The sequence below is a fragment of the Leopardus geoffroyi genome, chromosome C1 (genome assembly GCF_018350155.1).
Source record: "Leopardus geoffroyi isolate Oge1 chromosome C1, O.geoffroyi_Oge1_pat1.0, whole genome shotgun sequence".
NCBI classification, from domain to species: Eukaryota; Metazoa; Chordata; class Mammalia; order Carnivora; family Felidae; genus Leopardus; species Leopardus geoffroyi.
Window position 1 is genome coordinate 66,381,063 of NC_059328.1, and position 144,179 is coordinate 66,525,241.

The 144,179-nt window shown below is 36.5% G+C and overlaps 1 long non-coding RNA gene across 1 annotated transcript; it reads left to right on the plus strand.

The window, feature by feature from the left end:
- Positions 1–27,600: 27,600 nt before the first annotated feature.
- On the plus strand, positions 27,601–52,789 carry LOC123600009. Its single transcript, XR_006713418.1, has 2 exons — positions 27,601–27,738; positions 52,571–52,789. It is a non-coding gene; the product is annotated as an uncharacterized LOC123600009 (long non-coding RNA).
- Positions 52,790–144,179: the final 91,390 nt, after the last annotated feature.

Below are 144,179 nucleotides of genomic sequence, written 5' to 3' on the forward strand. Positions count from 1 at the left end.
GGTCAGTGCACAAATTTCTTTCCTATCTAACAAACAAATGATGACTCTAGATCAGAAGGATCAAGATCAAACTCAAACACCCTAAATGGATGGGTTTCCTTTTTCATCTAACAAAAGAGGAAATGCCACTTCCCCACCCCTTCCTCTGAAAATGCATGGCCCACTCCTTTCCTCCCGGGAGCTGGAGAGAACAGGGGGACAGAACAGATAGCTCATCTATTTGGTCGTGGTGTTTTATGCACCTAAATTAACATGCTTCTTGGGCTCACTGATAACCCTTCAAGGAAGATGTAAATCTATTTCCTCAAGGTCCTAATCGGGAGTTTTTTGTCTAGAATAAATCTGGAAGTCCTAATGACAAGAAGAAATTCCTCATGTACAAACAAATAAAACACTACCACAACAACAAAATCTTAGAAATAGAATGAACTTGTGTCCAATTATCAAGACAAAAAAAATATGTGTGTTTGTGTGTGTGTATGTGTGTGTGTGTGTGTGTGTGTGAGAGAGAGAGAGAGAGAGAGAGAGAGAAACAGAGAGAGAGAGAGAGAGAGAAAGTCTTGATTCTTTGTATCTCTTGATAGATGGATGACGTTTGCCTAGGACAACCATCATGGTATTACAAAACTGTCTCAACAATGGCATATATTGCTAACTTCTTGTTTCTTTTTGTTTAGACACAGTAATAATTAGCTTAAATACAAACTCTAGTCCTCATGTTGAATTTTCTCTGCTTTGTTTCAGGATAGTATGAGCATGACTGTAAGAATGACAGCTCATTATTTCATGTGAAAGCCTTCTTATTTCTTTAAACACCAACCATCATCCCCACAAAAATAAAAACTAAACTACACTGAAAGCAATTCAATGAACAAAGGGTAGACATCTCTGATGCACGGTTTAGAAATAGAAACCAATTTGAAGTTAGGCAAATCTGAAGTTGGCTCATAGTTTCTCCATTTATTGAATGTGTGACGTTCTTCATTTCTAAGAAGGAAGAAAAGACACCATGGGTATCCAATGAGGTGCAGTTATTAAACCCTGTGGCTCATATTGCACAAATGCAAAATATGTTAGTTCTTTCCAATTTAATTTGAAAAGATTTTTGAAAGTCTCCTGCATGCCAGACACAAAGCCTAGCCATGTGGATAAGATGGGTGGGAATGTGGTCCACTCTGAGTGACAGGTCTCTGCAGAGCCTGGCCAGGAGGGCACCACCAGCTACCTGGACACAACAGCCCGCTCTTTCTCAGAGCCCTCTTTCTCTTCTAAGTGAAGACTTTCCTCAAGCCTCTGTCCTCTACCCTATTCTCTCTCACATTTTTTCCTTCTGTGGTAAACTTATTCATTCTAATCTCAGCTCCGTGAAGCTAATTTCCAAACCCAAACTGGAGTTTTCTCCAACTCTCAAAACCAACTCCATGAGATTACAGATCTGTAATTGGAAATATAGAAATAGGAATTCATCTTCTTTTCTGCCCAGAGCAGTTCCTTCTGATATCGAGGTTTTTGTTAATGACTATCGCTTGCAGGCCACTCTCCCAATTAGGAGGTTATAAGAAGTGAGAGAAGTATGGTGCAGTGATTATGAGCAAGGTTTATGGGGGAAGGCTGCCCAGGTCCAACCCAGCTCTGTCATTGGAATAATAAAGTGCCTTAACACCTTAACCTCATGTTGCTGCTGTACAGATGAAATTTTATAGTTAATAATACTGTGTCGTATATTTGAAAGTGGCTAAGAGAGTGGATCTTAAAAGTCTCATTGCATACAAAAAATTAAGACCGTTTATGGTGATGGGTGTTATTACAATGCGCATTTTGCAGCACATACAAATATTTAATCATTATGCTCTACACCTGAAACTATACGATGGTAACTGTCAAGTATATCTCAATAAAAATAAGAACATTTTATAACATGCGTACGGTTCTTAGGATAGTGCGTGGCATATAGCTAGCACTGTAAAGGTAGTTTATATTGCAGCAAACGCTTTTATTTGCTGCTGTGTAAGTATACACTCAGGATTTGTGGCCAGGATGGAATTAGGCTCCTTTCCCCTGTGTTTCTGCCTGTCCGATCACCTGATAATCATGAAACTCTAATGATTCATCATTCTCCAAAATCTACCAATCTGCTGACAACTATTTCTAATAGATAGATAAGGCTTTTTTCTTCTTTACCCTTAACATATTTAATAATTTCTGTGCTTTCTGCTTCATAGTAACACTGTTTGCATGCTAGTCTTATCCATTTTAATTAGTAAGATATTAAGATCAAGAAACTCTTCTTTACCCACTTTTGAATTATCAAAATATATATTTTTTGAATCTTCAGAACAAAAGATCCTTCACTGCAGGGATTGGATTGTAAAAGTACTTTGAACTGAATGAAAAATATTATTCTACAAAATGTTAGAATGGAATCACACGTCACTAAGTTGTTTACTGGATGTCCTGCAATTTCTTTCAGTTGTAGCTGCATAATTTATATGAAAAAAAAAGCTATTTGGGATTTTACTATGTTATTGTGAGCAAATTCCACTTACCTGAGAACGTATTGTGAATGGACACAATGAATAATTGAGGTAAAGTCCCAGGGCACTCATGTGGAGGAGTTGATGAATTACTTAACCCATCAATTTTACAGCCCTTCCCCCCCCTCCCCCCCAGAATAAGACTACTAATAACAACTGGTGACTGGACTTTATTGATTAAGGAATTTAAGTGCATATTTAGGAGAGAGATCTTAAGATGACTGATGTTCTTTGCTTGGTGTGACCTTTATAATGTGAAGTTTTTTCTTCTTAAAAGTTAATACAGGATTGTTAGGGCAGGGGACATTGCAGGATATGTTCTGCACTCAGTGTAACATTAGGAAGGATGATAGAGTCGCCGATAGGAGGAGACAGAGGCATGAACCCAAATCTGGCAGAGAAACAACTTTTCTGGGGTTGGGACATAGGGTATGAGCACTAAGCTTTCACTAACACTTCCACTTGGGCTTGTATGTCATAAGAGATCTTAGTAGGCAAATTGGGAGGAAAAAGCTACTGATTTTGTAGCCTACTGAGCTTCCTTGTCAGTTTCCAACCGTTCCTTATCCTATGTTGGAAGCACGTGGTGTTTTCTGCCTGGGGCCACAGCTAAGTTCTCCATTTATTATTTCACTAATTCCTTTTCCCAATATATTTTAAGCACCCACATCGTTCATACATAACAGTAGGTACTAGGGGTAGAATGATTAATGAGATAGGGTCCCTGCCCTCACAGACTCAGAGGCAGGATTAATTTTAATTAATTAATTAAAGACAAGATTAATTTCAATACTCTGAGATAGTCTCCCTCCTATTTCCAAAGTAATTATACTTTTCATTCATCCAGAAATGTGAAAACTGACAAGTCTTGCTTTATGAGTGAGATTCATGGTTCTGCAGATGTTGTGCTGGCCTTTAGCTCTAGACTTCACGAATATTGTTTAGTTTTGTTGGATTTTGGAAAATGTCTTACATCGTCTCATTTTCCATTAACGGTTTTTAAACCCGATAGCTTCTGCAAACCAATAATATCATGTCAGCATTCAAATATTTACTCAAAAACTCTATTTAATCACAAGAGCACTGAATCGTTTATTTTTCTTCTACTTTGGGTGTATCTCGGGATCTACCTGTGAAAATGAGATCTTGGTGCAAGCACTGGCAAATTTTGAAAGCATATTTAGTCTCAACTTTTGTGGAGATGCCCCTCCTTTGATAAGAGGCAGCTGTTTGGGTACAGGAACTGATTATTCTTGAAGTGGTTCTTAATAGCTTCCTAGTTATTTTGCTGACATTTGTCAAAGGCTATACAAATTTAGCTTTCTTGGGACAGGGATGGAAGAAATGTTATAATAGTAGATTTCCTGAAAGCACCATGGAATTTATCTTGATGCTACAATGGACACTTGGTAGCCACAGATGTGGTCACACAAATCTTTTGTACCAATGATTCAATCTGTATCTTTGTTTGAGCAATAATATCCAGAAATCCAGAAGATGAAGCAGAGAAGTTATACTTCAACAAAATGGAAGAAGCAGAAAAAAATCAAAAGTATAGTTGCTGAGCTGTTTAGAGGGAAGTTGAAAAAAACGCCTAGCCTTATTTACCACACCGTCAAAACAGTTGAAAAAGACCATAATTTAGCCAAAATAGTCATGTCTGATACAATATCTGCACAGTGTAATGTAAATAGCATAAAAATTAAAGTGGAACAGAATCAGATTTAAATTCCTGTTTTGCCATAGCGCTACTTTTGTGGGACCTTACTTACCAACCTTCACTTTCCTCAGCTGTAAAGTTAGAATATATAAGACTTACTTGTTACAAGACTTAAGTAAAACTAAGTATGTAATATATGGATCATAGCATCCGATGCACTCAATAAACAAATGTAGTCCTCCCTCTCCCAACAAAGGAAAGAGAAAAAAAATATATAAACCAATTATAAAGAAAATTTTCCAAAATATTTTTTTTTCTATTGAGATAAGTACAATTGTTGTTTGTGAAGAAATAGTTTTTAAAAACTCTGCCAAATAATTGAGGAGAATGGTCTTTCTAATTCATTTCTAACTCTGTTCACAATTGGATTTCTGAGCAGCAACATGACATTTATTCTATTTTCCTCCGCATTGGAATAAGCACACTTTAAAATGTATCCTATTGATCAGGAATTGTCTTGACTCCCATGAGCAATCTGTTCACAGCTGTGTCTATGTAAGTAAACAACACAAAGAATTATGAAATTCCTTCAGTTATTAGAGTACATGCAAGAGTTCCCTGGCTTCCATTTTGAACTAATATGCATCAATGGTGGATACAGGAAGAGCATCCAGGTTAAATATAGCTGTCTGTTAAACAGCTCTCCTGAAGAATTGAACACTTGTGGTTAATGGTGACCCTCCCTGCACTTTGCTATTGGGTGTGAATTTCAGTGAAACTTCATATCCAATAAGATCTCCCTGGGGAAATCAGTTCTGAACATTGGAACTCTGCCCTCAGCTAGATGGGGCCATGTTTACAGATACACTCTATCAAGGCTCTCCCAATGGTAACCCCTATTTGATAAAGTTGAAGAGATATGTCCTTAGATTGCTCAGTCTAGAGAGCAAAAGAAGAAAATTATAGTCTGTATTTGTTATATTCGGGAAAAGTACACATATGTGCCTCATGTCATGCAATCTTGGCAAAAATCTTTTACAAAGGCTTCACTAAGATATATAAACATATGTCTATTCACATTTGTCATGTTAGAATAGTTTTGAAATTGCATCATGTACCTCTGGGTTGAAGAATCATTATTGGAATCTTCATGACGGTAAGTGTTTATATAGCCCCTACTATATGGACAGACACTGAATATACAAAGCTCTTTACAAATGTTAATTCATTTAATTCTCTCTCCAGCTTTATGATCAGTTTCATCAATTATGAAGGAAATGTCAGCTGGGACCCAGAGGAGGAGCCATCTCAAGGTCATTGAACAAGTGTGGTTCCGCCTTGTCCTTAATTGTTTTTCTACATCAAACCATCTTTTCAAAAAGTGACTTGATTCTAAAGTTGAAAATAAAAATGTTAAATAAAACCTTCTCCTAATTTAGCAGAAAAATGTTGTACCCAGAAAGTTCCTTTTGTATTTATTCCACTATTTTATCGGACATGTTGAAAGACCAGATAGCTGGGTTTTTTAGCGGGGGAGAATTAGAGAAAGGGCATATTTGTCACCTTCCTAGTTACATACAGTTTGCAGATTGGTTGCCAACATTTTAAATCTTCCCCAAATTACTTAAAAGTAAAGAAGGAATTTTATCGAATATTAGGACATGGCAGCATCTGTAGACACAGTGTTGTTGTTGTTGTTATTTTCTGTTCAGGACATAGTGATTCAGTTTGTTTTCCATATATACATGAAATAACGGATCACATAGGTGGGAACTTAACCCAGAAGTGCTATAAGAAAATACACTGTCAACTAATAGAAAATATGTCTGCAATCCTTGAAGGATGTGATGACAGACTGGAAGCATTTCTGTGGACATAGCAGTATCTATTTATTCTATTTTAATAATAGAACAGGGTCTTTTGGCTTAGAGTACACTTTAAGAGGTAAGGAGAGAATATATTTTGGAAGGAGAATGGATGTAAATGTTTTCAGAGAACATGAAGAAAGAGAAAATGACTCGCAATGTGACAAAGCAGGTATGGGAGAATTTTAGACAGTATCAACCAAAGGTTAGCGTCTCTCAAAGTCTTTCTACCGGGACACAGATCCAAATACATGTTTTATGTTGTAATTTTGAGTTTGATGAAGGTCAGAGCTATGTTGTAGCCATGGTCTACAATGCTAAAATGACGTCTCTATTATTTTCAGCCTCATGTTACCTTTGAAAAATATTCTTGCAAATACCTAAAAGTCATACATGTCATCTACATTTTTTTCATTTTTAAATACTTATTTCTCCCTAACATTTTAGGCATTCTGGTCTCCTGCTCCATATGCCATTCTGAGACTCCCCACACCAGAACCAATTTTTGGTTTTACTTTATTTCCTCTGATGGGAATATTTTTATGCATTTTTTATGTTGGAAATTGTAATTCATTTTCACTTCCATTAACGATTTTCAGAGAATTAATTTAGGGTCTGTTCCTAGGTGGGACTTTCAACTGGTCTTTGCAGTTAATTTGAGTTATTTTTTTTTTTCTTGCAAAATTGGGATTTCCCTTTTAAAAGATAAAATGTAGTAACAGAACTGGGGGAAAAGCGAGTTTCACCGAAGACGTGTTCCTGTTTGTGCATACACTTCAGGACAGTATTTCAAATATTGCATTTCTAAGCATATTTCATATTTTTAAGGAATTGCTCTTTCTAATAAATAAAAGATTAATTCATTTAATTTTACTGTTGTATGTACATGTTTCAGAACCAGTTTTTTTGTCATTCTAAATCTTTCTGCTTTCCAACAAATTACATGCCATGGAGTATAATTTCTGTTGTTGCCGTATACCACATCATCCCACACTGACATATCACTGCAATGAAAGGTAAACCTTACAAACGCATGCTAATTTAAAGATGCAATGAATGTTTTATAGACTCTTAAGTGTTTTCTGTTCTGGTTTTCATATAAAAATTATATAAATGAAGGAAATAATTTTTGAATACTTGGCTTACAATTTTCATCTTTATGTGTATAAATGTTCCTTTTTTATTTTTTTCTTTCAGTGGTTGGAGAATAACTTCTCCAAATGCACAACCTTATTATTATTATTTACTATTATTTACTTATTATTTACTATTTACTATTATTATTATTTACTATTATTGTAGTAAAAAAGATACGCTTAAAATACAACATGATTATTATGTAGTCTGATCTCCATGATAAATATGCAGCAGGTAATTAAGTATAATAAAAATAGTTTTGGAGAATTTTAAAAGGCAATTTCCATACAAATTTGATGGTCCATTTAATTTAAGGAGCTGTGGGTTATGAGAAGTTCCATCATGTATGACACAGTGCCATAGAATATTGACCAGTTTGAACAATAATAATGGTAAAAGGTGAAAGAATTTGATTCCGAAGAGAGAGTGGCCATAATAATAGTATCAGGATGAGTAAATTCAAACCAAGTTATTTTCTTAAATCTTACCTACAATTCATTTTTTTAAAAGTTTATTTATTTAAGTAATCTCTGTGCTCACCATGGTACTTGAACTCATGACCCTGAGGTCAAAAGCTGCACGTTCTACCAACTGAGGCAGTCACGGGCCCCTACAATTCATTTTTAAATTCATTTATTTAACAATCATTATTGCACCCCTGCTAGGTTTTAAACATTGTGCTAAGAGACAAAGTGCTAACTAGAACAAACACATTATCTGCCCTCATAGAACTTATAACCTGGACTACTATAATTTCTGAGCCATGATATTTCTGGACTTCCTAAATACCTATAAATTCACTGTGCTAGAGTGCATCAGGGAAATAAAAATGTTCCTGGGACAATTTAATTAAAGCTGGGAAAGTAGAGAGCCAAGATTTATGAGCAGAAACACAATGTGTCAATGCATATTCTGGAAGACTCCGTAAGTCTAAAATCAGCCATCTCTGGGACAAACAAACTCAGAGTAATTTCCACAGGACCTATGTGTTAGGAGCTTCTGATATTATCTTAAAACAACAGTCATAATTTGAAGAGGCAGCTGAAAGAAAAGAGAGTAGTTGAATAATCTGACATAAAAAAAAGGAAAGAACAACAAGAATAAAGCTCTAAAACTTGTAGATAACCAGTTCATAACTATCCATTTCACTCCTTTATGCATGTGCATCAGAAAGAGTATAACACTACTAGGTATTTACCCAAGGGATACAGGTGTGCTGTTTCGAAGGGGTACATGCACCCCAACGTTTATAGCAATGCTACTGACAGTAGCCAAAGTATGGAAAGAGCCCAAATGTCCATTGACGGATGAATGGATAAAGAAGATGTGGTATGCATACATAATGGAGTAATACTCAGCAATCAAAAAGAATGAAATCTTGCCATTTGCAACTATGTGGATGTAATTAGAAGGTATGACGCTAAGCAAAATTAGTCAGAGAAAATTAGATATCATATGATTTCACTCATGTGAGGAATTTAAGATATAAAACAGATGAACATAAGGGAAGGGAAGCAAAAATAATATAAAAACTGGGATAGGGACAAAACATAACCGACACTTAAATATAGAGAACAGAGGGTTGCTGGAGGGGTTGTGGGAGGGGGGATGGGCTAAATGGGCAAGGGGAATAAAAGAATCTACTCCTGAAACCATCGTTGCACTATATGTGAATTAACTTGGATGTAAATTAAAAAAAAATTTAAATAAAAAAAAAAGAAGATGAACTTGGGAAAAAAAAGAGAGTGTAACAGTTCAGAGATGCTCTTTTACAATGATTTAACTTTGTTGTTGTAATCGTTTAGAATGATGCTTTGGCCATAGTAGCCAAAATCACACACAAGAAATGTGACTGACTCAGAGTAGTGGTTCTTAACTGGATGTACAATTCCTTAGAGGTCCTTTGAGAAGTGTGTTAGGACATTTTGATGTTACGGTAAGTGGAAAGACACTGCTATCATTTGGTAGGTAATTGTCAGGGATGCCAGATGCTCTGGATATGTATGGAAAAGTCCTGTAAAATGACAGGTTGAATGTCCCTGTCTGACTTTCTTTAATGCCCTCTGAGTATCCATGTAAGTGAAAGACCTGTTTATAAATAACCAAGCCTGGTAAAATCAAGTGTTTTTATGAATAGTTTTGTCACAGATTTTTCCAGTATTACAAGGGTTGTTTAAACTGAGGAAAGATTGTACTTTGTTTTGTTAAGAATTATGCCAAGAGTGGTTCTCTGTTTCTCAAAATCACATCACTGATGACATTGTGTTTCTCTGGTTTTTGAGGCAACAATGCAACAAAATGAATCAATTTGCATTTTCATCTGTAGCATTTGAAGTGATGATACCTATAGGAAGGAGCATTTACCTATTCTATTGTAGTTGCTTGCATAGTCATGTCTAAAATTTACATATTGAATGTATATTTTGTTATAAATTAATTTACTTTTCTTCACTGATATACTTAATGATTGATGTTTTTGAATTGTGTGCTGATAGATGATATTAACTGTGAATTTTTTATTGGGAGAATTAAAGTGACATTATAAAAATATTTGTCATATAAGAGAAGTATTGAATTGATCAGATAGAGAACCAATGGCCTGTAGTCTTGCTAGTTCTGGATAATAGAAGTTTCTAAGAACAATTCTGTCTGTAACATATTTTTTTTCTGCAACATCATATGTTCCAGACTTTTCTTGTCTCTAATTTTCAGTTGTGTGTTTGTGTGTGTGTGTGTGTGTGTGTGTGTGTATTTCCAATGATAAAAGTCAGTGAGGCAATTACTTGAAGATTTCAATAATTTAATTTATTGTATTCACTAGTTGTTTTGACTTTGTTGTATTTAAAAATAAATGGATAAAAATACCAAAATACATTAGATAAAATATAAAACATTTTATTGATTGATATATTCTTAATCTTTTAGATAATTTAAGAACACCATTAGATACTTAGGTTTGTTGACTAGTTCCATCAGGAAATGATGATGCCGGGAAAATCAGAAACCTGATTATTAACCAGAAATATGATCACTCAGGTCATTCAGTAAGTAGCCATTTAAAGTTTGCTTTATAAAAACAATACTCCATCAGAAAATCACCGTCCTTTAACTCTCTGATTATATTGTCATGTTGTTATAAACAGCTCTGCAAAAATTCTAAATTTAAATGTTTGCAGTGATATGAAAAACTCTACACATGCATTTATGTTTTCAATTCCTATAATAGTTTTACAAATGAAAACAGAGGCAATAAAACCAGCCATAGGTTGTTGTGAAGCAATCATTACAGAACTATGGAAAATTGATTATATAGAACATCAAAACATTTTAGAATTGACTTTATAAGAAAAATCTTATTAAAAACCACTATTGACAAAAAGGGAAATGTGAAAACAATGGGAATATATGTGACTACTAGTGAAATAGAAAATGGAATATAAATATCATATTAAAATGTGAACAAATAAAATGCAATATTACTTGTTTATATTACTATGAGTGTCTTAATGGAGAGAAAAATCTTGAAATGGCAAGGAGATGAACTGGATGCCTCAGATTCATTTTCGGTGACTATTAATGAATAATTACGTTCCATTTCAGAACCACATCTTTCCCAATACTTGCACGTGATGTGCCCTTTCTCCAGTAAGTTATTTCCCAGTGACACTGTGTGTTCATCAAGCCTCAAGAAAAAATCTCAAGAATAACAGACTTCAAATTCATAGACATTAGTCTGACAAACCATAGAATCTAGCAAAAACCCAAATTGCTTGAAAAACCAGTCCTAAAGTCAAGAAAGAGCTCCTTTATTTTCAGACATCTTCAGTCTTTGCCCTTAGAGTGTTTTATTTGTCCTTATATGAATCTTCGTGTAATGTTCTTGACCATTTTTAATCAATAGTTGTTACCTTCAGTGTTTAACCAATATTATTCAAACCCCTGTCTAGAATTTAGCCTTTAAGAAAAAAAGGAAATTCTGCAATATGCAACCACATGGATGAATCTTGAGGACATGATGCTGAGTGAAACAAGCCAGTCACAAAAGGACAAATACAGAATGATTCCACTTATATGCTTTATCTGCAATAGTCAAACTCCTAGAAGCAAGAATTGAAAATGATTGCCAGGTGCTGGGGTAAGGGCAAACTGTGGAATCACTTTTATAATCTACGGTTATAAAATTTCAGTTATGCAAGATGAATAAGTTCTAAAGTTTTGCTATTCAACATTGTGTCTATAGATAACAATACTGTATCATACACTGAAAAATCTGTTAAAAGGGTAAATCTCATGTTAAGTGTCATTACTACAATAAAAAATAAAATTCCATTACCACTTACATTTCAATAGAAGCTCCTTAAAAATAAACATTCAAGCTTGTTCTTTGGTCAACCCAAGAGGAACGTATCAGCAGAAAATCCTGTTAATAAGTAACAATTGCTGTAATGCATCCTGAATAAGGTATCATCATCAACAACAATAATAAAATAATATATAGTAAAGAGAAAGCAAGCTTTCGGTCTTGGAATACTTTATAATCTAGTAGCTCCTGATTGTGCTTTTACATGACTAAAGTAAAATGATTCAAGCAATAATTCAAATAATATTCAAATATTATTCAAATAATTCAAATAATTCAAATATTATTTGAACATTTTGTGTTCTGGTAAATATTTTTGTGTTTTGTACTAGCGTATGATAGAGAAATTTCCAAGTCAGTTAGGCTTAGTTTGTTGACTTGGAAAATATTAAAAATGCTTTGGAGATTAAAAACATAATTTACTAGGTTCTGTTGTTGTAGTTTCTCTATTGTATTGATTGTAGTAATTATGGATTCTAAGAAAAAATATTCATGGGAAAGTTTTTTCTATCTCCCCATGTAAATGCTCACCATCCCTCTCCCTTACCTGTTTTCCATCAACTCTAGTCATCCCTACCGCCACGTTCGTATACCCAGCCACGTATCTCAATTTAATCCTCAGAGAAATTAAAAAAAAAAAAAGTGGTGGCAGAAATATTAAAGTAAAAAGGACGGGATATTTCCAGAGCAGACTTCTCTTCCCGATATTCTGCAACCTGAATTTAAGGTCACCATCCCAGCGGGAGTTCGGGGGACTCAAATGCGCCTAACTGTGTTTGAGCAATCGATGATGACCAAACAGCTGCTTTGTTTGCCCACATTTTCTCCTGCACTGGGACCCAATTGCTCTCTCCTTAGGTCGGAAGGGAAACTCTGATTAATTTCATTGGGAGGTTTGCCAGGGAAAGGACAATAGTATCAGGCTCCTGACATCAAACTAATTTTTTACAGAATAGCTGCGAATCAGATTACATCCTTAGCAGCATAGTGGAGACTAGAGAGAGAATAAAAACAAGGTGGGTACATATTTGAGAAGAATGATATTCTATGCAATTAATTCATTGCTGTCAAAAGGAGATCCTACTTTGCATTGCCCAAAAATAAGTGTGTTAAGAAAGTGGAAAGTTCCGACAATTAAATAATACTTGAACTATTTCATATTTAAAAACTCATTAAGGTTTTTGAGACAATGTTATTTAGAGGAGTAAAGATGTGTATGTGTGTGTCCCAGACGTGGTTAGAAAGTTGCACTTTTCACATTGGAACTGTGGATCTATGAACATCCCCTTCCTTCGTCTCTACCAGGAAAGTGTTCCCCTCTCCCACTGCTGTTGGCCATTATTTGGTGGAGTTGATTCCACCCTGAAAAACCCTTGTTTTTAGCCCATGACGCCTCATACTGTGCTGTTGCTCTTATGATGTGGTTGAGAGGAATAAAGAGGAAGGAGGCTGCCAGGCCCCACAACTGCAATAATGCTTGACATTTATTTGGCCCCAATAAATGTATCAGGACTATTAATGGCTGTTCCGATATTTTCTTGTTTGGAAATTAACATGAAAGAGTGCAGAAATAACTTTTTATTCTCCTAAGAATCAGTGTTTCAGACTACATGAGGTTCTTTAAATTTTGTCCTTGCAGATACATGCTCACATAATCTTATGCAAATACAACAATTATAGTGAATTATATACATGCTTGGAACTTTGGAAAAGGAGTGTTTTGTTTTGTTTTGTTTTCTATTTCATCTCTTTTCTCTTCTCCCCTTTTCTTTTTTTTTTTAATTTTTTTTTTCAACGTTTATTTATTTTTGGGACAGAGAGAGACAGAGCATGAACGGGGGAGGGGCAGAGAGAGAGGGAGACACAGAATCGGAAACAGGCTCCAGGCTCTGAGCCATCAGCCCAGAGCCCGACGCGGGGCTCGAACTCACAGACCGCGAGATCGTGACCTGGCTGAAGTTGGACGCTTAACCGACTGCGCCACCCAGGCGCCCTCTTCTCCCCTTTTCTATATGACCTCTGACCCACTACCACAACTCATGTTCATAAATTTATGTTCCTGCAGGCTTATAAAATAACAAAAGAGGTCTACCGAACATCTATCTATCTATCTATCTATCATCTATCATAATCATAGTAATCATCTACGTGCAATCATGTAAAGGAGTTATTTTTGTCATTATTTTACAGAAATGAGATCTCATACAAACTTTTCAGTATCCTATCCTCTTCTCTCAGTGCTAGTGTGAAATCTGCCATTTCAGACAACACCACGGGGGAGGAAGACTAAGTATAAAGGCAGAGTAGCCCCGCAGAGGAAAGCACTCATCTACTCTTTTCCACTGGTGTCCTTGGCAGGAGACTCAGGGTCATTTGAGACTATTCTAATTAGGAAATCTGGCTCTAAGGTATCTACTACTCACAGTGCTATTTGGGGACTGAGCTCACTGTCTCATTTAAAAGTACAGAAACCAGTTAATCTTGTTTTGAGTATACTTTCCTCAAAATGCCCAGGTCCTGGTGGTTGGACTGCCCCTCATAGCAGAGCCCTTGTCCTCTCTTCCTGGGCTTGCATGCTATGCAGGACATTGGCAGACCTCTTTTGTAATAACCACTTTGGAGGAAGAGGTTTAATTAACATAATGCAGCCTGGCAGTAGTAGGTAGCATATGGAAAGCTGAAAATTCCCACGAAGCCCAGACTGTTACATGTCCTCAGCCTCACTCATGATCAGCGCAGGGGCCGGGAAAGATCCTTCTGTCTGAAACTGCAGGGTGCCCTGTCTCACGCCTGCTTTCAGTGCTGTGAGAACCATACTTCTGGCAATCTGGCCTCTCCCTGGGTTCTTTGCCCCCATCCTGTAATGGTTTTTCTTCTCTTTGATGCACTCTCAGCAGAATAATCCAATCCCTCAATTACCCTGAAGTTGGAAACACACATCACTGCTCTCCTTTCCTCTTTCATGTGTCTTTCTCAAGTGGAAAAACTGCAGTAACAACAAAAACCTTATTGGAAGACACCAGGAAGCCTTCTGCAGTTTTCATTTACTACACTTTTTTACTCCCTCTTAACAATAGGACCAACCAGGTCTCTACAATGATCACTTTACAATGAAATATATTATATCCGTCTCTTTTCTATTAAACAAATGGTTTGATCTTGTACAAATACGATGAAGATGGTATTAGAAGGGCTAAAAATAACCATTCTCCCAATGTTTTCAGACATCAGTAAAAGAAGGCAATGCAAATTTAGAATGAGAACACAGAGATGCTATAATAGAGTGTCACTGAAAGATCAGAATTGATGGGGAGAATTAGGACCCATTTCCTTCAAAGGGAAGGTTGCATTTCAAGAGAGGTTAATAAAATCAGAAGACACTATTAAAATAATACCAAAAACATCCAAGCGTTGGTGGGAAAATGACTCGACTCTCTCAAGATTATTAAGCAGCGTTTTATTGCTAATTGTAACACAGGGAGCTTAGTGCCTGCTCTAAGGACATGGGTAGCCCGCAGTGAAAATGACAGCAACCCAGATTTTTCCCCTTCTTTCTTAGATTTAAAGATTTTGGTTTATGAAGTCTTTCTTTTTCATCTTTATTTTATTATTTTTTTTATTTTTTAGGTTTATTTATTTATTTTTGAGAGAAAGAGACAGAGAGAGCAGGGGAGGGACAGAAAGAGAGGGAGAGAGAATATCCCAAGCAGACTCCACACAGTCAGCACAGACCTCGATGTGAGGCTCAAACTCATAAATGGTGAGATCATGAACTGAGCCCAAACCAATAGTCAGACGCTTAACTGACTGAGCCACCCAGGCGCCCCTCTCTTTGTCATCTTTAAAGCAAACTAGTCCCTTTTCACTACAGGTCACACTACTGTGTGTTCACAGCCTGATCTATTTTGCACAATTGGAAGATAATTCTCATTTAAGCTATATGGTACTCCAGTGCTTTACAGGGGGTTACACTAGACCTGGGGATTACATGGGTCTGTTTTGTTGAAATGTGATGGCTCCATACACACCCACTCAGATGCATTTGTACATAGTTTATCTGGCAGACGTCTCTACACAGTCTAATAGTAATCCTTTACGATTCCTTAAAATCCCTTCTTTTCCTTCCAAATATATTTTTTTCTTTTCTATCTGTAGATACTTTAAATAATTTCATTTCCTTATTTATTTTCAACCTTCCCTCCTAGTTAATCAAATTCTGAAAATTAAGTGAACAAGGGTGGAAATAGCAGACTGCATCTGATTTTATTAAGTAATTTAATTAGAGTTTTTAAAGATTGATTATCTTTGTTGAAATGCTGAGAACAACTCGGTGATATAAGAAGGTGCAAAATTAAAATATCTCTTGTGGTAGATTGTAAAATATAATCGCGAATTCTCCCCATTCCAGTCCACCCCTCTGAGTATGCACTCATCTTAGGACTCGCCTTGACCTGTAGAGTCTGGTGGATGTGAACCATGTGACTTAAGATCCAGCACTCCAAGTCATTTTGTAGCTCCCGCTGTTGCCCTTTTCCATGGCTGGCTTCTTGGGGATGCAGCCTGTGCAGTCTCATGGGGGCCCTGATTAAAAGGGCCCACACTTAGTTTAATACTCTGCTGCTCTCATCTTTAAACTCTTAATAATTTTTTAAAAAGGGGCCCCATATTTTCACTTTCTCTGGACCCAAGAAATTCTGTAGCCAGCCTAGCTTATGTGAGGCTCCAAGATGACCATAGTCTGAAGAAATCAATGGAGTCTCCTTGAAGGACCACCTGGAGAGAAAGACTCAACCAGCCACTGATTGACTCACAGTTGAACGTAAATGCAGGAGTGAGTCCAGGTGAGACCAACAGAAAAATTGTCCAGGCAACCCGTTTGGTTATGAGAAATAATAAATTAAGGTTGTATTAAGCCAGTAAGTTTGGAGTGGTTTGTCACATAACCGAGTCTCAAATACTCAGAATAGGAACATCCATAATTTTAGAAAAATAAATTTGTATTTCATACAGAGACAATTTTTTCACCGCATTAAATCCTTAGATTCTGTTTTGCTAATAAATATTAATGCATTAATTATGAAAGCATATTACACAATAAGTAGTTGCTTTAAGTTTAGTTTTTAAATGGAGAATACATAGAGACTAAGAATATGTAAACTTCTACTTGGGACCTATGGCCAATTATTTGCAATATGATTCAGACATATTATTATATTGAAATTTGCAGGTAATGCCTATTTATAGTGTTGTTTATATAGATTTTTTAGATATAAAGTTTATGGAACTAGAGGTTCAAATAGTACCAGGAAAAAATCTTTATAAAATATTATTTAATAGCTGTTATTATGAGAAAAATAGGATTGCTCTAAAATTGAGATAATTTTGATATGTGGGTGATCTGGCTGCGACATCTGTCACCCCACTGGTCACCAGGATTGATTGGGTTGATCTGGCTGGCTAGGTGGTGTCACCTGTCTCCCTCAATGCTCCATGTACCTCCCTCCTAGAGCTGTGGGCCCAGCGGAAAAGGGCGACCTTTCCCCACAAAGGAGGGCCATTCTTCAGTCAAGGGTATACAAGTAGCTGTGCTCCCTGCCAGAACCTCCAAACAAGTTCTGAAGGTCCGTTTGTAGGAGACCGTTGGGTAGTCAAGCTTCCAAGGCTCCAGCCACATCCAAATGGGGCAGTGAACATGGCAGTCTGCTTTTCCTTAAAAAACAAAAAACAAAAAACAAAAAACAAAAAACAAAAAAACCCAAAAAACTATATAAAATTGTGATAATACAAAAAGAACAAAAATCAAAAATGAAACAGATGGACATAGCTCTGAAACTGAGTCAAAGCAGAGTGTAGCAAGTTGACACAATTAAGCGTTATTCAAGTAGTGTAAAATCTAAATATGTATAAACAGTTTTTATCAAAAAGGGAATACATCGTTGTTGTTTTTTAAACGTTTTCTAAGGAAATTCTTGATAATTAATGCAAACTTTTTCCTCGGTTCTTATGAATCCTCAAGTCTTAATATTTTTTTTAATGTCTATTTTTGAGAGACAGAATGCAAGTGGGGGAGGGGCAGAAAAAGAGGGAGACACAGAATCCGAAGCAGGCTCTAGGCTCTGAGCTGGCAGCACAGAGCCTGACGTGGGGCTCGAACTCTTGAACTGTGAGAGCGTGACCTCAGCCAAAGTTGGACACTTACTGTCTGGTCATCCAGGCAGTCCTGAATCCTCAAGTCTTAAGAATGATATTGCAGTGATGGAAATAACTGTTGCTACAATTAAAAATAAGGATGGTTAAATTAGATCAGTCTTCGGTCTGTTAAAAAAATAATTATGAGTCTGAATCCTTTCCAATAGTGTTATCTTGAGACAAAAGAGGTAATCTATACGATTCATTAATATAGGGCTGTCTAGACATTTTAGATTTTCACACGTTTGAAAAATCAAACTCCTCTTAATCGTGAATGAAATGGAGTGCAAATATTTTCAACGTAAGTATTTTGGTATTAAGATAAGTCAACAATTTGCAGCACAGGCATTATCAGGAGCACAGGTCAAAAAAATTTCATTTGAATATATTGCCTTTAATGTTCCTGAGTTTATTGAAATAACAGCTTTCCTCAGTACACATGAATTGCTTTGTAAAAATAACGTATTTGTTTCTACTTAGGAGAAGAATCTCTTAGAATCACTAAGAGATATTTTGAATAATAAAATAAATGTTTAATGTAGTTTTATTTATAGTCCTTTACTACTATCCATTTAAGAGGCCTTTGTTACATACACTTAAAAATCTCAATAATGCCTTCTTAGTACCGGATGTTAACTAATCTCACATAAATACTTCCCCATATTCTAATACATACCTAAAGCCATAATCCCAGACCAAGATGAAAAAGTGAAATGCTAAGGACTTTGTTTTGATTCTTCTAAATTGTGAGCAAATAATGCAAATTGCTTTTCAGGATTGATAGCTCATTGAATAAGTCTATACAAAATAGTTATATATTATTTAAAAACATTTCTTAATGCTCCTGGTGTTTGAAACCAATCTATGTTTATATGAACTTTGCTAGTTTTGCAGAGTTGTGAAGTATGGAATATGTCAACATAAATAGTATTACATTTGGTGTTTGTTAGCTGAATACATGAGACAAATTCTGAAGCGTGAATAAAATATATGCTGGTGTAAGGACTTTTCATTGCTTTAGTAACTCAGAACTGTAGGATATAAAATTTAAAACGAAATTCCTATATCTGGCCAGTATACAAAATGGTGTCCAATGGCCTAAAATGATAACATAATATCCATAGAGAGGAAAATGCTTTAATAAATCGTAGCATAGCCGCATAAAGTAATGCGAGGCAATAGTGAAAATGATTGAAATGGAGCAATGTGTTTTAAAATGGTAAAAACTAAAAATAAATAATGCTGAGTATAAAAACACATTGTAGATGATAAAGAATGTTATAATCACATAAAAATTTTTAAAATGGAAAACACTGCTACATTTTGTTTACAGAAAAATACTTTTATAGTAGAATTATGAAAATGCATAAGGATAATAAAAAATGAGGTTGTGGTTGTCTCTGGAGTATAGCAAAGAAGGAATTTGATGGTAAGTTACACACAGAGGCTTCAGAGGTATTTGGAATGTTTATTTCTTATTTGGAGAGATATACAGCTCTTAATTTTAAGATACCCAATACTTTTATGTTTGCCTGAAATATTTTATAAAATGTTTTAAAGATAATGTATCAAATATCTACTGCCTAAAACACTAAATAACAACTCTAAATCCCCATGTCTTAAAACAATAAGCATTGACTAAATGTACAGATGCAGGACATCATTACTATTTGGCTCATCTACGCAATTTTCAGATCCTAGCTGGTCACGTTAAGTGTTTGGAGATGAGCTTGATATTAACCGGTATAGGCTGGTCTCAGTTTGTAAGACTAGGGGGACTTAACTATCCTCCATGTATCTTTGATCTTACTGAGCAGGTCATCAGGGTGATGACAGAAGTTCAAGAGAGAGAGAAAACAGAAGCCCACTAGGTCTCTTGGGTTTTGGGCTCACGATTCTGTTGGTCAAAATAGGTCACATGGATGAGCCAAGAGTCAGAGAGAAAGATGACCACAAACATATGTGCCAAAGAGTGTGAATCCAGAGAGATGAAGAATTTGAGCCATTGTTTAAGGTCCCAGTCTGCTCTTAATGCCACAATTATTCATATTTGACCCTGATACAAAATATACTTGCCCCTCACCAATCCCACATAAGCTTCAACTCCAGGATCCTGTGGTCTATATCAATTTGAATGCAGTTATTTTTTTTAAACATTTATTTATTTTTGAGAATAGAGCACATTCAGGGGAGGGGCAGAGAGAGAAGGAGACACAGAATCTGAAGCAGGCTCCAGGCTCCCAGCTGTCAGCACAGAGACTGATGTGGGGCTCGAACTCAGGAACCATGAGACCAAGACCTGAACTGAAGTTGGACACTTAACCTACTGAGCCACCCAGGTACCCCTGAATGTAATTACTTTAAATTTGGAGTCCTATGAAACAAAGAAGACAAGTTTTCTTTTTCACTAACATCCAACATACAGTGATCAAACAGAAGCAGGGTGATAACAATAAATACTACTATTTGAAAAGACCAAGAATCTGAGGCTCTTTAGAAGTCACTCATCTGGACTTTTAATGACAGAGAACAAACTGAGGGTTGATAGAAGGGAGGTGGGACATTGCTGTGTTGAGCACTTGGTGTTATATGTAACTGATGAATCGCTAAGTTCTACTCCTGAAACCAACATTACACTATGTGTTAACTAACCAGAATGTAAATTAAAAATTTGAGGAAAAAAAAAGTCACTAATCTCAAAATCCAGAAATTGCAGTCTGTGATGATAGCCAGGTCCTCTATCCTGGGGCTGGAGAATTTTCTTTGGTCCAATTCTGATATCTAAGAAAAGTTTTTCAATCTGTTATTCTCTACAGCTTTCAGTTCTGCTCCTTGGAGTATCTTTCATTTCCCGCGAGGTCCTTTGGTACTTCTAAAGACATCATTGGAAAGTTTGCTCTATGAAGATTATTCAAAACTTGTTTTCTAATTATATAAATTTAGGGCTTTAAAGATCTATCTACATTTTGCAAAATCTCAGTCCAGTTTTGATCAGCTGGGTTATTCTTTTGCCAATACATTTCTCTCAAAAATGTTGAATGCGTTTTAAATATTTGATCCAGTACACCTTACGATTCAAAGCCACATTCCCTATTCTGTTGTAGACTTGTATCTCTTTCTAGACTCAATTATCTGGCCCTTCTAGCTTCCCTCTACTTGTACACCTCCAGCACCACTCTGAGCTCGTCTCTTGATGATTGGACATTTTCATATATGCAGCAGCTATTGTTTTCAACTTTTTGACTGGAAATCTCTGTGTTTGAGGTTAAATATTTATTAGCTACACTTCTAATCTTGTAAGTTAATGCAGGTAAGAGGTTACCAAGTTTTGCAACTACATAATACGTCACCGTATTTTAGCTTTCCTTGGCAGCTCCCTTTCCATTTTTCCAACCTCCTTTTAAAGTCTCTTTGTTGTACTTACAGCCCCCACCTGCCACTCTGTCCCTAAACCCGTGTCACATATTTTAGATTTTTGCTGTAGTGTCACCCTGCTCTTTGTATCAATTTCCATGTCAGTTACTTCTTACTACAATAACACTCCATGGGCAAACATTCCAAAAGTAAGTGACAGATAAGAATATTACTATTTAGCTGAATAGGCTGTGTGCCAGCAATTTAGATTTGACTCAGCTTGGGGTTCTTTGGATTTCAGACTCATTACCATGTACAAGGGTGTGCTGACGACTGTGGGCTAATCTAGGCTGGCTCTAGCTGGAATGATTTGGGCAATTCAGCTATGTTCCATATGTCATTCTCCAGCAAGCTAATCTGAGCATGTTTTTTACGGCAGTGACAGAAGTACAAGTGTTCAAAGACTCATGCGACCCAGAGAGAACTGACACACTGTCATTTCCAATTTTATTGGCCAAGACCAAGTAATTATAAAGTAGCTATGAAGTTACTTGGCAAAAGCAAGGACTTGGGAAAGGTAAATTTTGACGATGTTTGTGCATTCCATCACACATAACAGAATCTTATCATCAAAACCAGTTTATAGATTTACCGTGACAGTGCTTATGTGAATTAATTTTGTAGTGGGGAAAACTTTCCCAGATTTAATTTTAAACAGAGCCATTACACTCACTCCTACCTAACATTTTATCTTCCAAAAGAATTATCTGTACTTCAGAACAGAACCATAACTGTACACACTTGAAACATTTAGATAGTTATTATTTTAAACATGCATTTGTAGACTAGTTACTTTACAACTCAAAAAACTTCCTCATGAAAAGCAATGATATATATCTTAAACACAACAAAATTATTTCTTGGAGAATTAACTGCTGGTTTCAAAGCAGCCTTCACATAAAAGACACCCAAAAGCCCATATCAAAATATGGTTTTTATGAAAGTGGTTCTGTGTTGTAGAAATGTGTGGTACATTATAAATGGCTGCCAAGCCATTTACTACTCCTCTCATTAAAAGATGGAGTGTGGTTTTCATCACCTTAAATCTAGTTTTTAGTGACTTCTTGGACCGATCGAAAGAAATAAAAGCGACATTCGGGGATTTTTAAGACTATGCTATTGGAAGCCTTCAATTTCCATACAAATCTTCTATAACCTGAAGCCCTAAGACACTATGCAAAATGTCCTTCTGTACTAAACTAGATAGACCACTTGTAGGCACTTCAGTGGATAGTCCCAGCAGAGGTCAACCTTCTAAACATCCCTGTGAAGGTTTCGGACATGTGTTTATCCATATTTGACAATCTATACCACCCTCTGCCAGCTGAATACCACCACATAAACTCAGGCAATGTAAGAAGAATTTTCTGGGTCCTGATCTAATTCCTGACCCACAAAACCATGAGACATAATAAAGTGATTATTGTTTTAATCTGCTAATTTGGTGTTATTTGTTTTGCAGGAATAGCTAACTAGAACACAATTTGACAGTAGGAAGTAGGAAACTGAGCACAGGTAAGAGGTGGAAGCTGGAAAAAATCTGAGGGCATTTTCTGAAAGTTGGAAGAGCCTTGAAAAGACTATTAGTGAGGGATTGAAGAACCATAAGTAAAACATTTAGAGGTTAAAGCAAAAATCACACCTTTTATATAGTGGCAAAAGTTTAGCAGCTCTGTTATCCACAGTATGATGGAAAATAGGAAGGTCACCAAATGAAGTCATCGATCTCACTGGAGAGATTTCCAGGCAGAATATAGAAAGTGCCAATTGACTCTTTACAGATCCTTAAGATAAAATATGAAAAGAGAAATAAACTATAGATAAAATATTTCAGTCTTCCAGCAGAATTTAGAGGAAACATAAACGAGACAGGACATGCTAGACGTGAAATTAAAACTATTTCTGGGCACCTGGATGGCTCAGTTGGTTAAGCCTCTGACTTTGGCCCAGGTCATGATCTCACGGCTGCTGGTGGGTTCGAGCCCTGTGTAGGGCTCTGTGCTGACAGCTCAGAGCCTGGAGCCTGCCTCCTCTGCATGCACTCTGTCTCTCTCTCTCTCTGTCTCTCTAAGATAAATAAACATTTAAAAAATTAAAAATAAAATTGTTTCTCATCCTCTCTTTCTTTTAGTAAAATATTCTCAAAGTATAATGTGGTCTTGGACAAAGAAAAACATGAGAGTTTGGACAAGAACCTCTTTATAAGTCCTCACAATATTTAAGTTTATGATTTTTAGACCCTCTCTTTTAGACAAAAGAATTTCTAGTAAATTTAAAGATGTTATTTCACGATGGTCTCCCAGGTAGCCAGTGATGGAGAAGGACTGGTCTCAAGGCAATATGTGGGTGTACTTTTTTTTGATTGAGTTCCAATAAAGCATGTAGAAAACACACAAAATTTTTAAGAACATTATACGACCAGCTTAGACTAAAAGAGAAACTGATAGTACAATAAGAAAAGTGGCTTTAGGACTCCAAACTTCTACAAAAACAAAGCAGGATGAAAAGGCTACATAAGTGTCAAATACTGGCCATTTCTTATAGAAAAGGAAGGGTGAATCGAGGGCTTGACGAATAACCCAGAGAGCAGAACCAAAGAATCACTTCTAAGTTCTAGTAGGAGGTCCCTAACAGATGAATTGTCAACATGTGCCCAAATGTATTTCAGAATTTCTATGAACCATATGACTGGTGGGGGTTCCTGTTCTCCCTCTGCCCCCAAGAAAGGGGGTGTCTATTTTAAGCAACCTACAATAGCATAATTTGTGCTATCTCATCAATGTTTGGTGGATGTGTGTGTGAGAGTGTTAGATAACTTATCTCATTATTTCATAAGGCTTCAGAATGAATGGAAGTCTATGAGGCCATGTGCTAGGGAAAGCACACCCAGGGAGCCTCATCCACAACTGAGGCTCATTTAGATGACAGGATCCTTGAACCTGAGCATGATACCCTAATTTGATAACACTTTAGGAAGTCTTTGGAGGGCATGAGTGCGTTTTGGTATTTAAAGAAATGTAAATGATTTGTAATTAGAGCTGGGACTATGACAAATTATTGGACACTTCCCTTGCGGGTGTGCAGTGTATTTCCTTTCCACTGAATCTGGGCAGCTTCTGAGCGATAGATGATGGTGGAAGTGACATTGTGCCAGTTTCAGTTCTGAGTCTTAGAGGACTGGCATCTTCTACTCTCTGTCTCTTGTAATGCTCTCTCTGTGGAATGTCAATCATTACATAAGATGTCCAATTACTCTACCATGAGAACACCCAGGTAAGCCATTTTAAGAGGCTGTATTGGAAAATATGGATTATCATAACCCAGTTTTTCAAAGACTCCCAGCCCAGGCACCAAAAAGTGAATAAAGAAGTCTTTAGGTAAGTCTGTTCCTAGGTCCTGCCTGAGCGTCATAGCATGACAGATATTGAATAAGAAACACATAACTGGGGCCAGTAAATCTATAGAGTCATGAGAACTAATAATTTTATCTCTATCTATCTATCTATCTATCTATGTATCTATCATCTATCTATCTCTATATTTCTATCTCTATGTTTATAAACTTTAATTTTTTTTAATGTTTATTTATTTTTGAGAGAGAGAGAGAGACATAGTGTGAGCAGAGGAGAGGCAATGAGAAAAGAAGAGACAGAATTCAAAGCAAGTTCTAAGTTCTGAGCTGTCAGCACAGAGTCCGAAAAAGGGACCCTGAGATCATGACCTGAGCCTAAGTTGGAAGCTTAACTGATGGAGCCACCCAGGCATCACACGCTTCCCTGCCTTTTTCTTTCTTTTCTTTTCTTTTCTTTTCTTTTCTTTTCTTTTCTTTTCTTTTTTTTCTTTTTATTTATTTATTTATTTATTTTTAACGTTTATTTATTTTTGAGGCAGAGAGAGACAGAGTATGAACGGGGGAGGGGCAGAGAGAGAGGGAGACACAGAATCAGAAGCAGGCTCCAGGCTCTGAGCCATCAGCCCAGAGCCTGACGCGGGGCTCGAACTCACGGATCGTGAGATCGTGACCTGAGCTGAAGTTGGATGCTTGACCGACTAAGCCACCCGGGCGCCCAATTTTCTTTTCTTTTCGAGAGAGATAGAGAGCAAGCAGCGGAGGGGCAGGGAGAAAGGGAGACAGAATCCTAAGCAGGCTCTATGCTGTCAGCCCAAAGCCAGATGCAGAGCTCAAACTCATCAATCTTGGAATCATGACCTGAGCTGAAATCAAGAGTCAAATGCTTAACCAACTGAGCCACCGAGGTGCCCTTCAAAATAAATAAACTTAAAAAAAAAGTTATTCAAAAAACCGACATGGAGCAGAAAAATCATTCAGTTAAGCCTTGTTCAAATTGTTGAATCATCAAAAATATAATACAATCAATTATGTTTGTCAACCTTTAAATGAGGTAATTTTTAAGTAATAGGTAACTGATACAGAATGTAAATTATACAAAAGAATAAGTCAATTCAAACCAGAATATATGTTTCAAGATGAAATAAGAAAATGAAACCAACTCCGGGAAATTATAAATTTTTCCAACAGATACTTGTAGATATCACTATGTGATGAAAAAATAGAGAAAGATAAAATCACATGTTATCTAGTGAAGTTTCTCCTCTTAAAAAAAAAAAAAAAGAAATATTGCATTATATTCCACAGCCATTTTGGCCTGAAGCTCTTAGCTCTACAAGTTTTCTTTAACATAAATCGTCTCAACTTAATTCCCTGGGCACAGGCTGTCTACAGGACCACTGAATTATAAAATTAGTGCATTCAAAACCCTAATACACATTCCATTACATTAAATCTTCATGTCCAGTATAACCAAGAGCAAGAATATCCTGCTCAAAATCCTCCACAATTAAACCAGATACCTCTCTGAAATTATAGTCACTTTTCAAATGATTTTGAACTCTTTGAGTTCTTTACTTTCTAATTCATATATTTAAGAGTTACAAAATCTTATACAAAAAAGTACATAGGAATATTACGTGCTTTCAGGATGGTATCACTTGTAAATTTCCCTAGGAGAAATTACTTGCTCTCTCCTCTGTGCTCTCCTGGAGATACCAACATTGCAAGTCTCTACCATCAAAGTACTTATTACATAGTACTTACTTATTACATAGTACCACAGTCATTGGCTTCTGTGCTCTTCCTAAAATATATGTTACAGAAGTACATGTACTGATGCTTGCAATAAAAGGGAAGGTGATTACATAAACTGAGTATATTTTTTTCTTTCCCAATATTAAAAAAATTTTAAAATTTGGAGAGCATCTTATTTATTATAGGTACCTTAGAATGCTAGAATTTGGGCACATATAAAGCAAAGAAAATGCATTGGAAGGAGGAATTACTTAATGGGCATCAAGAGGAAACAGAGAAGAATAATGGGAAAAATAATAAGTGAAGAATTTTGGGTTTCTTGAGTTACCTAAAATGGAGGAAAGGGGATGAAGGAGATCTGGAATGAGATAAGAGGGAGCTTCTTTAAGTTTCTGCATAGAACTGGTTGTTGGCCACCTCTGAGAGTGCTCCAGGGATCACAGTTTTATTTGCAAGTAAGCCCTACAGACATTCATTTTCTATCCTAAGTCACCAAGCAACAATAGAGTAACCAAATATATCTTCTGAATTGCTATTTCCAAGTAGACAGGCTTGTTCTAACACTATGTTTACAACCACCCTCATCCCAGCCCCTTCCCAGCCACTTTTTAAGGAATATTCATTCTATTGGTAAACAAACTAAATACAAAACCAACTTCTATATTCTATCCTGAAAGGAAGCAATGAGGGGTTTGCCTTCAGTCACTCAGAATGGGGATATATCAAGTATTCTATGGTATTATGGTTGAAACTCCTAATGGTGATTTGGAATGATGCTTTCCTCTAATAGAATGTGCAAGAATAAATACATAATAAACTTGAGGCATTAAATATTCAAAGAAGAAACAAAACAATGCTTAATATAATTTCTGTAGTCAAGACTGGATTATGAAGAACAACTTCTGGAATACATATGAAGTTAGACTCAGGTCTCTGCCATCCGATTGCTGCTGTGCAGCTGGAATACTGCTGAGTTTAGTTAAATAGTTTGTGTTAATTATTATTTCTTTTTTATGCCTTCTGAACTTCAGCCCTAAGTAAAAGCAATGTGATATTGTGCAATTCTACATTTTTATTTTGTTTGAAAACTGAAAGCATGTGGATTCAACTACTATATCTTCAAAGTCTGTGGCACATGACATTTCATGCTAAAAAGGCTATAACAGTGACTTGAAATTCAAAGTAGTTCGCTCTGCATTCTATATTAGCCCTGGTTTTGAATGGAATGCTAGTATAACCCCTTAACTCCAGTGTCCTGGGGAAGCTAACTCATTAATCAGTAGACATTAAGAGATGACCCATTAAGATCATGCTCACAGATACTTAAGTGAACTCTGGAGAAACAGCAGCCCCTTTGAAGCAGTCTGCTTGCAAAATCAAAAAGAGCCATTTAGAAAATCCTCTATAAAACTTAAATTTCAAAACCACTATCTGGACATTGTTGGCTGCCATTTGGTGTTCCAAGATTCTGAGTGGGTATACATTTTTCTTCTATCTTTATCCAGATGTGAAATTATTCATGAAATCACCATATCAGCATGTTTATGGACTAAATATATCTATTTGTCATAGTAATATGTTCAACTTCTGTTATGAAAATAAGAATGCATTCCATAGAAAACAAGTTATTCAACAGAATTTGATAGTTTAACTTGTTAATTTCTTTTGGCAGTGGAAATGTTGGCGGTGATTTTACCCAATAACAGATTCTGACATTTGGAACTTGCAGCTATTACCTACAGCAGATCGTGTTTCCTCTATAGCGACTAGCTATTCCCTCCCTTCATCATCTTTTACTCTTTCAGGGATGTCTTTTAGATGAGCTCTAATTTAGGATTTTTATAAGTGAAAGCATCATACTGATGGTACCTAAGGTGACAGAGTGTCTTGATTTTTGTATGTATGAGTATATATTTGGAATAAAAATATTCTTAGGAAAGGGGACTGTTAATATATATTATAAAAAGAAAATTTGCTCTTATTTGGATTCCTGGGTACTTGAAAGGAAAGGTCACTTGAAAAAAGAGCCAAGATAACTTAATGAGTGAACTATTCATTTAGAAGAACTGATTATTTTACAAATTTACTGAAATCGAGTTGGACGAGGGACATTTTCCCCTTCCATTTGTAGGCGTTCAGACTCTAAGATATAGCTTTTAAATTTAATTATTATATATTTCCTTTCCAATTATTTGTCATGTGTAGTATATTGAAATATTCCATCCTGAGAATTCACCTTGATTTAAGCAAAGTGGGTATAAAACTCTGGACAATTCTTTGGTAAGGGATTCATAATTTCCCCTTAATAAAAAGCTTTTAGTACATGATTTGATTAGACAAATTCAATTTGCGTAAAACTTTCCAGGACACATCTATTGCATAAAAGGAAGGCAAGCTTTATTTTATTAATAAAACTGTTCTAAACCCTTGATAATAGTTTGGTATGTGATTTGTGTTTTTGTTCAGATTTTAATTATTTGGAGAATCTAAGCATTCCAGAAATATAATCTTCTACTTTGACATTGCTACTATTTTACTCTTCAGTTGTGCAGTTTGGTACTTGATTCTCTTTATTTTTTGATGGCCTATTATTATCTGGCACACCTGACTAATCAATGAAGCCTAGTAATTTAAAATGAGTTTTTCCATTTCACAAGAGATAAAGTAGCATTCTGATAATTTACAATCATGGCCCAAACAATGGAAAAATAGGAGATGTTTTCCTGAATTCCAAAGCAAACTGTGTATATATGAACAGGAAATAGAAATGCTTTAATTCAGTCTTAAAATTATAACATCATGGTAGTTCTTAAGACAACTATATGCATGCATAGCGATTCTCAAAAATTTGTTGAAGAAGTGGATAACCAGCAGATTTTAAACTTATCCCAATTAAAGTTCTGTTGCTTTATATTCTAACAGCCACAAACAAGGACTACTCTTTATTGTTAGGTTGGGTTTTCCAGGAAGCAGACACCAAGGTCGAATTAAATGTAAGAGAAATTTGGGGGTGGGGTGGGAATGGCTATAAAGGATATAGGGGAGGAAAAACGGAAGTAGGCAAAGACAGCCTATAATGTGGGTGTGATATCTGTGAAGGAGTGAGGTCAATGAGAAATAATGGATAGGAAGAGCCTCAAATTACAAAAAGCTTTGAGAAAATCTTGACCAGACTACTGGGGTGTCTCAGAGTAATGATTTCTCATTAGAGTTTAGCTGCATTGGGCAGGAATGCCTTAGCTCTGGTACCCCCACCATGGTCAGTTTATGGGAGTGACCCAACACGAATGTGCCTCACTTTGAACATTGCAGTAGATCCCAAAGGTATGACTATATTTCCCATTACTGGTTCTCCCTTCAAGGGAGACTGAGAGCTTCTATGACAGCCACAGTCTGTGTTCTCCAAAATATTTAATTACTCAACATAAGGTTTCTGATCCCTTGAATTTCCTGAATTTGTGTTCATTTTGTTCTCTGATATCTTGAAGATGATATCTATCTGTTATACTCTGTGTTCATTCTCTTTTCTCCCATTGGGAAAACCTAACATTCAATCATACACTCTTATTTCTGTAACTCTTGGAATATACTGGTTGTAACAATGGTAAAGAGAGTGAGGTCTCTCAGCAAAAATACAGGATAGAAGGCAAGGAGAATATTTATAGGTGAAAGAAATGACCCATTGAGACCAGAACATGTATCAGAGTTGAGAATAACATGCCTGTCTTTTATGGTATTAATAGAAACACAAATGATGATTGAAAATCTTTAAAAACACAGTAAATAGAGTAAAGGCCAGAAAGAGATGGTATGTTTGTTAGTGAGTGGTATATTTATATAGGGTACTCCACCCAGGGGACTCAAGTGACAGAAATAAATGTACAGTTGTGCATGGAGAAGTCATCCGAGCATAGGCAATAGGCAATCAAAGGTCCTGAGCTAAGCACATGTTTGGTGGAGTCAGAGAAAAGTGAGGAAGCTACTATAAGCTGGATGGAATGAGCAAGGGGGCAGGGGTAAGCGATAAGCTAAATGGGGCAACGTTGTCAGGATAAGCAGGGAGATTCTACCCTAAAACCATGATTTCTATTCTCTCTCTCTCTCTCTGTCTCTCTTTTTTTCTAAGTTCATTTACTTATTTTGAGAGAAAGTGCGAGTGGCGTGTAGAAGGAGAGAGGTAGAGAAAAATCTGAGATGACAGCGCAGAGCCCGACCCAGGGCTCAATCTCACCAATCTCGAGATCATGACCTGAGCCAAAATCGAGACTCAGAAGCTTAATCGACTGAGCCACCCAGGCACCCCTATCCTGAATTTGATTTTGAGTCAAAGGACAAGCATCACAATTTTCGCCAGATGAGCAACATGCTCTGATTTGTTTTAAAAGAATCACTCTGGCTGGTATCTGGCAAATGGGCTGAGGGACTATTATTAAGGATAGAACATCATAAGCATCGGGGAGGGTCCCTATATGAGAACAGAATGTCCAGTTCACCAAAAAATATAAAAATTCTAAGCATGTATACAATCAATCAAAAGGGCTTGTAAAACATGAAACAAAAGTGCCAGGAGATTTAGAAAAATTAGCATAAACATAGGGAATTGCAATACATTATTTTTTTTAACTTCAAAGGAACAGACAAAAAGTCAGGACAACAAAGTTTATCCAAGAGATATAACAAAAATTCTGCATATAACAACTAGGAAAGTTTTCTCAGACTTCCATGGAACATTTATAAATACTGATTATGTAAATAGGCCAAAAAGCAGGGCTCGGAAAACTCTGCGGCAAGATAGATATGGGATAGGTATATGAAGGTCTACTTTTCTGGTCACAAAATGATTAAATTAGAAGTACATAGCAAAAGAGATATGAAAATTTCCTGAATAATTAGAAATTAAGTAATTATATACTGATATTTACATAAATCATAATTGAAGAAGAAATCCTAATAAGAATTTAAAACTGCCCAGAACTGAGTAATAAAGAACACACTACATATCAAAATTTAGACCTTGAGGTAGGCAGACTTTTAAAATTTTTTTTTTCAACGTTTATTTTATTTTTGGGACAGAGAGAGACAGAGCATGAACGGGGGAGGGGCAGAGAGAGAGGGAGACACAGAATCGGAAACAGGCTCCAGGCTCTGAGCCATCAGCCCAGAGCCTGACGCGGGGCTCGAGCTCACGGACCGCGAGATCGTGACCTGGCTGAAGTCGGACGCTTAACCGACTGCGCCACCCAGGCGCCCCATAGGCAGACTTTTAAAATCAAGACCATTACATGTGGCTGTGAAAAAAATATATATTATATTTTACTATGTTAAAATGAGTTTTTCCCTTTTTTTTGGTTAAAAATACTAAAGAAACTAAAGCTGACAAGTTAAAACCAGAATGCCTACAAATAAAAAAGAATTATTAATACCAGTGATGCACAAAGAACTTCTTAGGATTTGAAGTTCAAGAAATAATTAAAAAATGGTGGAAAAGAAATGAGTCAGTGTATTATTAAAAAAATATACGAGTATGAAAAATATATCAAGATCATAATGAAATGCTAGTTTATATTTATTCTATGGAAAAATTTTCTAAAAATCTGACAATACTAGGCCATGAAGATGTGGATCCACTGGAGAACTTGCATATTCTAGTGGGAATGTAAATTAACACACCCCCTTTGAAAAACAAAAGCTGTCTTGCAAAATTATGCTTTTTTATACCCTACAACCCTAGGTTTGTTTTGGGCCAAATTCCCTTGAAAAGGAGACAGGGGTTCTTGGGCAATGCTCTGTTAAGGTTGTGCACACGGGAGAAGCTTGTTAAGGGAGCGGGTATGCAGAATAAGGAGAGCGGGGAGCCAAGCAACGCCGTAATAAGGGTGATCTCTCCACATCTTCCCTGCCTTGAGGCAGGGTGGCAGGCAGTTGTACACTTCCATTGACTCCCAGCCACCCCAGGATGATAAGGAGATGAGGAAGAAATGCAATCCAGGCAACTCAGGTGATGCTGCACCTATTTCCCAAGAGCAATTCTCCAGGGAAGGTTGCAGGTCTAAGATTTTAGCGGCAGCACCGCAGCAACTGGTAAACGGAATCTGGGAAAATCTGGGTAAGGCAGTACCAGCATCTCCCACAGCCTGAGAGAAACATTCTACATATGCGAGATTGTTCATAAATGCATTGCTCACAGTGGCCCCAAACTAGAAGCAATTTGTTTGTTTTTTGTTTGTTTGTTTGTTTTGTTTTTTGAAGTTCATTTATTTATTTTGAGAGAGAGAGAAAGTGCGAGTGGCAGAGTGCCAGAGAGATTGAGAGTGAATCCAAAGCAGGCTCCACACTGTCAATGCAGAGCCTGATGCGGGGCTTGAACTCATGTGAATTGAGAGATCATGACCTCAGCCAAAGTTGGATGCTTAACCGACTTAGCCACCCAGATGCCCTGTAACCTTTGGATTTATTGATATGGCAGCTCATATATCAACCGTGGGATATTCACATAATGGATTTTTATTCAGTCAGAATGAATTAACCTCAGTCTCATGCAACAATCTGGTTAAATTTCAGCAACATAAATATGAAGCAATAAATAAATTTTCATATTCCATAAAAGCCTTTTATGGAGTTAAAAAATAATTAAAATATATAGGAATACATATTGATGAGTTTTAAAATATACAAAACTATGGAAAAGAAGTGATGAACAACAGATCTTGATGGTTGCTACTTTGGCTTACGACTGGTAGGAGGATGGGATGCGCGTTGGGGAACACATATAAAATATTCACAGGGTGCCAGTTTTGATATTGAATGATAAATTTAGAAGCTTATTACATTATCAAAAACAAAAAAAATGAATAAAATATAAACACATTTCAAAAAGACTCTGGATGGATGAGTGTGTAATGAATCAATAAATAGGATTAATAAACTTCTTGGCATCTATAATATTAAAGAAATAAGATTTTCTAATTATAAAATAAAGTTTCTGTTTAAAAGATGAGTTAGAGATGGTCTTAAAATTTTGTTTTGCACCACTGGAAGAATGATTGTCTTTTACTTAAGTGGGAAGATTAGAAGGAAAGAAAATATGGAAGCAGATGGATGGTAGGAATTGAGATACTGGTTTCATATTAGGCTAAGTCTAAAATGCTTATTCAATTCTCAAATAAATACAATAGGTAGGCAGTTGAATTTTGACATTGTAGTTAAAGGGATAGTTCTGGACTAACAATACTATTGTAAGTTGATACCACATAGTTAAAGCCATACACCTGGACAAGATCACGCAGGAGGTGAGTGTAGATGAAGTGTTAAAGTCTGAGAATGGATGCTTGCCAAGCACTGCAGCCATTAAAGGTCCAGAAAAAGAGAATCAAGCAAAAGTATGTGAGCATTAGCGCATTGAGGTAGGAAGAGGTTTAAGACCGAATAACCTTCCAGGAAGCCGTTGTAGAAAGCAGGTAATTCATTGTGTCAAATGTAGCTGAAAGGCATAGTAAGATAAGGACAAAAGATCATTGGATTGACAATATGAAAGTCATCGATGTCCTTAACAGGTGGTTTTGGGGGAGTAGATGTAAGGACGACTGGAAGGAGAGAGGTTGAGGGTGGGGGGCAGCAACCATAGAAACATCTGATTTAATGTGTGTCTAGTGGAAACAGGTTTAAGAATTGGTGCTCTGGCCCATTTTCTTTCCCTGAGACAGTCAGCTTCAGTGTTAGAAGTAATTACAGATATACGGATTTTAAAATCCAGAAAACACCCCTAGAATGAATTAATGCAATTCCATCATTTTTCACATGAAATACTTGGAAAATTAATACCCAGAAAAATAATGCTAGTTGCCTGAGAACATAAAGCTTATGAGTTAATGAGAGAGCCAGACCGAAATCGAAATTTTCTGAATCTTAATTCAAGAGTATTTATATCTCACTGAAAAAGTCAGCTAGGTTATAATTTTAATTTTTTTATGCAAGCAGGAATAAAATGTATTTGATTTAACTATCAATATAATAGAAAGCTTTGCTGTTGGACATTATACAAGATTTATTCAACTACTTCATTTCCAGGATGTACCAAGTGTCTCCACTTTAACCCGTCCAAGTCCGACTCATCATTCTGGTTGCAGCTTACATGTCAGGAAAGTAAAGCCTCTGACCCCAAATTACGGAGCACAAAGCCAAATATAATACAATTTGTTATTATTCATGCTTTTGAATTATGCATGAAGTTACCTCTTCTATTTGCAGGAATAATTGAGACGTTATAATTGTATGAGAGCAAATGACTTCTAGCTTCTTTGAGAACCAGGAAGAGCCCTTTTCTCATCCTAGTAGTTTTTTCTTTAGTTATCAAAATGCAAATATAAGGTGAAAAACTTAGAACTGTATTGTTGATTACTTATACATTTAGCCTGACAACCAACTCAGTGCTCATCAAGGGGCTTTTACTGTGAAAAATATAATATCCCAAACAAATGACAGATAAGATATACACATTTTGTGAAAAACTGACTTATATGCACATTCAGGTCAGGATACATATCCACTTATGAGGAATTATAAGATAATTTCTCAGTAATGTCAATTGAAGGTAAAAGGAAAAGCTTCTTTGAAGAAATAACATGTCACGCTCTTTGGGTGCTTTCATTCAGAAGAAACATAATACCCTAGTAATATTAAAATCCCCTAGAGTGTGTGATATGGCTAATGTCATCTTTTTCTCTTTCTCCCTCTCTCTCTCTCTCTCTGACTACTTTGGAAGTCATCCAATGAGAAAAGTAAGGATTTGTTCCTTTCAGTGCAAGGAAGAGACAACTAAAGCGTATCCATTATTGGAACTGGAAGTTAATGCAGTGCTCCTTAATAATACTCAGGACTAGAAATCAGTACTGGTCCTACATTAGACTTCCCTTTGAAGGATGAGTATATTGATTTCACTGGCATAATGTTCAAAAGGGTGACTATTTGCTAACTCTCTTCATCTTCTTCTTTGGTATAAAATCGAGGCTTTAGCATGCATTTTGAAAATCTCCTTTGTCTTTAATATTTCTCATTAACTCTAAATGTTGGGTACATTTTAAAGAAAGTTTAATATGCTAATTTCTGATTCATTTATACTGAAATCTTAAAACTGTTAAGTTTTGATATTTAAGAAGACTGAAGAGACCTATTAAATCCTTCAGTAAGTGAAAAAAAAAAACATATTCTGAAGAAAATACTGTTAGAATACTTAAAATTTAAGTGTTCTTAATGTAAAAAAAAATCCATAAATAAAGATGTGTTTTTCATTACAGAAATTTCAGTCCCTTTTCAAGATAGCCTGGTAAGAAAGGGGAAAAGATGGAGTAAATTAATATTTGGAGGGCAGCTCTCTGCACTTTGGTGCCAGGTACCTTTTGCATATTTCCTATTTAATTCTCACCTTAAAATTTGACAGTAATATTGTTGAACCCACTTACCAGGTGAAAAGACCAAATATTAGAAAATCTAAGTAGTTTTCCCAACAATACTCCCAAGTAAACTAATTTTCCCACAAAAGATCTCTGAATCTAAATATTGGCCTTGTTACTAGAGCTATATTAATGAATAAATTAATGAATAAGTAAATAAATTAGCAAAAAAAATTCCCATAATTTCACTTAGTATAGGTCTTATTGTTTTTGTATTATTATCTAATTAATTCTTTCTTCCCTACAAGAATGTAAGCTTTTTGGGAACTTGTTAGATACCTATTTTTGTGTTTTTATAGGGTTTAGCCTAAAGAAGGGATCTATCTATCTATCCTTCTATCTATCTATCTGTCTACATCCAACCATCCATCCATCCATCCATCCATTTATCTATATGAATGATTGACCAATAATCTATGTTTACTCTTTTGCCTCTTGTGTGGAACTCAATCAAGCTTCAGGTATTACGTGTTTTTCTTTCAAATTGTTACAAATTTGAACTTTCAGGTTTGGCTGACCAATCTATCAATTTTCTTCAAAGTTACCATTAAACACTACATTTTCCAATAATTTACATATAAATCATTGAAAATAAAAACTCCGTGTGTATATTGTAATACTTATGATGAACACCTATAGTGTTTTTATATCTCAATATTTGTTTAACTGTATTCCATGCTGCCACATAGTCTATTCTAGCTTATATCTGTTATAAAATATTCCACTGAATGAATGTGTCATGCTTTATTTAAATATTCTCTTATTCCTAGGCAAAAATGTTGCAATATAACTATTTCCTATAGGTATTTTCTTCAGGATATATTTGTATAAATGAATACCTAAGTCCAAAGCCTGTGAATGCTTTGTAAAACTTTTGCTAAATATCACCAAATTTGTTTTCCAATTTGATTTTCTAAATTATTTTGCCCTTAGAAATATTTAATATGTCTGCTTTTTTTTTGAAATCTTGTTCAAAGTATTACTGACACTTAAAAAATGAAGTAATAATTTTTAAATGGCACTTAATGTTTAAGTATTTATTTAAATTAGTGAGGTATAAGACCTTCACATCCTTTTTACTCATTTTATTTCTTTTAGAACATAACTTTTGAGCAAAAATAGATGATTAATTTGTTATCTCAGTGTACACAACTAAATTTCTTCTGTTATAGAGAGAATTTTGAATAAGTTCAGTAATAGTGCCACTCCAAGAATTTAGATTGGAGCAAATTATTTGATAGCCAACATATTATCAGAGTTCATGTACCTGTAATCAGAAATTCTGCTAAATGGCTGTTTAATTTATCCTTAAAAGTCTTTTCTGAAATAACACACTGCAATTTATTTCAACATGTAAATTGCTATTTTTTGGTGGGGGTGGGGGGGGGAAGAATCTTTAGGTTTGATAAATGACTGTACTATTTTTTAGAAAAAGGAGGAGATGTTTTTAATGTTTTTAAAATATAAGACATTTCCATTGTTACTTGATATTTGTTAATTAATCCTAAACTAGAACCTAATTAATTCATTAATGGTATCTATGTATCACCAGGGATCTAGGGTACTCAGTTTAATATTTGTAGCAAACCAATATTGAAACAAGGGAAGAAAGAACCTGCAACAGGACAGAGATGAACTAATTTATGATCCTGGCAATGCCACTAACTAGGCATAAAGTATTAGGTTTTCTTGCCCAAATTTTGAGAAGTTTCTTCCCTTTCATAATTCACAAAAATGTAGAGAATCTAGAGTGTGAGACTGCTTGTCAAAACTCTTTGTAACATTGTCATGGCTAAATTATTATTACTGAAAGAGTTAAAATTATAAATTTCAAAGCTTTGTATTAGTAAAATGCCAGATAGCAAGGTGTCCATAGTTGGATATAAATTGGTTTTGCTGCTAAATCATCCTTATTAACAAAATGAACTCCTCTAAAGTCAGTGTTAATTTAGAGTTAGATACTCTTAGAATCTGAGCTGCAGACTCCATCAACATGTAGGGGAAAAAATAAACTTATACACAGATAACAAAGTTTGTTCATTTAGATTATTCATTCATGCACAGAATCTGTTCAAATACTATGAGAACACCTAGTATGTGCTAGTCACACACGAGCTATCTCACACACTGAGATATAATGGCAAGCAGAACATGATTTTCTTTTCACATTCCACTGACATGGAAAAGTATGAAAATAAGTACAGCACTAAAAATGATTCTATTTGATTTTATAGGAATATATCAGATTTACTTACTAGAAGATTTAATAAGTTTAGCCAATTTGAAGTATTTTGTAACTAATTTTAATTGGTAGATGGGTAATTCCTTCCATTTGGGGTCCAGTCATGCAACATTGCCCTCTCTCAGGTAGATAGTGGTTCTGATGCAATCAGTTGGGGGCTGAGGATTTCCATTTCTGTCAACATATACCACACAAAAAGGGTAGAATATACCCTCAAAAGCATTTGATAGGTACTAAAAAGAAAATTAAAAGTACATAGATTTAGGATTAAGGGAAGGTTGAACCCAGCTGGACATGTTGAGCACTGAAGCTAGCGTTAGCCTTGAGGGGATTTGCTAACCTGATGACCTCAAACTTTGATTGTCATGGATTTGAGGGACACAAGAGACAGGAGACAAAGCTCAGGAACTAATCACAACAGGGTATCTATTAGGAAAACCTTACTATAAATTAATTATCCTAAGAGTTACACTGTCATCCTCAGTGTACCAGTGGATAAGAAATACCCATTTCCTTAGTATCATCTCACCCAAAAGATGAATTACTACTTGAATCTTAGTATTGAGCAGGAGAAGTATCTGAAAAGTTGTAACAGTAAGGGGGACCTCATAGATTTGTAGCCTATATTTATAATATCTGAAATACCCAGAACATATCTGAAGAGACTGGGCAATTACGCTAAAGTGATCTCAAAATGGTAGTGCCTTGAGTCACCTGACAGAAGAAAATGTAAATCTTTTCTAAGGGAACTCACTTTTACCATGTGTCTCATGGAAAATGTGCAATCTGCAATCAACACTCAGTAAGTACATCTCAAAACAAGGCTAATTTATTCATTAATTTGTTCAATAAATAGTTATTGAACATCCACTATATATCAGGCACTCAACAGTGAGGAAAATAGTTGAAAATCCTTATTGTCATGGTGCTTATTTTCAAGTGGGGAGAGAAAGAATAAAATAATGAAATAATTAAAAAAGAAAACATGTTAGATGGTAGTAAGTGATAAAGAGAGTGTATATTATTGGTTTTAAGGATGGAGGATGGGGCCACAAGCCAAGGAATTCAACTAGCCTCTACACCTATCTATCTATATCTACATCTACATCTATATAAATGCAGAATAAATCTTCAATGGAATGCCATTCCCAGCAAATTGGCCAAGACAAACCAGAGTACTGGTGAGGATAAAGCACAGCAGAGATGCTTGCTCATTGTATTCATTTTATTGTGTTGCTGTGAAAAAGTCTTACAAACTTAAAAGGATGTAAATTTATTATTTTACAATTGTGTGGGTTAGCAGTCTACCAGTCTCCCTTTTGGACACTCTGGGGAAGAATCTGCTTCCTTCCCTTTTCCAGCTTCTAGGAGCTGGTTAAATTCCTTGGCTCAAGGCTATGTGTGTTCTTCAAATCTGGCAAAAGTAGGTGAAATCCTTCCCATGTTGAGTCACTCAGCCTCTTCTGCCTCCCTCTTCTACTTTTTATGGGCCCTTGTTTATTGAGTCCACAGCAGGATAACCCAGGGTAATCTCCCAATCTTAAGGTTCTTATTCTTACATTTGCAAATTCTTTTTGCCATATAAGGTAACACATTTACAAGTTATAGTGATTAGGACATGGACATGTTTGAGGTGTGAGGGGCATTATTACGCCTACCACTAATGGGAACATTAATTAACACAACTATGAAAAAACCATTTACATTACCTAGAGCAGTTCAACAGGCACATGGTCTAAGACTTAGACACTTTACTCCTAGGTATACAAGCTAAGAAATTTTTCCACATATTCACAGGGAGACATGTATAAAATGTTTTTAACAGAATTGTTTTTAATAGCCCCAGAGTAGAAAAAATCCAAATGCCTATCAATGGTAGAATGGATAAATATATCGTGAAATGTTCTAAAACAATATTATAGAGCAATGTCAATTAATGGTTTAACAATTATAGGCATCAACATTAATGAATCTCCAAAATGAGACATTGAGGTAGAGGAACAAGTCATAGAAGAATGCATAAGGCATGATACCATTATATAGAGTTCAAAACATTCAAAATTAAATAGTATATTCTTTAGGGATGGATAACTGTTATGAATTTTAAATAACAGGAGAGTTTTCAGCCTGAGTGATGGGTCCACATACACAAATGATTTCTTGACTATTCTTTTTTTGTTTCATTTACTTGATTTTAAATCTTTTCTGTAAATTATATTTTTTTTACATTTTTTATCATGTAAGGTATATTTTACAATAACTTAAAAAAGATTTGTTGGGATGATCTTAGCTTTATTACATGCAGCCCTGTGTTTTGGGGCCGATTATTTCACTGAGTTTCATGGTTAATCATCTGCAAAATGGAGGTAATTATATTTACCAATGTAAGAACAAAATTAAATAATGCATATAAATGGCTGAAAAAATAACCCATAATATGAAAGATTTATATATTTAAGATTGATATAGTCAGTAATCATAAAAGAAAATTTGTAATTCTATATCTGGAAATCCATCAACTGAGGCTATTAAACCGTTAAGACTTTTTTTATAAAATGATGAGCTGACATGATGGCAGACCAGGGGATGCTTAATTTTGAGAAAATTAAAAAAATGATCTCATCACAAAAATTTGATAATTGTTTTTATCCTCAGCCTTTTTGTGCATTCTAAACAATAGGTCACAGCCTTCTGTTAGTCTGAATTGCCTTTCTTCTAAAACGTATCACAAGTGTGATTTTTTATTTTCCTCTCAAATATTCTAAGCCTCGTTATAATGAATTCCATTATCCAAAATAATTCAAATATTCCTTCCAATTTGTTCAACAAGTATTTATGGAGTGAGCCATTGTTTCAGATACTAGAGATACAGCAGTGAACAGACCATGCAGAGTCTTTGTCCTGATGGAGTTTAGAGTCATTCTTGTGGAAGGAGACAGAGCATTAACATATCCATTATTGATTCATTCATCTGTCTATCCATATGCCTGTCTGTTTGTCCATCTATCCATCAATCTCCATGTATACAATGAATTTAGATAGATACATATGACCATGAAGGTAGAGAATGAACTGGCTACTAAGACAAGGAGTAAGAATAGTGGATCAAAGGTTGGCTAATGGCAACAGGGCACTGAGGAAGGCTTTCCTAAATAAGTGAAGAATGATGAGTTGACTTCTGTGAGGCAAGATGGACTTAGGAAACCATGGCAGAAGGTGTGCTATTCTTCTCTGCCCTGTGTTCATCTTTTTCCACCTGATGGGAGACTGATTGGCATAGACTGCATCAAGAGGCATTCTGACCTCTGACTTCCAGTTGAGTTTAGCCAATGGGGAGTATGAGCAGGAAATCAGAGTAGAGCGGGAGACTGAGGTGTAAGGGATTTATTTTTTCCTAATGGGTATATGTGAGGTGACTTTATACTACTAAAAAAAAGTCAAAAGTCCCATCAGCTGGCCCTGAACACTTAGCTTTCTCTCTCTTCTTACTCTTCCAGGCCTCAAATGGCAAAGTATCCCACTGTCACTATCACTGGCCATTCTCCCATTCTTTGTAACTTTTCCTAAACCCTTTCCACCCCTTTGTAAATAGTATCCCCAATAAGCTTGAGGATGCCATCTCTTTTTTGCTGAGGTCCTGACTGATGCAGAGGCTGTTGAAGTAGACCATGTGAACAAAGCCAGAGAGAGGGGAATAGAAGTGGCTATGGGGAGAGGTCATTTTCTTCATATATTCTAGAGATACAACCAACTTGATGATGAATTGAAAGTTCTATCTAAAGCAAAAAAAGAGAAAGAAAGACTCCCATGTTGGGTTGTCGTGGAACGTGTAGAAAGTGGTACCATTAAAAGAGATAAAGAGCATTGGAGAGCTGGTGAGGAGGAGGATGGAAAGCAGGCTGTACTTTCTGAGTATGTTACATTTGGGATTTTTTGGATTTCTCCTTTCTGCTCTTGTCCTCCACATGCAAAGATTTAAAGGAGAAGGAACAGGTAGGAGGAAGCCAGGCTCATGAAGATGTATACTGGGTCATGAGGTTAAGGTTAAGGTCAATATTTGTTTTAAGCGAGGTATGGTGGTCAGGGGAGAGGTCTTTTCTGTGGATATAAATTTGGTCATTGTCAGCATGCAGTTGATATTTAAAGCCAAAAGTCTTGATAAGATTCCCTATGAGGAGTGCATGTGTCTGTTCCCTAAAACCTACAAGTTCTTAATAAACACATCTACTTTCTTGGTCCACTACCATTGAAAAAAAATCTCTTCTGTACTCTATATAGTTTGGGGACTACATAACTGTAGATCTCTATTAACAGTGACTGAGTGCCAAATTATTTCTATTTTTCTATATCTTTCCCTCCTTTCCTGAAATAATTATGGACAGCCTTTCTTCCTACTCACTTGCTTACCTTAGCTCTCAAATGTTATGGGAGTTATTATATTTCTTCTCACTTTTCCTTGTATATTTTTCACCTTCCCTCCTTTCTATTTATTGTTAAAACACTTTCATCTTTCAGTCAGCAAATATCCTCAGTCACAGCATAATGCACAATGTTTCTTTAGCTGCCTTCTCTAAGTGAATTCAATTTTTGTGCTTTTAATTTTTTCCTCTATTTTTATGCTTTATTTTTTTAAGCTTTAGTTTTCAGAGCTAACAAACTGCATCATAATGGATAAGTTGGCTCTAGGTTTCCCTTAATTAATTCTCTGCATAGAAAAAAGCAGTAGTTATTTTCCTTCAAAAAAAAAGCCATCATTATGAAAGGATAATTATTATTTTTTTAACTGGAGTACTACCAGGGACACCATCTCCTAAAAACAAAACAAAACAAACACTTTCCCTAGGTTAGTTCCCATATTTTTAAAACTTGTTAATCGTTATACTATTTCGTCTATGAGATAAGACAGAAAATGATCAATTCTTAGGCTTTTAGGTAATGGAATCATGTCTTCCTTTTCTTCCACTGACATATATGGGTTATATTTAGAGATTCCTTGGTAATTGTTGATCCACTGTGGTAATCAACAGTCCTAGTTTGCCCGAGATAGTCCCAATGTCAACACTTCAAGTTCTGTGTCCAGTGAAATCCATTGGCTCCTGCCGACCAGGACTGTTAGTCACCTTACAATATGTTGGACTTTTTGAATCATTTGAAAGCACACAGATGCAATGTAGAGATAAAGAACTTGCTGGAATGATTCAAAGTAACAATTAGGTATGGAGCTGATAGGTTTCTCATTTATGAGGATGCAGTTCTTAGAAAATAAACTACTTTTATAAAAATGAAATTAATGGCATCCTTTTCTCATATTTTCATTCTGATAAAAGGGAGTGTAATGTATTTCTTATCTGGTCTAGGGTGTGTGATTTATATGTGCCAATATTTAGTATTTGGGGTACATAGCCAAGCAAAAACAAAACAGAGATAAATATTATATAGTATATATTCTTGGAGTTTTATAAGAACACCAATGTGATGAGAATTAAAACAAAACAAAACAAAACAAAACAAAACAAAACAAAACAAAACACCACATCCTTCTTGCCTACTATGTCAAAGGCAAATGTATTCATTTTCTATTCAGGGCTCGAGAAAACCAGCTTTTGTGTGCAGTCTCGTGTCCTTGGCGCCCTGTACACTTTATTTTTTACCTATCATTGTCCTATTATTTTCTTTTCTACAACTTTATCAAAATAAATTGTTTCCATGTTTTATACTGCATCATCCTCTTACAAGAAAGGAAAACTTGGGGCACCTGGGTGGTTCAGCTGGTAAGCATCAGACTCTTGATTTCAGCTCAGGTCATGATCTCCGGGTTTGTGGTAGAGGGCCCATGTTCAGCTCTGCACTGATAGTGTGGAGCCTGCTTGGTCTCTCTCTCTTTTTGCCTCTCTCCCATTCGTATGTGTGCACATGCACACATGCACAAGCCCGCTCTCTCTCTCAAAATAAATTACCATTTAAAAAAAAAAAGAAAGGAAAACCTTCATTTTCTTATCTCTATTAAACAATTATAATTACACAATTGTAATTAAACGATTACAAATGTTTTAAGATTGTGAATGAAAATGGCAAGGTTTGAGAGAATTAGCTTCTTTCTATTACCCAATACAAGCCAAAAAATACAAGTTCTCTTAGAAGTATGTAATTTGCTTACAAGCCATAATCATCAAAACAGTATGGTATTGGCACAAAAACAGACACATAAGCCAATGGAATAGAATAGAGAACCCAGAAGTCGACCTACAAATATATGGCCAACTAATCTTGGACAAGGTAGGAAAGAGTATCCAATGGAAAAAAGACAGTCTCTTTAGCAAATGGTTCTGGGAGAACTGGACAGCAACATGCAGAAGAAAGAAACTGGATCATTTTCATACACCATACACAAAAATAAACTCAAAATGGATGAAAAGCCTAAATGTGAGACAGGAATCCTCCAAAATCCTACAGGAGAAAACAGGCAGAAACCTCTTTGACTTCAGTCTCAACAACTTCTTGTTTAACATGTCTCCAAAGGCAAGAGAAATAAAAGCCAAAATGAACTATTGGGAACTCATCAAGATAAAAAGCTGCACAGCAAAGGAAACAATCAACAAAACTAAAGGCAGACTACAGAATGGGAGAAGATATTGGAAAATGACACATCGGATGAAGGCTTAATATCAAAAATCTATGAAGAATGTACCAAACTCAACACCCAAAAAACAAACAATCCAGTGAAGAAATGGGCAGAAGACAAGAAGAGACATTTTTCCAAAGAAGGCATGAAGATGGCACACAGACATATGAAAAGATGGTCAACATCCCTTATCATCAAGGAAATACAAATCAAAACCACAATGAGACACCATCTCACACTAGTCAGAGTGATTAAAAGTAACAACTCAGGAAACAACAGATGTTGGCAAGGATATGGAGAAAGGGGAACCATCTTGCCCTGTTAGTGAGAATGCAAACTGGTGCAGCTACTCTGGAAAACAGTGTGGAGATCCCTCAAAAAAATTAAAAATAGAATTACCCTATTACCCAGCAATAGCACTAGTAGGTATTTACCCAAAGGATCCTGGAGTGCTGATTTGTGGGGGCACATGTACCCCAACGTTCATAGCAGCACTATCAACAATAGCCAAATTATGGAAAAGCCCAATATATATATATATATATATATATATATATATATATATATATATATATAAAATGGAATACTACTCGGTGATGAAAAGAATGAAATCTTGCTAACTGCAACAACATGTATGGAACTGGAGGGTATTATGCTAAGCGAAATAAGTCCATCAGAGAAAGACAGATCATATGATTCACTCATATGTGGAATTTGAGAAAGCTAATAGAAGAAGGTAAGGACAAATCAGTTATAAACATAGAGGGAGACAAACCATAAGAAACTCTTAAATACAGAGAACAAACTGAGGGTTGATGCTGGTGGGGGGGTTGAGAGGGTAGAGGAGGTGGGTGATGGGCATTGAGGAGAGCACTTATTGGGATGAGCACTGGATGTTGTATGTAAGTGACAAATCATAGGTATGTACTCCTGAAGCCAAGACTACACTGTACGTTAGCTAACGTGACAATTAAAAAAAATATATGTAACATACCTACTTTTTTTCTCAAAATTTTTTTATCTAAATTCTCGTTAGTTAATGTACAGTGCAATATTGCAGGAATAGAATTCAGTGATTCATCACTTACATATAACACCCAGAGCTCATCATAACAATGATGCCTATCACTCATCTAGCCCAACTCCCACCCACCTTCATCCATTAACCCACAGTTTGTTCTCTATCTTTGAGTCTCTTATGGTTTGTTTCACGCTCTCTCTCCTCCCCCTCCATATGTGCATCTGATTTGTTTCTGAAATTCCACATAGGAGTGAAATAATATGGCATTTGTCTTTCTCGGACTGATTTATTTTGCTTAGCATAATACACTCTAACTCCACCCGTGTTTCTGTAAATGGCAAGATTTCATTCTTTTTGATGGCTAATATTACATCTTCTTTATATATATATAACATCTTCTTTATCCTTCATCAGTCATAGTTTGGCTATTGTTGATAATGCTGCTATAAATATTGGGTTGCATGTACCCCTTTGAATCTGTATTTTTGTATCCTTTGGGTAAATGCCTAGTAGTGCTATTGCTGGGTGACAGGGTAGTTCTATTCTTAACTTTTTGAGGAACCTCCACACTGTTCTCCAGAGTGGTTGCACCAGTTTGCCTTCCCACCAACAGTGCAAGAGGGTTTCCCTTTCTCCATATCCTTGCCCACACCTATTGTTTCCTGAATTGTTAATTTTAGCCATTCTGACAGTTATGAAATGGTATCTCATTGTGGTTTTGATTTGTATTTCCCTGATGATGAGTGAGGTTGAGCATCTTTTTGTTTGTTAGCCATCTGGATGTCTTCTCTGGAAAAGTGTCTTTTCATGTCTTCTGCCCATTTCTCATCTGCATTATTTGTTTTTTGGGTGTTGAGTTTGATAAGTTCTTTAAAATTTTGGATACTAACCCTTTATCTGATGTGTCCTTTGCAAATATCTTTTCTCATTCTGTAGTCTGCCTTTTAGTTTTGTTGATTGTTTCCTTTGCTGTGCAGTGTAATATACCTACTTATTAATTACTGAAGCTTAACAGAGAAATAGGTAGGCTTTACCCCGTCCTCTACTTACTATCTCCTTCCCCTTAAGTCAAAGTGGAGACAACATTTTTTATGAGAAACGCATCAGAATTTGCTCTTTTTTTCTTAAGATAACACATATTTGTCTATGAAAAGCTGCAAAATACATCAGTTGGTAGAATTTTTAGTTACTTTGTCTACATTATTCAAATAATCAGAATTCTGAGTCAGAAGAACTGAGGTTTGGCTTCTCTGTTTAATTTTCATTAAAATGACATGGTTGTGCTAAATTCTAAATTCCTGTCCTTTAAGTGATCCATTAGTTATCTTTATTATTAATGACTACACTCAGAGAACATCAGTATTCAAAGATAGAAATATAGTCATGAGGGCCAAGTTGTCCTTGAGGTAACTGGAGTTAAAAAAAAAAAAAAGTAAAAGACACCTTTGTCTGTTCTTTTGCACAGACCCACGATGTAATGATGCATGACTATTGGAGTCTGTATGCATTGTTTTCTCCTTTTAAAATTCCCTCTCCCCCTCACAAATCAATTTACTGCTTGGCAAATAAGCACATAGTATATAAAAGCAATTTACAGGTTGATACAATTGAAAGGAGACCATGAATTTTTTGGCAAGGGACCACATTTCGCCTATATGACAGTTGTGGTGATGGAAAGCTGTTTACAATGTTTGATATATGATCTATTACACCTGCTGTATTGTGAGGGAATGAAGATATGGTTAAATGGAACCAAGTAAAAGTTTAGGAATCCAAATTCTCATACATCTTTCTCCACTTGTGTATGATTCTTTTTCACAGTCTTGTCAAAACTGGGAATTGGTTTTTTTCTGATAAAAGTAATTTTAGTATCTAAAGACATTGCAATTATTTTACCAAAATGCTATTAAGGTTCATATTTGTTAACAGTTTTCATTATGGTATTTATATAAACAATGGAAGTAATTGGTTACACTTCAATGTCAAAATGACATTTCACATACTTATATGAATTATAAGGGTCTCTTTTGTGAGTTACTTTGTTGTGCCTGTACCCTTGGAGGTCCTGTCTGTGAAGTCAAGGCAAGATAGATGTTGGCTTAATAAGAGAAAGTCTTTCTACGACAGGAGATTCTAATATAGAATTTTAATATATAATTTTCCCTGTGAAGTTATAAATTTCCTATAAAAGTAAATGTTTGAGCAAATGCTGGAAGACCCTCTGACAGGAGTACCATTACAAAATTTCCATGTTGCTTCTGGGATCAAACGAGGTTTCCTCAAAAATCCCTTTTAAGTTTTTGTTAATGTTTATTTATTTTTGAGAGAGAGACACACACACACAGAGTGCGAGTCGGGGAGTGGCAGAGAGAGAGAGAGAGGGAGAGAGAGAGAGAGGCACAAAATCCAAAGCAGGCTCCAGGCTCTGAGTTGTCAGCACAGAGCCTGATGCAGGCAGGGCTCAAACCCACAAACTGCGAGGTCATAACCTGAGCCGAAGTCGGATGCTTAACCGACTGAGCCACACAGGCGCTGCTCAAAAGTCCCTTTTAAATCTAACGTGCTAACATTCTCAATAAGAATTCTATAACTGATATTTACTACAGCTGTATATGACATATAACAAATCCGCCACGAACACAACTTTAAAATTTGAAAATGATTTTGGCTGTTTCTGTGGAAGTAGATGTGAGGATGTTAACCTCTCATAAAGGTAGTGAGTGCTATGCTTTTTCTTGAACATTGTCTTTTCCATTGTACTGTATGATTCTAATATATATATATATATATATATATATATATATATATACATATATATACACATATATATACACATATATACACACACATACATATATATATGTGTATATATATATATATATAGAAAGAAAACATGTCTGGAGCTTTTTAATAATTCATGCTCTTTTTCATTTCAAAACCAAAAATCAACTTAAAAACTTAGTAAAATTTTTATGAAAGCTGGAGCCTATAATAACTTTGACTTTTTTAAGGAGTGGAGACAACAACATTGCTTCCTTATATACCTCTTTTCAATAAAAACCAATTTAAAAATTTACATTTTTCAAGGAGGGCTGATTCTCACAAACAAAACATAAGTATGCATCACATAGCGCCAGGGTGGACGCCTGTCACTCAAATCACTGTCATGCCGCAAGCTACCCTGATACAATCAGAAAGGAAAATAGAGTTAGTTAGATGGGTTTACAGAACGATGTCTGCATGAGTGGCAGATGTTTGCGCTATAACAACGTTATGTGCACTCAATTTTTATTATAGAACAATTGTTCTAATAACTTTTATGTTCATGATCAATGTGTCATAAATTCACCTGAATTTCAAAAATGATCTAAGAAATCCAAAGAATTGCTCTTCTGTTGTTTTCTCCCAATATATTCAATAATAATAAAAAAAAGTAACTTATGTGAGCAGGTATTGAACTGTGGATTCCGACAATCTGTGAGATCTCAATATGTGGCCCAAGTCTTCCTGGTTCATGGAAGACCTGCCATTATATCCAAGATGATTATCAATCATCACCTGCACAATATTGTCTGCTGTAAGTGGGTCGTGTGACTAATAGCAGCAATTCGAGCATGATCTGGAAAGCTGTGATCTTTATTGACTAAGTGAACTGGTGACTCTCTCTTTTCATGTTGTTTGTACTCAATTTGTGCTGCTTTCAGTTATTGATATAGTCTATTACTATTTCGGTTATGATATCGTTCCACATTATATGAAATCAATAGTAAGTGTCACGTGAAGCAAGAAACATGTTCATTTATCCTGTAGAAATATTTTAGCCTAGGTCTGTCATCCTCAATTTCATTCTGCAATAAGTTGATGGAAATAATCTAGGCTTGATTATCAATTTATTTACATATATAATAGGCTTTTACTTTCACATTTGTAAATATTTCTTCCATCTTTACCTCAGACTACCGATTCCTCAACATTAATACTGATAGTGACCACCTTTTCAGCTGAATGAAAGCAGAAAACAGGCACAATATTATTTCAGGGAAGTATACATTTGTTTACTGTCTTGGAAATCAACTTCTACCTAACTTTTGTCCTGAGCATATATTTGTATAATCTTTAAGTACAGGTAGTATATTTACATATACACACACATTCATATTGCATTGGTTTCTACTAGAAACAAATCTGATTTAAATTAAATGTCTTCCTGTATTTAGTCTGAAATGCCAGCTGTTAATTAGCCAAAAGAAACACAGTGTAGTCAGTAAGAGCATAGGCAGGTGGAACCAGACTGTTTAGGGGTAAATTTGGTTAAATAACTTATTAGCTATATAATATTAAGAACTGAATTAAGCACTCTGTGTTCAACTTCATCATCTGTAAAATTAGTTGTTGGGAAATAAAATGTATCAGTTCATGTTCTAATTGTTTTTAGAACAGTTTCCGGCTCATAAAAGTACTCAATTACTGCTACGCTCTTATTAATTGTTATCCTAGTGAAGTATCAAAACTAGGCACTTGGCTACGTGGATTTGGGCTCCGCAACATACAAATGGCATTTAGACATGAAACTGAAGCTCCCGAAGAGAAGCGGGCTAAGAGAAGTAAGCCAAGACTGCATGTCAGTGGCCAGACCAGTATTTAGAGGTTTAGCCAGAAAATGAGACTAAAGAATGGCTGACAAGATTTGAGGAAACAAGGACACTATTCTGAAAACCCAGTGCAGAAAGTATATCAAAAAAGGAAAGAGTGATCAGCTCTTTCCACTGTGAAGATGAGGTGATGGTAGGATTAAGAATTGTCCATTTGTGGGGTACCTGGGTGGTTCAGTCGGTTGAGCATCCAACTTCAGCTCATGTCATGATCTCACAGTTTGTGAGTTCGAGCCCTGTGTCGGGCTCTGCTGAGGGCTCAGAGCCTGGAGCCTGCTTCGGATTCTGTGTCTCCTCCTCTCTCTGCCCCTCCCCTTCTCATGCTCTGTCTCTCTGTCTCTCAATAATAAATAAACGTTAAAAATTTTTTAAAAATTAGAATTGGCCATTTGTGTTGGCAACTGGATAATAGCAGTTTCATAATGTGATGGAGTGAGAAAGAAGCAAGGTCATGGGAAAGGATGGTACAGAGTACAGACAACAGATTCTAGTAGCAGAAAATCATGCCAATAGATGGGAACAACAAAAGTATATGAATTTATTTCCTGTTGGGATGTATTGTAGCATGTTTATTTGCTGATAGAAATGAATCAGTGGAGATTGAAGCTGATGATGCAAGAGATGAGGGGATTGGTTATAGGAGCGAAATCCTTCAAAACATGCAAAGGACTGGGCACCTAGGTGGCTCAGTTGGTCAAGTGTCCAACTTATGCTCAGGTCATGATCTCACAGTTCATGAGTTTGAGCTCCACATCTGCACTGACATGCTGAGCCTGCTTGGGATTCCCTCCCCCATTTGTGCCTGCTCGCTCTCTCTCTCTCGAAATAAATAATAAACTTAAACCTGTAAAGGATTGGAGTACCATGTTCCAATTTACCATCAAGGGTAATTTGTTGTAGTTGTTTTTATTGTCTTCTTGGCCCCGCAAGTAAGACTCTTTGTTGTTGTCCCACCTACAAGAGAGCTAGGAAACAGGCATATAATAAATATTTGTTAAATAAACATATGCACAAATACATGAATGAAAACATAAGTAAACAAATGAAGCAGTGGTATGGCCTTAGCTGGGAGGACAGACAATTCTTTCATTGTATCCAGAGGGAAGAGAAGCATATAGGAGTAGATAGATATACATTAGTGGGGTTGTTGATCTAACACATAGGTGTTTCTATCAGACTACTTCTATCATATTACTGAAATATAATATGCATGATTTATTTTAACGTGGAATAATGAGATACAAAGTTAAGGAAATCTTATAGAGAATAACAAAAAAAGATAATGAGACAATGGGAGAAAACCATGTTTTTTTAATGGTTAGAGATTTGACACAGGAGATAAAACATCTGACTAATGAATTTTAGAAAGAGAAAATAGAAAAAGAGATGGAAGAAAATTATCAAATCAGTATTACAATAGCTATGTTAAAATAATGTGGAAATACATAATCATCATTAAATTTTCATAATCAAAAATATTAAGCGAAGAGCTCAAAGTTTGCAGAGAGAAGAAGAATAAGACAGTTCTTATATAGAGTTTTCATACAAAGTCAGGAGATTCTCAACAGCAACATTGGCAATCAGAAAACAAAAAAGAGTAATGATTTTAAAATTCTGAGGAAATCTTGGTTTTATCATAGAATTCAGTACTGGGACAATTATGAATCCAATGTGAAGATACAAAAATACACTATCAGATATGCAATTTCTCAAATATTATCATCTTTGCAAACGTATTCAGGAATTTACTAAATTGAGAAAGTTAAATAAGAAATGACAAGAACATGAGATCAAAGAAACTGGAAATCTAAACCAAAACATAGGCATAAGATGACTGGGACACTATTCTGATCTCTATATACATAGTTATGCCTGATTTTGAATGTCATATGAATGGAATCGTAGAGTATATCCGGTTTTGTGTCTAATTTCATTTACTCAAAAATGAGGTTCAGAATAATCCATGTGTGTTGAGGTTCAGAATAATCCAGTATTCTGTTCTGATTCCCCCACTGAGAAAGAACTCACTGCCCAGCTGCAAGAATTCTGGTTAGCTGATAGCCTCTACCTGAAGCTCCTCCAGGATCCACCTCAGCTTTCGGTCCAGTTTACACTTTCCTTGAGGGCAAATCAAGGCAGAAATAGGTTGAGGTCATGCTGTTATTCAGATGACCTCTGCCAATGATAGTAAAGCCTTATGCAGAGCCCCTCTGATGGGAAGTCCTTGCTCATGAGCTCTCCATTGAGCTGACACAGACTTTCAGGAACGAAAAGGCATGAGACGTCCTGACCAATCAAGTTTTCTCTTCTCTCCTCAGGTGTTACTTTCCAATACTGTCCTGCAGTCAGTCCTACCTCTTCAGTGGCTGCTTCCTGCCAGACGTAACCTGTGATCATGGATACGTTGTTCATGTCATTTTTTTGACGACTAGTATTCTATTGCAAGAGCATATCACAATTTCTTTATCCACTCTCTTGGAATTTGGAGTTGTTTGTGGGTTTGGTTTATTATGAATAAAGCTGCTCTAAACATTCTAGTTCATGTCTTTGTTTATGGACTTACATTTTAGGAGCAGAATGGCCTAACTAGAGGGGAGGCATAAATTCATAAGAGATTACCTAAAGTAGTTGAATCATTTTACATTCCCACCAACAACATGGAAAAGTACAAATTGCACCATATTTTCGTCAACATTTGCTGGTGAGAGTCTAAATTTTAGCTATCCTAGCAGGCATAAAGTAATACTTTGTGATTTTGGTTTGCCTTTCCCTAATGATGCTAACGTTTCCATGTGGCTATTAACCATTTGTTTATATTCTTTTGTTAAATATCTGCTCAAATCTTTTGTCTGTATATTCGATTGGCTTATCTTTGTTTTTGCTTGTGTTTTAGTATTGACTTGTAAGCATTCTTCAGCATTCTTTATAAAACCCTTTGCAGGTATAGGTAGTGTGAAGAGTTTCTTCTGGTGTGTAGCTTGCCTTTTCATATTTTGTTACTAGTGTTTGGGCTAACTGATGTTTTAAAATTTTTCATGAAAATATTTTATCATTGCTTTCTTTCATGATTAGTACTTTTGGTGTTCCATTTAAGAAACTTTTGCTGACCAACCAGTTGCAAAAATATTCTCTATTTTCTTCTAAAAGAAGTTTTATGGTTTTAGCACTTACCTTGAATTTTATGATCCTGACCTCAAATTAATTTTTGTTAACGAGGATATAGTTTGGTTCATTTTTTCCTACTATTTATCTACTTGATCCAGCAACATTTGTTGAAAATATTTTTTTCTCTAATAATTTGTTTTGGCATCTTTGCCAAAAATCAGTTGTGTTTGTTCTATTTCCAGACTCAGAATACCGTTTCTCTGACCTATTTGCCTATCCTTAAGCTCATATCAAGCTGGTGTATTATTGTAGCATTACAGGGAGTCTTGGAATCAGGCAGTGTTGGCACCCCAAAGATGTTTTTCTTTTTAAATATATTATGGCTATTCTTGGTCATTTGCATGTCCATATGAATTTTAAAATCAACTTCTCAATTCCTACAAAGATATGGATATTGATCAGGGTTGCATTAAAAGTATGGACTAAATTGGGAAAAATTGACATCTTAATCATTTCCAATTCATGACTATGGCATATCTTTCCATTTATTTAGGTCTTTAATTTCTCTAAACAGCATTTTGTAATTTTAAGTGCAGATATCTTCTCTGTGTCTTGTTACATATATCCCTAAATATTTTATGATTTTGATGTTATTGTAAATGGTATTTCTTAAATTACATTTTCTAAATTTATGCTGGAAGTATATGGAAATACAATTATTCTTGGAATATTGCCTTGCTAAATCTACTCTTTATTTCTGGCAGCTTTATTGTAGATTCCTTACAATTTTATATGAAAAACAGTATCATGTTTGTGAATAAAAAGAGTTTATTTCTAGTGCATTGTTGAATAGGAGTGTGGCAGTGGGCATCCTGATCTTAGAGGAAAACTTTCAATATTGCAATATTACATATGTAATTATGGTGTTAGCTGAAGTTTATTCAAGAATGTGTTTCAGATAGAGGAAATTTTTAATTTGCTGAGAGCTTTTCAAAATAAAAAAAATGAGATGTTGAATTTTGTCAAATGCATTTCTTTGTTTCTAATAATAGTTTTGTAGAGATATAATCTACATATAATAAAAATTATGCTGTTGAAATGCATAATTTTGTGGTATTTAGTATACCCACAGTGTTGTGCAATCATCTTCACTATCGAATTTCGGAACACTTCATCACCCCAAATAGAAAACCCATATCCATTAGAAGTCATTCCCCAGATTTTTGTCCAGCTAGGACCTCCAGTACAATGTAAACAGAGGACACTGGGTATCGTCTTGTTCTTGATATCAAGGGGAAAGAATCCAGTCATCACTGTCTAACATAATGTTAGTGTGGGTTTTTTGGTAGATGTCCTTTAACAGGGTGACACAGGGCCTTTCTATTGCAAGTTTGTTAAGGACGTTTATCCTGAAAAATGTTCGATTTTGTTAAATGTTTTCCCTGCGTCTATTGAAGTGATCCCATGGTTTTTGTTCATTCTATTAACATCATGTATTACGTTGATTGATTTTCTGATGTTAAGCCAATCTTGCATTCCTGTGATACATCCCACTTTTTTATAATCTATATTCCTTATTATATGTTGCTAGGTTTGCTTTTTAATATTTTGTTGAGGACTTTTGTGTAATAGCCATAGGGGATATTATAGTTTCCTTTCCTGATGATTTAAGTATCATGGTAAAATTGACCTCATTGAATGAATTGAGAAGGGTTCCTTCCTCTATTATTTTTTTGAAAGATTTTATAAAAGTTGGCATTAATTATTATTTAAATATTTGGCAGAATTTGCCAATGAAGTCATCTATACTTGAACTTTTCTTTGTGGGAAGTCTCATGATTACTAGTTCAATCTCTTTACCTGTTACACATGTATTCAAATTTCCAGAAGATGGTTTAAAGGCAAGGACCTGTACGAGAGTAGTTTATTATGAGGAGACCCCAGAATTCACTCATCAGGGCTGAGGAAGGGAGATATAGGTATTTTAATGAGTTGGTCAAAACTGGGGGTGCTATTGAGGCTCAGTTCCTCAAGGAATTTAGGGAGCTGGAATAGAAAATCCCTCAGGATTATCACACCCAGGGCATGAGGATGCTTGAAATTTTAATATATCTTGGCTGAGGGCTGCTCCTAGCAGCATTAACCCTTGGATATTACCAAAGGGCTATGCCAAAGTCCTCAGGCAGAGTGGACACCATTTGCAAGTCTGGAAAGGTGAGCACCCAGAAGATATGAGTAATGTACCAACAGTGTCTGTTATATGCTCCCAGGCACAGTATCTGTTACAGTGTTATAACTCTATTACACTCTGCTGCATTAGAAATTCTTATATACAAGTCTGTCACCACCAAATTGTATGCTTCTTTAGAGTTTTATGTCTTAAACATTTCTCATGTGTAACACCTCCTTTCCATTTCTAGGGCTTCTGTCCCAGGTAAGGCTCACAGTAATCTTGACTGGATGATTTCTTTAGCCTACCAACTTTTATCTCCCCTTCTCTTCTCAGATTAAAGGGATAGTGAATAAACTCAACTTCTTTTATCTATATATCTATCTATCTATCATCTATATATCTATCCATCCATCTGTCATTAATATATAATGTTATATTAGTTTCAGGTATACAGGATAATGATTCAACAATTTTATACATTTGTCAGTGCTCATCAAGATTAAGTGTACTTTTAATTTCTTTTATCTGTTTCATCCATCCCCCTCCCCAACCTCCCTTCTCTCAACCACCAGTTTGTTCTCAAATTTTTTTCTTTTAATTTATTTTGAGAGAGACAGAGAGAGAGAGAGGGAGAGAGCAAGCACATGAATGGGGGAGGGGTGGAGAGAGACAGGGAGAGAAAGAATCCCAAGGAGGCTCCTTTTTTGTCAGCTCAGAGCCTCACGTGGGGCTGGATCTCAAGAACAGTGAGATCATGATCTGAGCTGAAATCAAGAGTCCTGAGCCACCCAGGCACCCCAAGAGACTCAAATTCTTGATTAGAAGAGTAACAAAGAATTTTGCATCATGTCTTTTCAACTGCCCTATGGGGCAGAGCCCAGCTATAGTAGATCACACGCCTTCAAAGCCAGTCTCCACATTGCCAAAATAATATTATTTTTAGTATCCAAATTCTATCATTGTCTCCCCATGCTATGCTGAAAATATTTCAAGCCTTCTCATCCATAGTGTGTATATAGGGCTCTGAATGATGTGGCCACTGCTTATCTATCTAGCTTATCACTTTCCTCTATGTACCTACACTCCAACAATATGAAGGTACTTATAATTCTTATAATGCTAGCAACATTTACACATATTTTTTGTCTTTTAATACAAACCTCTTTTTACTCCAATTAACACCCACACTCACCCACTCCCACAAACACACACACACGCAGAGCTCTCCTTCCTCTCTTCTCCTACCATGGAACCGGTACCACATTTCTTTTTATGTCAATAAATATAATTAACACAAAATTTTAGTCTGAATATTTGTCTCTGCAGTAGATTCAGCTACTTGAGGATATAAAGGATGATATATTTTAATATTTATATTCTTAATCCTAATCGTAGGCCTAACACATAGTAAATTATTAATAAAATACGTGAAATGAGTGAATGGATGCACTTAGCATTGTTGTATTTGCTACAACAACAGTGCCTAGTTTTTCTGTAAAGCTGGGGGGGGGGTACAAGAGCAGAGAGGAGGATGTAATTTAAAGAACACAGTCTTTCAAATTGACAAAAATATATCTTCTGTTCCACCTTTATTTCTGCTCTTTTCTATCTATGTGACTCAGGGCAAGTTACTTAAACCCTCCAATCGGTTTTCCTCTTCTTAAAGAAAAGGATGATCCTATTTCCTAAAAGTAGGATTGTAAGCAAGCTAGTGCACGTGTAAAAGGTGTAATGCTTAGTGAGACATTTAGAATTGGGAAATAATCAATATTTCCTCATTTGGGTATGTTACTCCAGCCCTTTCATTGGTACACCTAAAGAGCTTCTGGTTTTACGGGGCGCCTGGGTGGCTCAGTCAGTTGAGCGACCAACTCCCCCTCAGGTCATGATCTCAAGGTTTGTGAGTTGAGCCCCTTGTAGGGCTCTGTGCTGACAGCTCGGAAGGAGCCTGGAGCCCACTCGGATTCTGTGTCTCCCTCTCTCTCTCTGTGCCCCTCCCCCACTCATGTTCTGTCTCTCTGTGTCTCAGAAATAAATAAACATTAAAAAAAAATAGAGCTGCTGGTTTTGAGTGAGGCTCAGAATGAGAGAAAGCTCTGCAGAAGGTCCAGGCTACCTTGCTGGCTACTCCACTAGGGCCACATGATCCAGCAAATCCAAAAGGGCTTAACTTGTCAGTGGCAGGCAGGAATGCTGTTTGGGGCCTTTGGGAGGTCCTTTTAGGTGAATTACAGCACAGGACCTTAGGATTTTGAAGCAAAGCTTTGCTCTCCTCTGCAGATAACTACTCCCTGGTGAGAAACAGTTCTTGGCCTGTTACAAAGCTCTGTAGACTGAAGAGTCTTGATAACAGATCTAAAATTGAATGAAACATGAGTTAAATGTTTTTTTTTTTGTATTGTAGATTGGAGTATTTCTGTTACAGAGAAATAAATCTGATGAGTATGCTATTGAAGTTCTTCTAATTGCCAGAAATTTTATAGCTTAAAACAACAATGAATTAAATCCTAAATCAGAATTATTTTCCTATGGCTCTCAAAAATTATTTATGTGCAATGTATTATATATTATAGGAAAAGCTCTGTGACATTGGTGATGAATAATTTAGTCAGAGATTAGAATCTGTAATTTGAAAATGGTTGAGTCATTATGAAATGAAAGGAAGTCAAAATCCATCTGGATATGGATGTGAAATGTCTTATTTGTTCCCTGAGATACAAGGAACACTGGGCAATATTTTATTTTACTAGGAAATTTCTTTTCTTCTACATTTAGATGATATTATTTCCCACCAAGATTTGCTTTTTACTTCCTATATTTTTAATAGGGAGGACATTTTCTAGAGTAGGACTATAAAATGGGATATTTCTTGGAGTATACTTTTGGTAAAATAACCTGGCAGTCTTTGGAAGCGAAATCTAATGTTTGCAAGGTCAATGAACTGTGTCAAAAAGGTTTTTGGTGATTTTCAAGATGTTATTTCATTGAAAAAGTAAATTCCCTTAGGGAATGATTATCTATTACACTCACCTCAGTGTCCCCTTTGAAATGTAAGATATAGAAGATACACTTCAAACAAATACTGAGAATTACTTTATTCTTACTAACTTTTGATTATCAACTATGTGGGAAAACTATATACAATTTCTCTTAGTTATTACTATTTGGGCAGCGTTTATCTTACAAGTAGGAAGAAGAAAAGAAACAACAAGTATATATTTTAATTATTCGTGGTTGCTTTCCCATGAGTATGTGGTTAATACTTCAATGAAACTTTATAAAAGAGATAATTACAAAAATATTGTATGTAAGTCAATTTTCTTAATATTTGAATGTCTTTGTATATTAAAATAATCAAATAAAACATACCTCAGACTTTTTTTCTGAAGTTTCAAAAGCAGCAACAATAAAGAAGCCTTTCTTTTCCTATTGTCCCCCCCTTCCTCCCTCACCCCCAGCCCCAAGAAACCAGAGCGCTGTGTAGAGACTTCTCTGTAGATGTTGAACAGATCTATAAGTGAGCTTTTTATACTGTTCCTTGTCCATAACATGTTGCCACTGCTGACATGTTATCTTCTATTAGCTATATTCAGTGAGCTTTGGTTACAAAAATGTGGGCGATAGCAGAAAAGAAATTTCTATAGTTAAAATGTTTAAATAAATACCTCAGTTTGTATGCTGCCTGTTCTCTCTTGAATATGTTTTTCCATTGCTGCCTAAGTGGGAGTCGAACAAGTTCTAAAGTTATTATTATGTATGCATTGATGTATACATGAAGCTATTAACACAGAAATCTTTGACAGGGCAAACTTGTAATGACTTCCCTGAAGCTGTTATCTTGAACTGTCTCTAAATTTTCCTTTCCTTTCTGTTGAACGGATCTTGTTAGGAAAAGGGCATAACATACATAGAGTCAGAAAACATTTAGATTTTGCCTTTTTGTAGGTTCATAGCAGCCAAACTATTTCATTTAAAAAGTGTGAAAAAAAACTAATGCTTCTGGGCGAAGGATATATGCCAAGTCTACGGCAGCATCGCATTTTTTATGGCTGATTTATAAACCTCTCAAAAAGGATGGAAATGCTGACACATTAATAACTCTGGCAGAATAAGTCCTGCATACTTCAAGAAAAAAAATAGAGAAAAGAAATAAAATGGACAATGGCAGTCTAAAGAAAGGAAGTTTCTTAAAAAGAATAAGAGATATTTTATGTTTTGCACAAAGAATTTCACTTTTTATACTTGCTTTGATAAGAAGGAATTATAGATTATTTTATCTTAACAATAAGTATTTACTATCAATTTACCTATTCCTTTATAATAATCCACTATTAGAATGATGTTCAAAAAAATAAGTGATAGTTTTAATGCCACTGAAATTATTTTTTTCTTTTGAAATAGCACGTTAAATATGAACACTGTAAATCTTAAATTATAATAAAGGAAGGTGAAAGTCTTAAATATAGGCATGGTAGTTCCTATTTTTAAATTAACCTAGTAAAATATTAAATATATTTAAAAGTTATAATACCCAATGTTCCTATTGGTACAGAAAAAAAAAAGGTACTACCATACTACTTACTACAAGGTAATTTGATACTATATAATCATAATCCTAAAATTCATGCACATAGACTCAATCATTACATTTCCAAGAGCCTGTCCTTAGTTTTTAATCAGAGATTTGGCTAAATATTTATAAGTCAATATTGTCTTATATTATCTTACAGATTATAAACAACTTTATGAACAATAGAGACATTAATTACAATGTATAAGCAAATGTAATGTTTAGTAAATTCAAAGAATAATCCTTGAAAGATAATTAATAAGCTGAGGAAACTGGTATAAGGTAAAAAAATAGCTATATAAATATAATGATGTGGATATAGCAGGATGTAAAAAATTAAAATTTGTAGCAGTTACTGACATAAAACATGCTAAAATGTTTGCCTTATCACCAAATGCCTGTTTACATGTTAATTATATAGAATCTGGCCTAGAATTTTGAGTTTTCTCGGCCACTTTGAGATGTCATGAGGGTGAATGAGGGATACTTCTTATGAGGACATAATATTTGTGAAGACTGTGTTTTGAGTTTCATTCCCTCCCTCACCCAAGTAGCGAGAGAATTTCTTTCCCTCTTTCGTCAAACCCAGAGTGGAGATCTTCTATGGAGAGCCACAAAGAGCTTACCCGTGACCCTCCACCATTAGAAGGCAGGACAAATGATGGTCTAACTCCCACCTACAAACATGCAGGATAATTGTGGCCTGACTCACTGCTTTGGTGGCTGAGCTGATCCAAGCACTGTTCAATGGGGAAGGGCTTAGATGCCTGGACTTGGGTGAAGCAAGAATGAATGAGTGGTTGTCAGTTAGATGAGGACCAGCAGGAGTAGACCATGTGCATGACCTTTGTGGGTCTTGTCTCATTGGGCTGCCCAGAGGGGAGGCTCCAGTAAGAAGAAATCAGACGTTAACCACCTAGGGGCTGAGGAATGAGAGTACCAAGTGATCATCTGCATCACTTACCTGAGAAAGGAGAACCGCTGGAGAGAAAAGTCAGCAGCTGCCTTTTTCGGGGTTCATAAAAACAAGTTCAATAAAGTCAAGCAACTTGGGCTTATACAGTTTTTGAGGTAATTTTTGAAGATTAATTCTCTAAAAAACTGCAGTTAGTACAATGATCAACTTGGAGAATGGTCAGTAAACTTTGCATTGAGAGGCCTTATCCAGCTTTACTGTCAGAGAAGTCTGCCTTCAAGTCTGGCCACACTAATGATTAGAATGAATAATCTCAGACAAATTAATTAACCTCTTCAAAGGACAGCTTCAACATCCATTTTGCAAAGGGGATAATAATGCTACCTAGCTCCCAGAGTTAGAGTGGGGATTAAGTGAGATAATGAATGCAAAACATTTAATCCAGTGTCTTGTAAGTAGTAAATGCTCAGTAAATCTTAATTACGTTATTATCATTATATTGCTTGTCATGCAGAGCAAACCACCTGGGACAATTAGGGGGCTTTGAGAAGGCCGTGCAAGTGTTGATCGGGATCCTTCCGCATTTATGTTGGGGAGACACAGACGAACCCACCACGCTTAAAGAAGCCTTGTAAACCAAGGCCACGTGAACACTGAACTTCCAATGTTTTGAAAGTGCTAAAATGCATTTTTAAATTAAAACTCTTAAGCTTCCTGTAAATTGCCAACTAGGAAAAAAAGAAACAAACAAACTGCCGCTTCTTGGAATGCCAGCAATAAATGGAAATTCCACAAAAATATCTATGTCCCCACTGGGAGTATGGCACCAAACACAACATCCGTTATTTATTCTCGGGACACTTTGTACCTTGCTAGAAAATGACACAGGGGCTCCCTGGCCCTCTTCTGTATTATTTAACTAGGAGGGACGTAAAGTTCATCACCTCTCCATTTGAACTCTGTTCCTGTCGGTGTCACAAACGGTGTCATCAGCGGGAAGCTCACAAATGTTTGTAATTAAAAAACAACATTACTCCCAGGCCCACGTGCAGTCTGTATACAGGAAGATACGTTTTTCACCATATGAACACTCAGGCTATCGCAGAAAATGTGAAAGATTAAATTAGAATATGTGTATTGTTTTTGTGAAGGCCAGTTAGCGGCTTGAAGTGAGTCTGCATGACTGTGGTTGAGGACACAGGCTTTGGATCCCCGATCCATAACTTACCAAACATTCACGCTCCTTTCATGTATAAATATTCGGCTTGGCAAATCTGATTTCTTTTACCACCAATCCCTGTGATTCATTTTCTACAACTATGTGGTGTGGGCCCCCTGCGGAAAGCCCGATATCATTTTCCTGCTGCTCTGTCCACCTGTTTAGAATTTACATCCAAAATTCATCTAAAACATACCCCTTTTCCCCTGGAGAAGAGCAAGTTAATATATTTACAAATTCCAGATGAACTAGATATGTTCTGAGGGCTTTGCAATTTCACATTTTGAAAACTACACTTTGATGGCGTTGGCAATGTGTACTTTTCGGAGAAAAATCAAAACAGAGCCCCCTCCTTAAATAAAGCCCAAACGAAACAACAGACAAAAAAGAATTCCTCCCATGCACGGTTCATGAAACGTCTTTCCCTCCTTTAGCCATGGCGTTCAACATGCCAGAACCAGACACAAATGATTATATGCATTTTAGGCTAGATTTTTCTTAATAAAAACAGACAGAATTAATTTTCATGGGAATTATGCAATTTTTCTGAAGTTCTGGGCTACCTGGCCCCTCAGGCAAGTCTCCACATATCACAGCTCCAAGCCCCACTTCCTTCTTCCTAGTAAATTGCATTAGCATAGATTGCTTTGGAGTGAACATTGTATGGACTTATTTAATCAACGTCAGGAGAGTCTTCATGCTTGTAAGCTTATTCATAAGTTTCTCTGTTCTGTTTCTTAAAATATTTTTGATTGAGGGACACAAGTAGGGGGCAAGATGGCAGAGCTCCTTTAATTTAATATGCTCCTGCTAGACAGCTCCAGCTTCTGGAGAGAATTCTGAAAAACAGATGTCTGCCTTCCAAAGTGAAAAATATTCATCTGGTTCTTAAATGTCAAAACAATAATAGTAAAGTTACAGCATACACGCCTAAAGGTTTGAGTGGGTGTTCTAAAATCCTGTCGCTGGGCCTTATTTTTAGACAGCTGAGAAATCCCCCCCAAGAAAGCACACACGTTATCTTCTCTGGGCACACACATGCAGGGAGAAGGCAAGAAAAAGGCAACTGAGAATGAGGCGGGCAGGCAGAGATGACAATTTATGGAACGGGGTTTTAGTTGTTGGCTGGGATGATACAGCTTTGCTGTGCAATTATGACTGTCTCTTTAAATACCCCTCCAGGGTTTCTTTCCATCACTCTGTTTTAGACTTTACCCGAACTCATTTAGTCACACGTTCCCTATCTCTCCATCATTACAGAGTTTGGTTTCTGTTACCTGTGTACCGGTTTGTTTTCTTCCAGATGCCTGCCTTTATGGAATGTGGTCAGGAACTGATAGGGTCCAGAATAAACTAGGTTGATTATTTCTTCCTGTGCAGTACACGAGCTGGCAGGAAGGAAATCCCACCTTTTTTTTTTTTTTTTTTTTTTTTTTTTGCCTTCTTCGAAAATAGTGTTTTCACTGTTACATAAGAACAGATAAAAAGGAGGTTAGCTAGAGTGTCAATATTTCCTATACTGAATGATAAACATTTTAATGTAATTAAGTGCTAGGATTAATTTGTTAATCCTTATATTTTCCGTTGTCCATTCAAGAGATGTATCTCTAATTAAATTTCCCTTTGGCCACGCTAATGAAAAGAATCTCATCTAGAACTCTAGCCATAGTCAGCATGTGTGGGCAGTGGCGATAAGGCTGGGTAATTGCAGGATTAATAATTGGCTTTTTATTGGGGCTGAAAGCTATGCACTGTCTAGAAACTCCCTGAATTACTTGAAATCACATCTGTAGACTTTGCTTTGTGCTGTTTGCTTTGTACTGCTTCTTCTAATAACTCCCTTTTCCCGTTTTTGTGTTTCTCTGATTTTTGCAAGGAGGTTAACAATCATGCTACGGCTACTCAATTGTTTCCAGGTCATTTTCTTATTATTGGTTTTACATAATCCCCATAAGCAAGAAGTGCAATTTAAACTGCAGCAGTTCTGTGATTAAGAATACTGCCTTTTAGAATCTCCAACTCATTTCCTTATTTAGTGAGTAGACCACAGAGTAATTGCTAATGTGGCAGGCATCCCTTTCAAATCTTTCAAGGATGAGAAATAATCTTACAATCGTGCTCAGAGCTTGTTATATATACCGCTAATATATAACAGTAACGTAATTTTGTATCTTTTCTTTGATGGAACTGAGATGGGGCTTGGGAGGGGTGGTGTTACGAGGAACCCTCATCTCTCTTCCGCTTCTTTAATATGGAAACAAAACCTTTACTACGGCTTGGTACAAATTATTTCTGAGAAAATCCTACTGACCCGGGCATCAGTCAGGTCACTTTACAGCAATATCGGAGTGTATTGGAAACAACCCTGATTCTGGGCAGTGGAGAGAATGCCCTCTGGAATTGAAGCTATTTGTTATGGCTTGCCCAGGATATTCTTCAAATACTGGAAACAATAAAAACTAAATGTAGGATGCTGTCTTGCACTAGAAAATTCAGGAACTTGCCACTCATTTCATCTTTTGCTCTGTGAACCTGCAAACATACAAGGTGAGCATGGAAGGTTTCCTGGTAGACTTCACTCCTGCTTTGTGTGGCAAAGCCTTCTACATTCTGCTTAACACGGTCTATTCCCTTGACTTCAGTATTCATTATCCAACCAAAAATGGGTAATATGGTTAGGATAGAAGCAAAATTTCCAGAAACTCCCAAACCCTACAAAATACTTTAAAAAAAAAGAAAGAAAGAAAAAGACTGGTATATAGTAATTTCTATAGAAAAACCCTGATAAAATAGGCTTAATTATCAGCTGTAGCCAACTGAGTCAACTCACCTGGTTAATTACCTCCACTGTCCATTTTTCTTATGGTGACTCAAGTCATAAAGCTTTTAGGATCTACAATTCTCTTCAGGCTCTGCTTTTGTTAATATTTGTAGAGACCTAAAATACTGAATGGCTTCCCTGAGAACTTTAGGTATATTATTATTCTTATTTGGGGCAGCTTAATCATTTAATATTCCTTTGCTATCTTCACATATTAATATTTATTAGCATTATCTAGTTAGAGCTTTATTTCATACTTGGGGGATACATTTCCTCACATCATTTACATAGTGCTCGTGATTTCCAATGCACTTAGCAAAAGAGAAGATTAATCTCTGTAAGTAAAATGTAAACTAAGTACAGTTAAAAATGAGGTGCTGAAATTCAAGGGCAAGTGAAGTGCATGCATGAGGTTCTTTCAAACCACAGATTAATAAAGTATGTTTTTACGCAACATACTTTGACTACAGATTTACTTTAAAAAATCTTGTTTGGACCCTTCCTATGAGTGCAACACAGAAGTTTCTTTTGTTTTTAGATTCTTTGCTCATGGTTTTACCGTGATGAAAAGAAATGGTCTTCAAAGATTATTTGCTACAAATTTCCATAGAGAATGTGATTTATCCTGCACTATATGTCCATTAACTATTACTGTCTTCAATCTGTCAGCTCTTCAACAATCTTTTCCTTAAATCTGTATGCAAAGCTTGTAAAAAACATCTTATTGACTCTTTTATGATTCAGCATGTTAATTTAATACTTTTTTGAAAGCTAATAAAATCTAAATGCCGAAGGAAAATGGAACTGTTTGCAATTCAGTGAGACTGAAATATATCAAATTTAAAAAATTTTTGAAGAGCATAGGAGATCATTTATTAATAAAAATGTTTAAAGATGATTCACGTAGGGGAAAGGAGAAGGACATTTTGCAATCACTACGATTGCACTTTTTGTGACGGCAGGAAGTAACTTAAAAAACAGTAAGTGATTAAAGGAGAGAACTGAAAAACCAAGTGGACCTGTGCGTTGTAGATGCCTAGATCATATCCAGAGCCATGCGTTATTCTAAGACAGGAGTAGGAAGTCTGCTTTGGTAGAGCCTTTCATCCTTTACATTTAATTGTAGGCCAAACATGCATGTGCATGCACACACACACACACACACACGCATGCATGTGCGCAATAAATAAATAAACAAACACAACCAAACAACAGCAAAACAACAAACATAAACACAAGACGGGGCGCTGGGTGGCGCAGTCGGTTAAGCGTCCGACTTCAGCCAGGTCACGATCTCGCGGTCTGTTGAGTTCGAGACCCGTGTCGGCCTCTGGGCTGATGGCTCAGAGCCTGGAGCCGGTTTCCAATTCTGTGTCTCCCTCTCTCTCTGCCCCTCCCCCGTTCATGCTCTGTCTCTCTCTGTCCCAAAAATAAATAAACGTTGGAAAAAAAAAAATTAAAAACAAAAAAACAAAAAAACAAAAAAACACAAGACAACCAGGGCGCCTGGGTGGCTCAGTCGGTTAAGTGTCCGGCTTCGGCTCAGGTCATGATCTCGCGGTCCTGGGTTCGAGCCCCCGTCGGGCTCTGTGCTGACAGCTCAGAGCCTGGAGCCTGTTTCAGAATCTGTGTTTCTCTCTTTCTCTGACCCTCCCCTGTTCATGCTCTCTCTCTGTCTCAAAAATAAATAAATGTTAAAAAAATTAAAAAAAAAACCAAAAACACAAAAACACAAGACAGCCAATGGGTCAACATATTGTTTATTGGCTAGAATTTGGTTAATGGTGTGAATAACAGTAAAGTCATGATGACTATTATTGTACTGACCCTTCTGCGTGGCATGGAGAAAAACTCTGTTTCACAAATCATGTAGTTTTACCAGTCATTCCAATCATCTATGGCTAGAGTAGTGTAATCCACTGCCATTGCTGGAAAAAAAAATTCTAAGTCAAGAGCTGTCTGTGATTCAGTGAGATGAACAGCATTGTTAAAAAATGCTGAACAGAGAAAGGAACTCATAAAACAATGGTGCCCAGAAAGGAGTTTTTTGAGTTGTCTTCCCAGAATAAATAAATCAAATATAAGTTGAGAAGAACAGAAAAGATAGATTTCAATAGGACTTTAGTTGATTTGGAGTAAATGTTCAGTTAACTGGCTCAGAAGAATGTTGTTATATTTGGAGATGCAATAGGTTGTGGAGGGGTGGTCCATAACTAGAGGTACTGTTAAAGACAGGAGCAGATGAGTGGTTATTTAGAGAGCAATTTAATTCCAGCCTTAAAAAAGTGGTTTCAGTTTTATTTTGGAGGTGATTGTCAATAGTACAGACTCCTGAAACAAATGTAAGATAAGCGCAATTTTGCGTAGCATACAATAAAGGATAAGGGACACATATTGCAAAAAGTTCTAGAGGCAGAAAAACCATTAATTTTAACCTATGCTGATTATTCTATAGCCATGCTTTTTATAGAGAGGGAGAACATTGAAGAATACAGATGTTAAGAAGGTTATTATAGGTCCAGAGATGATGTAGTTAGAGCATGAGTTGTGACTTCTGGCAGACCACAAAACATAGATTATTCCAAGAATCTTTTAAATTTTCTAGGCTTCCATTTTTGGTAATATTGGGAGACTAAAAATAATTTCTAAGAGTTTTTAGATTTAAAATTTTTATGATACATGAACTAGTAATATTGCAAATAATCTGTGTATATTTCTCCATGTCAGGTTACTTTTGTGGAGTGTTAGGTATGTCAGTGTCTTGGGACCCCTTGGATCAAAGAACTTGGTAGCTCCATTGATCAAGGAGGAAGATGTGGACTTCTTCATTATAGTAGATTTTCCCTTCTTGTTTTTGCTGGTGTGTGTGTGTGTGTGTGTGTGTGTGTGTGTTTATTGAGTTGTTTGTTTTACTATCTGTATTTTTTTTTAAATGAATCTTCTGGCTTCCACACAGCATATTCATTTTAGAAAGGAAGGAAAGTGGTGAAATTTGAAAAAATTATAAATCACTTCGCTTTAGATGTTTTTGTGGTATTTTTATGAATGAAATGGGAAGTAGTAGATTTTGTTGATATGATATCCAGGTATTTGAAGTGGACCTGATGGGACTTATCTAGAATCCTTCTTATAGTTTCTAAAGGGAAATTGCAGTAAGACTTTTGGTCACGATAACCAACTAAACTAGAAAGCCTGAGGCAAAGAAACTCCACTGCTAACTGAAGTAGGTAAGTCCTAAAGTATGGAACTGTTACAGAAACAATATTCCTTACTATCTTTTAAAAAAGAGACTTTACTTCTTTAACATCAATGACAAAGTTTATCTGAATGAAGTTGGTAGGCATTTTATTTTCCATCGATAACACCTGTGCTTACCTAACTGTTTTGTATATCTGTAGCATCTCAAAGAAATAGAGATACTGAATTAATAGCCACTATTCTGGATATCAGCTTGATGCCTTGGCAAACAGGAATGTGTGTGCGTGCATGCATGTGCACACACACATGTGGTTTTCTCTGCGCTCTCCCTCATTTTACCCTAGAACAAAACTGGCCCCTCTGATTCAGGGTAATTGTTACCTGGAAGCCTTTCCCCAGGCATGTATTGTAAAGACACAGAGAGAACCCCAAATCTAGTATCTATCAACTATATACCCACTGTCAAACTTTGCATATATTTTCTGTCCCTGCTTTGTTTTTCTGCTATGTTTGTTAGCATAGAGACTAAGCATCAAATCTGTGACAACCTTCACTCCAGGAACATTTTTCTGTCTTTATCTTTTTTGTACCTTGCTCCCAACACCCATAATCCTTTCTAGCTTAGTTTGGTGTCTAATCCTTTCTATGTGCTTTCTTTACCATTTAGCACCTGTATTGTAATTATGGGCTTAGTTTTCTGGCTTTACACTAGAGTAAAATGCTCTTGTATTTGCTAACTACTTTGATTGCAATTAACAGAAAGCAATAAACTGGATTAAGGAAAACAGAGGATTCTAATGTAAAGATTTAGAAATGTTTAATGGAACCCAGGGGCTGAAGTACAGAAAGTCATCAAAAAAGAATCTGAAAATTTGACCAAGGTCAACAGAGGTTTTTCTCTCCATTGTCGTTGTTTCTCTGTCTCCATTCTACGTCATTATTTTCTCTCCTTGTAAACCAGCTGTCTATGATTCTATCCTCATGACAAAATACAATATGGCTGACCTGGAGCTCAAGAGTCTACTACAGACTCTATAGTTCTAGCTACATGAAGAATGTCTCTGAACTCCCTTTCCACATTTGCTGGGGAGAGAATGTGAAAATTCCAGCTTGGACTGAGAACTCTCCACCTTTTTCATCAGCCAAAGTAAGGGAGCAGAAGCAAAACATAAACATGACTGCTGAGTGACCACTCTTCCAGTAGAAGTTGGACCAAATCTTTTTGTTAAGTTCCGGAGACAGTATTTTATCTCTGAACCCCCAACTTCCACAATCTTGGTATATACCTTTCCAATATTTTTGAATGAATGAATGAAGAGAAAAATCAAGTTTCTCTTACATTCACTAGTATTTATATTCCGAATTCGAATATCTTAGGTTTTAATTTCTTTGCCATGACCGGAAAGGGCAATTGGCTTATTGTCACAATGATAACATTTTGAAAAAAATTGTTTAACATTTTTTGCTTGATTAAATAATTCTTTAAAAAAACATTAAAAAATAACATTTTTCAACGGAGGGAAAACATGTGATTATTGCCATGTGTTCATTTTAGGATTGTGATAAATGTGTTATTACCTCTTTGTATCTAGACAGAATAATGGCCTAATTGTTCCTCTCAGACTTGCACCCTCTTTTGCATTCTGTTGCTTCAAATATGTTTATCTGAAGATGTAAGTGACATTCCAGTGTTTTCTACTTTGAAGTTCCAGCTGTCCCTGGAAGGTCTGCAGCCGTCATTTTAGTGGTTTGAGAAATTTTTTTTTTGTTTCTTTATTTTTTTCCCAAGAAGAAGCAACAACATTACTGCCACAATGATCCATCAATATTACCAACACTTTCTTAGAAAATTCACCCTCTAGTTTAGACGTTCTTACATTTTTATCATGTAGTCCTTGCAACTAATATATGTATGTATCAAATTCATAAATTTAGAATATAATGGTGAGATCTAGTAATGTGAGAGAGCTTCTAAGAAAACCATTAAGAAGATTCCGGCAACCATGTAAAGATAAAGAATAATTAGAAATAATATTGCAAAAAGCCACACTATAAGCATATTATATTAAATTTGGGCACCCATCTAGATGACTAGGTTGTAATTACATTTAAATAGTCTTTCCAATTCTAAGCTTTACAATATTTGCATAAATTCTGTGAATTTGAGGCAATTCTTGTTGTTAAGACTAATAACTTGAAAATTGCTGTTTTATTTACTAATACCAGCAAAGATGCATATTCCTAATATTAAAGGGCAGTCCACCTCCCAGAACTTTTCATCTGAAGCTTAATATCATAGGAATGTATTTAAAGGTCACATTAGCTTGTATTCCCTTGGCTTCCACCCTATTGAATCATGTAGGAAATTAGGGCAGAGTTGATTTCCTGTAGCTTATGAACAGTCAAAATACATAGTCTGTGCAGATGGTGTTAGCTTGCTATTTAAAAAATATGCTACTTACTTAAACTGAGTAATCAACTCAGGAACCACACCCAGATCCCAGCACCCACTGTAGAAAGACACATTCAAGGACATTAACAATCCATCTATTGTTTTACAGAAGCATTTTTTTTTTAATCCTAGGAATAAGGCATCATAATTAACAAGGGCAGTGGAAAGTATGTTTCAATATTAATATCTCATGCACTAGGGAATTAAGGTTGTGACTTCTCACTTAAAAAGAAATGGCCAGACTTTTCCCCACACATGTACCCACATGTAAAAAGGGAAATAGAAATTTGAGATAATTGTAACTTTTGTGTATTCTCTAACTCCAAACTTTGTTTTATCCTCTGAGAAAAATCAGCTATCAGTCTTTATGTTTTCTATTCAAATTGCCTGAAATACTTAGATTTTTGAGTTATCTGGGTTCTTCTTGCAGAGCTCTAGAAATCTAAGAGATGATATAATTGGACAAAGAAACAACTTTACGAATTTCATATTAGTTGGTGGAAAATGAATTCTGATCTGCTCCTCCCTTTGTCTGGATGTCCCTATAATGCCTGTACTAAGGAGTGTCTAAAGACAAAACAGAGGGGTTAGTAAGCATAAAGGCCCTAAAGTAGGAGTAGGCAAGATCAGAGCATAGATAGAAATGAAAGCATGAAGGGGCTTGACCGCCATGGTGAGACATTGGTTCTTTACTAACAATGGACAGTACTGGAGGTATTAGAGCAAGGGAGGATATAATCTGATGTTTATGTGTTAAAATGATCTTTGGGGGTAAGTCAAGAAATTGAGGGCGTTGGGAAGTGGCAGCAGAGTAATTGGTATAATAAAGTTGAGAAAGGATGGTGATTTAGACCAGGGGAGTATCAATAGACATGAAAGGAAGCAAATAGATCGAAAATATACTTTGGAGGCAGAGTGAATATGATCTCTGTTATTAAGTCAGGTCTTGAGGTAAGTGGCAATTACCCTTTATCTTTACATAATAGATAATTAATATTAACATACATTTGATAAAAAACTTTTTTTATTGGTTAATTACACTTGAGGTAAAATAAAAAATCCTTATCAAATCTCACTAAGTCTCTGAACCTAAGTCAAGTTCATTGGGCTCACCTTCTGGTGGTATCTTTTCATTCTTCCTAATCTAGCTGTACTGGACTTCTCATAATTACTGAATCTACCATTCTATTAACCTCAGCGTCTTCGCACATGATGTATTTCTGTCTGGAAAATCTTCACTTCTCTTCAGCGAAGTAACTCATTTTTCTACTGATTTTATTTCAAAAACCTTAAATGTCATTTCCTACCAAAACTTCCCTGAGATTACTTTTTATATCTTTAAACTACACCTTGTATTTCTTCTTGGCCCTTATTATTCATGACTTCTCAAGGAGACATATATATACATGTCATTTTTGCTTCCTTAGTTCCTAGCCCAGTACCTAGAATATGGTGGTAATTCAGTAAATATTTTGGCTAAATAATTGTCCACACCCTTTTTTTTTCATGAATTGCAATATACATTAGTCTATTAAAGACTAAAATCTTCATGCATATACATACACACACACATGAATACACGCACATACACGCACACACACACACACACACACACACATAGATATATGACACACACACAGCTATCTTTGTATAAACCAACATCTCTTGGTGTTTTGTGGGCATGGAGTTCTTTTTCCTACATTGCTTATCATATTGTAATGGGAAAGGAAAACATACTTCGAGAAATGCCATGTTAGGTTATGAGTTTTGAGGGAAATCTTATTTTCTACACAATTTTAACCAGTTAATATTAAAGAATGTTATTTCAATTTTCTATGACCTTGGAGAGATTATTTTAACTTCCCTGTGCCATAGTTCCTCTGGCAAAATGAGGATAATATCAATAATTCTTTCATTGAACTGTGAATGTGAGCTCACATATATGAACAGAGTTCAGAATGGTGCCCTGCACATAAGAAGTGCTCATTAGATATAAAGTATTTTTATAATAAGTAATTTGCTACAATCTAATTGTATCTTTGGGGGGATGAGATCTTAAATTATAAATAAACCTATATATAATCCAGTTTTCCTTGAAATGTGTTTTCTAAAAAACAGTTTCATAACAAAAAGTAGAAAACTTTGAATACTGTTTAAATTCCAATTCTCTCTCTTTTCACCTCAAATATTTTAATCAAACACTTTTTGATTTACTTCAATTTCTGTAGAACCTAAGATAAATATATAACAATGTGCTAAAATACATATTTTTGGTTGCCTATGTTATAAGTATATAAATTATGCGACTAATATAATATTTGATGTAGAAAAATATCAGAAAATTTATCTGTAAAGAAAGAACCTACTAGTATGGATTTTAATAACATAAAACTGCTGAGGTTTTCATAAAATGAACTTGGAAGTTTTACTTATTCATTTACTCTGGTAACACTTTGCCTAGTTTAATTAAGCATTACAATTACCATCTATTTTCTAAGTTTGCAGTGATTCATAAATTAATAATGTTAATGATAGCAAGAGAAAAGTAATAATGAAAACATATTCACATTTATTAAATGCCTATATTGTGTTGTATAAAATATAGCCTCTATTCTGCTTTGACTACTATTTATTCCTGCAACCTCCCTGAGGTTAGTTTTTGTTTTTCTATAACTTACTTTCCTATGGTTTAACATGTTTCGTTGTTATCTCTTTTATCACTTATTTGTCTTATTAAGTCTCCATCCTACCTCGAAACTTTGCAATTCCAATGGCTACAGGTGACAGTATGGAGATGTAGCTCTTGTCTGAAAAGGAAATATAATGTAAAATCCTAAATTATCAAATTATCTCTGGAAAACAAATACACCTCCTGTTCTCATTTTGTACACAGAATTATATAATAAGCATTGAAAATCTTTCTTTTTCGCTTATGTCTACAATTTTCACAAGGGACATGACCTTGTGCACCTTTCTTTAATCTTATCACACTAACCCACTACAACTGAAGATGCATTCAACCCTTTTCCAGTAAGAGACAACCCAGCCACTACAATAAATCCTCTGCGAACCAAACAATTTTTGTGCTTCTTTCATTTTGAAGTGAATGTTTTGCTCAGAAGAAATTTTGTTTTGATTCGGTTGATCCACAGAAGGGGATGCTAGCAGAGATCTGACATGTAAAGAAACCTGTATTAGTTTGCTAAGCTGCCATAAGAAAGTACCACACACTGAGTATCTTCAAATAACAGAAATCTATTCACTCACAGTTCTGGAGGCTAGAATCCTGAGATCAAGATGTCGGCAGGGTCATGTGCTCTGAAGTTTCTAGGGAAGAATCTTTTTCATACCTTTCTGTTAACTTCTGGTGGTTGCCAGCCATCTTTGGTGCTCCTTGGCTATAGACACATCACTCAGTCTCTGTCTCCATCTTCCTGTGGTGTTCTCTCTTTGGGTCTGTGTTCCCACAAAGGAAAAATACTTCTCTGGGTCTCTACTCTTAACATTACACTCACAGCACTACTGGGCTGTAATTCTCTCTCGTTCAGCAAGGTAGCAGATGCAGAATTGAATATGAGAGAGGCTAAGGTCCTGGAGGAGACAAGAGCCCTGAGTAAGGGTCCTTTCTCCATACTTATTAGGATCAGAAGGCTTATATATATGATAAATGTGCAGAAAGAGACAATAAAACAGTGATCATTAAGTCATGTGTGTGAGCAAAAGGGGGTTTCGAAGGCATGCGGTGTTAGAATCAAGGCATTAGAGTCAAGACAAATCAAAATCCCGGAGCCAAGCAGACGGCCATTTACTGCAGGTATCAGGAACCATGTCTGTTTATCTTAACTTTTTTAGGGGCTAAAATAGATAGAGCATGCTACCTAAGAGTTAACAAGACATTTTTCTCTCTAATTAGCTCTGGGTGCTTTCGCCCTGTAGAGGCTTTCCAATCCAAGTCTTGTTAACCCATTGGTGTAAGCTCAGAGAATTCTTAAATTTATTCCCCACACTGGGCCACCAAGTGTGTGTGTGTGTGTGTGTGTGTGTGTCCCAAACCAAGCAATTCTCAGATTCTTTGGACACCAGCTGGGTGTCCTACAATGTAACTGAATTCTACACTAATTAGAGATTACATCAGATCCCACAGCTTAAGGGCTCAGTCCCACAGATTGCCTTTCCTCTCCCCCACTTCAAATGCCAACTGTAAATCCAGGTTGTTATCTGTACTTCTGTCTGGCTACAGATCATAGGTTCCTACGACTCCCTTCTTGGGTTCGATTAATATGCTAGAGTGGCTCACAGAATTAAGGAAAGTCATTAACTTAGTTATTGATTTATGATAAAAGGAAGTAACTCAGGAACAACCAGATGGAAGAGATGGGCAGTGCAAGGTCAATCGGAAAGGGCTTAGCGCTTCCACACCCTCTCTGGGCTCACCACTCTTCCAAAACCTCCATTTGTTCACTGGCCCAGAAGGTCTCTAAAACATGTCCTTTTGGGATTTTTATGGCCAATTCATTACTTAGGCATGATTGATTAAATCATTGGTCATTAGAGATTAAGTCAATCTACAGTCACTCTCTCCAACTCCAGGGATGGAGCTCAAAGTTTCAACCCTCTACATACCTAATTGGTTTCCCTGGAAACCAGTGCAACCTTAGGGGCTTCATAAAAGTAACCTCAGTAACATAAACTCAGGTGAAGTTGAAAGGGGCTTACTGTAAGAATATCAAGACATCCATTTAACCTTTAATTGCTCTGGCGCTATTTTAGGAACTGTGAACAAAACTAAGTATTATAACAAAAGATGCCTCTATTGTTCTTATATAGGAAATTATAATGTTTTAGGAGCTACATGTCAGGAACAGTAGAGGATGACCAAATATATATTTTGTTGACTTTGAAAATAAAACAGCCAGTTATTTTACCAGCAAATTGGGTTTATTTGGAAATGGCATGGGTATTACAATTTGGGACATGCAAGCCATGGGAAAGCCATAGGCAAATCCAATGAATAAAGGAGAGGAGCATTACTTGATAGAGAAAAAAGGAGAAAGCTGGGAGAGGCTGCTTTGAATGAAAATCTATTGGAAGGAAGTGAGAGTTCTGGGTGGTGACTTTTTCTGATTGGCTGCATTGTGACAGTTTCTCATTGGCAAGGCTGTGTGGGCATGGACAGAAATCTTCCTCCTGCTGGAGTAGCAAAGTAGGCTTCTTCCCGTAGGTGATGAAATGGTAGCATGTGAGAGCTCCCCCTTTTGGCCTCCTAACTCTATTTTAAGTGAAGTTTCCTTTATTCAGCTTCACAATTTCTTATTTTACAAATCAAAATATTACAGTTTCTGTGCCCACATTTTCTTATTAAGATACCAGTCATATTGGATTTAGGGCCTATCCTAATCCAGTATGATCTTGTCTTAACTAATTACTAATTACATGTGACCCTAAATAATTTAGGGTACAATATTCAACTTCGTACACAATCCAAATTCAGAATAATCTAAATGACTCTAAGGCATTGTTCCAGTGAGGACATAATTCTGTCCTCCTTCAATTAATCAAGCCGACACCAGATGTTCTGCAAGTTTTTTGACATATAAGGAATTTAAAGTTTGTTTCTATTCCAAGAAAACAAAAAAAGTTGGCAATTAAAGTAATCAGGTCAGTGTTGAAGGAAATACATGGTTTTTAGTCTGTGCATTGCCTTTTTTGCATGGTTGCTTTGTGGTGTGCCCATTTAACAATGAACTGGTCATCTGATTGAGTGAAGAGGATGACAACATTTAGAGAGTGTTTGCCTGGTCACCTGATTATGAGGAGTTTCTTTAATGAGAATGGGGAATAAGGGTGGAAAGGATTTGATGAGTGATCACATCAAACACAGACATGTTCAAATTCCAGACTTACTTTATGTGGTTCAATTTCCCATTCCCAAATCTTGTCACTAATCCTCCAACCTTGTTTATTCCAAGGTTCTTAACAATTTATTGAGCATGCTAATCTCACTTTTCAGTAAAGTAGGAGACAAATGAACTGACCTATTTATGTCCACTGAAAATCACTTTATATAGTCCTTAGAGGCCATTCCTTAGTGAAATTGAAAAATCTAAGACGTCTGCTTCCAACTAGAGTTTGTGAAGTTTATTGGGCCTTTTGTAAATGAGGCTAGAGGTTTTTCAGTCTCAATCATGCAGTCATAGGAAATTCTTCACGGGACCATAGTTGTGGACTGTGGAACAGGTGACAATATGAAAACAGTAGCACATATGTAGATTGGACAACTTTCTCATTCACATCTCTGCCTTTACGACTAAAATGGTGTGGAGTCGGAGGGAAGATGGCAGCGTAGGAGGACGCTGGGCTCACCGCGCGTCCTGCTGATCACTTAGATTCCACCTACACCTGCCTAAATAACCCAGAAAACCACCAGAGGATTAGCAGAACGGAGTCTCCGGAGCCAAGCACAGACGAGAGGCCCACGGAAGAGGGTAGGAAGAGCAGTGAGGCGGTGCGCGCTCCACCGACTGGCGGGAGGGAGCCGGGGCGGAGGGGCGGCTCACCGGCCAAGCAGAGCCCCCGAGTCTGGCGGGCAAAAGCGGAGGGGCCTGACGGACTGTGTTCCAACAGCAAGCGCGACTTAGCGTCTGGGAGGTCATAAGTTAAAAGCTCTGCTCAGAAAGCGGGAAGGCTGGAGGACAAAGGGAGGGAGAGCTGCTGAGCCCCCGGGCGACAGAGCTCAGTTTGGTGGGGAACAAAGGCGCTGGCCAGCGCCATCTCCCCCGCCCATCCCCCAGCCAAAATCCCAAAGGGAACCAGTTCCTGCCAGGGAACTTGCTCGCTCTGCGCAAACACCCAACTCTGTGCTTCTGCGGAGCCAAACCTCAGGCAGCGGATCTGACTCCCTCCCGCTGCCACAGGGCCCCTCCTGAAGTGGATCACCTAAGGAGAAGCGAGCTAAGCCTGCCCCTCCTGCCCCCGTGCACCTTGCCTACCCACCCCAGCTAATATGCCAGATCCCCAGCACCACAAGCCTGGCAGTGTGCAAGTAGCCCAGATGGGCCACGCCACCCCACAGTGAATCCCACCCCTAGGAGAGGGGAAGAGAAGGCACACACCAGACTGACTGTGGCCCCAGCGGTGGGCTGGGGGCAGACATCAGGTCGGACTGTGGCCCCGCCCACCAACTCCAGTTATACACCACAGCACAGGGGAAGTGCCCTGCGGGTCCTCACCACTCCAGGGACTATCCAAAATGACCAAGCGGAAGAATTCCCCTCAGAAGAATCTCCAGGAAATAACAACAGCTAATGAACTGATCAAAAAGGATTTAAATAATATAACAGAAAGTGAATTTAGAATAATAATCATAAAATTAATCGCTGGGCTTGAAAACAGTATAGAGGACAGCAGAGAATCTCTTGCTACAGAGATCAAGGGACTAAGGAACAGTCACGAGGAGCTGAAAAGCGCTTTAAACGAAATGCAAAACAAAATGGAAACGACGACAGCTCGGATTGAAGAGGCAGAGGAGAGAATAGGTGAACTAGAAGATAAAGTTATGGAAAAAGAGGAAGCTGAGAGAAAGAGAGATAAAAAAAAGTCCAGGAGTATGAGGGGAAAATTAGAGAACTAAGTGATTCACTAAAAAGAAATAATATACGCATAATTGGTATCCCAGAGGAGGAAGAGAGAGGGAAAGGTGCTGAAGGGATACTTGAAGAAATTATAGCTGAGAACTTCCCTGAACTGGGGAAGGAAAAAGGCATTGAAATCCAAGAGGCACAGAGAACTCCCTTCAGACGTAACTTGAATCGATCTTCTGCACGACATATCAGAGTGAAACTGGCAAAATACAAGGATAAAGAGAAAATTCTGAAAGCAGCAAGGGATAAACGTGCCCTCACATATAAAGGGAGACCTATAAGACTCGTGACTGATCTCTCTTTTGAAACTTGGCAGGCCAGAAAGAATTGGCAGGAGATCTTCAGTGTGCTAAACGACTAAAATAGTGTACTATTGGGTGTTGATCTGATATGCCTAGTTTATGATGGGCATTTGCTGGTGTCCTTGATGGGCATCAGGATATGCCACCTCATAATATGATGTATCATATAGCTTAAGCCAAAGGAATTAAAACACACACACACACACACACACACACACACACACACACACACAACAGCAGAAGCAGGAAGGTCACTCTGATATCCACATTTCACCACCCCCACCCTTCTTACCTGAATCCGGTCATAAGACTCCCCTGTGAAAGGTGATGTCTGTATACCAGTAGGAGGGAAGACATTCTTATCATCAGAGATAGGGAATTTGAGGCCAAGACATCTGTACAAACAAACCTTATTAAACTAACCCTTATCTTCCTACTTCTTCACCATTTACTACCTCTAGACCAAACCCATTTGTCTTGACAATTCTTTACGAATTTATCGTTTCTTGGTCTTAAAGGTTTGAAAGCTTCTTTCTTTGGTCACTTCTTCAGGTCTTCATTGTCTTGTGAAGGCTTCCGTGTACATGTAAAAAGTTAATAAAATATGTATGCTTTTTCCCTGTTACCCTGTCTTTGTCACTTAATTCTCAGTCCCAGCCAGGGACCTTATGAGGGTCGATGAAACTTTCCTTCCTGCATCTTGTCATCAAACATTCAGTCTCCAAAAATTCTCAATATCAAACCAAGAGGTGTGTATCAAAAAAAAAAAAAAAAAAAGAATGTTTACTTGGTGAAGACAGCATGCTGGTTCCTGTTGCTCCTCTGATCTGTTTGGTCAACTCCCCCCACCCAGTCTTATGAATTACGCATTTCCTTCTAGTTATTTACAATTTAATATAAGGTAATTTATCTCTAATAAATAGTAGTGAATGATTCTAATACAAAAATTGATACTAGGAGGTAAATAGGTAGTAGGCATGTGGCTTCAGGTCAACAAAGGAAGCAGTAGACTATGAGCTAGCATTTCAGCCTTTTGGCTCATTTCAACCTAATAACCAATTCCCAATACTCCATATTTCCAAGGTTAGGTTGCCCATAACCTACTCTTGTTACTGATTTTGAGAGTCGTTTAAGTTGTTTGATAGCAATCAGAAATAAACTCTGGCTAACTTTAACACATTTTAAGATAACTTAAGCGAAAAGAGTAAATTTATGGGGAAAAAAATCACACAGCTCACAGAGTTGAAGGAGGAACTGAAAAACCATACATGTCTTTAGGCAAGACAGCCAGGGACAGAATGAATTAGCATACAGCATACACCTGGGAAAATTTGCAGAAGGGTGTCTTCGGTTATGCATCTTCAGGACCTGAATTAATGACTGTCTTATGCAAGCCTCTCTCATTACATGTTTCCAAATTAAATCACAATCTCACTTCGTGAAGTCTGTGACAAATTTTCCATTATCCATGTGTGATTAAAGTTCAAAAGGTTTTCATGCAATGTGCCTGATTTGGTTTTATCAATGATATTTGTATATTCAATAGGTGAATATGAACATCTCTAATCCCTAGTTTTAGACTCTGTACCTACAAAAATAAAGCTGACATTTAACCACAGCCAGTGTCATTTACCTAGTATGCAGACATCTTATTTTATTAATATTATGCCAGATTTCTTCCCAGTAGTGATTATTTTGGAGATTAGTTGTATTGTAATATGTTGTATTTCTCCATTCTACCATTGACGATGAAAACAAGATTGACATAGTTAAGTATACCCAGAGAGAAAAATACTCTTACAGCAATATTAATTCTGCAAGATTTAAGAAATGTATTATTTTATATTTTTAAATAAAAGCTATATGGTAGATAAATCTAAGCCCTAATTTAAAATATATTCTTTATGGAAAAGCTCAGGTTCTTATCAGTCAACTGATTCACCTTTCAGAAAGTTTTTTTAAAAATGTGGTCAAAGTTTCTGCAAGCAAATTTATAAATAATCTCATTTGGAATTTTGAAAAAGAGATAATGAATACTTTTCCCCTTTTGATTTAATTCTTTAAAAGGTTCTGATGAAAAAATATGCTGATTCTTCCATAGAAGGGATTACCAATTTTTAAACTGAAAATGTAACAATTTCTCCTTTCCTCACCCCCACTAGATTAAATCACTTTCAGTGACTATAAAAAGGAGGTCACTGCAAATGCCAAGTAAAAGTACTCATCTACTTGAACTCAAATTATCTGGATATTTGTTAATGTAGACAATATATAGAGGATAACTACTTCACGGTATTTTTGTTATTAATATTATTACTGTATTCATTCCACAGGAAGAGGCAGTTTCTGATTAATGGTTGATTTTGCATCCTTGGATTTTGACAATGAAAACTTGTGCTTCACTGACTTTTTCAGGCAAGTAGGAATTTTTTAAAAGTTCTTTTTATTTCATATTCTACTTCTATGAAAGCTAAATGACTACTGATAGTATTTAAATTACGTTAGAGAATAATTTAGGCATGAAAAACTTGCAAATACAAGAAATCAAAAGGGTTTGTGTCCTTTTATTCACTCAGTAATTCAGCAGACATTTATTGTATCATTAGACCTTTGTATCAGGTACTTGGCTAGAACTTGGGAATCAAAGATTTTAAAAAAGACTAATTAAATACAATTTTTAATTACAGAGATGAACATTACCAAAACCTTTCATTTTTCTCAGAAGTAAATCTAAATACTAGTAAATAAATACTCTTCCCAGGTACCACCATAGACTCAGAATGAAGACATAGGAATCTATCTTCCTCTGAGGTTTTATCATCATCATTTTAAAGGATATCAATAAGTTTGAACATTGAATGTCTTTTTATCTGTTCATTCACAGACATAGTTAAGCGTTCATTTGGAATTTATACATACATATATATTAACACCCATACATGGAAGTTATTCTTTCAAAGATGGATTTATATTCTGATCAATTTATCTATTTTGTTTCTATTAGAATATAGAAATGAGCACAGAAATAGATTCTTTGAAATGGATAGGTTGCTTAAATTTTTGTGTTAAAATCAATGCTTTTTGAGCTAAAAAAATTATTACAGCTTAACATCCTTAGATCCCACCCCTTCACCCCCCCCCCCACTTTTAATTCCAGACAGAATGAATATTAGCATTTTGGCATGCTTGGCAATATTATCAGGGATCTTGGAATACTCTCAGGAGTCTGTAAATGACAAAAATGGTAAACAAAAATATTTATGAAACTCAATAAAAGAATCAAACCCACCTTTTTCTGCACATTTGAAAGTTGGGTCTTATTGTGAAATTCAGACAAGAATACACGTTGAGGCCTAAAAACAAATTTCTCATACCTGCTGATGTTTAGCAAATGAGGACTAAATGAGTTTAGTCAATTGGGCCCAATATGTTTCTTTCCAATTCCAACATTCTATGGTTGGTTAGACCAAATTTCTATGACCAAGCTACAGTTTTGCACATACAGATGAAACCATTGCTTTTCCTCTGACCTACAGCACCTCCTCTGGTTTTTTGCCTTTGTCACCTGGGAATTTCCATGGATTCCTATATTGAATGGGGCTCTAATTTTGTAACCTGGGAAAGGAAAGGAATATAGCTCTTATGAACAAACACAAGGTTACAGAGAAAAAGTTATAAGAATTTTATTTGCATAAAATACCTTATGACAAGCCTTCTTGAGAAAAAAGATGAAGGTTACTTTGGGGGTTGTTGTTCCATTCCCTGGACAGGCAGGAATAATATTTCTTAAAGAAAATAAGGCACAAAGTGTGTGGGTGAATGTCTAGAGCTTATACCTGAGAAAGTAAGCAAAAAAAAAAAAAAAAAAAAAAAAAAAGCATGTACTAGGTCTAGAAAAACTATCAGTTGAGAAGAATGTCTTTTAAAAATAATATAGGGATGTCTGGATGGCTCAGTTGATTAAGCATCAGATTTCGGCTCAGGTCATGATCTCGTGGTGTGTGAGTTCCAGCCCCATGTAGGGCTCTGTGCTGACAACTCAGAGCCTGGAGCTTGTTCGGATTCTGTGTCTCCCTCTCTCTCTGCCTCTCCCCCACTAGTGCTCGCGCTCTCTCTCTGTCTCTCAAAATAATAAACATTAAAGAAATTAAAAACAAATAAAAATCATTTAACAGATTTCCATGAGGGAGAAAGTTAAATGTGAATGAAGAATTTATTAAAAACAAACAAGTGATCATTTATAAGTATGGTATATTGATCCATTAAACATTCACTCCAAGTGTGTTCTTCAGAGCCACATTTTTATATCTATTTCTTTCCTTTAACTCTTGGGTATTTCTGTTCCACAACCTAAAAAAATATACATGCTTGTTTACTATTCTGTTAATTTTTATGTGTGCAATGAAGATGCAATGTGAAGATGAAGATTTGTTCACTCACACTGTTCCCTATTTCCTCTTCCTGAATCCACTTTTTTTAAATGTTCATTTATTTAATTTGAGAGAGAAAGAAAGCACAAGTGAGGGAGGGGCAGAGAGAGAAGAAAAGAGAGAAAGTCCAAAGCAGGTTCCACACTGTCAGCACAGAGCCTGACCTGGACTCGAACCCACGAACTGTGAGATCATGACCTGAGCTGAAATCAAGAATTGGTGCTTAACCAACTGAGCCACCCAGGCACTCCTTCCTAAATCTACTTCTGAAAGCTTTATTATTGTTCAAGATTTTTTGTTGTTGGCTAACTTACCAAATTATATACTTGTATCTCTAATTTACTTTTTTCTTTCTTTTTTTTTAGTGACAATATTATTTTGTTTGACTTATACACAATGTTCACCTTTGCAGACTATAATTCCTTTCAACCCCTTCCCAAACAACACTCTCTATGATTACACGTTAGTTTTCGTTGTCTTGAAATTTATGCTACCAGAGCAATATAGTATGTACTCATGCCTGGCCTTATTTATTTATTTATTTATTCATAATTTTTTAAAGTTTATTTATTTATTTTTTATAGAGGGAGAGAGAGCATGAACAGGGGAGAGGCAGAGAGAGGGAGAGACAGAATCTCAAGCAGGATCCATGCTGTCAGCACAGAGCCCAATGCTGGGCTCAATCCCACCAACCATGACATCATGACCTGAACTGAAAACAATCGCTTGAGTCACTCAGGTGCCCCTTTTATTTATCTTATTTTATTTTAATTTTAATTTTATTTTATTTTAGAGAGCATGAGTTGGGGGAAGGGGCAGAGGGAGAGAGAAAGAATCTTGAGCAGGCTCCAAGCTCAGTGCAGAGCCCAATGGGGGCTCTATATCACAACCCTGGGATCATGACCTGAGCTGAAATCAAGAGTCAGACAGTCAACCAGCTGATGCACCCAGGCATCCCTGGACCCTTTTATTTAACAAAATGATTTTCAAATTCATTCACAATGTTAAGTGATGTAGTAGTTCTTTCCTTTTTGTTGCTAAATAGTATTCCATATGGATACACTATATTTTGTTTATCTTTTCACCTATTCATGGACCCTTGGGTCATTTTAAGTGCTTGGCTACAGCAGTAATAAAATAATTGGTATTAGTCGGAATGCCAATGAATAGAATTTCTGAATTGTATGGTGGGGATGTGTTGGACTCAGAAAATTCCAATTCGTGAGATCATGACCTGAGCCTAAGTCAGATGCTTAACCGACTAAGCCACCCAGGCACCCTGATCATTTGTATTTTAATATATGTTTTAGATTCAGCTTGTCAAATTTATTTGAAAAAAAAATCACACTGCAATTTTGAAAAGGATTGTGTTGAATCTATAGCTCAAAGAGAAATTGAGTCTTAACAATACTGAATTTTCCAATTCACAAACATAGCATAGTTCATTATTCATTTGCAACATTTGCCTCTATTTTGCATATTTTGCTAAATATGCTTGAGTAATTATGTGTTTGAATTTATTGTCAATTAAGTCATATTTAAAAAATGAGACCTAGTATGGCACATAAAGTATATCATTTAAATGATTTTAAAGTATGAAAAACAATATTCGTATATTTTAATTTATGATGAACGTGTGGTAAATTTATTTTAAAAACATACATGGAAGTGATAGACACCAATTCAGGACAGTGCTTAGTCTTGGAAAGAGAAGATAGGGATACAATCAGAAAGAAGTATAAAAGGATTTTAGTTATATTTTAATGTCATTTTTCTTTAAAATCTCTGTGGTATGTATGACCAAATAAATGCCTACCATGTTTTCAACAGTGTTCTTGATGTTTAAAGGTTTCATAATGAAAGTGAGAGAAAGAAGGGGGTGGAACATGAAAAGTGACACTAGTTCAGATTACGGGAAAGATGGTACTTCCTTGAACTGAAGTGACAGCTTTGGAACTGGAGACGTATTTAGGAGAAAGAATCAATAGCACATGTTGGAGAAAGGAGGCGGTTATCAATTGATTGATGTTATATTTAGTCTTTAAAGATGAATGCATTTGAATACCAGCAGCTCTGTTGGTGGCAACTAGAATCTTATTATATAAGCACTAAGGGTAAAAATGGCAACAAGATAATGGGACCTAATGCTCCAGGTTGATTCCAAGTCTCTGCCCATTTAATTCCTGTGCCAACATGGCTAAATGTAGCTGGACAAAAGCACACAATCGTACTGAAAGGAATAATTTTAATATATATATATATATATATATATATATATATATATAATATATATTAAATATGTTTAAATTATATAAATTAAATTATATAATATATAGTAAATATATATATGTGTGTATATATATATATACACACACACACACATATGTACATATAAACTCTGAAAAACTTACCTAATGCAAGTCTTCTAAACAAACCCTTTACCCTAATTTCACTTTTATTTAAAAATTTTTTTTTTCAACATTTATTTATTTTTGGGACAGAGAGAGACAGAGCATGAACGGGGGAGGGGCAGAGAGAGAGGGAGACACAGAATCGGAAACCGGCTCCAGGCCCTGAGCCATCAGCCCAGAGCCCGACGCGGGGCTCGAACTCACGGACCGCGAGATCGTGACCTGGCTGAAGTCGGACGCTTAACCGACTGCGCCACCCAGGCGCCCCATTTTTTAAAAATTTTTTTTTCAACATTTATTTATTTTTGGGACAGAGAGAGACAGAGCATGAATCACTTTTATTTTAGTAAGACGAACAAATAAGCAAAAAGACAAATTGGAGTAATCTGGTCTGAACTCCATTAACAAAACCTTATTGTCTAACATAGTTATATTTCTGCCATACCTGTTTCTATTCAACCTCAGTAGGATATTACTACTTCTGCTTCTCAAGACCAATCCCCTTTATCAGTGCTTTTGATTTCCATTTTCTCTTCCATGATTTCTTTCTAAGAATTATTTTTTCTGACTCCTTTACTTTAATAGTTTTGTATTGATTTATTACATGCAACCTACAAATATTCTAAGCTTTACATTTTTTAAAATTTATGCCTCATCTAGATTTTCTCTTAAACTTCTTTTCTTCATGTGTAGACTTCTTCAGAATAGTCTTCAGTGTTATTTCCATTTCATCACCTCCTGTTATCCGGCGGACACTTTCACGTGGCTTTTTCTTTCCAACACTTCCTTAAACTTCTTTAATGATGGTACTCAATGACCTTCTAAATGCCATATCTAGTGGCAAGTACCTTCTCATCTTTATCTTATTTTATACAGTCTTATGTGGCATCGTTGACATTTCTTATTGGACTTTTACAATTCTTTTTTGTCCAACTTCCCTAGTTATTAGGCTATCGTTTCTCTAATAGCTTCGGAGATCCTTCCTCTCCTTCTGACCATTATTTAATTATTGGCTCATTGTTTTTTTACTCCATATATTCTTCTAGGGCATTTTAATACGATTATCTAAAACTTCTGTGCTGTTGACTCTAATGTCTAGACCTCAGAATTCTCTCTATGCTTCCAACTTATATGCTTTAGTTTATATATAAAATGGTGTTTTGGACATTGCAATTGCACATCCGACAAGAACCTCAAAAGGAATTTGCTCACACTGCATTAGTCATTTCTTCTGCAATCCCAGGTCCATAAATTCTTCTCCTTTGCTTTCTCTTACTTATAGTACACCACTATAGGCCTAATTGCCAAGATGAGAAATGAGGAATTGTTTGGGTCTTTCTCTCAATACTGGCAATTGTCAAGTCTTGCCCAACTTTGCCTCCTCAATGAAAATTCCTCCTCTTTCTCCTGGCTGTGGTACTGTTGTAATACCTCATTCCCTGTTATCTCTGACCTGAATCTGCAATAACGGTATTGCAGTATATAGAGTATATTGCGGTATAAGAGAAACTACTCTCTTAGTTTCCTATTCACAATAGAGTAAGCTGTCACATTATACAATGGCATTCACTCTTCTCAATATAATACCACCGTCCATTTTAACAGTTTCCACTTCTTGTCTCCAACTTCAACCTCTAGAAAAATGAAAAATGGCTAGTATTTCATGACTTGCTACATGTTGATACTGTTAAAAGATAAAGTAGGGCATGTTTAAAATGTTTAAAGTTCTGGGGCGCCTGGGTGGCGCAGTCGGTTAAGCGTCCGACTTCAGCCAGGTCACGATCTTGCCGTCCGTGAGTTCGAGCCCCGCATCAGGCTCTGGGCTGATGGCTCAGAGCCTGGAGCCTGTTTCCAATTCTGTGTCTCCCTCTCTCTCTGCCCCTCCCCCGTTCATGCTCTGTCTCTCTCTGTCCCAAAAATAAATAAACGTTGAAAAAAAAAATTAAAATGTTTAAAGTTTTATTTGAGCAAAGATTGATCCAGATTGGCCAGAATCAAGTGGGTGTGGCCAATGCTCCACCCTGAAGAAGTTAAGAAAAGACTTACAGAGAAGAGGTAGCAGCAAAGCAAGAAAGTCATTTGACTGCCTATAGCTTGAGAACTTGCATTATTTGGGAAAGGCTAATTGTCTGTGGCTGTTGTCCTTAGGTTTTGATTTCTTAATGTTGATACATTTATAAGCTTGGGCTTTGGTTTGCTTAGTAGGTTGCTAAAAGCACCTCAGTCTAATGACCTCTTAATTTAATCAATGAACAGTATATACTTCAAGGTCTGTGAAGATTTTCTCTCTCTCTTCTCTTTTCTCTGACATCTGCTGGTTTTCTCCTTTCTCTAACTTTTAACCTGAACAACTTTTACTCATCTCTGAGATTTTCACCTGTTAACGTCGTGACCCGTATCTTTCTTCTCCGCCAAACTGGATTAGCATTTCTCCTCTACTGACTTGTTGCATTCCGTGACTATTTTTTATCACAATACTTATCCCATTGCCTTTATTTACTATCTTTACATATGCCTTCCAAATTAATCTCTCTAAGGGTAGAGACAAACCTTCATTCATCTCTTTATCCCAATTGCCTAACATAAGGACTATAAAGTAAAAATGAAGGCTGCCTTTTGTGATAGACGGAATTTTAATTTACTCTTCAATTTTCGCACCCTCTGGTGTATACACCTTTTATAAATCCTTTCCCATTGAGTCTGGATGGGACCATGAATATGATGGATTATCACCCCCATGATTAGGTCCCAAATCAGTTGTGTTTTAATTAATCAAAAAGGAGATTATCCTGGATGAGACTTACCTAATTATGTGAACACGTATAAGGAACTGGGCTTTCCTAAAGTCAGAGAAATTTCCTTGCTGTCATTGAAAAAGGAAACCCCATGAATTCTACAGATTCAAGGAAATTAATTCCACGAATAATCTTGTGAGCATGGAAGAGTGAGTACACAGAAGAGAACTCAGCCCAAGACAACACTTTACCATCTCGTGAGATCTAGGGCAAAGGACCCAGCCAACTGTGTTATACTTCTCACCCACAGAAACTCTGAGATAATAAATTTGTATTGTTTTAGTGTGTTAAGTTGTAGCAATTTATTGCACAGCAATTTTTTATTTTTATTTTTTTAATTGTTTTAAGTTTGTTTATTTTGAGAGAGAGAGAGAGAACACAAGCAGGAGAGGGGCAGAGAGAATCTCAAGCAAGCTGTGCACTTTGAGCATGGAGCCCAATGCAGGGGCTCGAACTCATGAACCCTGAGATCTAAGCCTCAATCGAGAGTTGGACACTTACCCGACTAAGCCACCCAGGCGCCCTGAAACTAATATACTTTTTTAAAAGCCACCCTGCTGAAAGAGCTATAGTTTGTTGAGTTGGTCAAAAGAATTGTAGTCACAGGAGAAGGCTCTCCCTTTCTAGGATTTCTTGTGGTGGCCATGGCAATGATGGCAGTTGCAGGAAAACTAATGGTGAATAGCTAACAACAGTAGAATCTTAGGTGGAGTCATGATTGATTTCCTTCCAGCGATGACTGAGTCAAGGAAAGCCATAGCAAACTGAGATAGCAAGTAAGGAGTAAGAAAATGAAAAAGGAACAGAGTTTGGAAACAGGGAGCATCTTTAACAGTAAGGTAGAGAGGCCTAAAGCAAACCCCTTTCCTACTTAAGTTCTGATTAGGCCAAGGGCAGTTTGAATCCGGGAAGAAGTTATGGCACTAAATGATATTTTTACTCTAAATGATAACGAGTAAGGTTTAAAGGACGGAGGTATGAAAAAAGTGCTTTACAACACAGGTTAAGAAGTAAGAAAAGGTCTGGCGTCTGGGGTGTAACTAGTGACCAGGTTGCTGTGCTGGAGTCTTTGGAAGTTGATAGGAACTTGTTAAATTTGATTCAACTTATGAAATTTTGTTGCAAAGATACACAGGATAGTAGGCTCAGAAAATAGAATCATTTGCATACTTGCAGCCAAGTTTTAGGAGGATCTGATAGTTTTCAAGAAAAAACAATTCTGCTTACTGTTATCCTGACTCAGCTTTTTTACTCTATTCTATTCTTTCTTTCTTTCTTTCTTTCTTTCTTTCTTTCTTTCTTTCTTTCTTTCTTTCTTCCTTCCTTCCTTCCTTCCTTCCTTCCTTCCTTTCTTTCTTTCTTTCTTTCTTTCTTTCTTTCTGTTAAAGTTTATTTATTTATTTTGAAGGGGAGGGACAGAGAGAGGGAGAGAGAAAATCCCAAGCAGGCTCCACACTGTCAGTGCAGAGCTCAATGTGGGGTTCAAACCCACGAACCGTAAGATCACGACCCGAGCCAAAATCAAGAGTGGGATACTTAACTGACTTAGCTACCCTGGCACCCTGTCTAATTATATTTTCTTACTCTCTTTGCTTTTAGTATTTCCTTCTTCATTGAAGTGGAATCTCCAAAATGCTATGTTCCTCAAATGAATCTTCTAAACTGGGTAAATCATGATAATCCTATTCGCTTTGCTAGTGATTTGGTTTTGAAGGATATGGGAGAGTAAATATCCTGGAGGGAACCTGGAAAGGTTTCCTTGCACTGAAGACAGTACAGCCAGAGAAGAAATGGTATCTCTACTTTGTTTTCGGGTATTGCTGGCTCTGGAGGTTGCTTATTAAACCACTGTAGGCATTTTGCTTCCATCTGAGAGCAAAGCCATGAACAGTGTGTGTTTCCCTGGGAAGTGAAGCTGGAGCTTTCAAATATTTCCTCTAGACCACACCTGCTTCTGGAATTTTTATTTGAGAAAATGTGGTTCTCTCATTATTCAATCCAGTTTGGGATAGAGTATTTTATTAGCTGCAGTCAGAAAGCATCCAAAGTGATAACAGTCCAAATGGTTTTTGGCCTTTAAGGCACTTTGCTGTCTTTGTATTTCTGTGTGTCTCATAATTAAAAGCCCTGAGAGAGAAGATATGGTTTATTTACTAGTCACAGTGTGGTACAGAGCAGCTCTCATAGGCAAATTTTGGTACTTGGCAGGATTCATCATAAACCAGTGCCTCTATAGCCATTTTGACATGAGAATTCGATCCCTACAATAGTCAGGAATAGCCACACATACAGATTCCCATTCCGATTCACAGTAGCTTCCTTCAGGGACAGGCATACAACTGCATTGCACAGAGATGGGCATTGGGAATGATGGGCTGTTTGAGATGCATGGCCTGGCCAGGAAAGATGTTTCATAGGACAATGCAAGAGATCTGAAGATTAACTTCGCATTTAGTTGGTTTCTCTAAGTTTGCTTCAAATAAGAAATCTCCAAGTGAGGCAATGAAAAAATGATCTTGCTCCACTGAGGTCGTTAAAATAGCCATTAATGAAAAAGAGAAATCTCTTTAAAGTTTGTTTTGCCTCTGAACATAGCAATACCCCCTTAGACCGGCTATTGTGTTAAAATCTATAGCAGCAGAATAGAAACATGGAAATGAAATGACCCATGATGTTCATGTGTTTATTTAAATTAAAAGGGGAAAACTGCTGACTAATGTAAAATCAAATACCAGGCCTCTATTATTATTTTCTCTCAGATTTTTCAAGATAGCTAAATTGCTGAGCAAATTTCATCAAATATATAGATATTTATGCACACTTAATATATTATCTTCAAAACAAAAAGCCACTTAAGTCTTTATTTTTTTCTCTAGAAGCCAGGACTTTTAAAATTATAAGAATAGAATAACACAGAATCCATTTTATGGATTAGGAAAGAAACCTTAGAATAACTTGATCATCTGTGCATCAGAATAAAACATTTCAAAAAGCAACATCTTTCTTTTTCTTTTCCTGTTTCTTTGTTTGTTTTTTTAGAGTGACTATACATGACAGAACACCGAGTTTGTGAATGCAAATGAATTTCCAGTTGGCTGATGAATAAAATCACTACAGAGTTGATCTGATAAATGATTATTCAAAACCTAAGAGATATTTCACATAATGATAGAGCTCTGGTAAATAAGTGTATGTTAAAAAAGAATAGGTGTTTTCTACAGGAAAGTCACTCTGTTAATATGTTGTTTCCATTCTTCTCTGGCACAATAAGTGACCACCTGAATACTAAACAGTATCAATTTGGTATGATGCTTTCTGACAGTTGTATTTGAAAGAAACCTTATGTAAACACATGCATGTTAGTGGGAGATGAGAAAAAAAATGCTGCTCACGGCAATCTGATGGTATTCTCTAATATATAATGCTGTTTGTGTCTCTTCTTTGATTATCTTTATGTCACAATTATTAGCAGCCATTAGTGCCCTCAGGATAAAGCAAAGCAAAGCAAAACAAAAGAAAACAAAACAAAGACCTGTCAATCTGCAACTGACAGATAGGTCTTTGAGGTTGTAGATGGATTTATTGGCTCTCTGTTTCAAATGCTGTCAAAAAAAAAAAAAAAAAAAAAAAAATCCTGAACAGTTTCCTGCCTGAAAGAGGCTGAGGACTGAGCACCTGGAGGCCTTTAATAATGATGATGGTAGGAAAGCACCCTACTTTTGAAGTTAATTTTCAATGTGAAATTTATTGAGTACTCTGGCTCAGAAAGAAATTCCTCTGGTGAGAGAGAGGAACATATAACATTTCCTGAAGAGCTTACAAATGTTTTGTTAGATTCTGTTCGTCGAGGGTATCAATCACCCTAAGAAATAAAGCCTCATTTGAGCTCCATTGAACAATATGACATACGTATTGTTTCTTATTTTTGGTTTCAATATTCATACTCTTTTCTATAGTTTGAAGGACTGAAAAATAGTGAAGTTTTTTTTTTTTTTTTCTTCTCTGGTTTTTTTTTTTTTTTTTTTTGTGGTAGGGTATGATACAGTCCTCTCCTATTTCAAAAATTATTTGGCTTTATGATTTTACTAAATGCAAATAAAATGTATCATTCACAACCTCTAACTGCAACAAACACTTGTTTATACCCACACATGAGTAGTATACTGTGGTTCAGGACTGGAACTATCATTCTCTGTTTGTTAGTTTTTTCCAATAACATTGAACTTGTATGTGCCAAGCAGGGTGCTAGGAGCCAGTGATTCAAAAGTGATAAACATGAACGTGATCCCTTTATATATACCTTTTTTGTGCTTAGAATATTTTGAGAGGGACCAACAAATAAGGACTAACCAGGCAAGTATGACAGTGTACTAAGTATTTCTAGTTGAGTTAACTGGGAAATATTTTTCAAAGCACTTGAGCTCCCAGAAACTCAACTCGTCATCCATAATGTGGAATAATAACTTATTACCTGGGTGAAAACAATAAGAGTGCGCAGAAGCTTTTATTCTGGACTCTTAAAACTGTAATATCTATGAGTCAACAAAATCATAATTTCTTGGAAGTTGCTTAAAATATGAAACGTACTTTAACCAAAGCTTCATCTGCTGAAAATCATTATGGGAGCAATCAAACTCCCAGATTCTAACCTTGTTATCCCTTGAAGGTTTCTCCAGAAAAGGGTCTGTTTGGCATCTAGAGAGTCGCAGCAAGGATGTGGTGGACTCCATGATTACCTTGGTACCAGCTGCTAACTGAAGCTGAAGTTTTCTCTTTTACGGGTAGGCAATTGGTATGCAGAAAAATGACAAAAGTTCTTGTAAGTTTCCAGGTATTTATATTCTTCTGAACAGATTCCATAAAGCCAGGTTAAAAAAAACAAAAAACAAACAAAAAAAAACTTACGAGGAAACAAATTAATAGAGTTCTCTGGGTCATGAATACCTTATGAAACTTCCAAAATTGCATCTGGAAAGAAAGAAGACTGACATAAAAGAATTTAATACACTTTCACAGAAGGTACTAGTAACTGACATTGGTAGATTTAACATTGTGGCACATGTCAAACTTTGTTTCAGAGTTTGCAGAATATGGTACAAGTTCTACGCATTTGCCAGGTTTTCAGATATAAGATAATACATGTACGGCAACTGCCAGTATGTTACATCCTCTTCGTCTCTTAAATCTTCTAATTTACATTTTCTTCCTATATTTAATTTAAACAATATTCTGAGAACATGATTTAAAAATCTGCTGCCATATAGGATAGAACATCATGTATCTGAAATAATTGACACGAGTCGCACTGTTACTGAGACAGAAGAACGCTGACTAGTCAAAGTCAACTTTGAAATTAATTTTAAAAATATATTCAGTTTCTTACAAAGGAATAAGATAATGAAATCAGTAATGTGGTGTTATTATCGCCATCATTATTATAGAAATAAAGAAATTGAAGTAGATGGCAACTTAGGTCGTTTCTAGTGATAATAGCTTTTGGGAGTCCTAACTTTCTCATAATACTATAAATTAAATAAAATAATCTGTGCAGTGATTTGAAAATTATAGTGTTTTGTTTAAGTGTGCAGTTCAGGCCATCTGATGGTCAGTTCTTTCTTAGTTGATTGGTTACATAAAACAAATGCTCAATTTAATGTTTTAAAACAACTTTATGCCTTTCTCAATTGCGTGTGTTAGTGTACTCACTTATTTTTAAGATATCGCTAGAGAACTACTATAGCACTATTTTGGGGGTCGGAGCTGAGAGGGTTTGGTTAGAATGTGAAGGAACTAAGCCCTCACCATCCCTTAGTGTTTTCTGGTAGACAAACCTAACTATTACAGAATGGTTTGAGAATTCTTTTACCTATCACAGAAGAGTCGTTGGAACATGTGCCTGGCCATACTTTTAATTTTACATGGCTCTTTGGAATTTCATAGAAGACAATTCTGATCATGTCTGTTGTTGCAGTTTTAGTAAGCATAAACTTATGAGAGGGAATGGACATCGTTAGCAGAAATCAATCTGGGTGGAGAAACAATGGGTCTTTGTTGTTTTTTTTTTTTTTTTAATTTTTTTTAACGTTTATTTTTGAGACAGAGAGAGACAGAGCATGAACGGGGGAGGGTCAGAGAGAGAGGGAGACACAGAATCCGAAGCAGGCTCCAGGCTCTGAGCTGTCAGCACAGAGCCTGACGCGGGGCTCGAACTCATGGACCGCGCGCGAGATCATGACCTGAGCCGAAGTCGGCCGCTCAACCGACTGAGCCACCCAGATGCCCCACAATGGGTCTTTTGAAAAAAATATCAGTTGGGGGAGACACCCGGCAGAGTCGACTAAGCTAGCAGCAGATCTGCTTGGGTGAAGGAGTGATGTTTCTAGGCACAGCATCTCTGGGAAGAAAAGGCTAGAATAAAGGAAGAGCCAAGTGCTCTGCAGAGAGAATTCCTTATGAAAACAGAAAAAAACAAAACTGGTGATCCAATAGGATGGCAGTTACTGACTGATGGGGAAAAGAAAGGAACATAAAAGGATGGCAGTTCAGAGTAGGGAGAATATTGGTCCATGGTTATTTTGGAGTTATATTTGGGCATCTAGTCATACCACTCAGAGGATCATTTACTAAACAAGCCACCAGTAACTTTCCTTCAGACGTACATAAGCTGGAAAGATAAAAAAATCGTCATTCCTTTTGTCAGACATCTGTTTATATGTTATACCATGTACTCTGTCAGTTCATTTAACCAATATGTGCCTATGTTACACTAGGCACTGTTCAAGGCATTGGAATTAGTGCAAAGACTAAGATATACCAGGTTTTATTCTTGTGATGTTTACCATCCAGTAAAGTGAAAATTAAAAAGAAAAAAAGCAAATTATGATAATTTCTGATGGTATATGTGTTATGGGGCAATGTTAGTATAATGTGGTAGAATGACTGAGGCATCTCTGATTAGAAGTGTCAAAAGTTCCACTGAATATAGAGCTGAAGAATGAAAAGGGAGATCAGATTAAGTTCATCCAAAAAAGAAAGAAGAATCCAACTGTATCAGATTCTGCTGAGCATTTACACGAGAGAAAGACAGACAAAGTGTCATCAGATTTAGTAAAATAGAGGTCATGGCGAACTTTGACAAAATATGATTGAAATTGAAATACGGTAAATGTAGAGGGGAGACAGTTTATAGCAAATGCGTGGGGAGCCTGGGTGGCTCAGTCGGATCATGATCTTGGGGTCTGTGGGTTCCAACCCCATGTGGGGTTCTGTGCTGACAGCTCAGCCTAGAGCCTGCTTCAGATTCTGTCTCCCTCTCTCTCTGCCCCTCCCCACTCGCACTCTGTCTCTCTCTGTCTCTCAAAAATAAATAAATGTTAAAAAAATTTTTTAAAAAAAAGAAACAAAATGCTTAGTGCTGCTATGACAGAAACTGGGGATAGGGTAGCAGATGGAGAGAAATTGTGGGCCAAGAGGTAACTTTTTTAATGTTGGGAGATTAGAGTTTAATGATAGGCATTATTGGAGTAGTAATGATACAGATACTAGCCATGATGAAATAATCATAGTGCTGGTTTATCATCTGCCAGGTGATTTTCTAAAGGATTTACCTGAGTTATCTAAATTTATCCTCACAAAATCCCTTCAAAGAAGGTTCTACAACAAGCTCAGCTTTACAGAGAAGAAAATTGAGAAACAAAGATAAATGACTTTGCAAGGTTATTCACAAAGTAAATACAGAGTCATAATTTGAGCCGAAAATATTTGACTCTAGAACATTTGTAGAACTTTATCAAATGCCTTATCTTTGTCAATTTGTCATAATTTATGTTTTTATTTTTGTGTAATCAGTTGACAATGTGGACCAGGTTAATTGATTCATAGTGTTAAACTAATATTATTATTCCAAATGCCTTAAATTAAGTGAAACCAAATTATCTTTTTACATATGGCTTAGCCAGATTGCTAATATTTTATTTGGGGGTTTTGCAACTTTATCCATGAACATAATTTTTCCTTCTCATTCTAACTCTGTCTTATTTTGCTATAATGTCTATGCTAATCTCATAATTTAAATTGGAGAGTGTTTTTATTTCTCTGTTAGCTAAAAAACAAACAAGCAAACAAAAATGTACAATTTGAATTACATCTTCCTTCTGTATTTGGTAGACCTCATCAGAAAGATATTAGGATGGATAGTTTTCGTTTTGGAAAGTTTTTAAATTACTGATTTACTTTGCTGGTTATGAGGCCAATCACATATTTTAATTCTTCTTAATCTATTTTGGAACTATTGGTCCTTAGGAAATATTATTGCCTCCACTTTATACCTAAAGAAAGTGGGCTTAGAGAGTTCATCACTTCCCTGTGGGGACTCTGGTGGCAATCTGTGAAGGTAGAACTTGAACCCAAGCAGCTGATTCCAAAATCCAAACTTTTTAGGCTTCCGTACTGCACTGCCTATTAAGTTTTACATTTCGAGAAATGTGTCCATTTCATGTACGTTTTCAGGTTTTTACAAAGGTGTTTATGTTTCATTTTCAAACACTAATGACCTATAATTATAACTTTATTTATGTTACTACTTTTGCATGTGTACCTCCTTTCTTTTCTTCTTACTCACCTAACTAGAGATTTATCATTTTTTTCAGCTCGTCCAGTGAACTGACCTCTGGCTGTGCTCTACTTTATCATGTATTGTCTTTTATTTTGTTCATCTCTGCTGCATCCTTTTATTTATCCCATCTTCTCATTTATATTTTGCTGTTTTTCCTAATTTAAGCTACCAGTTTAGATCATTCATATCGAATATACCTTCTAGAATCATCAATATTTCACATAAAAAATTATCATTTAATTTAGTTCCATTTCTTTTTCATTTCCCTTTTGATTTCCTCTTTGGTCAATGAGTTATTTAGAATTAAAATACAAGTTTTACTATTTTGTTATTTTTATTATAGCTACTTATTGTATGCTTGTTGTATGCTGTTCTTAGTTTATATTCTTAATAATTACGTATTTAAACATATAATGTCACCAAAGGGCAATTCAGGAGACAGAAAGCATATGTTATTTCAATAAGAAAACTTCAAAATAAAGAATTATTTACTTAGTACAAAATTATTAGCTACCAAAGGAATAAAAGAAGACTTAAAAGTGTCCCTTCATGCCAGCCAATATTACTGCTTCTCCTAAATGACACTTTCTCAATGAATAGCAGCATTATTTACCCTGTGGACCAAGTTAGGAGCGCCTAGTCTTTTTTCTAAATCACCTTCTTCATCTCATCAAGTCACCATGTAGTGGAGAGTCTAGGACCATCCAATCAATTTGTGCACTGGCACCTGGTGAATATTTTAGAAATGCAAATTCAGTAAGTTTTCTCAACCCTTTATAATATTTCCATGCCTCTTTCTTCCCTTGGGGATAAAAATCTTTAATCCGATTTCTAAGAAATCTTTACTCTTCTGCCCATGCTGATTTACCATCCACTTCCTGCTTTTTCTAGAATGAATTGCCTGTAGTCTGCTAATGCATGATGGGCTTAGGCATGCATTTTTCTCTACATTCTATCTTGTATAAGATTTTTAAATATATTGGTTCTTTGCACTTGGAACACTCAACTTGGAGCTGTTCTACTCTTTCCCCCTACCTCTAAGATAAATTTATATCTGAGTTCTAAAATTCATATTAGCTATTACATCAATTCAGAAATCTTTCTTCTCCTCCTTCTGGGATGGAGATTAAATGTTCTCCTTTGACATCCTCATCATATCTATATTATAGAATTTATATACTGCACTCTGTTATTATCTCCAATTTACGAGAATAAAACTAAGAATCAGATAAGTTAAGCTGTTTAGTCAAGACCACCTAAAAAGATATAAATTAAATTCTACTGTTTAGTTTTCTGGCCTTCTTATTATGCTAATATCTAAGGGACAGAGAAAAACCCAAATCATAGCATACATAAAGTGACATAGTTCTAAAGGAAATTTTTAGATAGGAATTTCAAATGTTTTAAAAAGAAAGATAGCATTGTTTTGAAAAAAAAAATATGAAACGGTAGTCAGAAACTTAACATGGAACATCCACTCCTCTCCCCAGCTTCCTGGGTGTAGCAGTTTGGAAAACATTGCCTTATTTGTTTTTCTTGTAGTATCAGAAACAATACAAACCTGCATGCCTAACAAATCATCTGTGAGATAATGGCAAGTGGGTAGAAAGCTTAAGAAAAACAGGAAACAATCCCCATGGTACTTTAAATATTAATCAAAACAAGTTTTCCTTCGGAAGATTTATGGTGAAGCTAAGATCAACAGAATGAGTCATATCCAGTCCAGAATACGCCAGGGGGAGGGGAGAGGAAAATGTCAGTTTAGGATTCATTCTACTACTGGGAGGAAGGTTATACAATTATAACGAGTATAAATTACAGAAAGCACAACCGAATCATATAACATATGTTTGTACAAATTATTCACAGGTTCCATGACTTCGTTATTCAATCATATTTATTTCAGTCTTTTGGGATTATTTGTCCATGTACTTGAAGCCAGTAAAAACAGGTGACAGAGAAGTTACAAGGAGTTCTGATTTTGAAATCACATTATTCTCCCCACCCCTCTTTTCAGGGAAGCTTTTATCTTGTAAAGTTTAAGAGGTTAAAATTTATAGTGAAGTGGATATAGCTTTAAAACACAACTCTGTTATTTACCAACTGGTGACCTTTGGCAATTTGCTTAATTTCACTAAGGTTAAATTTCTTCACTTCTGTAAATGTAAATAGTAATATCTACACCATATAATTGCTGCGAAGATGAATAAAACTAAATATCAATTACAAAGTGACAAAGAAGTGACACAAAACTCAAAATGGCTATGGAAAAGGAAATGTATTTATTGGTTTTCATAACTCTTAACTGTAGCAATAATTCTGTTTCATAGGAAGCTTAATCCAGGTTCAAGTAATATTACTAGGTTTCAAGGTTCTGGTTATTTTCTCTATATATCCTAGCACATTCCTTCATGCAAGCACATTCACAGCCTTTTCCTCCATTTGTCATATAAAATGTTCTTGACGATTTCCATATCCCTTTCTATTTAATTTAGCCAGTAGAAAATTCAGTATAAAAGATAGATCTTGGTTTTAGATATATTTACCAAAAGTCTTAAGATTCACTTTTTTAAATGTAATTTTTTAAAGTTTATTTATTTGTGAAAGAGAGAGGGGTGGCAGAGAGAGAGGGAGAGAGAGAGAGAACCCTAAGCAGGCTCCACACTGTCAGTATTGAGCCAGGTGTGAAGCTCAAACTCACGAACCAAGATATCATGACCTGAGCTGAAACCAGGAGTCTGACGCTTAACAGACTGAGCCACCCAGGACCCGCCCCCCCCCTCCAATAAGATTCACTTTAATTAACTGTCTTAGGTTATATGCTGTCCTTAGAACCATTTACCATCTCTAGTGGAATACAGTGAGCTGATTAAGTTGGGCCTGACTCACATTCTCCATCCTAGAGCAAATGACTGACAGGTCTCCTTTCTGGATGTCATGAGCTAAGAGGGAGGGATGAGTCTCTGGATAAAAATTAGAAAGACTGAAGAACTGTTCCAGAACGAGAGTGAATGGGTTCCTGAGAGTGGCTGGTGAATAACCAAAATTCCTCTCTCTGCTAAAGATGTGTTAATCAGAAGTAATTTTAGGGGTGACTGTGTGGCTCAGTGTGTGGAAAGTCCGACTTCAGCTCAGGTCATGATCTCACGGTTTGTGCGTTCCAGCCCGCCATTGGGCTCTGTGCTGACAGCTTGGAGCCTGGAGCCTATTTTGGATTCTGTGTCTTCCTCTATCTCTGCCCCTCTTCCACTCATGCTTGCTCTCTCTCTCTCTCTCTCTCTCTCTCTCTGTCTCTCAAAAACAAACATTAAATTTTTTTAAATAAATAAATAAAAATTAAAAGAAAAAAATTAAAAAGAAAAAGAAATATTTTTAAATCTTCTGGTTTATGACCCAATAGATATGGTAAGTCTGTGTTTCCAATCACATGATGTAGTGAGTGCGCAGGCTCAAATAAGACCGTTGTGTAAATAATTTGGCATGAGTGTGCCTGGTACTGGCTAACTAATAGGACTGTTTGGAGATTTAACAACAAATCGAGTTAGTAGTTTTTTTTTTTTTAATTTTGCTTTTCCTTTTCAATTTTTTATTTAAATTCTAGTTAGTTAACATACAGTGCAACATTGGTTTCAGGAGAGTTGGTCGTTTTTAAGTACAATAGTGCCATAATGGAATTTCAGTTACACTAGTTATTTAAAATGGCACAGATCCACCCATAATGAAGAAGAATTAACTGACATCTAAACAAATTTAAGGCACTTATGTGGATAACATACTTCCTGAGGCTATCTGTGTTTCTTGCTTGGGTAGTAGGAAAGAGTGGGAAACATTCTCTGGACTTACAAATAATTTGGGAGGTTGGATTGTGTTTTGGGACCATCTGGGGAAGTATAATTTTTCCTATTTTGACCAAAATTTGAGTTCTATGGAAGAAAATATAGCATGATTCAGGCCAAAAAGGTAAATGGCAAGAAAAGGTTCTCACTTGTTATTTTCATAAAATAGTTTCTTTAAGGAAAGAAATATGTCCTTAGATTCTCAGACATGGGCATCAAACCATCATTGGGTAAGCCATTTGGTTGTGTGTCCAAGAGACACTTGACAATTTTAACCATCAGGCACTGCACTGAACTTCCTGGTTTCTCTCAGAAAGGGTTGAGAACATGATCCTACTCAGGTATTCCTTTGTGGCTTAAAGGACAAATGATAGCTAAAAGTTGTTCGTGTTCAAAAGACTTGAACTATCACTGAGTCCTGCTCCAGATGGAAAACAGCATGGAAGCTTTAAGGCATTTTCAGAAGTGCAAATGCTGCTTCAGTGTCTGTTTTGACTTGACAACTACTTCAACATGGAGTTTTGACTTTGGAAATTTAGATCTACCACTATTTACCATAAGTTGACAGAAGCTCTATGCTGTCTACATAAAGATTTCACTTTTCTAGGTCACTGAGGCACAGTTTAGAGAAATTATTTCTTTTGGTATGATGGAGGGTACTCTGGAGGACTAGAAGCAGGAAATTACTCACATGGTTGAACATTGTGTGCTAAGGGAGTAATATGCTCATTTCAGTCCCCTCCAGGATCAGCCCAAAGTAAGAGGATATCTCATAGATTTATCGGTTAGTGTTAGCAAAGGGCACTGAGGAAACCGCTAAAATTAAATTAGAATTTTCTAATTCAGCCTGGCCAATTAAAACCGATTATCATATTACCTTGCAGTTTCATAAAGGTTTGTTTCTAAATATATTAAACTGTCCTTTGAGTATTAATTAAAGAACACTCACAACTCACTTAAGAGATTTTATCTTTTTATGCTAGGGCTATATATAGAATATATATTTATTTTCATGAAGAAACTTTAAGCAAAAAGAACCATAGCAGTTTGTGCACTGGTCATTGGTGAGTCAGAGGCCAAGGAAGAAACAGGGCTTTTGACTGCTGTTTTGTTCTGTGCTGGTGATTACAGTCTAAACTGCTTCCTTATATCCTGCTCTTGTTTTCTGACATTGAAAAGAAAAAAAAAGTCAACAAACACATACTTAAAATCTGAGCCATTAAAATCACTCCTTTTTAAAAGTATTACATGTATTCTTGTTTTATCTTAATCATTAAGTGTGACTACTTTTAAATCAATCTTTCAGAATGTGATGGGAGATTGACCACATTGAGGTCAAGTGCATCGATGAGGGTTTAGAACAAAGACCTTCTGCCTTGAGCACACCTCCCCTAGTCCTCCCCCCTCCCCGAACCCCCACCCCCAGAAGCCCACACTGAGAGGCAGAGACTACAGCCATTCCCCCCCCCCCGCCCCCGTGACTCTTACCCCAGCCGCTGAGTAGTAAGAAAAGCACTTAAGAAAGATGAAAAGTGATTCTGACATTTTGCCCAGATGTTGATTAACAGCTAGAGACAGTACAAATAAAAATGTTTAATCACAGTTTTAAAGGAGCGATATAAATACAACACCATCTGACCTTTGGAGAAAAGGAAAAAAAAATGACCTTTGCAGTGTGCAGTTTTTACCTTTATCACAAAAGCCACACCTCTTTAAAGTGTTGTGTGCTGGCTCTAGTCTAGAATAACTTTCTTCTTGCTTGTGTCTGTAAAAAATATTAGAGTTTAATTTTTGTAACAACCCATTTTAGGCACAAGGATGTACCAAGTAACTCAAATCAAATATTTTTATATTGTCTATTGTACATCAGATGTACCGCAAAAAGTTCAACTTTTCTTCAGAAATTCCATTGTATGTTATTTGTCCAATATGAAAAAAAAATACTTAAACAATTCTGTGTGTATATTGACCTCTAAGAGAGCCTGCTGTGGCAAACTTTATAATGCAGTGGTTTGAAAAGTACAATTAATTTTTTCTTAAGAACTAACAAACAAAACAAACCCTTTCACAGATCCTGGACTACCCCACCCACCATTCTTTATAGCTACAGTTAATGACTTCCCCAATTCTCTTCATGTCCTGCTCTCCTCCCATAACCTCGTTAATGAAAAATAGAAGTGATATTTTATTGTTTTATATCTATGTATTTCAAGATGCAGTCTTGTCAAAATGCACATTAAAAACTCTTTATTTGCCTCAGTTGAGTTGTTTGAATTGTGTATACAACCATTTGTAATGACCCGGCTCTCTATATGTGCATTAACTTGAAAAGATCCCTTCCCTCATCCCCAGTTGCTGGACACAGTTTTTCATGACAATTTTTTTTTTCAAGAAATAGATTCAAGAGTTAAAAGAGTGAAATATGATGCATATATTCTCCCTGAGTCAATACTCCCCAAAATGAATCTCACAAAAAACTCCTTGAAAGTAATATATAACTCTAAATGTCAGCAAGCCTTATTATCTTTCCTAAGGTCTTGGTCATTGGGGGTACCAAACAGTGGTCTAGTTGAATTGCTTCATCAAATTGCTTAATCTTAGAAGAAGGGACTCTTTCAAAAATACCACTTTATGAACATAATTCCATTACAACCGAAAAGACACACAGAATAAGCAATTCTGTTAAAACAAACTTAATGATCACATGCTGCTCTTCCTCAAAGCTGGCTCATCTAGTAAAATAAAGTGTTATTTTATTCAAGCCCCCACCCCTTTTTCTTAAAGGTTTATTTATTTGGGGGAGAAAGAGCGCAAGTGGGAGAGGGGCAGAGAGAAGTGTACGGAGGATCTCAAGTGGCCTCTGTGCTGACAGAGGCAAGCCCTAAGCAAGGCTGGAAGTCAGGAACTGTGAGATCGTGACCTGAGCCCAAACCAGCTGCTCAACTGACTGAGCCATCCAGGTGCCCTTCAAGCCTTATTTTAACTCTTGGCCCCAACTAGAAATGGAACCCAGGATGGGCTTTTAGAAATCTCTGAACATGAAAAGGTTAGGAATGCTCATAGACTTTACATGGGAAGCTCATTTGTTCAGCCAGGTACTCGTCCTTCACATTCCTTAACACTCCTGTTTCCTTATCCCTCCCTTCATTCTCATCTGAGTCAATGCACAGTGATGGGCTTTTCAGGGACATAAGGAGACACAATTATCTGTCACTAGCTTAAAGCTATTTATGCTTAGTAGGATTTGCAATATCCTTCTTCATAAAGGAGCCACCACCATTGTTGCTGTGTGTGTATTTAATGTGCATCATTACAAATGGACCATCTGTGCTTTAGGTTAAGTAAGTAGACAGGTCTTGTGGCTACTAAAGTATCTACTGCAACCCTGAAGGTGAAGGAAGAGGGGGTGAGAGAACTTAGTTGTTATCGTACAACAGCGATATTTGAGGAAATAGGTATTGATAGGGAAAGGAAATAGAAGAAGATGAATATTACAATCATGGTTTAAAGAGAAGCATTTATTTCATGTACTTCACACTGAATATTGATTCGGGATAGTGTTTTTATCACACCCAATATCACTTGTCCCAAATCCTTTAATCCAGAATTCTTGCTCATTTGGCTATCTGTACACTTTCTGTTTCTCTTACAACGGACTGCCCTTCTCCTTTCTCTGTCACTCCACAGCAAATGCTTATCCGAGAACAAAAGGGACTAATGATGGGTGTCATTGTAGAACAAGTGATATGAAGGCATTTCTAGCAAGATAGAGGGAGCAAGAGCTTCAAGATTGGGAAGACAGATTTTCCTTGGAACTTATAGTACATGAAACCGGAGAGAGAACGCTAGGATTGACGGGTTCGTGGACCCTCAGCCCCAGATGGCTCTGGTTTACCCTGAGCAGAAGCAGTATGCTGCTGAGAGGGAGCCTGTTCATTTTCCACTTGAATGGAATCTGAAAGCACAAAAATCTCACAAGAAACTTGAGTCTCACAAGGTTTCAAACCAAATTTTGCAGATTCAGGAGTGAAGTCAACTGAACTTGATAAAATTGTGTGCTTTGTTTTTTTTCCCCATCTCTCCAAATGAACCATCTGTGCTATTATATCAAGTACAGGAAGAGAATCATGTCTTACTCAACCTCTCCCAGATCCCTAGTTAGCAATAACCATCAGCAAAGCCATTCACATGCATTCTGTTGAGGGTGGGGAATGACATTTACCTCCTTTTCTGTTCACTCTCACCTGTCTCTTGACCTCATGGAGGCTGATTACTCCTTGATAAGTATTCTCTTTCTCACTACTCCTCTAGACTGTATTAAATTGATGTGGAGTTTGTCCCTGTGTTGCCTCAGGAAAAGGTGCCACGTGCTCGTTGACACTGGTTCTGTTCTTTGCCACTTGATAGGATGAAAGGCTTACTCACTGGCAACTGGCAGGTTTTCCGGAGAACAGTGGGCAGGGCACCAAGTGCGTGATAGACTCAGTTCCTGGGCTTCATAGGCTTCATTAGCAGGACACTTAAAATTACTCCTTTTATCTTTACTTAAACCCCGCTGGGTTCCTTTCTCTCATTTTTTTGAATGTCTGATTGCATATTTAAATTTTGAATTTAGCTTGATATTATTCATGCATTTTTGTCTTAGCCAAAACAGTAGTTAATTTGGGGTTAGATACTCTAAATACATTTCTTTTCTCTTTTTTTATTCCTTTGGAATTTGCTATGATGTAATTATTGTGTTTGGTAGATAAAGGCGTTCAACATGCTTAATTGTATCTAATGTATGATAATATCCCCCTCAGCCACCTCTTCATATTTTTCCTCATCCTTTGCAGGTATAACACCAGAGAAGTTCTGTTAAATAAATAAAAGAGCGTTTGTCATGTGTCAGCCGTTGTTTTAAGCCCTTTATCATGTATTAAGTCATGTGATGCTCCAAACTATCCAATAAATAGGGACCATGGTTATTCTCCACATGAAGGTTAAGTACTTTGACCAAAGTCACATGCTAGTGACAAGAATTCCACTCAAGCAGCTGCTATAGAAGTTGTGCCCTTAACCACTGTACCCTGCTGCCTCTCGAGCCCTATCATTTCTTTCAGGAATAATTTATTTTAGCCCTCTGTAAAGTGTTCTGGGAGGTTTCGTATAGGACTTGTTACAGGAGGACACAATCCTCTTGTGTTCTTTTAACTGGCTGATTCCACGGGAACAGGTAAGGAAATCTCTGTGAGGTAAGGAAATCTCTTGAAATCAAGTGGTACGAGAAAGCTCTTGTCACAAACACAATCCATTAAAAACCACACGCACCAACTCCACTTACACAGACCACGCAATAGGACTTATTTTTCCCCAGATCATTTTAGACAACTATCCAAATCAGCAAGACAAGAGCTAAGTTGACAGACTAAAAAGTGGTTTGCATTGAAAAGAAGAGTGGAAGGTAAATTTGTACTGTATACCTTCACTTAAATAATTTCTGCAGGCTTTGTTATTATTGAAGGAATGTAGGGGATGAGAGAATTTCAGAATGAGATGTTAACATCAAGCTTGAGATCGTACTGCCTTGACTGCTCCTTCTGTGATGTTGAGAAACAGATAACAAATTACCACTGGATATGTTGTGATTTCATGATGACACTTGCCTTTGATCTGTTGGTTGAGTCCCCCATCTGGTGGCTGAATTTCTCATGAATGCTGTGACAGAGGAGATTTTAGGTCTGACATTAGCCACAAGCAGGGTTTTGTAGCCCCAAGGGCCCTCAGAATGAGTTCTCTTTTACTTGGAATTTGTCTTTAGAAATATTAAATGTTTTTCTTTTATTTTGACCTTAGTGAGTAATTACTTCCTGAAGGATTTAAAGTTTATACATCTTATACCACATTGCTGGGCTCTCTTCACAAATGTTTCTCAAACTGTGATATGGGACCAACTCATCAGCCGGGTGGTTTATGAAATGAAGATTTCTGGACCTCATCCTAGACCTACTTACTCCTCTGAGATGAATCCTTTGAGATGAAACTTAAGAACCTATATTTTAAATAAATATCATGGATGGGTTTTGCATACTAAGCAGAGAATCTTGGGAAAGGGTCTTAACTTGTCCTCTTTTTTTTGGCTATTGTTAATATTTTTCTGAAGTAGAGGAAAACTGTAAAATACTAAATAAATGAAAATTATTATGTAGCCATCAGTGAAGTAAAGAAGTTTTGTCTTCTCAAAAGGATTCTGCAGACAAGAGTGTTGTCTGTACTTGTCCATAGCCATCAAATCTGACATAACTCCTTTGGCAGCCACTTCAAACATTTTTGGAGGAAAGTTATAAAATTATACTCTCTCTCTCTCTCTCTCTCTGTCTGTCTCTTTAATTTTTTTAATTATTATTTTTTTTTATATTTTTATGTCAGTCACATTCCTCCATGCTCTTTCCTGGAAAAAATCTGACAGAATTGTTGTGGACCTGCAGCCTTGCAAAATAGAAAATTTCTCCTCAGAGAATACTGTCTTTTTTTTTTTAATGTGACCTTTTTCTTTGAATCATTGCTTCCTATTTACCAGTACTGTCAGCAGGTGACATACTTTGTACAGGATGAAGTGACAGAGGCTGGCACTAACCTGGTGAACCCTGCACATAACTTAGGATGCAAATCCAAACATTTGGGAGGAGGTCTGCCAATCAAAAAATCTTTTGAGTGTACTAACAGATAGTCTTTTTCTCTTTGAACAGAGGACCTGAGCTATACTTGTGTCAGCTGGATGCCTTTCTTTGTTTCTCTCTTATGATTCCATCGTAAACAGCAGATACTTTAGGGTGATGAAAACACATTCACATCAGTGTGAATTAGAAAAAAAAAAAGGCCTTTTAATTTCAGTCTACCTGTTTCACAAAATAACGCAAAAGAAAACATAAATATGCATTAGCTTTAACAACAACAGAAAATCATCTGCATAGAGAGTTACACATTCTTTCTGTACTGCCATTGATTTCCGTCTAAGTCAACATTCCTGTAAAGCTTTGTAAAATGATTTTCTTTTTTTAAATTATTTTTAAAATATAATTTATTGTCATATTGGCTTCCATACAACACCCAGTGCTCATCCCATCAAGTGCCCTTCTCAGTGCCCATCACCCACTTTCCCCTCTCCCCACCCCCCATCAACCCTCACTTTGTTCTCTGTATTTAAGAGTCTTTTATGATAAAGAAGATGTGGTTTATATATACAGTGGAACACTACTTGACAATGAGAAAGAATGAAATCATGCCATTTGCAGCAACATGTATAGAACTGGAGGGTATTATACTAAGTGAAATAAGTCAGTCAGAGAAAGACAGATATCGTATGTTTTCACTCATATGTGGATCTTGAGAATCTTAACAGAAGACCATGGGGTAGGGAAGGGGAAAAAATAGTTACAAACAGAGAGGGAGGAGGGCAAATGATTTCTAAGTCGGTAATTTCCTTGGCCAATGACTCTGCATTAGAGGTAGCTGATTCTATCTGGCCTTCGAAATCTGGGCGTAGTCACATTACTACATATTCCTCCCATTGTTTGTTTACTTTCACCTCTTGTAGATGTGATGGGATGCAGTTGACTACAGGAGCATCGTATCCGAAGTTAAAATTTCCATGGACATGAATATTCAGTGGATATATTGTGGTCAAGGCTTAGGAAATAATAAACTACAGAGTAATTTGTAATTAATATTTATTTAAATTGAAATTTAATGACTAGAAATTCTAAAAGGATAAAATAATATGTAAAGATAAAACTGGATTATTGAGGATTTCCTACATCATGAGTTTCTTGAAAGATTGTCTCATTTATCTTCGTTTATCCCTGTAGTAGAACACATTGTCTAGAATTCAGAATACTGAAACCAACAACTTGGGTTTGCAAGCTAGTTCTGTTACTTATTATATGTGTTTGGTTAAGTTACTGAAGTCCTGCCATGTACACACTGGGAATAATAATAGTGCTTATCTCCTAGGGTCTGTAAGCATTGAATGACATAATAAATGTAACACTTGGCATTCTTCTTCACATATTCTAAACTTCAATATTAATTATGCTATTTATCAATACAGAATGAAAAGGGTTAATATTTAAATCAAGGAGGTTTTTTTTTAATGTTTATTTATTTTTGAAAGAGAGAGAGAGCAGGACACTCGTGGGGATGGATCAGAGATAGAGGGGACAGTGGATCCAAAGCGGGCTCTGTGCTGGCCGCAGAGAGCCTGACATGGGGCCTGAACTCACAAACTGTGAGATTGTGACCTAAACTGAAGTTGGATGCTCAACCACCTGAGCTGCCCAGGTGCCCCTAAAACAAGATTTTAAGACTGTCAGATATACTCTAATCTGTCTTGGCTCTGGATTTTCCACAACTGTTCACTGATTCCATATTCTTTTGCTCACCTTGATCTTTCTGATTGAAATGCCTTTTATACCTATTTACTAGTGTCCCTCATACAGGCAAATTCTTATTTATTATCGAAACATGGAGAATAAAGACTAGAAAAAATAGAAAAAAACACATTGTTCTCACAAGCTTGAACTTGGAAATCAACACAATGCATGATGATAAAGCCTACAGGGTTACCTTAAAGGTAGAGACTAGTTCCTATGTCACCAACACTTGACTCCAACTTAGTGATTCCCCCCGCCCCACCCCTTCGAAAAAAAGTAACTTTGCTCCCAAAAGGTTATTTGGCAACATCTAGAGCCATTTTTTTTTTTTTCTCACAACTTGGGAGACAGTTAACTCTACTAGAAGACAGAGATGCGGGTAAACATCCTACAATGCACTTCGCAGCTCCCATAACAAGTAAATATTCTGTTTAAAATGTCAGTAGTGCTGAGATTGAGTAACCTTCCAACCCAATAATGCATATGTATCTAAATAATGAATATAATTTCCAGAAGAGATATTTATAAACCATGGAAGTATACAAAAAGAGAATCACAGAGGCAAATGTTTTGAGTGCCCGGGGCGCCTGGGTGGCTAAGTCAGTTAAACGTCCGACTTCGGCTCAGGTCACAATCTCCCGGTTCTTGGATTTGAGCCCCGCATCGCATCGAGCTCTGTGCTGACAGCTCAGAGCCTGGAGCTGCTGAGGATTCTGTGTCTCCCTCTCTCTCTGTCCCTCCCCCACTGGTGCTCTGTCTCTCTCTCTCTCTCTGTCTCTGTCTCTCTCTCTCTCTCTCTCAAAAATAAATAAAATGTAAAAAAATTAAAATTAAAAAAATATTTTGAGTGTCCAACCAATTATCTTCCTGGAGCTAAGTTAGCCTCTGAGGCTGACATAATGTCTTTATCCTCCTGGTAGCTTCTCCAGTCTTGTAGAAAGGCACCATTTGAATTCTAAAATGACTTTTTCTAATTCCATACTCATCAAGAAATCTACCAATATGGATATTTTATAGTTTGTATGGAAAAGATGTCTTTGATAACTTGTGTCTTTCAAGATATTGGACCATTTCCTATAAGGTGTCAAAGTTACTGGCATAAATTTGTTCAAAATATTTTCTTATTATCCTCTTAATATCTGTAGAGTCTATAGTAACATCACCTCTCACATTCCTTACATTGTAACTTTTTTCCTTCTTTTTTTTTTTTTTTTTTTGATCAATCTGGCTAGAGTTTATCAGTTTTATTAATCTTAAAAAGTCAGCTTTTGGGTCCATCGATTTTCCTTATTTTTTCCTTTTCTTTTTTAAACATTTATTTCATTGATTTCACTATTATCTTTCTTTCTCCTACTTACTTTGAAGTGAATGTGCTCTTCTTCCTCCAGTTTCTTAAGGTAAAAGCCCAAGATTATTGATTTGATACTGTTCTTTTCTATTATAAGAATTCAGTGATACAAACTTTCCTCAAAGAACCACTTTAGTGGCATCCCACAAATTTTGAAACATTGTGTTTTCATTTTCACTCATACAAAATAATCTTTAATGTCTCTTTCACGTCTTTGACCCATGAGTATTTACAGTATGCTCTTTAATTTACAAATATTTAGGAATTTATCAGAAATCTTTCTATTTTTGATTTCTAAATATTCCAATTGTAATCACAAAGCATACTTTTAATGGCTTGAAGATTTTAAAATGTATTAAGATTTCTTTTGTGGTTCAAGATATGATCAATCTTGTCCAGTGTATGCAGTGGAAAAGTATGTATATTCTCTATTGTTGTGTAGGGTGTTCTTTAAATAAATGTCATTGAGTAACATAGTGAACAGTTTTGCTCACTGTTCACTTCATAACAGTTGAATTGTCAAGGTAGATATTAAATTGTAGGCTCCTGTCTAGGAAACCGACCTGCCTAGTCCAGCCAATCTCTTCTTTTTTTCGTGTTCACCATTTTAGGAAATTCCAGTCCAGCCTTCCCCATGATTCAACCCAATGTTAACTATTTGAAGAAGCCTTCTTGCTTTCTTCGAATAGCCTAAGAACTAATAGTATTGTTTATATTGATAGCATATTTAATTTTGTATGTATGTATTTTCATGTCCTATTGTACCTTGAAAATAAAGACTAGTTCTTATCTATGTGCATATTCATAGCAGATGGTAAAGAACTTGGAATATGGCATGTGTTAAAACAGTGGAATAGAATTGTTATCTCTTAAAGCTTTGTGTTAATCGTAATTCATTTACACAAAAATTGATCTTCCTTTGATTAAATAGATTCTTTCTAAAGTATTCCAAACCAGTGACCAACCATCATTACTTTGAACACTTCTAATAATTTGCAACTTGTTATTCCTAGAACTAACTTAATTTATGCTTTGAGAGTTCTATTAACTTTTTTCCCTAGGTTATATTAAAACCTGCCTTGTTGTTATCTGCATCTAGAAAAAAAGATGCACCTTCTTGTTTTTGTTTTTCTTCCTTGATTCTCTTTGCCATTTTCTTGTCATGCTAAGAATTTACTGTCCTTTCATGCATTTCTTCTATATGACATGGCCTAGTGACCATCACCATTGTAGTTATTTTACACCACGTGTAGATGCATACTTCAGGTTGTCAAAGCATATTCTGTGGTACACATAAATGTAACCAGTTTCCTATATCTGGGCCAATCATAAGTTCTCTTGTACTGAACCCTATGCTTCTGTATGATAGTCACAGAAAGAGTGAATAGTGGGACAGATGAAGAAATGAGGGGCTGTCTATTTTTCTAACACTTATCTAGAGATATTATGCGCGTTTCTGCAAGTTGTTCACTGCACGAGGGTGTCCCCCTAAAGAAAAAAGTGAAGAATAAAGCCAAATTACCACTCTGTTGGTCAAGTCTTTTACTCAGTTGTGGGGTTGTGTCTGTCCAGCGTAAAAAGTGCCTTCTGATGGAGCCACGCTGTGCTCTTAGGGTTTGCATCTATCTGGAGAGAGACACCCTTGACCAATTATCACAACAATGCTGTGTTGTATATTTTCATCTCAGCCCTCTTCGCATCCACCCCTCACATCACAGATGATGAAATTGATGTCTAAAGTGGCGACCTCAAGCCACACAAGTCATGAATATTTTGCACAAAATGTACTATGGAAATCATATGCTGAACGAATTCTCTTATTTTAGCTTTTGCCTATATTTGTTCCAAATGCTCATTTAAGCAAGACTTTGTGAACTTAGATTATGTTTCCTATAACATGTGTCCGATGCTGTAAAATAATCTCTAATCCTAATAACTTGAACATGAAGTTGTTAGATGGGAAAGTGCAGAACGCAGATATTATCAGCATAAAGGGTACACATGATGGCTTCAGGCAGGTTGATTCACTGTTATGGTTAAAACCATATTTCATCTTAAGACAGCTTCACTATGGTGGGTTAGTGAACACAGATCATATACTATAATAATCATATACTATAGTATATCATATACTATATACATATACTATATACATATACTATATCATATACTATAATAGAGACATCAGAATAAAACTGGACATCACATCATACTCAACCAAGAAGTTACAAAGTAAAATGTATTAAAAATTAATTTTCTGAATTCCATTGTATTTGCCATATTAACTTTATGTATCATTTCATTTTCTTTCTGCTATAAAATTCATTAATTTTAATCCAGGATTAACACAATAAGAAGAGAGAAATTGGTTTTCTGTAGCATCTTCCACACTCAAAGTATCCTAATGTGCTTTATAAATAATGAATGAGATACTGTTAGAGTAGGGAGTTGGTAGGCAAACAGAGTAGCCATTGTACAAACTGGTGATAACTCTCAAAAAAAAAAAAAAGATAAAAGATAAATACGAAAATGAAAGCACTTTCATGCCGTCTTTTGTTCCTCTAAGTTTTGGTGAAATTTTTAAGTAAGTTGTTATCTGGGAGTAAATGTCATGTCTAAAGAGAGGGATCAGAGAATGGCTATTAGAAAATTCATTAATCAGGGTTGTATTTGTAAGTCATGATAATCATTTATTAGCCTAAGTAAGACTCCTGAGGTTTTTCACTTCTAAAACTTATCCTTCTATAATGAAAAAAAAAAATGGGCCTGAGGTTGAAACCTCAACCAAGCAATGCAAGATAGTTTAGAGCCCCTAGAGCCCGTTTAATTCAAGCATAGTATCTTTTCTTACAGGCAATAATATATATATTAAACTCAAATGAATTTACCCCCAAATATTTTTTTGAGTTGGAAACAGAACTCAAACCCAAACAAACCCTATCTTATTAGGCCTCAGTATGTTTCTCTCTAGTCAACAATTTGAGGAAATATGGCAGGAGCTTGAACACCTTGATGAATGAGGGATCCACAGGTGAACCTGGCGGGGGGGGGGGGGAAGTTCCTTTCCTTTCTAGACAAAGTTTCTTGAATCCTTAAATTTACTCTCTTTAAAGGGTCCTTGCAAGTTAAAGAAATTTAATTTGCCATTTCTTCTTTGGAAACGTAACTCAACTGTTGGAAGCCTGTCCACTGTTTCAAAGTAGAAAAATGTCATATGGGGAGGGAAGATTAGACAGGACAATATTTTTCTACATCTGTATGTGTTAATTTAGAAAGTTAATTCATTAGCTGCCAGAGGCCTTATCTGAGGGAAGGGGTGAGTCCAAAAGGAATTCTAGCTGTGTGGGCGGAAGCTGAGTAGAAGTCGGACTGGATCAGGCTTGACTGATATTCAACTGAGTGAAAGTGCTTGTAATCTAAGAGGTGTGCATTGCAGTTGAAGACAGGAGCCACATGGGTTGTAGAGGAATTATCTCAGAGAACATGTCCCTGGAGCAAAAGGGAAGTCAGACAAGAAGATGGGAGAAGAGTTCCAAAGCTGAGATACTCAAAACCAGATCCTGGGGCAAACTGGGAGTCAGACACAGAAACTATATATAGAGGATGTGGTTGGAGTGATTCAAGTACAGTGGTGATCTAGGGTCAGCAAATTTCTGTAAAGGGCTAATGAGTAAATGTTTTATGCTCTGTGAAACATGTGGTCTCTATGGCCTCTACTCTGCCACTGTAGGACCATAGATAATGCCTAAGTGAATACCGCATGTGGCTGTGTTCCAGTGACACCTTACTTGCATAGAGAGATGACACTCTGCCTTTGGCCCACAGGCCTTAGATGGTCAACCTTTGATACGAACAACAGTGCTGATTTAACATAATCCATAGTCAGACAATAATCATGTTATATGGGCAAGGGACACAGGGCACAGGTGGTGCATATAGAGTCTTGGCACCTGGACCCTCTTTGCTGAAGGCAGTGCTGCTGAAAGACTTGCATTGGGACTGGTCTTTGGAAAATGGGAGGCCTGGTATGGTCTTTGGGTATTGGAGACAAGGATTAACATAGATTCAAAACTTGAAGTGAAGAATGCCAAGGAAAAATGTACTCATTTTAAAACCTTATTCCTTACCTTATGGTCATCTATCCAGATAAGCATGGAGAACTCTTCCTGAATCCTAGGGAATGTATGTAGACAAATAATGTCTTTGCCACTTTGGTGGCTTTAGAGATTCTGTTTTGCGCTTTACATTTTAAGTTTTGATAACTGTATGCATCTCGCCGTGGGTTAAGCTGCCTCGTAGACAGAGCTACTAGCATGTTCTCCAGGATGTGTATTGCATTGTTGTTAGGAAGGGTATTTGATGAAATTGTGATATATACTAGTGACTATTTAAAGTAATATGCTGCCTGACTGAAAATAGAATCAATGTGTAAACATATGTGTGTTTATGGGGTATGAGAATATACAACCAAACTTTACCAACTGGGGAAGAAAAAAATCAGTGCTCTGAGAGCAAGGAGAGAACAGGGACATTAGTAAGGTCATCAGTCTCTATCTGAGCTTTAAAACAAACTCCAAATGGAGGAATAGTCAAATATATTTTTTGAGGCCTGGAGGCAAACAAAGAATTTTTATGTAGGGATTTTTTTTTAAATACCAACTTTGAGTTATTGTTAAAATATTTTTTATCTTTAAAGGTCTTTTAGATATTTGTGTGTTTTATTCATAAAACAATGCATATATACATTCTCTATTTCATTTTTTGTTGTTTCAGCTGCAATAATTCTAAGTGATATCTAGAGTCAAATCATCCACTCTTACAGAATTACATCAAGGTGTTGGAAAGAACTGTAGGTTTTCTTAAGGTCTTTCTCACAAATTATGTTTCTCCCTAGAAAGAAAACTTTCCTTAGTATGCCAACACTTTAGTCCATTCCATTTAAATGACTTTAATTTGTATAAATCATCATTGCCATTATAATCATCATCATCACTATTTATCATATCAGACATAGGTAAAGTGCCTTGATACATTACATCTCTTAGCATTTACAATGATTCAGGGAAAGAGATGAGAACACGAGATTTAGAGAGATTAAGTACCATGGTCACCATTTGGCATACAGCAGAGCTAGGATTTGAAACCAAATCCAACTGACTCCCATTATCTTTATACCTAATAATCCATAAATACACACATATATGTAGTGTAACTAATACCAAAAGTTGTAATATGAATACTAATTGCTAACATTTACTGAGCACTTAGCCATTAATTGAGATAGAACTCTGAATCTGATGCTTTTTCTATTACAATGCAATCTTAAATCATCAGCTTATTATGTAGAACTCCATATTTTTGCTTCTGATTTTCAGAGCTGACTTCGGTATCAGTGATGGTTGCATTATTTAGCGTGGTCCAAAATGTGTCTGGCTTAATAACTAAGTCCTTCTTCCCCTACTTTATTTTGCTTCCCAGGCAGCATATAGGAATTTGTTTTTAGTGAACACAGAGACATGCCTCCTGCAATAGTTTAGTCTTCATTTGCCATTTACATTCTATAAAGAAAGACTATGTTGTTGATAACGCCCTTCAATGCTAGGAGAGAAAATCAGACAGCTTCTTTCGAATATAAATCTTTTCTCTTTTATGTTCACACATTTATTGGGCTAATATTTCATGAGCATATATAATGTACAAGGTGCTAGGCTAGGGCCAAATTGGGTAGTGAACAAACAGGTTAAGTCCCTACTCTAGCAAGGTTTAAATTTTGGTGCATAAAGAGAGACAATAAATGAATCAATGAATAAATCCATATTATTTCAGGTGGTAACAAGTACTATGAAGAAACAAAAGGAAGAATAAGAAGTAGAAATTGACAAAGCTGGATGGAGATGTGATATTTTGGCTGTCTTGCTCCAATCCCCTAATTTACTTATGTAGGGAATCTTGCATACATGGGGTCTAAATAAATTTGAACTGTCTTGTCTGTGATTCTCTAGGGGCTTCTTAAATATGCATTTCTTTCTCTGTAACCTTTTTCATTTTCCTCTAGGACATCAACTTTGAAATGTTGTGAATAATGCAATTTAAGATGGAACTGCATACAGGAAAGTGGGCCGGAAAATCTGCAATGTCCTATAGCTGTCCAAAGAAACATACTTTTAATGGTTTTTCAATGCTCATAAAAAATGAGCAGCCAGGGCTTCAGATTTCCCCATCTAGGAGTTACATGATTGAAATCCCACATTCCCACCCAAGGAGAAATTGTGGTTAAAAGTTTTCATGCGTGTGCATATGTGTGTGTATGTGCGTGTACGTGTTACGTGGCTGTTTGACTCCAGCTGGAATATAGATTTGGTCCTAAGTCAGAAGAGAGCAATAAGATTGTTTTAAGGTTATTGATTTTTAAAGATGGCAGGGGAGAAATTCTGGGCCATTACATTCTTGAGTCCTAAAGTGAGAAACCTGTCATAAGAAAACAGGATTCAATAGTATCTGAGCGGGTTTGGAGATTGATGGAGGAACCTAGAAAATTATAAACAGTAGAGCATGGAGGTACATCATTCCAACTAGGGATGGCATTTGAATGGTGCCATTAATGTGCAATGATCTCTGAGTAAAGGACCTGGAGCCAACATTAACCATAATGATTCACAGAAGTGAAAATACTCATGTCCAGGTGCAAAATCAACATTCCTTAAGAAATCTGTTGAGTAACTCCAGATGTTTGTATTGAGGTTCCCTTGTAATGAATGTCACTTTTCCAGTTTTTAACAACCTTAGACCTCATATGGGCCTATCTTAAAGCAACTTTGGTTGTTTGTTCTGAAAAGCAACTGAATGCTTATATCTGTGGTAATTCAAATTTAACAAATAAAGGTAGACATGATGTGTTGATACTTTTATTAGCTCAAAACTTTGGAGTTTTTAGTTTAAACTAAAATCATGGAGTGTAAATTAACTTGTATTCAGAAAAAATATTTCATAGGATTTCATAGGAGAACTGGTTCTGTGGGGGAAGGATAGAAGGGAATTTATAAAGACACCATATCTCCAAGGATGTTAAATTGCCATAATATGAAAAATTAATAGTTAACAAAAGAACATTATTTTAAAATACTAAGGAAATTAATTTTTAAAAACTCTCCCATTCCTGAGATATTTGGAGAAAAATGTTTAATGCATAAACTAACCAGGGGTACATTTGTTTCTGTTTTGAATGTTCTCCCATGGAGGTTTGGCCTATCTTTTACACATACAAATATAAGCTGCCAGGAAACCTTAGGCACTAAAGAGGATTCGAGGTACTTCAACATGGAGGTAAAGCTTATAAATACAGGACATTAAAAGTCAGGAAAATATATCACCAAAGCCCAATGTGGATAAAGAATCTAATACCATACAACCTTAAGGTTTTTTATAAAATCCCGAACTGTAAAATATCATTTACAAAGTAAGGAGACATTCACATTTTTTTTTTGGAAAGCCCTAAAAAAGAAAAAAAAAATAACTAAAACACATAAACACACAAAATTTTATTATTGTCATGTTCTGAAAAATGTGGGAAATAAAAGCCATCCAGAATGTAACGTTGATATCCTGTTTATTGAAGTATAGCACTAGAAATTTTTTCACCAAGGATTTTGTATTAAGGAAAGTTATATTTGAAGAAATTAAATTAAAAGACATAATATAGGACAATGGAAATGCTACTCTCAAGTTTCTTTTCACAAATTTGTTTTAGCCTGCTTGTTGTTGCTGGATATGTTAGACATGCAAGTTTTCATTTTTCTAGTTTTTAACTAAATCCTTGTATAAAATAAGGCATTTGTATTTAAAGGATAGCTTTGCTAATTAACCAACCTTATAGGAATAGTGAAATTATAAAGAGTGTATTTCACATTTAGAGTGAAGATATCATATCTAGAGTTTTAAAATGAAAACAAAAGAAGAGTAAAAAAATGTCTACAGGGGTTCCTGCGTGGTTCAGTCGGTTAAGCATCTGACTTTTGGTTTAGGCTCAGTTCATGATTTCACAGTTCGTGAGTTTGAGCCCCACATTGGGCTCACTCAGAGCCCGCTACCCACCTTCTGTCCCCTTCTCTCTCTGTCCCTCCCCCACTCATGTTCTCTCTCTGCCCCTTCCCTGCTCATGTTCTCTCTCTCTCTCTCTCTCGAAAATAAACATTAAAAAGAATGTCTATGATTTAATGTAAATTACCATTACCAGCATGCATCATCCCCTTTCCTTGATTTAATGACTCATTAAAAATCTGTATATTTCTTTAAAAAATCTATTTCTAGCATTGACAATTTTTAAAAAATCCAATTCCAGGATGAGAAAAGGTATGCCTCTGTACCCAGCTGATTTACAAACTTGGATGAAAGGGAAGTACTAACAAATAATTTTTATTTTGTTGGCAAATGCTAAAAGATTGATGCTTAGGGAATTACAGAGGCATGAAGTTTGGCATATGATCTTTGCCTTATGGATATCAAGGAAGATTTTATGTGGAGGAGGTGATATTGAGTTGAACTTGAGACACGCTTAGGGAGTTGGCCAAATGAAAGAGGGGCAGACAGGAATTGTAAGCAGAGAGAATAACGATAAAGCTAGGAGCAGCAGAAATCTATTTTCTATCTTGCCATGTTACCACATAATCACCTCAGTTCAAACCTTGGGTCAAATAAACTAATTATTCTATTACTGAGGGAATATTTTATTATATTATAATGTTTGCTGAGCATCTAGTATGCACCTAGCACTATGCTGGAGGCTGGGGAGATATAGAGAGCCTGTAAAATCCTGTCCCTATTAACAAGGAAGTTAATTACCGAATGGAAAAAATAGATCAGTTCAAGAAAAAAGTGCTAAGAATAATAAAAGTGATGCACAATTGAATCAAAGCAACTAAGACTTTGTATCTTATTGTAGCAAAGCTTTACTAAATTACAGGAAGATATTTCTCTTCATGCTTTGATAGGTAGAAGATGTTTGTTTCCCAAGCTTGATGTTTTGTTTTATACCCTGCTGATTTAAAATATGGGAAACATGCTCTGTGTTTAGAAAGCAACTTGTAGTTTGGGGCTGGAGGAGAGTGTTTTCCTATCCCACTTGGCCCCTTAGCTATTTACTTCCTCACTTGCTGCTGAATTCTTCAGAATATTTTTATCAAATGGTCTTGTTCACTTGGTGACTCTGGGAGCAGAGAAGGATAACATGATAGTTCATGATCTTTACACGAGAGTTGTTAAGAAAACAAAGTTAAATCACAGACGTGATACTTGTACTTGAAACAAGTTTGTTGTGCAGTTTGACAACAGAATGTGTGATTTGGTTACTGGATAAATCCAGCTCTCTTTTAACCCAGTTGACTGAGTTTATTTGGGGGGGACTAATACTACAGATGATTTCTGTATTTAGAAAAAAATGTGTCAAATGTAGACATATTCTCAATCTCTTCTCTGGCTAATGGGTCTATCTTACTATCACACCTGCTTTGAGTTAGGTATGGACACAGTGGAATTATGATTTGAATACGATCTAAGACATTACATAATTATGTTACATTACTTAGATACAAGCATCAATCTTCTTTGTCAACCACTGACATTTTTTGAGAGGCCTAGGAAAGTTAAATTATGGATATAAAGAGACACCATTCATACTTCACATGATTTTATAGTCCTTTGTGTTCTGGTAAGGTTGAATGGGCAGTGGCTCTGGCTGGTGGATATCAATGACCCCACTGGAAATTGTTAGATGATGAACAAATGGGTAAGACTTCTATCGTTTTCTGGATGTGATAATTGAACTGAGGTGAGTCCCTTGAACAAGAAGATTAGATAGGTTAGAACTAATAGTGAAGAAAACTCTATTTTCCAGTTTATTCCAACTTAACTCTAGGGACAGAAAACTTCAATTTACTGCCAGAGCAAAGGTCATGAGGTGATGTGCAAGCAATGTTACAGTCAGATTTCCAGGTATCTGGAGTGGATATCATTTAGAATCCAAAAGCTTAGAGTTAGAGTAGGATAATTTCAAGTATCAACAGCACATTTGTACCTGTGTTCAAAATTCAGCTTGGAAAAAGCAGTTTCTCCAGTAAGACGTCTGTAAATAAGAGATATACACTGGGGACCAACAAAAATCATAACTGTGATAACTAAAGTGGATGTCTTTTTTGTTCTTACTGAAACTAATTGTTATTTTAGAAAACTTATTTGGAATTAAGCACAATTACTCACATAAACTTATTTACACATTTATCTCATTTGTTTATCGTTTAGTCACCCATTCTTCCATTAAAAGTACGTTTACTGAGTTTCAATTATGTAAGCCAGAGCTGCAGATATGGGCATAAAAAAGATAAGCTCAGCCCTAGCCCTCCTGAATATCATATTCAAGGAGAGCACATAGACAAAACAATTAATTCCACCAATGGTCATTACATTACAATCGAGATAAGAGGTGCAAAGGATGGTAAAGGGTGCTTGGAAATAACTGGAGGATTTGATATAGTCTGGAGTTAAAACAGTTTCCCTTGAAAAAAGAAATTCCACTGATCCCTAAAGGACGGAGAGACATGAATAAAAGAGGTAGAAATTAATGGACATAGTGCTGTACGGAAAGGAGCACGTGTAACCATCCTGAAGCTCATGGCCTGGGGAAGGCGAGTCTTGGGACGTGGGGTTACAAGAGATAATGGAACACCACAGGCAGGTAAGGGGGTTCCCACTCTGCAGTGCAGCATGCAAAGACTATGGTCTTTATGACCAATAAGAAGACTGAAAAGGGTTTTAAATGAAGATTGACATCGCCATACTTTCATTTCAAATAAAGTGCTCTGGAGGCAACACGAAGATGGTTCCGGATTGAAAATGAGAAGAATAAGTAAAAAAGACTGGCTAGGAAACTATTTCTGTAATTCAGAGAGAGTCCAACAGAAGCCTTGACTAGTGCAGTGGAAATATAGTTGGGGAAAATAACCAGAGAGAAGAGACATTTAGGAGGTAAAATTGATAGGATTGGGTGATTAATTGAAAATAGGGCTGGGAAAGGATGATTTGAAGAAAGAGCTCCATATTTGGGGTCTGTGTAATTAGGCACAGTGGTGCTATTTATTGGCTAAAAGAAAACACCAAAGAAGGAAAAATTTTGGGAGCAGTCATTGGTAAAGTGGAATAAATTAATGATCTATAAAACATATTACATTCTAACAAGGAGATGGAACAAAATACCCATGTTTTGATAGCACGTTTCTGTCACCTGGGCAGTGAGCAACACGTTTAACACAAATGTTTCTCCTTTCATGGATAAAGTCACTGAGTACAGGTCTGGAGAGAAAAAGGATTTTTCTTTTTTAGAAAGAGTTATTCTCCTACTGTACTTCATTCATCATTCATTCCTTTCTCAATAATTCATCAAATACCTATTGGACAACTTACATACTACTGACTTTTACTGGTCATTGGAGACGTGGCAATGAACAAAGAAGATGCAGACTCGGACCATTTTTCCCTCGTGAACTTTCCAGTGCGAAAGGATTTAGAATGTACCAGGCGTAGTGGCACGTCACCTCTTCTTAGGTACTCATGTAGGGGTGATAGAGATGCCATCCTCCTCAGATTCATCTCCTGGAATGGCAGGTTACAGGACTGAGAATTAAAACTTCCAAGCTTCAGCTTAGTCTCCATGAAAATAACATTCTCCCCAAGAGGCCTAATGCAGAGATTTCCAACAGTGTGGGGATTAGCCATAGCTGGTGCTAAAACTACCAAGTCCTACTGTTTAGAGGGACGTGGAGGCAGGAAGAGTAGCTGGCACATAAGAGTAGGAAATGAAATTGAATCACGGTGAAGGGAACCTTGGCTGGAACTGCGCTAAGAACCAGGCCTAAAGTTAAAAAACAAGAGTGGGCCAGCTTTGTCAGTGAGCAAATCTATAGGTGCAGAGAAAGAAAATCTGGTTGTCAAGGCTCAGAATTAGTAGGCAGCCCCTGGAAACTAACTCATGGTCCAGAAACACCAAGGAGTGATGAATCAAAGTGAGACCACTCAGGGTCGGCCTGTTAGGGATTATCTCCAAGAGAGAAGCTCTTTCAGCACGTCACAGTAAGCAATGTTACCTTTTGGTGGTCTGGTCTCTCACTCCATCTCGAAGAAAAGAAACTTTATTCCTCAACAAATATTAACAAATTGTTTACAGGGAGAGGGAGACTAAGACAGAGGACTAAAATTTTTATGAGAGCCTTAAAGGAAGAAATGAAATAAGGGGACTGACTGAGAATACTACTACTACTCATATATTGCATTTATATAGGTCTGGTGCCTTATAAAGCACTTTCACTTACGTTACCCTCCACTTCTGACATTAAGCTATATATGTTAATGTGTTATATATGTATGTATAGGTGTATATATATATATGTACACAATATGCACATTATATATTATATATTGTATATTATTTATTACACATAATATATACATTACATACATAACGTATATAAACCATACACACATTGTGTGTGTGTATATATATATATATATACATACACACACACACACACACACACACACACACACACATACACACTCCTGCTCAATTGGGACACTGTGCTTATTGTACTTTCTACTTACTGAACATGGCTTATGCAAATGTGAGTTTAATGCCTAAGCATCAGGAGAACTGAGATCGTGACTGTTTTCCTGCTGTATCTTCTTTGATGGTAATTGAGAGGAATCAAGTAAACATATCAAAGGAAGAATTATTTTATTTTGTAAATGAGTAAGTTGAAACTCAGACATGCAAAATGGTTTGTATAAGGCTTCAAAATGTGAAAACAGTAGACCCAGGCCTCTGTACTTCAAATTCCTTGCTGGTATACAAGGATGGACAAGATCAAGGGAAGTACCTAAAAGAGAAGTTTGAGCAACTGGGAGATCTTTGAAAGGAGGTGGATTCAGGTAGGTAGGAGAATACAAAGAAGAAGGCATAAAACACAGAATATGCTGTGGAAAGTTGTTGAATTTCTTTTACCTTCTCAGTATTGCTGTCGGTGGGTGTGTTTATGCCTATTACATTTTAATTAGGTGATTATATAGCTACCAAAATAGATGAAGTTAGAGGAAACTAATCTTCACTGAGCAACTACTATGAGGTTATGTATATTACTTCATTGACTCTGTACGCCTATCCTGGGAGAAGTAATTACTAACATTCTTGTTAAAGATGGAAAATCAAGACTAATAAATTTTCTAAGTTCTCACAGTAAATGGCAGGCCCAGTCTTTATAATCCCCTATGTCTTCATGGAATCAGCAAATACACATCAAGTGCCTACCATGACAACTTAGTCTTCAGTATGGGAGGCAAGTACAATTAGTGAGAAGAGCTGAGACATTTCCAGATGCTAAGGGAACATTTGCAGGAGTAGCTCCTAAGGCCATCCTGGGGGTATCAATAAAAGTTTTCTGGAAGAATTATCTTCAAGTTTAAAACCTGAAGAACACAGAAAGTCCTGAAGTCTTTTCACTGTATCTAAAACTATTGGATACAGGAAAACAATTTCCTGAAAGAAATTGGATATCTTTAATTCAAGTTAATTCTAGATAATTAACTGACCATATTGCCTAAATTTTAACTTCCTACTTCATCGCCCACCCATGCGAGTGTGACTTCATAAATGGAAGTGTTACCACATGGCAGAGAACTAAATGTAAATTGATTTTATAATGATATGATTTACCAGTAAATACTACCCAACTTTATTGCATAATCATCTACACGTAGTGATCTATGACACTTTGATCAATACCTTCCACGGTTTCTCTCTTCAATTTATGTGGCTTTTTCTGTTTCCTTCCTAGATGTACTGACTTTCATTTTCTATTCTACTTTTCTGTGAAAGAAGATTCAAGATTACTTTGTCTTTATTACATCCCTGAATCATATAAACACAAAGTATATAAATATGCCTCTGTAGTTTCAATTGTCCTAATTTGGTGTCTGTGAGTATCAGTGACTTCCAACTACAGCCCCTCCACCCATGCATTTATTTTGAAGACCATGTAATAAATGAGGAACACACAATTGCACTAAGCACTTAACTACATGTCTGGTCTTGCTTTGCTATCTTCAGCTAGCTTTTAATCTCCACAAATGTTAAAAGACTTTCAGTTTTTAGAGTGAAGTATTATGGTACAGTGCCAGATACATGACAGTTAAAACACCCACAGACTTTTGGCAGGGAATAAATCAGTGAATGTTCATATGGGTGAACAGTGTCTTAACAAGGGAACCATATGTGTTCCAATGAAAGGTTTGATGGAAGCAGAACTATATGTGTTCCAATGAAAAGTTTTATAGAATTATATATATAATTAAAAGAGTAAATATATATATGTATATATGTGTATGTATACATATGTATATGTATATATATATGTGTATATATATATACATATATATATATATTTAAAAGAGAAAAAATATACCAAACAATTTCTGCCACCTGAAAACTTAGATTTTTAGAAGGTGAATGTTGCAGGGCATGCTTGATAAGGGCAGTTTTCCTTTATCTCTGATGGCTATTTTTGGAGTGGCCTTATGTCCACATAAAAACTTGCACATGTAACTGCCAAAAACTAAAAGTAGCCAAGATGTCCTTCAATAGCAGAATGGATAAACTGTGGTATATTCACATAATGGAATATTATTCAGTGATAATAAAGAAATGAGCTTTCAAGCCATGGAAAGACAGAAAGGTGTGTTCCTAAGTAAAAGAAGCTAGTCTGAAAAAACTTCATACTGTATGAGCAAAACTACAGAGACAGTAAATATATCAGTGATTGCCAGGGGTTTGGTTATGGGGAAGCTGGAATCAGTGAAATAAGGGAGTTATCTAGGGGCAGCAAAACCATTCCGCAGGCCACTGTAATCACGGATACATGTCACTGTGCATTTGTCAAAATTCATAGAACTGCAGAACATAAAGAGTGAGTCCTAATGCATACAAATTTAAAAAAATATTTAGGAGGTGATGGCATTTGTGGATGGGATGCAGAATGTGACAAAATCTAACCATATTACAAATGTACGAAACAGCTTCACTAAAAGAGGTGGGAGAAAAAGATACTGACATAAAGAACTCTAGAAACATGTGGTATCTGTGAGGCTAAGGCAAAAAAAAAAAAAAAAAAAAAAAAAAAAACACCAAAAAACAAAAAACAAAACAACAACAACAGCAAAAAAACCCCACAGACAAATGAAAAAAAAAAAAAACTGAAAATAAGCACTGTAGTCTAGTCGATACCATTATACACACATACTGGAACCGAAGACCTCGTGGATTTGAGAGCAGATGCTGTGAGATTACATATCAGCAAAGAGAAGGGGATAGAATGCTTCATGTGGTAATGGATTGAAATTCGAGACTTTAATAGAAACTTATTTTGACAGTGTAGATACAAATTATTACATATAAAATACTTATAGATATGAGCATATACATGGATTAGTACAGATACACACGTTTCTGTGTTTTGTAAGCTGAGAGGGTTCAGAAGCAGAAACACCCAAGTAGCAGTGCGCATACCTAGGCCCAAATCTTCATTTCTTACTTTTTAATGTTTATTTATTTTTGAGAAAGAGAAAGAGAGACAGACAGAGCATGAGTGGGGGAGGGGCAGAGAGAGAGGGAGACAGAATCAAAAGCAGGCTCCAGGCTCCAAGGTGTCAGCACAGAGCTTGACGCGGGGCTTGAACTCACCAGCCATGAGATCATGACCTGAGCCAAAATTAAATGCTTAACTGACTGAGCCACTCAGGCACCCCCCCATCTTGATTTCTAATACCATTCTCTAATAAAGGGAACCAAGTAACCTTGGAGAAAGGATTGATTCTAAGAATGGGGTAGGAAATATACAAGATGAGCCTAGTGCATCTTATAATGACAGAAAGTGAGGAAGTAATAAAAGAAAACCCTTAATAATGGGACTATGTGAAAGGGATGCAGAAACTCTGTTAGCAACAAAAGAGTTCCCAATTGTTCCAGCAGGAATTTGAGAAACAAAATAAAGTAGAATTGGATTATAACCCAAAGTATAAACTAAATATCCATTAGTCTGTACTGATATTAGTACATAATTTAATAAAGAAATAATAAATAATTCACATAAATAGGGGATAAGAGACAAATCACTATGCAGAAGAATTCCAAATAATTTATGTAGATAATTTGTCCTCAAAAGGTGGTGTAGGCTACCCATAGTGAATTCCTTTCAGAAAGTACAATTTGGAAGGTGGGAAAAGAATTACTTTACCATGGAGAAACCTGATAAACATTTCTTCAGTTAGGTGATCAGATTCAATATCTACAGTGGTAAGTCATGCTGATAGCTATACTCTTGATATGATGTGTTAAAATAGTAATTTTGCCCTGTGATCTTCTTCTCCAAAACCCATTAGCCCAGTCTAATCATGAGAAAAATATAAGCCAAAGCCTAATTGAGGAACACTCTACAAAATACTTGATCAATACTCCTCAAATCTCTCAAGGTCATCAAAATCAACAAAGTCTGAAAAACTGTTGCAAACAGGAGGATCCTAAGGAGACATAACTACTAAATGTAATGAATCCTGGATGAGAACCTGGAACAGAAAAAAGACATTGAGTAAAAACCAAGGTAATCTGAGAAATATGGACATTAGTTAATTTAGCAATACTGGCTCATTAGTTGTAACAAATGCACCTTTCTAATGTAAGATGTTAATAACAGAGGAAACTCGGTGCTGGGTACATGGGAATTCCATGTATTAGTTTTGCAAGTGTTTGGTAAGTCTAAATCTGATCTAAAATAAAAAGTTTACTTATGTTTTTGAATGTTTATTTAATTTTGAGAGAGCACAAGCAGGGAAGGGTAGAGAGAGGGGGACAGAGGATCTGAAATGGTCTCTGCGCAGACAGGCGTGAGACCAATGTGGGGCTCGAATTCAAACGGTGAGATCATTACCTGAGCTGAATCAGATGCTGATCCCGCTGAGCCACTGAGGTGCCCCTAAAATAAAAAGTTTGTTTTAAGAATAACCATTTTTTGTCACCTGACAGCTTGAACTTGGAAGATGACAAGTACAAAGACTGAGAAGTAAAGGAGGGTTTTCTCTCTTCTCTGAAGTCTAAATTGATCTGAAAGAAGAAGAGTAATGATAATTTCTATATGTTTTATAAATACATATATGTGTGTGTATGTGAGTAAAGGAAAAGTTAATCATATGATTAATATATCAAGATAACTTCAGTCTTTAATTCCCAAACACAGTAAACATATTCCCAATTTATTCATTCATTTTTTTTTTCACTCAGAAAACATTTTTTCAAAGCCAACAAGATAGTCTGTGCTATTCTAACATCTGTGGGAAAGAACACAAACAAGATCCCTGCCATCACAGAACTTAATTTATAATGAGGGAAAAGGGACAATCAACAAGTAAATATTACTTTAGGTTTTACATTGGAATGAGGGAATATATAGAATGTCAGAATATTTTAGTCTGGGAAGGCCTTTTTTGAGAAAGCGCTCTTTCAACTGAGACCTGAAAATAGGAGGAGTGAGGCACAAGAAATAACTCGAAGAAGGGTGTTGGATACAGAAAAAACAGCTCAATAAAGAAAAGCCTTGGTAGTCGGAACAAGACTGATGTGTTAAAAGAACAGCTTACCTCATCTTTGTTCTTTCAATACGTCACATACATATATGTAATATCACTAGCATAAGACACTATATATATATTAGACAGTATATATATATATATATATGTGTGTGTGTGTGTGTGTGTGTGTGTGTGTGTGTGTGTGTGGAGAGAGAGAGAGAGAGAGAATGAGGGAGACGTAGGAAGCACTGATCATTTAAAGGGTAGAAAGGCTTTTACTACAGAGTATTAAGAATTGCTCGAATGACTAAAGAAAGATTTAAGTTCTAAATTTTTGAAATGATCCTCAGGCTGCAACATGGAGCCCAGCCACCATGGGAACTGTGCCTCTTCTAAGATCAGGCAATGTGACCACAGAATTCCATTGCTCCTGGTGTGCTTAAGAAGAACATTATTGCAGCAAGATCTGGAATCAAACCTCTGTGACACACTCAACAGAAACAAAATGGACATCTCACTCTTGAGACCCTTGAATGTAATGGCTGGCCTTTGACAACTCTACCAGTGATTCCATGGAAAAAGAAATTCTCGAAAGATTATACCTGCCTGGTGGAACCAGCAAAAACAGAAGTTCTGCCCTCACGTAAGTCTTGCCTCTTAATTGACATGAGACAACACTGATTTGTTCAAAACTATATCCTATGTTTAATCACAGGTTCCAGCAAGTCTGTTAAACATAATTTTAGCTGTACGCACACTCCATTGTGGAAAGCACGTTGGAAGTAGGAAGGGCTATGGTTTCAAGAATAGCAAGTTATTGTGTCAAAAGTTGCCGAGAAAAAATGGGGCTGGAGATATGCCAATTGAATTTAAAAATATAAAGATCACTAGTGCCCTTGACAGATGTAGTTTCTGTTAGAATCATGGAAACAGAAACCTTACACACTAGTTAAGACATGCAAAGGAATGTACATGAATTAAACTCTAAGCCAAAGCATTAGGAGAAATCAAGGATTAGGTCCTAACACCCAACTCATTGCTTCCCAGCAGACATTTATTGTGAGGGCTATGAAAAAAGCACTTCAAAGATCATGAAGTCAAATTGATGGGCTGGATATGTCTTCAAAGTATGAACATCAATGTTTTAGTAAGCTAAACAAATCTAGAAATATGTTAAGAGTGGAGTATGTTTTTATTTCTATGGCTGGCCAGGTTGAAAGTGAGAATGTAGACAAGCATCAAATCCAAATAACAAAGATAAAGGGGCAAAGTAGATAAACAGTTTATTTAGGACTTTTGGAACCAAATGGAATTATTTCAAGCACAGGTGTAGAAAAATTTTCCATAAAAGGATCAGGAACTAATGGCTTGTGTTCCAGGGCTTTCTTCCCTACCATGTGAATGGTGCATCATTTAGAAATGAACATAATTGTGGTTAGAGGTACCTCAGTTTTGGAAAAAGTTTGTGAAGTGATTAGCTGTGTGGTTGATGTAAAAAAAATCTTACAGAGTGGGATATTAAAAAAAAATCAACAAGGGACCTTAGTTCAGCTTTGGTATCATAAAGCAGTCATTGACAGGATTCTACTTCCAAAAACTCATATTTTACCCAACTGAGAAAGAGTATTCCAAGATGCAATGTATCATGCTCTCTTTCTGACTCCAAAGTCAATACAAACATGCTTACATTCCATAAACACACATTTTAAATTGATCCTTTCCTTTTACTACCTATCACAAGCTTTCCAGTCGCTTCTTCGTCTCTATCCTCCAATAAATGATTTCCCAAGAACAAAAACAGTATCATTTGACTATAAATTTCCTGTTTGGGAGATAGCTAAGGGTAACCCTCATATGAGAACTTTTCTTGGTTTCCTACAATTTCTATTACGAATGGCAAAAATAGCATCATACTTTCTACTTATTAGACAATGTAAACAACGTTTCTTTAATTTTCTCTCTTCCTCCCTTCCTTCCGCCCTTCCTTCCTTCCTTCCTTCCTTCCTTCCTTCCTTCCTTCCTTCCTTCCTTCCTTCCTTCCTTCCCTTCTTTCTTTCTGTCTTTCTGTCTTTCTTTCTTTACCCCCCTTTAATTTGGCTAGTTATCTCTTTCTAACTCACGAACATAGCTCACTTTATGAATTTCTTCCCTCTATCTTTCACTCTAAACTATATTAGAACATTCTATGTTCCCTTCTTTCTTCTATTCTCCAGATAGATTCCTTTTCTTTCCTCCTTCCCCACTGCTCTCCAATGTCTTATTTTTCCATCACTTTTCTGCTCAGAGGACATTTCCCAGAAGACAGAGAAACTTCTATCCAATGTCCTGAAGGAAAGTGTGCCAGGATCACTTTTTATTTGTGGTCAAATTTTGTTCCCCTCTGCCCTGAAACTATGGTCATAGGATTTGCAAGTGATGAAGAGATCATTAATATAAATCTGCACAACAAATTTTACTCCTTTGTCTTTTATCTTTTCCTAAGTTATGTTTCATTCCAAAAACCAAGATTCTAGCTTCTATGTCATAATGAATTGTTTTTGTTTGTTTATCCTTTAAAAATACTAGTATAAGATGCTACAAATCACTACAATAACTGATTTTGCAGCAACAGTGAAATAGTTCATTTCAGGGCTTAGCCAGTAGTGAGACTAGTAACCTGCATAATCTTGATTTTTCTTATAAGCATTTGAAAAATGTTTTTTCAATAAATAGTTTAGATATTTTCCCTAAATGATTAGAATGGTTTTTCTATTTATTATACTATATTAAAATACAGATATACAATCTTTAGAGTACTTTTTTTTTGCATAGTTTCTCATTCTACGGTGAACTTTTCTTTTTTTTTTTTTAATTTTTTTTTTCAACGTTTATTTATTTTTAGGACAGAGAGAGACAGAGCATGAACGGGGGAGGGGCAGAGAGAGAGGGAGACACAGAATCAGAAACAGGCTCCAGGCTCTGAGCCATCAGCCCAGAGCCTGACGCGGGGCTCGAACTCACGGACCACGAGATCGTGACCTGGCTGAAGTCGGACGCTTAACCGACTGCGCCACCCAGGCGCCCCTCTACGGTGAACTTTTCTTGAAGGAAAATCTGTGATTGGCATATTTAAACATAAGTATATTCTCTGTTTCTTTTCACAGGGTACCAACATCTGCAATGGATTCTTTGAGTGTGACATTCAGAGTACGTCTTTACAAAGTTATGTTAATGTAAAACTGTTTTCTTTCAACATACGTATTCAGTTATAATTATAAATACAAATCCCTGAGTAGCTGTGGTCTGTGACCCTCAAATTTATATAAGAGATCATAGAGCCCACAGATATTAATTGAAAACTCCCCTCTGCAATTTTTCAACAATTTTTCAACATTTTTCCATTTTTTCAATGGAAAAATGTTACAGTCAACACATCCAGAGCCAAATTATTTGGATATCGTTTTGTAGCTGGTCTTTGAAAGGTTTAATCACATTGTTAAGGTCATCTAAGTAAGCAGTGACATAGCCATTGTTCTTCAAAATATTCACTTTCCTTCTATTTTTCTTTTTTTAAGTTTATTTATTTATTTATTTATTTATTTATTTATTTATTTATTTATTGAGAGAGAGCACAAGCAGGGGAGAGGCAGACAGAGAGAGAGAGAGAGAGAGAGAGAGAGAGAGAGAGAGAGAATCTGACCATGCAGAGCCCGATGCAGTGTTCTAACTCATGAACCATGAGATCATGACCTGAGCTGAAATCAAGAGTTGTATGCTTAACCCACTGAGCCACCGGGTGCCCCTTCCATCACATTTTGATCCTGCATGAACCTGGGCAAGACAATTGACTCTCTCCAGCCTTGGTATTTCTCATTCATTAAAAAAAATAATAGAGGCCCTTTCAATAAAATAATGCAGGTTGAAATCATTTTATAAGATATAAACCTATGACGATGCAACATTTCTATTCTTTTCTTTTTGAGATTAATATTTTTTATTTTTTTATTTTAAATTTTATTTTTTAAAATTTACATCCAAATTAGCATATAGAGTAACAATGATTTCAGTAGTAGATTCCTTAATGCCCCTTACCCATTTAGCCCATCCCCCCTCCCAAAACCCCTCCAGTAACCTTCAGTTTGTTCTCCATATTTATGGGTCTCTTCTGTTTTGTCCCCCTCCATGCTTTTATATTATTTTTGTTTCCCTTCCCTTACGTTCATCTGTTTTGTCTCTCAAAGTCTTCATATGAGTGAAGTCATATGATATTTGTCTTTCTCTGACTGACTAATTTCACTTAGCATAATACCCTCCAGTTCCATCCATGTAGGTTCAAATGGCAAGATTTCATTCTTTTTGATCAACGAGTAATACTCCATTATATATATATACCACATGTTCTTTATCCATTCATCCATCGACGGACTTTGGGCTCTTTCCACACTTTGGCTATTGTTGATAGTGCTGCTATAAACATGGGGGTGCATGTGTCCCTTCGACACAGCACACCTGTATCCCTTGGATAAATGCCTAGTAGTGCAATTGCTGGGTCGTAGGGTAGTTCTATTTTTAGTTTTTTGAGGAACCTCCATACTGTTTTCCAGAGTGGCTGTACCAGTTTGCATTCCCATCAAAAATGCAAAAAAGATCCTCTTTCTCTGCATCTTCTCCAACATCTGTTGTTGCTTGAGTTGCTAATGTTAGCCATTCTGACAGGTGTAAGGAGGTATCTCATTGTGGTTTGATTTGTATTTCTCTGATGATGAGTGAGGTTGAGCATTTTTTCATGTGTTGCTTGGCCATCTGGATGTCTTCCTTGGAGAAGTGTCTATTCATGTCTTTTGCCCATTTCTTCACTGGATTATTTGTCTTTTGGGTGTTGATATTGATAAATTCTTTATAAATTTTGGATACTAACTAACCTTTTATCTGATATGTCATTTGCAAATATCTACTCCCATTCTGTCAGTTGCCTTTTAGTTATGCTGATTGTTTCCTTCGCTGTGCAGAGGCTTTTTATTTTGATGAGGTCCCAGTAGTTCATTTTTGCTTTTGTTTCCCTTGCCTCCAGAGACGTGTTGAGTAAGACATTGCTGCAGCCAAGATCAAAGAGGTTTTTCCTGGTCTCTGCTCAAGGATTTTGATGGCTTCCTGTCTTACATTGAGGTCTTTCATCCATTTTGAGTTTATTTTTGGGTATGGTGTAAGAAAGTGGTCCAGGTTCATTCTTCCACATGTCACTGTCCAGTTTTCCCAGCACCACTTGCTGAAGAGACTGTCTTTATTCCATTGGATATTCTTTCCTGCTTTGTCAAAGATTAGTTGGCCATACGTTTGTGGGTCCATTTCTGGGTTCTCTATTGTGTTCCATTGATCTGAGTGTCTGTTCTTGTGCCAGTACCATACTGTCTTGATGATTACAGCTTTGTAGTTAGCTTGAAGTCTGGGATTGTGATGCCTCCTGCTTTGGTTTTCTTTTTCAAAATTGCTTTGGCTAGTCAGGGTCTTTTTTGGTTCCATACAAATTTTAGGATTATTTGTTCTAGCTCTGTGAAGAATGCTGGTGTTACTTTGATAGGGATTGCATTGAATATGTAGATTACTTTGGGTAGTATTGACATTTTAACAATATTTGTTCTTCCTATCCAGGAGCATGGACTCTTTTTCCATTTTTTTTGTGTCTTCTTCAATTTCTTTCATAAGCTTTCTATAGTTTTCAGTGTATAGATTTTTCACCTCGTTGGTTAGATTTATTCCTAGGTATTTTATGATTTTTTGTGCAACTGTGAATGGGATCGATTCCTTGATTTCTCTTTCTGTCGCTTCATTGTTGGTGTATAGGATTGCAATTGATATCTGTGTGTTGATTTTATATTCTGCAACTTTGCTGATTTCATATATCAATTCTAGCAGGTTTTTTTGTGGAATCTTTTTGGTTTTATGTATACAGTATCATGTCATTTGCAAAGAGTGAAAGTTTGACCTCCTCCTGGCTGATTTGGATGCCTTTTATTTCTTTGTGTTGTCTGAATGCAAAGGCTAAGACTTCCAATACTATGTTAAATAACAGTAGTGAGAGTGGACATCCCCATCTTGTCCCTGACCTTAGGGGGAAAGCTCTCAGTTTTTCCCCATTGAGGAGGATATTAGCATTGGGTCGTTCATAGATGGCTTTTATGATCTCAAGGTATTCTCCTTCTCTCCCTACTTTCTTGAGGGTTTTTATCAAGAAAGGATGCTGTATTTTGTCAAATGCTTTCTCTGCATCTATTGAGAGGATTATATGGTTCTTGTCCTTTCTTTTATTGATGTGATGAATGGCGTTAATTGTTTTGCAGATATTGAACCAGCCCTGCATCACAGGTATGAATCCCGCTTGGTCGTGGTGAATAATTTTTTTAATGTATTGTTGGATCCAGTTGGCTAATATCTTGTTGAGGATTTTGCATCCATGTTCATCAGAGAAATGAGTCTATAGTTCTCCTTTTTAGTGGGGTCTCTGGTTTTGGAATCAAGGTAATGCTGGCTTCATAGAAAGAGTTTGGAAGTTTTCCTTCCATTTCTATTTTTTGGAACACTTTCAAAAGAATAGGTGTTAATTCTTCCTTAAATGTTTGGTAGAATTCCCCTGGAAAGCCATCTGGCCCTGTATTCTTGTTTTTTGGCAGATTTTTTATTACTAATTCGATTTCCTTACTGATTATGGTTCTGTTCAAATTTTCTATTTCTTCCTGTTTCAGTTTTGGTAGTGTATATATTTCTAGGAATTTGTCCATTTCTTCCAGATTGCCCTTTTATTGGCATATAATTGCTCATAATATTCTCTTATTATTGTTTTTATTTCTGCTGTGTTGGTTGTGATCTCTCCTCTTTCATTTTGGATTTCATTTATTTGGGTTCTTTCCTTTTTCTTTTTGATCAAACTGACTAGGGGTTTATCAATTTTGTTAATTCTTTCCAGGAACCAGCTTCTGGTTTCATTGATCTGTTCTATGTTTTTTTTTTTTTTGTTTTTTTTTTTTTTTTTTTTGGTTTCAATAGCATTAATTTCTGCTCTAATCTTTATTATTTCCTGTCTTCTGCTGGTTTTGGGTTTTATTTGCCGTTCTTTTTCCAGCTCCTTAAGGCATAAGGTTAGGTTGTATATCTGAGATCTTTCTTCCTTCTTTAGGAAGGCCTGGATTACTATATACTTTCCTCTTAGGACTGCCTTTGCTGCATCCCAGAGGTTTTGGGTTGTGTTATCATTTTCATTGACTTCCATATACTTTTTCATTTCCTCTTTAAAATTTTTTTTTCAACGTTTATTTATTTTTGAGACAGAGAGAGACAGAGCATGAGCAGGGGAGGGGCAGAGAGAGAGGGAGACACAGAATCTGAAACAGGCTGCAGGCTCTGAGCGGTCAGCACAGAGCCCGATGCGGGGCTCGAACTCACGGGTGTGAGATCATGACCTGAGCCGAAGTCCCGAAGTTGGACGCTTAACCGACCAAGCCACCCAGGCGCCCCTTCATTTCCTCTTTAACTGCTTGGTTAGCCCATTCATTCTTTAGTAGGATGTTCTTCAGTCTCCAAGTATTTGTTACCTTTCCAAAATTTTTCTTGTGGTTGATTTCAAGTTTCATAGCGTTGTGATCTGAAAATATGCACAGTATGATCTCGATCTTTTTGTACTTACTTAGGGCTGATTTGTGTACCAGTATATGGTCTATTCTTGAGAAAATTCCATGTACACTGGAGAAGAATGTATATTCTGCTGCTTTAGGATGAAATGTTCTGAATATATCTGTTAAGTCCATCTGGTCCAGTGTGTCACTCAAAGCCATTGTTTCCTTGTTGATGTTTTGATTAGATGATCTGTCTATTCCTGTGAGTAGGGTGTTGAAGTCTCCTAGTATTATGGTATTACTATTGATGAGTTTCTTTATGCTTGTGATTAATTGATTTATATATTTGGGTGCTTGCACATTTGGCGCATAAATGTTTACAATTGTTAGGTCTTCTTGGTGGATAGATCCTTTGATTATGATATAATGTCCTTCTGCATCTCTTGATACAGTCTTTATTTTAAAGTCTAGATTGTCTGATATAAGTATGGCTACTCCAGCTTTCTTTTGTTGACCATTAGCATGATAGATACTTCTCCATCCCCTTATTTTCAATCTGAAGGTGTCTTTAGGTCTAAAGTGGGTCTCTTGTAAACAGCATATAGATGGATCTTGTTTTCTTATCCATTGTGTTACCCTATGTCTTTTTATTGGAGCATTGAGCCCACTGACGTTTAGAGTGAGTACTGAAAGATAGGAATTTTTTGCCATTATGTTGCTTGTAGAGTTAGAGTTTCTGGTGGTGTTCTCTGGTCCTTTCTAATCTTTGTTACTTTTTGGGTATATATGTATATGTATATGTGTGTATGTATATATATATATATATATGTATATGTATATATATATATATATACACATATACATATATATATATATTTTAAGAGGGACTCTCTGAGGGGAGAAAAGATGGGAAAAAAATATATATACATACACATATATTTTTTTTCCCATCTTTTCTCCCCTCAGAGAGTCCCTCTTAAAATTTCTTGCAAGGCTGGTTTAATGGTCACAAACTCCTTTAATTTTTGTTTCTCTGGGAAACTTTTTATCTCTCCTTCTATTTTGAATGACAGCCTTGCTGGATAGAGAATTCTTGGCTGCATATTTTTCTGATTCAGCACACTGAATATATCCTTCCATTCCTTTCTGGCCTGCCAAGTTTCTGTGGATAGGTTTGTGCAAACCTGATCTGTATTCCCTTGTAGGTTAGGGACTTTTCTTCCCTTGCTGCTTTCATGATTCTCTCCTTGCCTGAGTATTTTGTGAATTGGACTATGATATGCCTTATTGATGGCTGGTTTTTGTTGAATCTAATGTGGGTCCTCTGTGCTTCCTGCATTTTGATGTCTGTGTCTTTCCTCAAGTTAGGAAAGTTTTCCACTATGATTTGCTCACATAACCCTTCTACCCCTATTTCTCTCTTCCTCTTCTGGGACCCCTATGATTCTGATGTTGTTCCTTTTTAATGAGTCACTGATTTCTCTAATTCTTAAATCGTGCTCTTTTGCCTTAATCTCCCTCTTTTTTTTCTGCTTCGTTATTCTCCATAAGTTTGTCCTCTATATCACTGATTCTCAGTTCTGCCTCGTCCATCCTTTCCACTGCTGCATCCATCCGTGATTGCAGCTCAGTTATAGCATTTTTAATTTCATTCTGGCTATTTTTTACTTCTTTTATCTCTGCAGAAAGGGATTCTAATCTATTTTCGACTCCAGTCAGTATTATTATCGTGATTCTAAATTCTGGTTCAGACATCTTGCTTGTATCTGTGTTGGTTAAATCCTTGGCTGTCGTTTCTTCGTGCTCTCTCTTTTGGTGTAAATTTGTTCGTTTTGTCATTTTGAAGGGAGAAAAGCAATTAATGAGGTAGAAAAATTGAAATTAAAAAAATTAAAATTAAAAATATATTAAAATTAAAAATTAAACACACACACACAAATCAAATAGATGATGCTAGATCCTAGGTGTGTTTTGGTCTGGGTGTTGAAAGTGGTTTGACAGATTAGAGGGAAAAAAAGGTGTGGGGGGAAGAAAAAAAAAGGAAATCATTTGAGAATTTGAAAAAATGAATAATCTACTCAAGTAGACTAAAATGAGATGATGGGGGTAAAATAGAATTGGAAAAAATTTACACAAAAGTAAAGAATATAGTAGAAAAAAATTAGAAAAAAATATTTTTAATAAAAATTAAAAATAAATATGAATTTTTTTCTTTTTCTGTATTTAAGAAAAAAGAAAAGAAGCGAAAAAGAGAAAAAAGAAAAAAAAGAAATCATTTGAAAATTTGAAAAAGTGAATACACTATAGTAGACTAAAATAAAATGATGGAAGTAAAATAGAATTTGAAAAAATTTACATAAAAGCAAAAAATATAGTAATAAAAATTAAAGAAAAATATTTTTATTAGAAAGTGAAAGTAAAAATGAATTTTTTTCTCTTTTTGCATTCAAGAAATAGAAAAGAAATGAAAAATAGAAAAAAGAAAAAGAAAGAAAAAAAGGAAATTGTTGAAAATTTGAAAAGGTGAATGCACTGAAGTAGACTAAAATAAAATGATGGAAGTAAAGTAGAATTTGAAAAAGTTTACACAAAAGTAAAAAATATAGTAATAAAAATTAAAGAAAAATATTTTTTAACAAAAATTGAAAATAACAATGAAATTTTTCTCTTTCTGTGTTCCAGAAAAAGAATTGTAAAAGAGAAAAAGAGAAAAGAAAAAAAAGAAAGAAATTTGAATAGATGAACCTGTGAACAGATTGAAGTAGGACTGAAATTGCTTCATTTTCCCCTAGAAGTCAGTCTATGTAGCACTTTGTAGTCCATAAACTAAGCCAGCGGTGAGACTTGTGTCCTTGAAGAGCAAAGTTGGCCCAGTTGGGCAGGGCTCAGTGTAACAGCTCTGCTCTCCCCTAGATGGCGCTGCTAGCCTACTGGGGTGGATGGTTGCAGTCCTTATAGGTGCTTATGCACATGCGCATGCTACCCACTCTGTTCTCCCGGATCAGGTATCGCGCACCTGTCCTCTGTCTTCAGCTCTTGTCCACTCCCTGCTTTTTCACTCTCCATGACCAGGCCTCACGCAGTACCTTTCTACTGAGTTTTTTCTCAGGTGCGGCTGTTTCCCCCAGCCCCTTACTTCCAAAGGACTGCGGCTTTGACCCATTCCGCCCCTCTGGGGCAGGGTCTCACCGAGCAATGGCCGAATGAGCAATGGCCGAATGTTGGCTGCACCCAGAAATGCCCGCCGGACTCTGCTGCTGCCGGTGCCCCGAGACTGTGGGCAAGTGCCAGCCCACCCCAGAAAAAGTTCGTGAGACAGTGTAGCAGCAGCGTTTCAGGGATTATGGAAAATGACAACACACATCTGGCACCAGGCTTCACCCTTATTGACCTTGTCCCAGCACCAGAGAATGTGGCCGCCTTCCAGGGTCTGCTGGGACCAGGTGGCTTCAACAGTCTCTATCAAATGTCCTTCCAGCAGCGGAACCGCTTTCCCCGTGTGGCCCGAGAACCTCCCGGATCCCACTCTGTTCCTGGGGATTCGCCCTTCCCACCAGAGCATCGCCAGGTATCTAGCTGCAGAGTTGCAGCCTTTGCGCTCCACTTGTTTGCAGTCTTAATGGAATTTAAACCCTCTCCTTTCTCCTTTCTCCCTTTTTAGTTAGTCCCTGTGGCTATTTCCAATTTTCCACTTTCTCTCCAGCTGCTTTTCCCGTATTCTCCCCCCACCCCAGTCTCCATCCTCTCTCCACCCACAAAAGCAGTTCCCTACCTTTTGCGGCTTCTCGCTCCCCAAATTCACCTCTCCGCGCCGCGTACCTGCTGAATTCTGTGGTTCAGGTTGTGCTGATTGTTGTGTTAGTCCTCCAGTCAGTTTTCTAGGTGTGTAGGATGGTTTAGTGTTGGTCTGGCTGTATTTCATGGACGCGAGACACACAAAAATCTTCTATGCTGTTCCGCCGTCTTGGCTCCTCCCTATTATTTTTTAATGTTTTTTGTTGTTGTTGTTTCTTTCGAGACAGAGAGCGCCATTGAGTGACTAATGAGTATAACTTCCTCCAACTTCTGTACAGATACTCCTCACTGAAATCAGAGGGAATCCTAGGAAAAGTTGCTTAGCTTTTTTTTGGCTGATGTTTACTACAGGGAAGCAAGCCGACTGGTGTTTTATTCAAGGGTTGCAACCTGGCAAACATTGGCTTAACATGATCTCTGGATGTGCTTCGTTTTGTTTTCATTAAGTCCACACTACATTGTAGAGGCAATGTGGGTAGGCAGCCTTATGCTGGGTTGTAATACAAGCAGCTTATACCCATATTCCTTGTATTAGACTTAGTGACACTGTCAGGTTGACTGGATACCCCCAGCAGGAGGCGGAATTTATAAACCTCTTCATTCATCAAATATTTATGATCTCTGTGAAGACATTTTGAGGCACCGGAGAACAGGAGCATGAGACTTGATGTATGTCTTCTCAGATTTGGCTAATGCTCTGATGGGAAAGCAAAATTAAGTAGACAACAAATTGCAGTACACAGCAGTGTTCAATAAATTCCATATGCACTGTTAAGAGAATAGGGCTGTAGGAGCAATCTTATCCAGAGGAAGAACCAGGCAAAAAGAAAATAACTTCCACTTGAAGGGATGGGAGAAACTGTGGAGGGTGGGGAAGGAAAGGTGGGGAACAACGAAGGGCACCGTGGACAGAGAGCCTGCTACAAGACTTTTGGAGACTCTTAGAGACAAATCTACTCTCTAAATGCCTGGATGCATTTGTATTACGACCAGACAACCTTTCTATTTTTACATTGTAAATCACCCACACACAAAATACCCTGAGGGATCAATTGATGTTAAATGTAATTGTTATAAATATAATAGCGTACTAAAATATTGGGTCTTGTTATTACTATCTATGCTGGTACGGTTAAACGTATATTTAAAAATAACTATGATTTTATTTAAATTAGTTTAATCAGAGTGGCCACCATCACTCACATTACTGGCTGTGGTATGGTGGTAATTTATGGTATTCTCAGCCAATGACCATGACAAGTCTATTAAAAAGTTTTCAATGAAAATTTCGTATCTGTAACATAAAGGATCTGAAAGCATAAGGTATTATTTTCCCTAGCCAGATCATACCTGAACTGAGCATAACTCCTTGTGTGGTTAAAACTGGTAATAAGGAGGGGTGCCTGGGTAGCTCAGCTGGTTAAGCATCTGACTTCAGCTTAGGTTGTGATCACGCAGTTTGTGGGTTCGAGCCCCGCATCGGGCTCTGTGCTAACAGCTCACAGCCTGGAGCCTGCTTCAGATTCTGTGTCTCCCTCTTTCTCTGCCACTCTCCCACACACATTTTGTCTCTCTCTCCCTCAAAAATAAATAAACAATAAAAACAATTAAAGGACTAGTCCTAATAAGGACTAGTAAAGACAGTTCTGAACAAGAAACCAGAAGACCTAGGTTTTGTTCCCAACTCTGTCCTTATGTAACTGGGAAGTTTTGATTCAGGATTCTTTGAGAACAACCTTGACACCTTACTGATCAAATGAACAGAAAATAAATATAAGCCTTCATGTGCTGTTCAAAGAAGGGCAGGGTTGGAAATGGAACCAGAAATTTCTGGAAACTTTGTGACCATCTATGAACCAGGAATTCACCAACTGTGTCTACATTGCTTATACCGAAATTTCTTTGTTTTCCAGTGACACACACTTAGCATTGGACTTGTTTACTAACCATGTTGGTCTGGCCTAACATGAAAGGAAGGCAATAGAAAAAGCACAAAGTACAAGAGACAAACTATGGATATGTTGCAATCATTGGAGCCAATGTTTCTGATTTTCTGGGAATCTGAAGCTGAACATGGTATAAAGAATTGTGGGGAAGAGATCCGTCTATTTGACAAATGTTTGGAGCAGGACTTGCCGCACATGTGAGAGTGGTCCCTTCTCTGTATATGACAGGCACAATCTTGCCACACTGTAATCACATTTGTAAGATAGAGCCACACTGCTCCATGGAATCTTAAATGAAATTGTGTGACAGCCAGGGTTTTTACTGCAGGTAGCAAAGCACATTCCAAATAGTTTAAACAGAAATGAATTTACTAAGGCATAGTTGATAGTTTATGGAACATCAGGAAAGTCAGAGAACCAGACTGTGTTTCATGGTTAGGAAAATGCTCAACCACACCATGGAATTTTTTAGGGGAAATTACCATGAAGTTGATACCCACTCTTAGGAATCCATGGCTGGCCTGGATACCCATATTCCATCAGGCTGTCCAGAACATCTGATTTCCCTTTGACCAGTTGCCATGTTATGCAGGTGCGTTGATTGGAAGAAATTGGACACAATCCTACAGCCTAGCTGGAAGGGAGTCAGTGAAATTTGTTGGTACATGTGCTAAGTGAGCCAAATATCAGGATCTACTACAAGTAATATCAAATAGTAATAATAATAATATAATATAACCGTAGTTTAAATGTATATAGCACTTATGCCTGCAAAGCCCTGCTCTAAGCCCCCTAGCTGGTTATTTTGTTTTTTGTTTATGTTTTGTTTTGTTTTTGAGAGAGAGAGAGAGGGAACGAGCAAGCGTGGGGGAAAGGGGCAAAGCCAGGGAGAGAGAGAGAGAGAGAGAGAGAGAGAGAGAGAGAGAGAGAGAATCCCCATGCAGGCTCCACACTGAGCATGGAGCCTGATGTGGGGTTCGATTCCATTACCCTAGGATCATGACCTGAGCCGAAATCAAGAGTAGGACACTCAAACGACTGAGCCACCCCAGTGCCCCTATACATTCAGTTCTTAAAAACAGATTGCAGGGGCGCCTGGGTGGCGCAGTCGGTTGGGCGTCCGACTTCAGCCAGGTCACGATCTCGCGGTCCGGGAGTTCGAGCCCCGCGTCGGGCTCTGGGCTGATGGCTCAGAGCCTGGAGCCTGTTTCCGATTCTGTGTCTCCCTCTCTCTCTGCCCCTCCCCCGTTCATGCTCTGTCTCTCTCTGTCCCAAAAATAAATAAACGTTGAAAAAAAAAAATTTAAAAAAAAAAAAAAAAAAACAGATTGCAATGTAAGTAGTCATCAACATTTTACAGAAAATGAGGTTTAAGAGATGTGGTTAGCTGTCCCAGGTCACATAATTGCTAAAAAGCAGAGTCAGTCAATGGACCCTGGCAACCTGGCTCAGAGGCCACGGTCTTTAGTGCTATCACACACTAGTTCTCATGCACAGAAGGAGAACACTCTTGACAATGAGGGAAGGAAGGAGTGTGGCAAGTGTTAACAGATAAATAATCGAAATCAGCCCAATTTTATTGACTTTGTTAAATGGATGGGCTCTGATCTAGAATTTGGCCCTAATCTGGAATTTGACTGTAGGAAAGAGAGCAGAGCTCTCTTCTAGGTTTCTCTTCTAGGACACAGTAAAGATTGTGCAGCTTGGCTGTGCTGTGCAGGAGCACGAGAAGCATTCTGGCTCTTTCTATTCCTTCCAGCGCTGCCTTTTGCTTTACTGACATAAGAAACCTTGACTGGTGTCATAGAAAAGCAATGTGTTTAGGAAAGGTCAGAGGAGATTGTGTACTGCCCCTTGACATCATCAAGAAAATCTTTGGTTTCATGGTAATTACAGATCTTTATCAATGGCCAGGAGAGGGGACAATGAGAATGCAGTTTGGATTCCAAATCCCAGGCTGATTACAGAACATAAAAAATTGAGAAAAATCATCCCTGACTTGTAAACAGAAAATTTGAAATGGAAATCATTGAGAAAAAACAAATATTGACTCAGCATAGCAGTTTTTATAACTACACTTTCAAAATGCATCAGACCAGATTTGCTAGAACAATAGCCGCCCTTTCCTAGTTGATGTTTTTATTGTTTGATTTTGATGTGAAATTTTTGTCCTTTGATGTCGAGATCATCAGGACACATATGCCTGTTAATTACTTTATTTAGAAATACCATTGTTCAGATGTTAACATGGATCATGTTTGGACTTCCTGGGGACAATAAGGCTCTCTAAGGGGTACTTGGCCTGATGAAAATGTTGTTTCTGAACGATCATTTCTTCCTTGCACAAGTCTGCTAATAAATACCACTAATGAGCATATTAAGTATGTTTCTTCCTTCATTATGTGGTAGGTCACCCCTGAACACAGATTCATTTTACTTACAAAATGGAGCCATTTATTTACTTTTTAGGCAAAAGACTTTCTGTTTAAAATCCAGTTTATTATTATTGTTTCCTATGGGAAGACTACAACATTAGAAAGATGTAACTCTGAATATCAAACATTGCAAAGAGGTAAACTCAAAAAGGAGAAGTTGGAACATTGTGGTAAGGTTACAAATAAGATATTTTTTTCATATTTAATAGGTAGGGAAGAAGATTTTTTTAATAGCGTGTTCATGTAACATTTTACCATCACAATGGATT